The following is a 138240-nucleotide window of genomic DNA, read 5'->3' as shown; positions in this document are numbered from 1 at the left end:
TATGTATGTGAAATAAAGAATATAATATTAAATGAAAATGGAATGTATTTACAGATTCTAGTTGGTCAAAACACTGTGTTTCGAAATTCTGGTTTTTATTGGAATTTTTAACCAATTTCATGAGAAATGAAAAAATATTAACTATGTTTTTATAATAAATTAAACACCGCACAGTGGTTCCGTAGTAGGCCATAATCCGAAATATCGATGTCAATACAATGACGTCATTTTTTGTTATATTTGTTATAAAAAGTCTATTTTTTAAGATGGCACAACAGAAATTTTGAGAAAATAACGGAACTTTTCATATCGACCATGAAAAGTTGTCGAAAAAAGTCTGGTTTCAATGCTTTATTTTTGGTCCCGAATCAACTTAAACTTTTAAGTGTATTTTTCGGTTAAAATTATTTTTAAAGTTTTTTTTTTGTTATGGAACTTAAAGTTGAAGGTATGTACTATATTTAAAGAGTTTACAATTCTATTTTATTTAAAATTTTCAATAAGAAACAGACTAGAAAAGGACAGGTCCAAATTCCATACTTTTGTTTTTCTTCTCACTTGAACGAAACTTTTAACTATGTTGTCATCAGTAAAAATACATGATTCATATACATAATTTTCTCTAGCATGTGTAGTTTCTTAAACAATTGAATCTGTCTGCGAATAAGTGCGACGGGCTACGACTGAATCTTTCACACCCACTGTTTCAATTTTACCCATATTTCTCATATTTAAAACTTTTTTAAAATATTTTTTTTTTTTAAGTTTTTATGTTTTCCTTAAGTTTTTGTACATATTTTTATAAAAATATATGATATTAAACAAGCTTTAAATCTGAAATGTAACATAAAAATTATGACTGAAATTGAAAAAAAAACCAAATAAATAATTTTAAAAAATAAATTATCATTTGTTTGTATGTAGATTCAAGGCTTCTTTTAACGTTTTGTTATCAAATATATACAAGATTTCTTTATAAATCAATTGTTTTTCATTGGAATTATTCTTTTTTATTGCTAAAAAATATATTCTCACACATATTTTGTTGCTATCCTAACCATAATCCCCTATGGCCGCACTTCTTAGAAACCGGTACCACTGTGCACCGTTTTAAATGATTTTAACCACAAAAATAAGTATTCCATTTGATTTCTTTTGTAAAAAATAAATTGAAAATCATTGGAGCCGTTTTTTTTTAATAATTCTTTTACATGAAAGTTTTATAGCATTCTTCTTCAAAAAAAAAGTAAGTATCCAATTTGTTTTTAAAATATTGATTAAAAAAAATATTAATTTTTAATATTAAGCATGTTAAACGCTTCTGCAATCAAATTTCGTTTAAATCGTTGACGAGATATTCAGAAATCTAAAAAAAACGGCAATTGCAGGTTAGAGGCTATGTGAAGTTTTCACCCTTAAATACAATTTTTTTTTAAATCAGCCTTGTTCGTTTGCCCAAGGCTAGCCCAGAATAGCCCAAGACTTTTTTCGCTAGTTCTAAAATTAAAAAAATTATTTTTTTTCACCTCAATATTGACAATAAATATTTTTTTTGTATTCAGTTAAAATATTGTTGGTTTTGCACTGTTGTTTGTTTGCTCAACGTTTTTTTTATTCCACCATTTTTTTAAAAGATACAAAACCAAAAAGCTTTTTTTCATATCAGAAAACGAAAAAATTATGATTTTTTTTCCTGTGATAAATATCGTTAGTTTAAAGCCATGGTTCGTTTGCCCAACCTACGTTAGCCCTGTATAGCAAAGGATTAACCCAACTTTTTTCCCTAAGCCAAGACTTAGTTCAAAAGTTATGACAAAAAACTTTTTTCAAATTAATCACTTCTTAAAAATCAAATTTTGTTTTTATTTTTAGTTTTAAATTTGACCTTTTTACACTTTTCATGGTAATTCCAACAAATTACAACAATGTTTTTATTTGTCGTTCTTAGTGTTAAAGTTATATCGTAAAAACTTATTTCAAAATACATAGAAGTAAAATTTTTTTGTTTTACATTTTACTTTGGTTAGTTATAATTAAGCTAAATCTCCTTGAAGTCAAAACTGCGACCTCAAAATCTTTGAACCAAACTAATGACATTCGTTTGTCCACCTTTTGTTACGCATACGCCACAGTGACTTTCTTTGTCTCCTCTAATTTAATCACTGACTGAATAGTAAAAGCATCTGAACTTTTTTGCAATTTACTTACTGAAAATTATACGTTTGTAGAGTCCAAATTTTGACTGTGCGACTTATACAGATCTGCATTATTTCTGCAATATTTCAATTTTTATTTGTAACAATTAAATTTGGAAGCCTACATAGAAAAAACGACAAAATTATAGTGAATCATTCCGCTTAAATACGTTCTCCAATTTTATAAACATAGTCACAATACACAAGACCTTCCATTTGAGTCCTTTTCTTCCCAGATGTCAACTTCTATTTAAGTACATACCTATCCGCACGTGGTGATATTCTTGGTCAAATGTACAAGGAAAAACCCTATTTTTGAAAAGACTATATATAGTTCTGGAAAGTGTATATAACTTTAAAGTAAAGGAAAAGCTCTAGTACCTTTCAGCTATACACTTAAACAATAAAGACATAACTTCTAAATGAACATTTTATAGAGCTCCTACAACATTGTTATTTTGTTGTTTCATATAATGGTTAGTGATAGGGATATCAACTATGTAGAACCAAAAGGACGAAACAAAACATTTATGACTTCATTTTAAAGGAAAAGGCATTTTGCTGATACATAAAAATAGGTTTTCACTGCGGAAGTTGCAAGGCGAAATTATGTGTATTGTGTAGTGTATAGCTAGGGTTTTCTTGTATATTTATGATAAGGGAAATGTTGAACCTATAACATGGCAAGTTGTAGTAGTCGGTCTAAGAGAGAAACATTTATAGAGTGGTGGTATTTTCAAAAGAGTTTCTTTGGAAGATAGACAAAACAACAAAGTGTATTCATATTCATCTACTTTATCTATGTTTTAACTTTGAAAGCAAGTTAAGGAGGTTGAGTTTTACCTTAGGAAATGGTAAACTGATATCATTTGATTGTATAATAAAGTTATACTTTTTCAGGAATATTTTTATCGTTTTTAAAAAAGGGTTGAACTAGCTGAAAAATATTTTAAAGATTTAAATAAAAGAGGTTGTTCTTTATGTAGCCTTTACTATTCCTTAGATAATTCTTGTTAAACGACTCAATTTCATCGATTAAATTTTTTTTGTATATAAAAAAAAATTACGCATACACCCCAGTGACCATCATAATATAATACCTACAAGTACCTTCTTAATTCTTCTTCGTAATACCCGCAACGATAGGAATGGCATTTTGTTACGTTTTCTTTAATCTTTAGTATCATAGCCGATATCTTTTACCTATTTCTATCTGAGTCACGTAGTTTATAGGCAGCACCTATTTCTATAGTCTTTCATTTAGATGCAAGGGGTTGCAAGAGTTTATTTGAATACAAAACTACCAAGAATTGGTTACCTTATGATAAAAAAAAATTTATTTACAATACCTCCTTCTGCCCCCACCACCCACGTCCACGCGGTTGTTTCAATTTTAATGCTTCTTTTTCCAGTTTATTCTTCGTGTTATTTTTTTCCCCGACAAGAAAAAAACTAAGTTGCTTCAATCCACCATAAAACACGTGCCATTCAGTTGCTCAAGAAAAGTTAAATTAATGACTTGTACCTCCTTTCTATCTGTTTACAAAAACCAGAGTTCTGGCTTCCGATCGTTGTCCTTGTCATTCAAAAATCACAACATCCTTTCTTTCTTTGTGCATTTATATTTCCCATTCCAAAAGAAATTTTCTGCTGCCAACCTTTCAACCACTTTAAATCTATGGTTCCCCCTTTATTTTTCATTATTGAAACAACGAAAGGTCTAAAAAAAAAATAATGAAGAATAAGACAAATGGCTACTTCTATTTGGTCAAATTCTAATGGTTACTTAATAGCTTCTAATGTAATTTTAAAAAATCACAACAAAATAGCACTCAAAGGAATTGTCCTAATTTTTTTATTTATGTCCATGGATAATGGTCATTGGTTGTCGAGGATGCTTGCGTTAAAAATTTGTAAAATTAACCAGGGTTCAAATTTAAACGAAATTTTAAGGCAGTTTACACACAGCTTTAATCGATGAACTTTTCCATCTTGAATATGTCATCAGAAAATTGAGTTCAATCTCAATATACATAATTTTGTCAATATAATATTAAACTATCGATAGTTAGTAACTGAATGATTTGAACTATAGAATAGTTCATTCACTCATTCATTTATTCATTCGAATAAAAACTATCGAATAAAACTATCGAATAAAAACTATCGAACAAACTATAGAATAAACTATCGAATAAAAACTATCGTATAAAAAAACTATTCAAATGAAAAAACTATCGTTTAAGAAAACTATTTAAACGTACAAACTTTCGCTTAAGAAAACTATTTGAATGAAAAAACTATCGCCTAAGAAAACTATTCAAATGAAAAAACTATCGTTTAGGAAAACTATTTGAATGTAAAAACAATCGTATAAAAAAAAACTATTCAAATGAAAAAACTATCGTTTAAGAAAACTATTTGAATGAAAAAACAATCGTATAAAAAAAACTATTCAAAATTATTTGAATGAAAAAACTAACGTTAAAGAAAACTATTCGAATGAAAAAACTATCGAATAAGAATAATGTTCAAAAGAAAATACTATCAAATAAAAAAAAACTATCGTATACAAAAAACTATTCGAATGAAAATAGTAACTAAACTATGACTTTAAAAAATGACTTTAGATGAAAAAACATGAAATATACTTTAAAATTAATTATAGAAATAATTATAAATTTTAAATCAAGTTATTTCAATTAATTGTTTTCGAAATAATCGATTTCAAAGCCAAAATTTGTGTGAAAAAAGTTTTAAGCAAACACATAAGTTAAAGTGTCTAAAGCTATTGGATACAAATACGTTAGGTGTTCTTGGCTACCATAAAACGTCAAAACGGTGCTAATACATACAAAATGGCGGGTTTATTCATATATTGGCTTATTATTATACGCGACATAAGAAATTTTAGCAAATTACAAATTAATATTTTAATTTTAATTCAACTGAAATTTTTCTCTAAGCATTTACCCGTGAGTCAAAGCTTAGTTTCTGTAATTTTGTTTTTATATTAGAACTAATACGTAATGAGAAAATAAAGATAAGAGTTGATTTGCTTATAATTTTTTATTTTTTTTTTTGACTTAAGCTACTCTCTTGTATTGCAACAGAAATATACTTTATACAGTGTTCACTACGGCGTATACGCACTTTTAATATATTGAATCTGAAACTTGAATATGCTTGAAAAAATAAAATACAAAAGAAAAGAAAAGAAAATAAAATAAAATAAAATAAAATAAAATAAAATAAAATAAAATAAAATAAAATAAAAGAAAATAAAAGAAAAGAGAATGAAAAGAAAATAAAAGAAAAGGAAAGAAAAAAAAAGAAAAGAAAAACAAAAAAGTAAATAAAAGAAAAGAAAAGGAGAAGAAAAGAACAAAAAGAAGAGAAAAGAAAAGAAAAGAAAATAAAAGAAAATAAAAGAAAAGAAAAGAAAAGAAAAGAAAAGAAAAGAAAAGAAAAGAAAAGAAAAGAAAAGAAAAGAAAAGAAAAGAAAAGAAAAGAAAAGAAAAGAAAAGAAAAGAAAAGAAAAGAAAAGAAAAGAAAAGAAAAGAAAAGAAAAGAAAAGAAAAGAAAAGAAAATAAAAGAAAATAAAAGAAAATAAAAGAAAAGAAATACCAGATGAAGAAGATTGGTTTTATAATACAAAATCTATACTACTGAAATAAATCAGTAAAGTAGAAGAATGAGCATTTAATTAATTGGAGCAGTTAAATGTTTGATTTAATATAGCTATTTTACCTACAAGTACATTTAAAAAGCCAAATCTCAATTATACTGAAGTATTTTGACATATTTAATTACAAAAACTGCACACATGACGAAATAAAGATAAAAACCATTCATATTTCCCGGATGAATAGCAACTGTCAAACTTTTGCTATTGATGCTGATTGATTTATTCATTTTAAAAAACCAACAAAAAAATATTATTTTTTATCCTCCGATGGATTCAATTTAGTTTCAATATTCGAATAGTGCGGGAGGAAATAGGAATTGTCTGATGATATCAATTACATTTGAGTGATGTGTAGTTACAATATCTGTATGGATGCAAGCTCTTGATTGATGTTCAAAGAAAATTTAACAGCCTATTTTAATCCAAATACTTTATTAACAGTTCATGTTTTTAAAACCTTGTACTGTATTTATATTGAATTAATAGAATTATTGTATTTTAATTTTATGAAAGCGACCACTAAAGTAAAACAAAATTCTCTGAACTGTAATATTTTGGTCCTTGGCCAGTTTTCAATTTTTGTGTTGTTTTATCCTGTTTTTACCCACACACACAAGTTTTAAATGACAAAAGGTAGTCAACACAAGGTAATAACCGATTTAAAAATATATAAAATTTTCCAATAGGTATATTGAACCACATCGACAATGACGATGTTGCAATAACGGTAGGTAGGTTATAATCTCCTTGCATATACTATACACACTTTGCCTGTATTAAACACAATTTGCTATGCGTATGGCAAATCAAATTAAACCAAAACTCTGCTAAAGAGAATATATACCATAGTAATTAAGGCAATCAGTGTTTCACCATTAAACCGCTGTACTGTGTTGCATTGTTTCGCTTTTTTGAATTGCATCCCTTTCTGAAACGTGGTTTTGGGTTCTGGGAAAAATTCCTTTTACCGCTGGAGGAGCGTATACATAATTAAACACTCACATTTTTCCTAAACTGAATGTTTTTGGCTTACCCAAACAACCAACGACGACGACGTTAAAGTACATACAGTTATTTGGCATTCCTGGAAAATGCATAACCATCGTAAAATTAATCAAATTTCTAGGAATTCCAATCAGCGCTTTTTTAGACTTAATATTTGCCTTCAGCATCCATTTGAATGTTTTTATTATAAGCAGACCTGAGGGTTTATTTAAAACTGATTCATTCATTTTGGTGTATTGCGTGTATAACTTTGACAATGAAATTAATCGAATACCTAATTGGACATTTGTGTAATGTAGCAATTTAATTTACACTCGAGATCGGAAAAAAGTTGGGTTTTTGATGCTTGTTATTTTAGGAGTTTGACTTTTAAATTAAAATGTAATAATTGATTTTTTTATTATATATATTCGTTTGAACGAGGAATATGTACTGTACATTGTACACTTGGCCAGGAACACTTCATTTGCTTCAATTATTTGAAAAGAATGTCGATGACTGGTAGATGTGAAATTCGGATATTAACTTAAGGGATTCCACCTTACGAAAACGGTGCTGTTAAGGAAGCAACTGGTTTTCAGTTACTTTCATTTTGGTTTTGCTTTAAGCAGATCATCTAAATTGAAAACTTCTCGAATCCCAGTTAGATAGGAAATGCAAAGCCAATCCCAAAACCTGCCAAATTTTTTGAAAAGATTTCTAGGGCCAACGAGACCAAAAATCTCAATCTTACATTTAACCAAGATCATAAAGATGTGAACATTTAGAACTAACTGTTTCTATGCACAATTTTATGCCCATGCTTAAACTAAGCAAACTAAACTTTTTTTACTTTGCATTTAAAAAAAAAAAAGTTAAAATAACTTTGATTGTAACCAACGTTTAACTGTTAAAACATATTTTTAAGGTTATGTGTTAAAAAAAAATTGTTGTTAAATATGACTTAAGAAAAAGTCGTTGGAATACGTTCGTTTGTGGCTGCAATGTGAAAAACTAAAAATAATACAGTAAAATGAATTTATGAAATTAACTCATTTTTTTTGCATATGGGTACCAATTAGGTACTTCCTTATTATTCTAGATACAATAAAAACTATCACTATTTTGAAATTCCCAAAACGCGCATTTACAAAAAAAAAGTTGGCCATTTACGCTGCCATGCTAATATAAGCAAAAAGGGAGTATGAGCCAAAAATAGCCCAAAGCCGCAAATGAAAAATTGCACATATCCACATGTTACTAAGCAAAAAGGGCGTATCAAATATTTACTAAGCAATAAAGGCAAATTAGCCGTATGTCTCTGCGTATGTGCATTTTTTACTTAGTATCTCACAATTTTGTTGGTTCATACGCCTTTTTACTTAAAATCAGGAACCTTAAATTAAGAAAAAAATTCAAAAATATTAATTTGGGATTTTTTTTTTAATTTCAAAATTTTGATTGAAAAATCAAATTTTTCAAAAGGTATCAAATTTTGTTTAAATATGTCGACTAATAATTTCTTGAGAACGGTGTTTTCGTTTTTGAAATATTTTTGAAAATTTTTACACACTAAATATTATTAAAAAAGAGGTTGTCTGTAAAGCCGGTTTACGGACGATGATTTTACGTGATAACGTCGTCAGAAAACAGGTCGTGTGGTTTTGTTTAAAATGAGTCAATTGAAGAGTTTACTTTTTTCAAACAATCATAATTTACAAGAAAAAGCTAAAAAAAAAATACCTTTTTTATTTTCTCATCATATTAATTTTTTTATTTTAAAAGCTTACAAAAAAATTTATGCAATTTAAAAGCCAAGTTTTTCTTCTTTTATTTTTAAATTTTTATAATACGCAAAGAGTATAAAAATAATTTATTGAAAACAATCATTTTCATCAAAAAAAAGCAAAAAAAAACATGAATTTTTATCTTCTCATGTCATTAATTCCATTTTTTTTCCTAACAACCTATAAAAAATTATAAACCATCTGAAAGCTTATTTTCTTAGCTCAAAATATATATATATCGATCAAGTTTATGAGACATCTACAAAAAGAGCTAGAATTCATTTGAACTCGATCAAATTTCATTACAAAAAGCAAAAAAACATTTATTTTTATGTTCTCAGGCTATGAAATCAATTTTTTTTGTTTGACAACCTATTAAAAAATATATACCATGTGAAAGCTTATTATTTCACCTTTCATATGACTTATCAATCTCATTTCAAAGATGCCTACAAGAGAAGTTAGAATTTTTTAAAGTCAACCATGTCGAATTTCCAGACTGAGATAACGGTACTCCCACACTGGTGGCTGTTCGGGGGGCAACAGATCTCCACTGGTGTTTTCAGGTTTTTTGCAAGTTTCTTGATTTAATATTGTGTAGCTTGTAGTTAGTCTACCGTTATGTGTGATATACCAAATGAAAGGTTATTGTTTTAGGATGCTCATAAAAGTTTAATAAAATTTCTATCTGCTCTTGGTCAAACGTTATAACCTGTTGAATTCTAAAATTTTATTTTACCGTTATCTCAAAATTGTGTTTACGAAAATGATTGAAACTTCGCACACATATAGTCGTAGTCATGGTCTATCATTACTCCATATACTTTATTCCTGTATCTTTTAAAGAAAAAAAGATAAAAATAAAAAACGATGAAAATCGGTTAAAAACGGTAAAAGAACGTGTTTTTAAAAAACTTGTTTCTTCCGTTATTCAGTCAAAACTCACTAAACTATTCCAAGTTCTTGCACATGTATGCCAAAACCTACATGTCCTTTAAGTTTGAGATTTTTTGAACGCTCCAAAAAAAAGCTAAAAATCAAAAATTACCCAAAAATACCCCTAAAAAACAAGGTGTTTTTCAAAAATTCAGATTTCGAAACGCAGAGTGTTTTAAAAAAATCCGTATCAGACACCTAATTTTTTTTCCCTCATCTTTTAAATTGTCAAAAAAAATTTCCTTTACCCAAAATCATCATTTTGTCATAGCCCCAACACGTGTACAACGTTCAAACAAATTTAGAATTTTTTCTTAAATGCAGTTATTCTTAAATTAATCACATCTATCTTTAGCAAAAAAATCAATTCTCTGCGACTTCGCGTTTAGATTTTAGCCCAAATTTCATATTTCCATTTTACCCCTGTTTACCCTATTAAATGACGGAATTTTTTAAAATCCTTCATTTGGATTAAGCTTTAGGTTATTATCTTTCAAATAAGCTATAGAAGATTTTTGTATCTCTAATAGCTTATTTTTAATTTTTAATTGAAATTTTTTGCCGCACTGCGAAAGTGCGAGAGTGTAACGTTAGAAAATGGCCTCACTTTTTTGTGGTGGCTGCCATGGTTCATCGATTTATAAGACGTTATCACGTCAAAAACAGAAAATTTCGGCTGATTGCATATATTTAAAGGATTAGAAAAATGGGCCAGTTTTTTCTACAACTCAGTATCTACTCATTTTACGATTTAATTTCCAAAATAAAACAAATTCATACTTGTCCAATTTGTATTTGTTATGCGTGGAAAAAAACACAGCTATTATTTGTTTAGGAAAAAAGGTTTTAAATAAGTTACGCATGCACCACATTGACCGTTTTTGTTAAAATTTGAAAATCATATAAAATTTGCTACAAAATAAATAAATAAATTTGTGGCACTGTGACTCCATGAGAAGATAAGTCCAAGTCGCTGGCTGAGAACTGCCCTGCGCCTGCAGACATACAACATTATAGTTCTCAGCCAGCGAAGTGTCTTAGAACACTCATCTCAACCATTTCGGTGTTCTTGTAATAAGTTGGCAAAAATGTAAAGACTCGGACTACAATTTGCAGTTCCTCTGAAAAAGGTCTGGATAATTATTATGGCTGGTTATGAACCTAGAACCTTGGGAATGTGACTTTGGTTTTGCTTTTGATAGCATTGGAAATGGAACAAATAAAATTAAAAATCATACCAATGACATCTTCTTTTCATCTTGACAGTTTTGCTTCGTAAAAACAAAATAATTTTTTTCGGAAACATTAGGCAAATCAGTTTAGTATATAATTGGTTTATCTTTTGATTCCCCATTTGTACTTTTAAATAAACAACCATAGCTTCCAAATGTACCTAATTGAAAATAATCGAATTATTATTACCATAATAATCAAATCATTGCTCACAGCTATATACAACGTATGTATATAAACTGTTTTCAATAATACCCTATTATATTTCCATTAACTAGTATCTAGATAAAATGAAGTCACTTCTTGAATTATTTATTCAATCAATTTCTATCGGAAATCACGTTCTTTCAATATAAACAAACTCCACCCAATATTCTCCCAATGATAAACGTAAGACTCCAATGAAGACACAAGATATCCCTTTTTCTAAAAAAAAAAAAAACCCACATCCAAAAATATCCAATTTTCCAAACGTTGAATATTGTGTGATTTCTATTATATGGCAAACAGAAAAGGAGAGAGAAAAAACGCCTATAGATGTCTCTCTAAAGGAAAGGACCTGAACCTGACTTGAATGAAAACAGTAAATAGCAAAATATTATGCATCCCTTATACACGATTATGTTACGCTATCAAGGAGAACAACTATGACGCAAACAATATCCTCTCATTAAGCAATAACAAAATAATACCAGTATAGCCTTAGCGTGGGTGTTTTTGTAACGAGCTAAATTGAGAATAAATTGACATTATATTAAAAATAGAAAAAAGCTGCCTTAAAAGAATATTGATAATTATGATAAACGAAATGCTACATACTGCAGTGTAAATTAAATCTTCATTTTTAATTTCATAATGTGATATGAACTGTCATGCGAATTATTGAATTAAATGAATTTACTAGTACAGTAAGAACCTTTTTTGGGGATTGTGAGTTTTGGTCATTTACGAAATCGTCATCTGAGTGCAAGAACCAGCTAACTTCATTTTCGTAGTTTTGAGAAAATTGGCAAAAACCGTATTCACTGTTGGTCAGACTCCTTTATTTTGTTAGGTCTGGAAAATTAGTTATCTGCTTATGACAGGTAAAGCAAAGAAAACCCAGATATCTCAAAAACCAAATAAAAAGTTAGCTGGTTATTGCATTCAGGTGATGAAATGTGTTTTTTGACTTCAAAACAGGTAGTATATAACCGAAACCCAAATGAATAACATGATACCCTGATGAAATTCGGGATGAAGGTTTAAGATAAAGCAGAGACAAAGGATCCATAAAATTCTTAAAAAGAAAGCTATCATAACAACTGACATAAATTTTTTAAATTTTTTAAACTTTGTGAAAAAGTGTCGTTTATTATAAGAACTAAGAATCTACCAGAGTCTACAAAATTATCTTGAGTGAAAGGGTGTTTTTTTTTTTTAATAATGAAACAAACTGGGACATAAAAAAATATTACTAATTGGTACAAAGGTTTCATTTATACCAGAAACCAAGAATCTAAGCAGTCTATACAAACATTTTAGGTGAAAGGGTGTTTCTTTGGGAACTAAGGAAAATCCGCTAAAAATTCGATTAAATCAATGGTTTAAAGGTACCCTTACGAAATTTATTAAAAATATTTTATTTCCCATGGGAGTTACAAATAAAATAAGTCTATAACTTTTTTTTAATGCTAAATGGGTTTTTTAGGTGTAGAGAAAATGTGGGTATATTGGAAAAACTAAAATAGTAGTGGTATCCCATTGAAATTCAGCAATTATATTACTTTTAGGACTGAAAACATAAATCTAAAGTATCTATAAGAATATCATTTTTAAAATGGTGTTTATTTCAGTGAAAACAAAATTGAAATGAAATTTGGTAAAAACGTTATATTTTGGATAGAAAGCAAGAACAAAGAGTTTTCATAAAATATGAAAAAATATAAATTTAAAAACAAGATAATTATTATTTTATTTTTATTTTTAATTTTATTTTTAGTTTTAAAAACTTAATATTTACAACATTTTTTGTTTAATTTTTAAATATTGCTACGCGTTTCGGATTTAATCCATCATCGGGCAGAGGTGTAGTTGACGTTTGATGTATTTTGTTTTTTGCCAATTCTATTGTGGGTGTCGTATTGTGTAATATGTGTTTATCTCCTTCTTCCATCCTCATATTTTATTGCTGTGTCATATAGTGCGTTTTGTTTTATTGTTAATTTGTCATTAAGTATTTTGTCTTGGTTTGTCTTATTAGCTTTGTAGATTTCGTATTCTTCTAAAGCGTCCATCGTTGTCCCTTTTTTACAGAAGTGTAATGGTTTTAGGTTAGTTTCAAAATTTGTGTAATTGTGGTTGTTGTCAATTAGATGTTGTGAATTCATCGAAAAAACAAAAACAATAAACATAACACCACAATACAAATTAATATCACTGGATATAACCAACATGTACACAAACATACCAATAGATGAAACAATAAACATATTAAAAGATAACTTAACAAACACCGCAAAACTAAACCACCAAGAAATAGAAGAACTAATAACATTACTTGAGATAACAATTAAACAAAATTATTTCACTTTTAACAATATTTTTTATACTAAAGAGGAAGGACTGGCAATGGGATCCCCATTAAGTGGACTCTTAGCCGAAATATATTTAAATTTCTATGAAAACAAATACATACTATCACAACTCAACAAACAACAACAAAAAATCATATTCTATGCACGATATGTAGATGACACATTTATTATATTTGATGGAACGAATAGACAAATCGACATGCTTAACAAATACCTCAACAATATCAACAATAAAATCAAATTCACAACAGAAACTGAAAATAACAACGCGATTAACTTCCTCGACCTTACAATCTCCAAAAACAACAACAAATTAAAATATAAAATATACCGCAAACCAACAACAACAGATATCACAATAAACAACAACTCCCACCACCCATTCACACAAAAAATATCTGCATATAATGCATTTGTCAATAGACTTTTAAATGTACCTATGAGCAAAGAAGATTATGAAAATGAAATAAATACAATAAAACACATAGCATTAACAAACGGATACAAAACAGATATGATAGACAAAATAATTACCAAAAATAAAAAGAAACTAGAAAACAAAAACAAAAACTTAACGATTGAACATATCACACCAAACAACAAATACATTTCAATAGACTACACTAATATAATACCACAAGCAATAAAATATGAATTCAAAAAACTAAACATAAACGTATCATTTAAAACAAAAAATAACATACAAAAAATATTACAACAAAAACCAACAAACGAAATAAAAAATAGCTCCGGAGTATACAAAATCAATTGTGACGATTGCCAAATGTATTACATTGGGCAAACAGGTAGAACTTTCTACGACAGGTTCATCGAACACAAACCGAAACCAAACACAAAATCAAACTTCGCACAACATCTAATTGACAACAACCACAATTACACAAATTTTGAAACTAACCTAAAACCATTACACTTCTGTAAAAAAGGGACAACGATGGACGCTTTAGAAGAATACGAAATCTACAAAGCTAATAAGACAAACCAAGACAAAATACTTAATGACAAATTAACAATAAAACAAAACGCACTATATGACACAGCAATAAAATATGAGGATGGAAGAAGGAGATAAACACATATTACACAATACGACACCCACAATAGAATTGGCAAAAAACAAAATACATCAAACGTCAACTACACCTCTGCCCGATGATGGATTAAATCCGAAACGCGTCGCAATATTTAAAAATTAAACAAAAAATGTTGTAAATATTAAGTTTTTAAAACTAAAAATAAAATTAAAAATAAAAATAAAATAATAATTATCTTGTTTTTAAATTTATATTTTTTCATATACACTATACAACATGGAGAAAACACCACAAATTATATTTCATAAAATAATTGGGTGGAAAGGGTGAATTTTCGAAAATTTAGTTGGTTCCAAAAAGCCAATGATTCATTTAAAAAAATATATATATTAAAGTACGTGCTCTAGGTCGGGTTTCGTTTCGAAAAAAAAAAATAAACTTCTAATCAAAAGCAACATTACGATGATGGAGAAGTCCTTAGGTCTCGTAATTCCCACCGTGCGTCAGTCTGTGCGTCCATATGTTCACATTTCTACAGCCTAAACGGTATACGGATTTTCTTTAAATTTGGTACAGATGGTTTTTATAGAATTCTGAAAGTTGTTTTTTTTTTTTCTTTTGTTTCAAAAAATGGCCATATTAGGGAACCCGGCCGAACAGCTCCAAATTTTTTTATGATTTAAATAAATTCATATTTTATTACGAAAATTTTTGAAAAAAAGTCATTTAGAATTTTTTAAATAACATTTTTTTTTTTTCAAAATTCAGAGTTGGAAGATTTACTAGATTTAAATTTAACAATTAGGAATGAGCTTGTTGTGGCTTTTTGAAAATATATATTTTTTTAAATTGTAAGTGTTGCCGTTCTGTCCAAAATATTTTTTCTTGTGTTTGAACTTTGAAGTCAGTTTGTGACTCATATGTATTTTTTAATTTTTTTTCCTTTAATTACCTAAACAATCTTTTGGTTTCATATAATTTGTGAAATTTAAGCATAACAAATGGTTTTGTTAAAAAAACTTTTAATTTTAATTAAACAAAAAAACAACATCGGCAACATCGACAGTTTTTATCCTATAGAGGTTAAAGTATTTTTAATTACCGACGGCGACGTATGAAAAAAAGATCATCAAAAATTAGGTCTCAGTTAAATTTTACAATAAAATTAATGTAAAGGTACATATTTCTTATAATGTACAAGTTAACTAACATAAAAGTGCTTTGAACTGCAAGAACATTTTACACAGACAAAATTTATAAATTTACTAAACCTACCTACATTTTCAAAGGAATTTGAAATACGTAGGTATTTTATTCCAATTTAACCTCTTGTATGTATTGTTGAAACGCTCTCCTAAACCTTGTCGACAAGTTCTCTGATGTCCAATTAAGTCTTTTCTGGTTCAATACACAAGTGAGTTAGGGGCAACAAGTGGTCTGTGAACTCAATTTTGTGCGATAGCCTCAAGAAATAAGAAAAAAAAAGGAGATGACAATATTTACCAAATCTAAAATACATTTTGTGTAGGTAATAATTTCATTATTTCAATGTCTCAAAGTCATTCCACCTTTCTAAACATTCAATGTTTATTTAAAGAGCTTTCGAATGGGTGCAAAACCAAACAAACTTAAATGGATATAGACAAAATAAAATTTATGAAATCAACAAAAAAGTCAATGTGAACATCTTTTTTTTATCTGATTATACAATTCTTCAGACAAAAAAAAAAAAAAACAAGACAAAATAAATAAATAACAAAACCCAATTTACTGATTTTCGAAAACAAAAAAACATCCTTAAAAGTTTTACGTAAAATTTCCACATGACCTCATATCTCTGTTAAGATTCTGTTATGTTGTTTTTTTTTTTTTTGTTGGAATTTTCTTCCAATATTGACTTCGACGTTGTACCATAAATCCATCCACTTTGTGTCCTATGAAATGTGTATGGCCCCGTTATTTGTTTATCCCTTGTTTCATGGTTTAATGATTTTATTTACGCTCAACGAAATCCGCCATTTTGATCCCATAAAATGTCCTGGCGAATTGTTTTGCAGTCTTCTCTTAGTCAGCTTATCTCATTGTCCCACACAATGTTTATCCTTTTTTTTTTTTGCTCTGATGCCTACAACCTACCTTTAGTACCTACAATCTTGTTGTGCAACACCTAATTCCTGATTTACCTACTTTCTTTGAATTTCAAATTTTGTTTGAGCTCAATTTTTAGTCCTTTGAAGCGACAGAAAATTGCGATTGCTTTGAATGGTGCGGGTAAAGCTTAGAACTAGGGAGAACAATCACACGGGATTACACTTTAAAGCCTAAAAAAAAAAAAAACAGGTCTTTCGCATTTGTGAAATTAAACTAAGCTAAAGCGTCACGTCGTTCAGAGACATAAGTAGAGAGAAAGTGAAGGTAAAAGGCGTTAGGAATTCTAAATAATTCAAACGTTGGTTAAGGTGTTTTGCCTCTGGCTTCAGAGATATAGATATTAGGTGGCAATGGCGGGTGAAAGCAAATTAAAATTTTCCGTTCTAAGAAACCACAACAAAGAATTAGTGCCGCCCTTTCATAGACATCATCTGTCAAAGTCTCAAACGATTATTCGAATGGCAAAACAGATATAACGGTAATGAATAAATTTCCATTTGAAAGTTCGAAAACAGATTAAATTTTAAAGCCCCCCAAGGTTGAATGGCAGAGTGATAAAGTGGATGAAGGGTTTGATTTCTTGCTGAAAGATGTAGGATATAATTTGGTTAGGCCAAAAAAACTTATTTGCTCTGGGTTTGGTGGATTCCCTAAAGAACAATCAGTGTAGTTTATTCTAAACTATTATAAGAACAAATGATTAGGAGTAGGAGTAGGAGTAGGAGTAGGAGTAGGAGTAGGAGTAGGAGTAGGAGTAGGAGTAGGAGTAGGAGTAGGAGTAGGAGTAGGAGTAGGAGTAGGAGTAGGAGTAGGAGTAGGAGTAGGAGTAGGAGTAGGAGTAGGAGTAGGAGTAGGAGTAGGAGTAGGAGTAGGAGTAGGAGTAGGAGTAGGAGTAGGAGTAGGAGTAGGAGTAGGAGTAGGAGTAGGAGTAGGAGTAGGAGTAGGAGTAGGAGTAGGAGTAGGAGTAGGAGTAGGAGTAGGAGTAGGAGTAGGAGTAGGAGTAGGAGTAGGAGTAGGAGTAGGAGTAGGAGTAGGAGTAGGAGTAGGAGTAGGAGTAGGAGTAGGAGTAGGAGTAGAGGAGTAGAGGAGTAGAGGAGTAGAGGAGTAGAGGAGTAGAGGAGTAGAGGAGTAGAGGAGTAGAGGAGTAGAGGAGTAGAGGAGTAGAGGAGTAGAGGAGTAGAGGAGTAGAGGAGTAGAGGAGTAGAGGAGTAGAGGAGTAGAGGAGTAGAGGAGTAGAGGAGTAGAGGAGTAGAGGAGTAGAGGAGTAGAGGAGTAGAGGAGTAGAGGAGTAGAGGAGTAGAGGAGTAGAGGAGTAGAGGAGTAGAGGAGTAGAGGAGTAGAGGAGTAGAGGAGTAGAGGAGTAGAGGAGTAGAGGAGTAGAGGAGTAGAGGAGTAGAGGAGTAGAGGAGTAGAGGAGTAGAGGAGTAGAGGAGTAGAGGAGTAGATGAGTAAAGGAGTAGAGGAGTAGAGGAGTAGTGGAGTAGAGGAGTAGGGTAGTAGAGCTCGGTTAAGGTAAATGATTCTTTAAAACAACTAGAGACAACAGTAGATACGTGTATTTCAAAGCAATTAAAAAATAAAATACAAAAAAGGCGCAAAAAAATGTATATAAATAAACTCCACCCCATGGCGATGCGAATTTTCAATTTACCCCCTTTTTTTAGAACAAATTGCTTGAGTTTATCAACATGTTAAAACATTATTTCCTCATTTAGATACCAAATATTTAATACCATGTGTGTATTTCTATTACACATAAAATGTTCTTGTGATTTCATTTTCGTGATTAAAAAAAAAAACAAATCTCAAGGCATCGATAAGATCTTTTTAATGGAGACTTTTTTGGCTGTACTTTTAACCTGTAGGCTCAAGTTCCTGAGAGTGATATAAAAAACTTCCTTAAATATTATATGAAATACAATTGAATCATCAGGAGTGTGGGAAAGAAATAATAATATATGAAAACATATTCTTAGCCTTGGAGCACTTCCATCAGCAAAAAAAAAAAGAAAAGATATCCTCTCTGTGGTAAACAGTGCGTGGGACTGATTTTTTATTTTTATTTTTTTTTTTTTTGTATCATCTTACCATCAAGGGAATTCTTCTTCTTCTTTTGGAACTTTTTTTTTTTTGTCTCCTTATCATTCCATAATACAAAATAAACCGTATGTGTGTAGAGTAATCCTCTGAAAGCCTGTGCCATCCACAAAGATGAGTAAATAAATATTTTGATAAGAAATCCACTTATATAGGATTTTTGGTTGGTAAGAACAACCTTTGCTGATAAAATGGGATTTTGGCGAAATTTATTTGAAAAGACATTCTATTTGAATTACATTTCAGTTGGATTTTCTTCATCAATAAAGTTCGTTATGGTTTATTCGTTTATTTTATTTTTTTCTTATGAAATTATATGATTCTTTGTTGACAGTGTGGATCTGCATCTTATAGGTACACATAATTGATTGGAAAATGAAAGACGAAAGATTTTCACTCGCTTACATCTACTAAGAGATAAGGCCACCTTCTCCTATTGCTTAAGGGGTAATAACACCTTGTAAACCACGAAATCGACCGTCATTTTCATCAGCGTATAAAACAAAGAAGAAATAATATTTTCTTTTGGTGTTTGTTTAGTTTAATTAAGTATATTAATAGGTAACAGAATAGGCTAATGTTAAATTTTTTAATGATGTGAAATTTTTTAAATGGCGGTGTAGTTCAGGATGATAGTAAAATCTTGTGCTCCCATCGGGCGACCAACTAACTCCTACAATTTTTAACCGATTGGGCTGAAATTTTGTGTGGAGCTTAGAAATACTATTCTCTAGTGAAGTACGTAGGATTTTTTTGAAATATTAAAATTTAACGATTTTATGGTCTTTTTTTTCAACGAATTTTGTTTTTGGAATGAAATAATTTTTTCAAACTAATGCCATTTCTTTAAAAATTAATATTTCAAAAAAATCCTACGTACTTCACTAGAGAATAGTATTTCTAAGCTCCACACAAAATTTCAGCCCAATCGGTTAAAAATTGTAGGAGTTAGTTGGTCGCCCGATGGGAGCACAGGATTTTACTATCATCCTGAACTACACCACCATTTAAAAAATTTCACATAATTAAAAAATTTAACATTAGCCTATTCTGTTACCTATTAATATACTTAATTAAACTAAACAAACACCAAAAGAAAATAATATTTCTTCTTTGTTTTATACGCTGATGAAAATGACGCTCGATTTCGTGGTTTACAAGGTGTTATTACCCCTTAAGCAACTATCGTGAATCTTTTAGTACCTACCGGTTTCTATAAATATAAAATGTAATTTTCCTTAGGACTTTGAGTTAGGTATAATTTTGTTAAAATAAAAAAAAAAATGTCAAAATTAGGCTTCTAAAATGCTGTAGGTACATTATATTTCTGTAATTTACAATCACATACCTAAATCCAAAATTTGGAATTTTAAAATTCTGTTGGTTCACAATACTGTATTTCAAAAATTTGAATTTCAAAATTTTGTAAATGGAAAAAGAAAAATTGTTATCAAATTGAAAAAAGTGTGACTTTTTTTCAATATCATAACAATTTTTTTTTTTCCATTAACGTAATATTGGAATTAAAAAATTTTGAAATGCAGGCATGTTTACAGAATTTTGAAAAACAGAAATATGGATTTACAGAATTTTTGATTAACAAAAATACAGAATTATATTGATACCTATATAATTTTTGATGTAAAAACTGAATTTTGATCGTACAGAATTTTTGCATGCATAATAACGACCCGTCGTCGCATTACAAATTTCTTAAGCAAAAACTTTCGCAAATTAATTTTTCTTTGTTTTTTAAAATTCTCTTAAAATTTTTACAGTAAAAAACTCTGAAGCTCACAGAGTGCTAGCCAGAAGTCTTGCTTTAACTTTTTACAGCCTGAACGAAAATGTGGACGACCTCAGGTGGGTGAAATTAGCGGCAAAAAAAATTCCATAAAAAAATTCAAAAATCTTATAAACTAAGTCCAATCTGCTGTTATCTTTCATTGTTTCGTCGTTATATGAATTTTTTCAACCTTTTATATAGAATAAACCAATAAACCGACATGCTCACTGTGGTGTATGAGTAACATTTTGTTTATACAAAGAAACTTGCAAATATTTTATTTGGCGTTGAACACATTATGCAACAAGCTAACTTTTGTTTATTAAAATCAAACAAATTGTAAAGATATAATATATTTATACAACAATGTCAAAACTGAATATAGACATCACCTTAGTTTCGACAACCATTAGAATCGAATAGTCATTTGAAGCACTATTTTTGATATCCTACCATTGCCAAATCGTGAAAAGACCGAGACCCCTTCTAATTTTATTTTCTGCTACTATTTCTGGCACGCTCTGAAATTTTTTTATTAAACTTATCTATTATCTTGTTTAACTATCTACATACCTTAAAAGCCAATTAGTTCTTTGAAGGAAGAATTTGAAAACGTGAATTTGAGGTTGCTGTTTTTTTTTTCTCAAGAATGTAGAGTCAGTTTTGATCAATTAATTTAGAATTTAGTTTAGGAGTTGCTATAAATGTTGACTCTTTCTTTTCATTTAGCATGGCTTGATTTTCCTAGTTTTTTAAACTTAGCTTTAATGCCGATTGTGACATTCAATTACATTCTGGAAGGTCATGATTTTCTGCCTAAGCCAAGAAAGATAAACCGATTCGCTATCTTGAATTTGTTTCTAATTCCTGTGTGACCGCCATTTTTCTTCAAACAAAATGTAAACAAAAAAAAGGCTTATACAATTCTAAGCTCCACATGTGTATCATCTAATATGTTTTCTTTATTGTTATAGAGTATAAACCAAACAAAAATTCATGGATTGCATAGTAATTAAACGAAAAAAATTGTGGCACTCGAGGACTGCCGCGTTAAAGCTATTATATCGCATTTTTTGTAAACTTATGCAATTACAATTTTAATTTTTTTTATATCCAAAAGTATACAACAAAAAATATACCTTCAATAACCCTTATATTTTTTTTTTAAGAAATAAACCATAAATAAAGCCTAATATTTTGTAAAAAGTATACAAAATTAACTCTTTTTTTCTTTACACATCATATCATATGTCATTTTTTTTACATCACAACCTATAATAAATTTTATATCATCTGAAAGCTCATGTTTGTACGACATCTAAAAAAAAACTGGACTTTTTTTAATTCAATCAACTTTTATCAAAAAAAAAAACTTTTTTTCTTCCATTTCGATTTGGTTCATTTTTTTATGTTACAACTTATAATAAATTTTATATCATTGAAAAGCTTATCATTTAACCTTTGAAAATATGTCTCAATCATATCTGTACGACAGCTTACAAAAAAATTGTAAATTTTTTTTAACCATGTCAAAATTAAAATTGAGATCACGGTATTTCCCTCACTATGGTGGCTGTTGTCGGCCAACTTTTTCCCACAGGTATTGTTGTCTTTTTGTCGGTACATATTAAGTTTTGTCTCAAAAGCAACAATTTGTAAAAACCCATTCATATAAATCACCAAGACTCAGCACAAACAAAGATTAATTATATTCATATTCAAAATAATAATTCCAAAATTTCCATATCAAAAATATTTACATTGAGCACATTCCTCTATATAAATAACTACCACAAGTCTCCCACTATACTTAGTCGCTTAGTCAACAATAACGTAAATTCAATTAAATTTTAGCCAAAAACGTATCCATCATTTCACCTGGGATTCTTGGCTGTAATCCCTTACTCCGTTTCGTATGGTATTATATTTTGATGACTTAATTACATTTGAGAACATTTATAGCGCTTTGGAGGAATATATATAATAATTCTTCATTAAGCTTCCATTGCTCAACCATCATCGCATACCAGGTGGATTCTTTAAGCATACTCTATGTCTCCTCCTTCAAACCGGAGTAAGGTTAATGGATTTGGCAACTCGTTCGTGGTTTGTGTTTGTATATTTTGTTTTTTCCCGGAAAGGAGCTTATACATTTCACTGCCACAGAAACCAGGTAAACGTGTCTACCTCAAGATTGCGTGTCAGGAGTCTTATTCGATTTAAATAAAACGGTACAAGGGTACGTTGACACCGGCAATAACCCAGGATATACTCACATATATGTTAAAGGACCTACATATACCTATATCGAGGATAAAATTCAGATTTAATGTAGACCCTAAGGACCATTGTTTCTACAAAAGGACCTTGAAACCCTCGCATCTATGGAAACTAATAAAAAGAGCAGAAAAATCACTTAGCCTCTACGAGTATTACTATACTCTATGATTAAAGTAGAATTCGACCTCAATGTCGTCATAAGAAAATGCGTAGGCGTAGGCAGTAGGCAGTAGGCTTATACTATATTGAAATGTCCATATAAAATTCCATACATACGTTTTGTATTGTTTTTCTTTTTCAACATCCTTGGGAAAACAATCCTCTTATTGTCATCAATACCCCCAAAGTATACATTTCCAAGCAACCGAAACCAAACACTCAATTTGTTGAATTTGAACAATAAGCACCCTCTTCTCGTGCGTTGTCGTTTTTGGTTTTGTTTGGTTTTTGGGGGATTCTTGATGATTTTCAGAAACAGTATGCCATTACCATCTTGACAATTATTGGATAACGTATCTCTATAGTTTGGTTTTGAATGCGGAGGAGAATTTTCAAGTTTTTTTTTTCAAAGGGTGGTTCTAGTAAGATGAAGGCTAAAGATGAAATTACGATATCATTCGAACAATTTCTTTGAAAACAGGTAAAAAACTTTAAGTCACAGTTTTGACGAACATTTTTCGTTCTTTCAAAGATTGGTATGAATAAATGAAGGATGAAGCCCCAACGGCGTATACAGGGGGGGGGTCACGGGGTCATGACCCTCCCCCCAAGAACTCAAAACTTAAACAAGAAATTGTTGTGTTCTACTAAATTCTTTTGAGTACGATGATTTTCAAAATGTCAAAGTTTTAGAACAAGAACGAAAATGAAAAGTCAAAAAATTTGTTGGTATACAACCGAATATTTTTGCCATATCTGGGGATGTGGTCATATTTTTAGCGAACGCTATGCTGGATTAGGATTATTTTGATTCGTTCGATAATATAAGACATTGATAGGCTACAAGTTAAGCTGTGCTGTAGAGCTTTGTATGGATTTAAAATCCAAATAATTTTTTTAATTTTGACTAAACCGAGAATAGATAAGAATATAGGCAACCTCTTCTAAAGGCAAATTAAATATTTAAGCAAGCTTAGGTCACTTAAAATAATCTCGAAAATCGATTTAAGAAAAACTAATAAATATAACTGAATATGTTTTATATTTTAAACCGCTGATAAACACCTGAAAGCTGATTAAATCAGAGCCGAATATTATGAAATCCTTCGTAAGTGATCTAAAGCATTTCTTTAATTAGTAATGCCGTTTGAAATTTCGAAAAAATATCTAAACTATACTCTGTCCGATAAATATTGGCAGTACAGGCCTTATGGGAGAGCTTTTTCAAAAACAATGGGACCTAACGATTGCTAAAAAGCAATTTACGAAAAATATGCCCCTGAAACACACAAGAACACCACAGACGTGCCATGGCATTGTTGTTGTTATTTCTTTATTAAGCGAAGTACACCCTCCTATGACCGATCTGCCTCACGATCTGTGGCAGAATGAAACTCAATCATAAAAGCTGTTTATTAAAAGAATTCACAATACATAAGAGTTACCATTGGTAAACTTCCTTCATAAACTACTCCTTTCCTTTTTCTAGCTTTCAGGATTAATGCTTTTTTCAAGCTTTTTGAACGAAAAAAAGCATATGTGTTGTCGTGGTGTTGGTGGCTATTTGATTTTTATTTTGTGTATGTAGGAAAACAGTTAATGGCAACATTTTAACATGCATTTTAAGATTTCAACAGGCAAAATTTTGTACCCATGCGTGGGGTCGGCCTGCGTCTTAAATGAGTGAATTTTTTATTTGTTATTTTGGTGTTAAACGAAAAATTTATTTTTTTTTTCGTTTTTGTGAAATTTTACTGACAAAATGGTAACGCTGGTACCTTTTCGAAACATTTTTTTTTTGATAATACGGAACCGCTAAGTGAGCTTTTTTATGTGATAGACATATCCAGAAGGCGTGAAGCAGAGTGAGATGCAAATGCCCTACCTTCCCTGTGCTGCCAATTTTTATCGGACAGAGTATAGCATAATTTTGTTTAATATTTTCTGTTACGCCAAAAATATTTTTTTGTCCTTACTATTTTGACAGAGGTACTTGAATCCTGTATCGTCTTAAAAGAAAAAAAAAAACAAAATTTAAAAAAAAAATGTATTTTCAAATGCAATTTTTTTTTTTTGCAAAACCTTGCGATTCGTTTGCCTGAGGTTAGGAAGACAATTAATTCGAAAGTTATCAGTGTTATTAAACTAAAAAGATTTTATTTAAACTTGTAAAATAATTCTGGACTATCGGAAAACAATGCAGAGTTGTTTAAAGGCAAATTATTCAATCGAAGTACTTGTACATTACACTGTATTTTAAGGACAGGATGGTCTTAATTGGTGAAGATTTAAGGCTAAACAAATAAAAGCAAACGAATCACACAACGTTTTTGTTTGGTTATTCTTAGAACTCTTCGGAACTGTTCTATTCGAAATGCAAAACAAACAAATTTTAATATTTTTAATTTAAATAGCACATTTTCAAGTTTATGCCTACTACCAAAACTTTTGTAAAAAAAATTTTGGCATGACCCCCCCCAAGAAGAAAACCTGTATACGCCCCTGTGAAGCCCAATGGAAAAAACTGTTCATAAAAAAGTGAATAGATGACTTTCGTCTTAAATTAAAATGAAAATCTATGTCTCCATATAAAAATAAGTAGGTATTCATTTTAAATTAAGTAGATTTCCGCTTAATTAAAGACGGAAGTTATCTTGGTGAAAAAAAAACTATACAGAAATCCGTTTGTTTAAAGGTGGTTTTCTTCTCGAAATGGAATCCGAAGTCTCAAAATTACTTGAGTGTAAAATGCAAATTTTATTTTTTATTTTTTGTCAAATGTGTTATTGAATATGAATCACCCTGTATACAAACATAGCGTTAAAAGTGAATTTAATTTCCATGCTGTAACTAAATACAAAAAAGGATGGCTAACAAAATGATTCATGAGAATAGGCAACCTTCGCTACAGAACGTCATAAGGAAAAACAAGCATTATTTGTATATCCTAATTGTTAAGAAATCGAGCCTTAAACAAAATTTAAGAAAAGATTATTAACACAAAACGTGTCACTAAGTCTGGAGCCGTAGGTATAAACATTTTTTCCGAAATGATTTAAAAATGGAAGTCTGCTGTCGACTCTCAAAATATTTTAAGGAAATAGGGATTTTTTTTATCTATTTGACATTCGTAATGAGATATTTCGTGAAATTTTTAACTTACTGTATTGTTATTTAAAAACTCAATTATTTTTATCAATTTACGCACATAAGTACCTACATGTAATGCCTCTTATGATAAAGGTTTTGTAATAATTGCTGGCATTACATTTTTTTTTTTTTTTTTTCAGAAAATTTTATTTATAAAAAAACGAGTTTTGTTTTTGAAAGGTTCTAACGATTTTGATTTTTTTTAATGCATCTTAATAAAGGAAATAAAATTGCGTCCTTTTTTTGTGGCTCAATTTCATTTTGAAGAACGATTTGTACGTTTTTTTTTAAATAAAAAAAAAAAAACATATACGAAATTTGTATACAAAAGTCTTAAAAATGTTAGCAACTTGACAACTAAAAGCAAATAAGTGCGACTCAGTAGTGGATTTTAGTTTGTATGCACTTGCTTCCATTACAAATTTTAAAAAATATTTATTGCAAATTTCAATTTTCTTGCACTGAAAAAAAAAAATTAATGCAAATTAAAAAAATAAATGCTTACTGTGTGCATATGAATGAAATAATACTCATCGGACTTCTTAGGAATTTGACTTTGGGACCTTTTATTAGATTTTTGATTTGTTATATTAATATTAAGGCTAATGTAAGGTAAGGTAAGATTGTCAACGAATATTATGGAAAAAATATTAATATGTTATGTTACACTTTTTATATTGATTTTTTTAATGCAAACAAATCTGATGCTTTTTTCGCATATATATTTTTACAACCCTGAGTGCGAACCGTTCCCAATTTTAAAAATTGCGTTCAATAAAACATTTCTAGATTTAGTATCATTTCCTATTTCCTGTACTCTTTTCGATCTGAAAACAAATTCTTAACAGTATACCGTATTTTGTTTATATTACAAAAAAAAACACAAAAACTTTTCTTGAATTTTTGGGAAGTTCTTATATGTACTTTATTGTCAGATCAATAAAATTTGCATTAGGTCAATACCATTATTTCTGTTCTCAGGAACAGACAACTTGAAACAGTTGTTTAGTTAGCTAACATTTAAATGTATAAAGCTAGGATTGCACGGTCAATAGAATCGGTCAACGCCTTGACCCTCTGGCTTAAAATTGATATCAAAATATTTCTTAAGGCTGTTATGTCGGTTGACCGCCCACGAAAAACAAATACAAAAGAGTCAACGCATTGACACATTTTGTTGACCGGGTAATCCTAGGTTTAAAAGATCCAATTTGTAGAGAAGTTTAATGGACTTGATCCATTACCTATTATATTATTCTGAACGCCTCATATGGTAAAGAGGCAATATAAAACGTGTGCCGACTCGGAGTCAATGTCAGCTTGTTTTTAGATCGACCCGTACTTAAAAAAAAAAAAAAAACAAAAGAGCTGAGAAGCAAGCCTGATTTATATTAAAAAATTCTCATTACTGCGTTTTTTATTCATATATTATTATTGCTATAATAACATTAACAAATCGGTCGTGCTATAGATGGACGCTTAATATGAAATCATGTTATCTTAATTTCGTTTAAACATCTATATTTTGATCTCTAAACCAAGCAAAACCATAATCATTTAGCATTAAATGGATTACTCTTAATTGCTTCCGATATTTTTGTCACAATCTCTAGATCTTCATGACTTTCACCGAACTTGCGCGCATTTAATCCACTCTTTGTCATTGCAGTCATATTGCTCATTGTCATTGTGTTATAGGCGTAATGTTTGCTTTTGATTATATGAATGACTTGCTGCAAGAATAATAATAGAAAAAGAAAATTATTCATTTTTATATGTCTTTTTTTTACAGATACACGCACATCTAGGCTTATATTCACTCACAAGAACTAATTTAATTAAGAACACAGAGAAAGTCAAGAAACTAATGCTCATTAATGCGGTTTCCGGTGGAAATTGAAAGCTTGATTCATCTGTGAGACCTCTTTTTTGGCGACTTTTCGGAAACATTGAACCAAAGCTATTTTCTGTGAAAGATACCAAAATTACAAAACAAACTGATGAAAGCACTTTTAAAAAAGAGTACAAACCGATATTCATCATTAATTGATCCCGCATACTTTTCAGCATTTTTATCTTATCCATAATCCCGAAGGAGTTCTTCTTCAAAAGCCCTTTCTGGAGTGATGTTAGAAATTTCAAAAATCCCATAAACGAAGGAAATTTGATATCTTGCTCGTAGTAAGTTGGTTTTGTTGGTTTTGGTTTCTTTGGGGCTTCAGTTGTAGTTGTTCTTTGGTCTGCCTCAGGATCATGGAGGGTAATTTTTGTTTTCATTCGAACTATTTTGTTCCGTTTCAAATTTGGATCATTTATCTGAGCTGGAACAATAACTTCTGCACTGGTTTTCAAGTGGGTTTCTCCCGATATTACTAACTTTTGTGAAAAGTTTGAACCTTTGAAACGTTCTTTTTGGTATTCAATCCATTCAGGACTTGGATCGTTTGCATCTTTTATCACTTTTAATTGATCCTGATCGTTTCGAGCAGATTCATTTTGATTGTCATCGGATGTCTGGGATATTTTTACCCATTCACTAGAACACTGAAAAATGCACATTTGGAGGATTACCAAAGAACTTAGAACAAGATGCATCGCGGATGCTTTTGGTGCAACCGTGTGGTAACTTCGCGTCGTAGCTTTAATGTTGCCGATGTCGGAATTAAACTTAAACTAAAAAGAATATAATTTTGATGTTGCTGTTGACACATTGTTCTGAACGTTGCAAGTCGAATGCTATCCAGCTGGAACCACAAAGAGTGACAATTGCACCGCTAAAGTGTTTCAAATTATGCCATTTACCTACATGTTAAGGTCGAGTGCGTTTAGAATAAATGCACCACGATCATGTCTATGAGAGACTCTATAATGAGTTGTAGTTTGTTTTTCATACGAGCTTTAGGCATATATAGCTGATGATTAAGAGGAGTAATGACTTTCAAAAATACTCATAAACGGAGTTTTGTTTATAGGATAGATGCAAAAGATTTTATTAGAGTGACTAGAGATAAAAACACTTTGAGGGAACAATGATTAATGAGGCGGGAAGCGGTAGACTTTATTTAAATTATGATGAGTAACTGTGAAAGTTTTATATTAATATTAATTACAAGCATGCGTTAAAGAAATCAGTGGACCGTGCCAAGTGCAATTCGAAAACTTGACTAAATTTCTTCTTTAAGTTAGATGTTAGACTAAAGAAGTGTCTTAAATCATCGATCAGTGTCATTTTCCATTTTGACAAATCTCAGTTTGGCAAATATCTTATTTACCCAGTTTATCAAAGAATATTTATTGTTTTCATACACGATAGAGCCATTTTCAGGTTTGCTGTTCAGCTCTTTTGTTTTTTTTACAACCGAACATTCATTTTGAAGTTTTTATTTCGTATCAAATCTTATTAGACGTCTTTCATATTAAAAGGAATAGGAGCATATAACGGTACCTTCCCTTTATATTTTTGAAATTAGACCAGCGCGTTGATGAAGAAAATCGTTGATAAAGTACACCACATCATTCTCGAAGATCAACGGACTTATAGTCCATAGTCCATATAGAAATACAAATGAACCGAGAAAGCTTAATTTTTGATATTTTGTAGGGGGTGCTTAGAGAAGTTTAACTTGAAGTTTTCGCCCATGATTTCCAATGAGCGTTTTTCACCATTTTGAAAAAAAAAAAATGATAACATTAATTTTTTGACAATAACTCAGCTATCCCGACGAGATACGAAAGCTTTAATAACGCTTTTTTGTAGCTTTTATCGTGATAAAACTTGTAGACCCTTTTTTCGTATCAAACCTACAATTTTGTGGGGAATGGGAATAGTAAAAAAAATTCATGAAATTCTTTGTGATACATGGTGACTAAGAGGTAGAGAAAATTCTGAATAAAATAAGATAAGATAAGCGGTTGTCTTCATTAATTTTCGATTGAGCGGTTGGTTTGATTGAGCGGTTGTCTTCATTCATTTTCGAAATCATACAAATCTTTGATATAAAAAATAATATTTTTTTTCAAAAAATTTTAATGAGTTTGGGTTAGCAATTTTCATAAATAAAATAATAGGTATGTGTTTTTTTGTTTATCTATATAGATTTTGTGCAAAAAAAACGACATCGGGATTTTTGAAATCCGTCCAAATGTTTGGCACCACTGTACATACACTTTGGCAGCAGTCTGTCAAAAATGTGCCGTGCTCATGTTTTTTTTTTAACTCCGTAGTGATATGGCCATTGCATCCATGATGGATTCAAAAAAAAAATTTTCACAAAAAACCAAAACTATTCAAGTGGCCATTGCATTTGCATCCATGTTGGATTCAGAAATTTTTTTTTAACAAAAAACCAAAAATCATTTGTATATTCTTAGCTACATTTTAAGACCATGACCATTAACATTAGTGGCGTCGTTCTTGTGTTATAAGCGTTCAAAGGTTTAGCCATATATTGAATTTTTTTTCGATTTTTTAAAAATCAAACGTGGAAACTTTTTTATTTTTATTTCTAATTTTTCGAAAAAACTTTTGTAATTTTATATATACATATATTTGTTCAACAATCTTATCAGGATACGTTTGAGACTTTTATCTGAAAAGTGCATTGCGTATATCTCAAATTATTATCATTGTAACCATTTCAAACAAATTTTTATTTATTTTTTTCTATGAGAGCTTTTTTCAAAACTCATTTTCTCCGCTTTTTTTTTTGTTTGTTAATATTTTAAGATATTTCTGTATGAACACAACAATTAAACTACCTTGGCACTACTTTTATCGAGAGAAAGTAAAATCTGGATAATTATCTGGATTTTTCAAAAATCTATATAGATAAAGATTTAGCATTTAAAGCCTGGTACGCTGTTCGCGCTAAATTTTAGCCGAGATAAAATTCCCATACAAGTTATCGATAATTTGTATGGGATATGTTTTAGCCTTAGAGGATATAATATATGGAGTGCTTGTACTATTAGTTCCATGAAGCTTTTATAGAGGGCTCTAGTTTCTTTAAGTTTTTCGATGAGTGCATGCCTCCATTTTATTTTCATTTGATGGCTGTCATCACCAAGCGTGTTTATTTACAGCTGCGGAACCGGACTCGCACTGAAAAACGAAGCCAGCGACCCCTATCCATGCATATGGCGTTACAATGTATTAGGTATAGGAACAAGCACTCCATATATTATATCCTCTAAGGTTTTAGCTTGGCTAAAATTTGTATGGGAGCTAAAATTGAGCTCGTGCTGCGCGAGCTAAAATTTAGCTCCTATAGCCTGGTACGCTGCTCGCGCTAAATTTTAGCTGAGATAAAATTTCCATACAAGTTATCGATAACTTGTATGGGATCCATTTTATCTCGGCTAAAAATTTTCGATAATTTGTATGGGAGCTAAAATTTAGCGCGAGCAGCGTACCAGGCTTATACAAATTATGGAAAAAATTTAGCCGAGATAAAAACTTTCCCATACAAATTATTCATAACTTGTATGGGAATTTTATCTCGGCTAAAATTTAGCTCGATCTGCGTACCAGACTTTAACAAGTAAATTGCGTTAAAAAACACACCTAATATTAACTTAAAAGTTGAACACGCCTAATTTTTGAACGCATCCCTCCGTAAATGTCAAACAGAAATGTCACTTTGACACCATCTACTAGTTCCATGTGCTTCATCCAAAATAAAACATTTCTCTACTAAAAATTATTAATCCTTGAATATTATCCTTTTAAACCAAAAACTATAAATTAACAATAAAATTAAAAACAATGACAAGAGATAAAGCACATATAGAAGACTTAATAACACGCTCCCAGCACAAATCTACACCTGTCTTATGTAAAATTAAAGCCCAAATCAAAATAAAATAAAACTTATTTTAAATATTAATAATTTTTACAGTAAAATTTCAAAACGGTGACCTTCGTAATACTCACAAAGATGCAACCCTCTATTTCCAAGCAAAACATGAATCAGACAAAACGAAAAAACATGCAATTGTTGTAACTAGCGGCAATGTTTATGCCGGACCTGTTTCCAATGGTTCTCAAGATCTTGTCGACACATACATTTGTGTGCGCAATAAAGAAACAAATAAGGTTCGCATTATGCCAATTGACCAAGTCAAACTTATTAACTCTGTCTACGAGGAAAAAGAAAAAGCCCAATTCGCTTTGCTCTCCAAAGAAGCTGGCTATGGAAAAGCTATTCAAAACTTTGGTGGCCGTCGAGATATGCGTAGTTTAAATCAACGTGAACGCAATAAGGTCAACATTGATGTGTTTGTTGATCAATTAGAGACGACTGTTGAGAATTCTGCGGCGGTAACAGAAACTCCTGAGGAAGTTGTTTCCACTGAAGATATTATCGATCGCATTCGACCGAAATTCAACAAAGATGCGACGGCTTTGAGTATGGTCTTTAACGTTTACGATGTCATTCCTTTGGAATTGATGGATCGTCTCGATGAAGAAGTTTCAGTTATTTTCAATACTGACATTGACGATATTCCGTAAGTAAACTTATTTCTATTTGAAAGGTTCATAGTAGAGTATCTAAGGCAAATTATAAGGGAACCCGGCCGAACAGCTCCGATTTTGATGATCGTAACTAAAAATATTTTAAACTTTATTTTTTTTTTTAAATTTAATTGAAGATTTTTGGATTTGTTTTCAAAAATTTTCCTTAAATTTCATAAATTAATTGATGCCAAGAGATTTTCTAAGAAATTAAAAGAAACAAATGTATGTAAATGTAACTTTTTCATTGCTACAATTAATACGACCAAAAAAGCCGACGTATCGTTTATCCCCAATAGTAAGGCGTGACCTAATAAGGTTTTATTGTTTTCTGTTAGTTTAAGATGTTAAGAAAATCAACGGAGAAGATTTTTTCAAAAAAGACCATAACTTTCCCATTGGTTTTCTTATAAAGTATTTTTTAGGGAAAAATTAATTTTTTTTATTTTGTTGATCAGAATATGTAGGTAAACACTTGTTATCTTTAATAATTTTGTGTTGATATAAAAAACTTAACGAATTTAAATTTAATAAAAAACACGGCTTAAAAATATTGTATAAAAAATAATTTTTAGTCTTATAATATTTGAGAGTATAGTCCGGTCAATTTAGACATCCGAGGTTACATTAATTCCCAGCAAGCTGAAAATTGGTAGGATTGTTGGAAACACCATCATAAATTAAATCTAAAAAGTCCTCATCGATCCGAGGCCTGGAAAAAAATGTACGGGGGGTCAAAGGTCACAAAAACTGGTTTTTCACGATTTTCAGCAAAACGGTAAGTCTTATCGAAAAATTTTCAATGCAAGAATTGTAGACCAGATTATTATATATGAAAAGTGTCATGACACTTTTTTTTCCTAAGACCCACCGTTTCTTAGGTATAACGATTCAAAAAGTTGAAGTTGAGTTGTAATCGTCATAATCAGGCCTATTCTGAAAAAAAACTTCTAACTGAAAAGTTCCTGAAATGTCATTATTTTTTTAGCTTTAATTTCATTCTTCAATCTTTAAGAATATGGGAAAGCAAAAAAAAAATGGAAATTTTCGCCATTTTTCGATTGGGGCCCTTCTCCTGAAACCATTTCCCTGGGAATTGTTTAGAATATGTCTGAATATATACAGGGTGTGCAATAGAGAATGGACAACCCTAAAACGGCTGATAGCTACACTTATGACTGTTCTAAAAACACATAGAAAAAAGTTCTATCGCAACCAGTTCATAAAATATTGGCTTTTTTTCGTTCAGTGTATTTTAAATTGTATCATCTTATGTTTTCGTTCACTACAACCACGAATGAATGAATTTTATTTATTTCTTTTTTTATCATTTTCTACAATAATTGTATGAGTACATAAAGGCTTTAAAAACTGCATAGCTATTGCACATTTTCGTAACAAAAAATTTTAAATCTGTTTTTTGATGCAAAATGTAAATGTTTTTGTGACCGTTGACCCCCCGTAAATTTTTGTCCAGGCCTCGGATCGATGAGGACTTTTTAGATCTAATTTATGATGGTGTTTCCAACAATCCTACCAATTTTCAGCTTGCTGGGAATTAATGTAACCTCACCCCCTTATTTTAGTCTAATTTGACCGGACTAAGTAGATGAAAATTTATTTGGGTGGTTTGAGCTCCCACAGCCCCTCTTGCAAATTACCTACAAAAGTTTTTGCGATAATTTGAATGGGATAAAATAGATTTGGGGTGTTTCAACGCTCCAATGCCCCTCCCATGAGGACCCGAAAATATTGCGTTGCCATCCGAACTTCATATGTGTACAAAGTTCAGTTCGATACGATAATGGGAATCGAGTAAAAATAGTTTTCCAATATTTATATGGCTAGTTTTCAAGTTGCTTTGTCAGTTACAAACAAAGCTAATAAAAGCGTATTAATAATTAAAAAAAAAACTTTATTAAAATCTAGAATAAAAATAATTATTATTTAAGCGGTAAAGTTTATTTGAAAGCGAAATTGCAGTAAATAAATTTCCTTATTGCTACTTTAGTGATTTCAAAAAAAAAAAAATACAATTAAATTGTTATAAGAAAATTATTATGTAAGATATTCTTTAAACAATGCAAAAAGTGATTTAGTGCACTTTCATAATCATGGGCACAAATACATTTTTGAAAAGCTATAAACTTATTCCTATTTGTAAAATTAAAATTAATTGCAGTGTTTTTGAAAAAATGAAAAAATGAAATTATTGCAAAAATTTTAACATGTCGTTCTCAAAACTTTTTCGTAATAAAATATACTTTTATTTTTCAATTTATTTTTTGGCCATATAAATTGTTATTTGAATACATAAAAGGGAAATGTCAATACAGTTTATGAAAAAAATTAAAAAGTATTTTATTTCACTTTTTTTAATAGAAGTTTTTGAAAAAAAAATTAAGTTATTTTTTTTTTCAAAGCTCATCATTCATCATAAAGTTATTTTTTCTTCATTCAACAGTCCTTATTGTTAAAGGTTAATAGCGAAAGTTTGAAGGCCTTATTTGTCAAAGTCTTAGAGAAAACAAAGTATTTCAATACAAAAATTCAGTTTTTATCAAAAAAAAGTAATATATGTAAGTAATGAAGTAATTTTTAATTTTTTTCTCAAAACTGTAATAAGTACATATATACATATTACCTTTCCCTTTTGCTAATTCAACTAATAATATCATTGGCCAAAAAATTGTTTAAAATAAATTCATATTTTATTACGAAAAAAGTTTGAAAAAAGTAATTTTAAATTTTTTTATTAACATTTTTTATTTAAAATTCTGAGTTTGAGAACCATTTTATCAAAAACTCTTCATTAAATTTAGTGGATTTAAATTTTACCGATAGGAATGCGATTCTGACTTTTTAAAAATGTGTCTTTTTTTTAAAGGTGCTGCCGTTGTGTTCAAAATATTTTGTTTTGTATTTAAAGTCCATATGTGAGAAAATTGCATATAGCGCTTAAACGATGGAAGATTGTCCCTCAATCCCATATATTTGTTTTCCTAAATTACCTAGAGATACTTTTGATATCATTTAATTTAGAAATCTAAGCAAAGAATTGGTTTTGTTCAAAAAAAAAATATTTGAATTTAAAAAAAAAACAGTACGGCAACATCAGCAGTTTCTAACCTATAGAGGTTTAAGTATTTTTAATTCCCAATGCTTGAAAAAAAGATCATCGAAATCGGAGCGGTTCGAACGGGTTCCCTAATGATTTGCTTTAGTTAATCCACTATTAATCTTATTTCCATTTGAAAGATTCATTTCTTAAGAACATTTCTAATTTCCTCAGAATATCGTCTGATTACTTGAAAAATGCAATAATTGCTTTGAGGAAAGGACCACAATCAAGTCAGACACTTGTAAAAATGAAAATCATCCTCTACATGGATGGACTAATGGCACTCATTAAGACAAGAGTCAAGAACTTGGCTAAATTAGAATTATCCAAAATCACTGAAAAAGTCGAAAATGATATCCGTGAAAGGTTTTCTTGTGAAAATTCTTTTCAAAAGTAAGAAAATTTATCTTTTTTTTTTTTGAAAATCTTTTTTAATCTATTTTGTTTTTTTTTTTTTATTTTAGAAGACGAACGTATACTTCGGGTGAAAAAGCACTATGCTACTTCTTGGTATTGGCATTCCTGCTTAGCGATGATTATGAAGTGAGTCTGGTTACATTAGCAACAGAATTGAGTTTGCCAAAAACCAAAATAGTCAAATATGGAAATTTGGTTAATGCTTTTCATAAACCAAAAAGCAATTCATTGGTACTGAGACTACCAAGCACTATTAAACCTCAGAGTTTTGCTTTTGTTGGCAAAAATAAAAGACAAAGAAAATAAAAAATATATTTTGTACTGGATGAGATGTTTTTTGAACCATTTAAGTTAACTAAAAGGTTTTTTGGTTTATTTGGCTCTTTAAAGTTTTTCATTGTAGTGTGGATGAAGTGGCGGTATGATTCTGGTATCTTCTGTGTGCCTCTAAGTACTCACATACGGTTCACAATACGTGCGAGTGTTATAATCCCCTCGACATCGAAATCATGAAAGAGCCAAATTAAAGGAAGAAGAAGATACGTAAATGGGATTGCAAACATCTAAGAAATATAATGAATAGGGGAATTCGGTCATTTTAACACCTCTGGAGATAGCTTAAGAGCAGATTTTATGAAGAACTCGGCAAATTTTCTCTCGGAAATCCTAAAAATCAATATTACAATCGAGTGGGAAAACTGTCAACCCACCCTGAGTAATCGAGGAAATAGAAGGAATAAAGTTCGGAAGCTTTACCAAAAATTTAAAAATAACAAGGTTATACCGAGAACTAAGGACTCCAAAGAGCGAGGAACAAGCTCCTTATCAGATTGGCTTTAGACCATGCCTGGCAAGCACGTACATGGAGTATACACGCTGTTTTGTCAGGGTCTGCAAAGACCGTACCGATGTTTTGATGTTGCACTCTTCAAATTCCCCTGAAATAATATAGTTTACAGTGATATTCGTTGTAAGATTTAAATGTATTATGTTGATACTCATCAACTAAAAATTTTGTGTATTAGAAGGGTACAACAGCATCCGAACCCAACTGTTGTCATAACAAAATATTAAATTTATTTCAACTGTCCAGTGTCCAAAAAGAAAAAACAAATTTTTTTTTCGTTTTCTTCTTTTTCTTTAAACATGTTAGACAAGTAGACGCGCGGGCATGCGACTTCTTTAACATAAATAATACAGATCTCTAATATTAACACGAGACTGTGTGATGTCAGTGGCACTTCTGTTAACATCGAAGTGGAAGACACGAAAATATATTTTACGGGTAATGAGAATAAAAAGTATATGCTGTCCTTGAAAAACGACACTCAGGACAAAACTTCACCATGATTACAGCCATAACTTCGAGGTCGTAAAGGTCTTCGTTCACCTACGCTCCGCTATAAATACAGACAACAACACCAGCACTGGAATCAAACGAAGGATTACCCTTGCCAACCACAGCTTCTTTGGTTTGAGAAGGCAATTGGCCAACTAAGACCTCTCACGCGCAACTAAAATGTCTAAACAAGACTCTTATCTTATGGTGCAGAGGCTAGGTTATGTGGAGCGCTCCGAGTCGAAAAGTTTTCGCTTACAATCCAAATGAACGGTTCAATAGAAAGAGACCTCGAAGTAGGGGTTAGGGTACCTCAATCACTTGGTGTGTGAAACTCGAAGCAGCTTGCTAAGAATATAACTGGATTGAGAAGCTTGTTAGTTGAGGCCCGAATCCAAAGTGAATTTTTGCTTCACCCTAAGGCGTTGCGTTGGTCAAAATTGAGATATATCATGTATGAACATCTCACCCAATAGGCTTGTGAGAATCACATTTAGTTTCTTAATTAATTAAAGGTGAACGATGTTGGGCCTCTCTAACTGGTGATAGCATAATATATATTAACAGCAAAACCGAATTTCACCGACTCATGTCAAGGCACCCCTCACTTCTTGCTTTGTTCTTCCGGTAATGTCAATTAGGGCTATTGTGAATACAAAATTTGCTCGTAATGTTTTCCATGTAACCATCGGAAGTTATTGGTATCAGCAATTAATTTTTCACGGGTATTTAGCTGTCATTTCATAGGAATTTTTGTTCCCTGGAAATAAATTCTGAGGGAAATAGTATAACTCTCTTGTTGATTGACGATATCGTGGGCACAACGCCAAAACCACGAATCTGCAAATTTGTAGTTTCGAGAAAAACGGCTTTAAAGTTTTGGAAACTCATGCAATCTTATGGAAACTCGTGCAACGTAAATTGATATTTTAGGCTTCTAAACAACAGATGGAGGATTGGGGTCGATGCATTGAATAGAGGTACCGATAACAAGTTAAATGACGCATTAAAGTGAAAATGGCCAAAAATGCAGATTCGCGGTTTTGGCTTTGTGCCGACGATATGTTCTAATATCATCGGCATAACCCAGAAGTTAAACGAACTTTTTTAATTGTCACTGATGCTGACTTGTAAGCTGCGCCCATTTTCTTGAACTTATAGATGCTAGAAGTTCCATTAAAACGCTTCGTTTGTCGTCAAAATTACGATAATCAAAAGCTTCGGTGATAAGTGGTGTGTTCTTGCCAATTTTATCTGCAGACACTTTTAAGAGGAAAGTACCCGTCCCAGCTGTTTACTCAACCTAGCTTTTGGAAGATGGATACATTATACATCCATACATATTTGGTTGTCTGTTTTCACCGTTTAGCAGTTTCATGAGGTGTTATTCCCATATCTTAAGCACCGTCTATAATTCTGGTCCCAATATTGGCAGGATTCTATTCTAGACTAGTATCTTTTTGTAGATCGCTACACTCTATGATAGAATTTTTAAATGCTACTTCTGCCATATCATCTTTCAATAGACTGCAATAATTTGTTTTTGAGTTTTAAATTGAAGCGTTGAAATGAAGAAGGGGTTATTTGCCAAATTTGTAGTTTTGAGTAATCGTCGTTTAAAGTTTTTGGTTAACTACTTTTTGTATGGAAATGAGATAGACCGAGAGCCCACAACAAATTTTGGGAGTGGAGGTATAACCAAAATGTGAGTATGCAGTTTTATAGCCTTATGAATACTTATAACGAATTCAAAAATCTGGCAGCTTTTAATGGTTTTCGGGGGATTAAAACGAGAATCACGCACACATGTTCACACTTAAGACGTCAAAGTAATGGAATATGTTATTGTTTGTTCTTCATTTCTGAATATTGAGATTTTTTACTATTCCAAACTATAAATTATATTGAAATAAAGTAAAGAAAACAAAAATAAACGATAACTTTTTATGGAATAGACAAATTAAACAAAATAAAACTTGCATCAGGGGTTCGCATTATATGGCATTTCACAAATACAAAGAAACCCAAACTTCAGAATCAAAAAGAAGTAGGTATCCAAGTTTTTTCCCGATCGGACAGTCCCAGACCATTCTAAGAATTACCAAACGAAAATGCTATAAGTTGTAACTTGACGCCTTTATCCGCTGGAAAAAATAAAAATGTTCAAAAATGTCATTTACAGCTTCTTCTTCTCAACGCTACGCTTCATTTGTAAATCATAATAAGCAAAACAAAATTGAACTCGAAGTAAATTGATGATTTTCAAAGAACATTTTGTATGGATATGTTTTGGCCATACTTTTCCTATCCCCCACATTCTCTTTTGTTTCCCCAAGTATTCAACTTAAAGACGTCAGAGCGCAATATCAATATTTCTTTTACCACCCACACCCTCCTCTCATGTCTTTAAATTAAAAACAAAAACACTTTTACTTTGTAATAAAAGCCTGTCAGGTTTATTTGGAACTGGATTGCACTTGAACCACCTTCACCAACCCTCTGCCTGCAACAATATTCAAGGTTACCACAGCAATATACTTTTTAGCCAACAAGAAAGCAAAATTATAATCAACCTGCTGCCTACGAACAGCCTACCCAACTTCCAAGCCAACACAAACAAAAAAAATCGATGACTCAATAAATTACAGAAGAAAAAAAAGAATAAACATTTTGCAGTCATGATGCATTTTATCAATTTTATTTTTATTTAATTCAGGGATTTTTCAAATTTTAATTTTCTTGTTTAATTGTAATATCGACACGAAAAAAGGCAACTTCAAGTATATTCAAAAAAGCTTTTGAGTCAATATTCTTCTGTTAATCAAATTGAAATGGAATTCCCGAAATAGATAAAAATTGTCGGAATTCTCTGGAAATATGGAAATTTTGGATACCAAGATTTTTTTAATCAATTTTATAATTTAATTTACAAATTAAACAAAAAAAAAAAGTACATAATTCAATCAAAAAAGAAGAAGTCTAAAACCTCTTTAAACAGCCAATCCAAAGACGGAAACAATGCAATACATTGTCTTGTTTTCCCAGCGGACAGTGCACGAGCCATCTGTGTCGTTGTTCCAGAAACAAGAACTGGCTGTATGCAATCCGGCGCCATTCTTTTGCATTATCATCGAAGTGACAATGTATTTGTAAGGTTTCTGTTCCTTGGTCAAGACACTGAGACAATTTTCAACGACCAAGCTGGTCCAGTTGTTGACTTTGTCGTGCTGGTAGGCGTTACCGCCGATTGTTTGCTCGATGGCTTCCTTGATGATTTTGCTTACATCATCCACAACGAATTGGTTTTCTTCGCGAACGTCTTCCATTTTTTTAATTAGTTACAAAGAGGAGTAATGTAATTTTAAATAATTTATGTGGAAACTTATTTTCTTGGTTGAGCTATGAGTTGGAATTTGGAAAGTTCTCTGGAACGGATTTTGCTTGCAGCTGTTTCGTTGCTTTTTTTGTGTGAAGAAAATTTTATGAGTAGTTTTTTTGATGAAATTTCTCCGTGATGACATTTGGCATTTTTTTCATGTTTAAACAAATTTGTTTTATTTTTTATTTTTTTACACAGGGATGTAAATGAGGGCAAATGAAAATGGAAGTGTTCAGTATTAGTCGTGTTCATTTGAGTGTGTTTTAATTGTTATATTTTTAGCTGATTTTTCGTCAAGCTTCGAATAGATCGAGAGCCCACAGTTTATCACAGTACACATAAGAAGTTAATAGCCTTTTCACACCAAGCCAAAAACGCGGTTTTTGCGAAAAACCCTAAAAACCTACATATATCAAAACACAAGTTTTTCCGTATACATTTTTCATAAACCACAAGTTTTCGTAAAACACAAGTTTTTGATTAAACTCGCCAAAAACCTGAAAATGAAAACATTCAACTCCAAATGAAATAATCAAACCCACAGTATGTGTACTGTGAATCAAACCAACCTTTTGAGGAATTCAGCAACAATTCAGCAGACAAATAAAAAGAACTGACAGCAGACAAAAAAAAGAACTGACAGGCAAAGATAACTACTTGTTTTACAAATGCGGTTTGTTGATTTTTTTTATTATAATCAAATTTCTTTTTTATTTCTTTTATTAATTATAGAAAATGGCAGAGCAGAAAAAATAAACAAAACAAAAAAAAATGTGGGGGACCAAAGATGAAGAGTTCCTGTTGGAACTTTGGGCTGAAAAGGAGCCACAGCTCAAAGGCTAGACATCAAAATGTCTAAAGAATTTGAGAGGCGGCCAATATATTATTCTCTGAAAGAAATTAAAATGAAACTACACAATTTAACGACCAAATAAATAAAATTATATTTAAACTGTCAGAGTTCATTTTATTTGATCAATTTTGTGAGCTCAAGCTGATTTAAACAACAAAAATTAAATCTCATCGAAAACTTGACATTTGGATGTCAAAAAATTTTAAACGTCAAACAAAAACCTGTAAATTTGTGGTGTGAACGCTTTTCAGGTTTTTGAAAACTTTTTGCCATAAACCGCGTTTTTGGGTTTGGTGTGAAAAGGCTATAATATATTCCGAACGTTGTCAAATTTTGTTTGTCAAAAATGGGCACCAATCCCCAACTAGCACAACAGCTTCTATAAATTGAGATCCCACAGGTACTACTTTTTATACAGCTTGTATTGAGCTTGCTTCAGAATTTAATTGCTTATAGAAGTTCGAACTTGTTTAACAACTTCTAATAAGTTGTTTAAATACTGTTAAAGAAACTTAAACGAAAAAAGTTTGTTTTCGGAAAAGCCTGCTTAGTGAGTTTATAGGAGCTTTACAGAAATTACCAAGATTAGTATTTGATTTTTGGTTTTGATATTGAATAATCTAGCTCGGACACTTTTTGGTTTTGATATTGAATAATTTAGCTCAGACATTTTTTTGACATTTCTGCTATTTGAACTGATTAAGTTTTTGATTTCATTAATGAATATACTAGGATGGCCGAGTGGGTTGAGTGGCGGACTGCCACCAAGTAGGTACGAAGTTCGATTCCTGGGTGCGGTAAAAAAAATTATATTCTTTTAAAATTATTATCAATAGATATACTTAAAACTAATGGAATAATATATATAATTTCAGGTCAAAAGATAAAATTCATGATTTAAAATAAAATAAAAACCAGTTAAAAAAGAATTTTTTTTTGTTTTTGTAGTTGTTTCTTTAATTTCGATAAGACATGTATTAAAGAGCTATACAAGCTCTTCCGAAGCTATCTGTCAAGTCTCAAAGCTTCGGTAGAGCTTCGGTAAAGCTTCGTTTAAACTTCTTATAGAGGGTCAAACTTGTATAACGTTCTCCTTTTTTCATGCCCAACAACCTTACTAAAGTTTTAAAAAAGCTGAAATGTAGCTTTTGTAATACCTTAACCGAAGCTGAAATGTTAGTTGGGTCTGTCAGAATTTTTATATTTCAATTGCAATAAACAGGAAATTTGTTTTTGTTTTAATTTTTAAAATGTCACGGAAAATGGTCAATAATTGTTAAAAAAAATTAGTGGTGTGAGTAGTTTTTCGGTTTTTGTGTGTTTTTTCGGTAATTTAAAACAATTAATAATTATAGCCTGGTACGCTGCTCGCGCTAAATTTTAGCCAAGATAAAATTCCCATACAAGTTATGGATAATTTGTATGTGATCCATTTTAGCTCGGCTAAAAATTTTCGATAATTAGTATGGGAGCTAAAATTTAGCGCGAGCAGCGTACCAGGCTTATGGTAGCTGACTTTGGTCGCCAAATTGTGTTGTTGTTTGACAATTTGGCAACCAATGTCAGTTTGGAAGATATTACCTTTTTATGTGTACTTTTTTACTATCCCAATTGATCCTATATGGATCAAGTGGCTCTTAGTGCCAGTTGTACAATAGTGGATCAGCCTTGGTTCATTAATTTAACCCACCGATTTCGGCGGATTAGCTGCGGTTCAAAGTCGGTTCAAGCATGAAGACGTGGTTCACACGAGTCGAAAAGCTTCGCCACACTGCAAAAATCGACTCGTGAAAAGTTGGCATTAGCTTAGAATCGCAGTGAACAGGAAATTTGTTTTTGTTTTAACTTATAAAATGTTATTTGAAAAATTTATAAATAGAAAAAAAAAAAGACACAAATAATGTGCTTTTTTGTCAGAAAATTATCAAATATTGTTAGAAAATTAGTTGTGTGCGTGGTTTATCCGGTTTTTTGTGCGTTTTTTGTCGGTGATTTAAAATTGAAAAAATTGACAAGGTCCCAAATTTTGTCAAATTTGACGATCAAATTTTGAGAACGTGTTGAAGATATTACCTTAGGGCCTGGCTACACAGTGTTGTACCCAATCACGTTGCGATTCACATTTTCTAGGAACAAACGTCAAAAAGAGGAAAATCTTCACCCCCTCTTGCCTACAACCCGACTGGTTAGGCGATTGAAAAATCACCGTGTAGCCCGGCACTTATGTTGTGTACTGTGGTCTGTGTGAGCACGGATTTTTCTGCCTCCGTTCGTTTTTTTTTTTTCAAAACATGTTCACGAACCGGGTATCGTTCATGCCTAGTGGAGGCGTCCTGTTACTCGGTGGAACACGCCTAATATGAACAACATCCCTGTTCTCATTTGACATTTGTTTATATGAAAAATATTTTGTTGAAAAATGAAAATCACAAAAGAAAAAACAAAACAATCACACAAAAATCAAAAAATGCCCTCTGCAATAAATCGAGAATTTTGGATTGAATTTTTTGAATTATTTAAACAATTTCCAGAAATTTGGAATGTTAAAAGTGAAAAATATAAAAATCGTTGGCTCAAACAAAATGCATTTGCTAGTTTACTAGCAAAATATCAAGAATTAGATCCAAATGCAACCGAAGTAATTTTGAAGAAAAAAATTAATAATCTTCGTAGTTGCTACTGTCGCGAATTAAAAAAAGTAAACAATAGTTTAAGATCTGCTCGTGGAACTGAAGATATTTATAAACCAAGTTTGTGGTATTATGATAAACTTGATTTTCTCAACGATCACGAAGAGAAGTACAATAATGGCGGCGTCTTGTCGTTGAAAGCTGAACAAAGTTTTGCTGGTTCACATGTACGTATACATTTATATATCAATAAAACAGGTGTATATAATCGTCCCAGGAGATAGAAAAGAAAGGAAAATGGCTAATTGGATTGGCAGATTGCTTATTACAACCTTTGTATTGAAACTAACTTAATCAAGTCCAAGCCGTTTTCTGTTTCATATAGATACAGAGTGATTAGCCTACTAGGCTTGGTCTTCATTCTTCTTCCAAACTTTCTAGGCTATTGATTATATCTTACAGAAACGAACCACGACGTTTTTAGAAAATTTCCCATCCCCCCTGAACGGGGGGAGATAGACCCCTTCTTCTATAATAAACGATTATTGTATTAGACCCCTCTACAAAAAAGCTCATTGAAGTTAGTCCCCCGGAATTTTTTTTGTATTTTCAAATTTTTTTTTTGTTGTAATTTATTGTTGGTTCGTGTTCGTTTATTCAAATCTTTTGTCCGTTACTTGTTCCTTAATAAAAAATTTAATAATGTTTTATCTTGAAGTTAGCTTCCTTGAATAGAAACTTGTACTTTTTATTATCAAGCATAGTATAGTCATTCTAGACATTGACTCGTTACACTTCTATACTGATGGTTCAAAAACCATGGTATATTGTCGGAAAAACTGAATCTCAGTCTTTTCTTCCGCCTACCAGATCAATGTAGCGTGTTCCAAGCGGAAATTCTGGCGATTAAGGAGGTTCTCTCTTGGCTCAGAGAAAACCCAATATCTAATACGGATATTCGGATCTTCTCGGACAGCCAATCAGCTATTAAATCCAAACAAGGAACAATCGTTTCTAGAGAAATATTTTGGTTTCGTGCTATCAAGTAGGGATGAGGATTTAGAAGCTGTTCGTAGCACTAAAATCAACGAAACACCCCAAAACCACAATAAGAACCTATTAACAAAATGTGCATTTCAGTTAATAGGTAGGGAAAAATCTAACAAGAAAAAAGAAACTTCATCTAGGTTTTTAGTTTTCATGCAGTTTTGAAAAGAGAGGTTTATTTTGAGATATTTAAAAAAACGCGTTACTATCAATCGGCCCTATTCTGCTATTCGATTCACGTGAAAGTCTAAAATAAAGAGCCTTTAAATGACCGTTAAAATTAAATCTAAGCAATTTTTTTTTCCTTAGAATTTCTTAGATAGCGGGACACATCGCTTTGCTTTCGAAAAGTTGAGATTTTTCAAAGCCTGTTTAAAGTGATTAAGGAATTAAATCTTTCGATTCACGTGAATCGAATAGCAGAATAAGGCTGAATATTTCGAAAACGATTTGTTGCACAGCAAATTTGTGGATTGTTTCGGTTTGAAAATACAATTATAATTCTTTCGCCCATATCTTATTTTCTCATGGGATTTATACTTTCAGAGTTACACCACCGTAAAGTGCGTGTTTTTTTTTGTGTTTTTAACTTCCGTAAAAGTTATGTTAGAAAAAATTAAAAGTAACCAACCCCAACTCTTGTAGTATAGCCCATTAAGAAAAGATAGACACTTTATTTAATCAAAACATTATGTTGAAAGATAAAATATTTTCTTTTCTCCGTTACATGATCAATATCTATAAATGCTCAAAGGATAAAAGTTATTCTTTAGTTTTTTACAATATTTTAATTTTAAATTTTTTTAAAAGGATACATACCTACATTTAATAAGTTATCTACAAAAAATTACTGCTTAATACAAATTTTCAAATTCGATTTCCTTTTCAAGTTGTAGACGAAACAAACAAAAAGTAACAGAAAGAGTCGAAAATATTGATCGTTATAAAAATGATCATATCTTTATAACTTATCCATAGATTTTGAAGAAAATTATCTTGTTATCATTACCAGAGTAGTAGAGTAACTAAAGCAAATTATTAGGGAAGGGAACCCGGCCGAACAGCTCTGATTTTGACGATTTTTTTTTTCAAACGTAGGTAATTCAAAATACTTTAAAACCTATAGATTAAAAATTGCCGGTGTTGCCGTATTGTTTTTTAAAATTAAATTTTTTTTAACAAAACCATTTTTTTTGCTTAAATTTCATAAAACAAATGATAGCAAAAGATTTCCTAGGTAATTTAAGGAAAATATATAAAAAGCAGTAAGGGACAATCTTCCATCGTTTAAGCGATAAATGCAATTTTCTAACATTCTGACCTCAAACACAAAAACAATATTTTGAAAACAACGGCAACACCTACAATATTTTAAAATACATTTTTAAAAAGCCAGAAGCTCATTCTTATCTCTTAAATTTAAATCCACTAAATTTAATCAAGACTTTTTGAAAAAATGGTCCTCAAACTCAGAATTAAAAAAATGTTATTAAAAAAAATTTAAAATGACTTTTTTCCAAACTTTTTCTAATAAAATATGAATTTATTTAAAAAAAATGTTTGGCCATAAATATTATCAGTTGAATTCCGAAGCAGAAAAAGTAATATATATCACACTTTTGAAAAAAAAAAAAATTAAAAATTACTTCAAATTCAATGTGTTTTTTTTTTGATAAAAAAGGAATTTTTGCATTGATTTTCTCAAAGATTTTGGCAAATAAGAACTTTAAACTTTTGCTATTTAACTTTCAACAATAAAGCTATTGAATAATTAAAAAATAACTTTATATTTAAATGTTGAACTTTATAAAAAAAAATAAGTTAAATTTTTTTTCAAAACTTCTATTAAAAAAAGTTCTTCGAAAATGAAATACTTTTTATTTTTTTTCATTAACTGTAATACATATTGACATTTCCTTTTATAATTTGAAATCATAATAAATGCGGCCAAAAAAAAATTGAAAATAAATGCATTTTATATTACGACCAAGTTTAAAAAACGACATGTTAAAATTTTTTCAATAATTTTTTTTTTTCAAAAATCTGAGTTCAATTACCATTCTTTCAAAAGCCGTTCATTCAATTAACTTAATTTTAATTTTACATATATGACTAAGCTTCTAGCTTTTAAAAAAATTTATATTTGAATATTGTAGGTGTTGCCGTTGTGTTCAAATATTTTTTTTTGTGTTTGAAGTCAATTAATAAGAAAATTGCATCTATCGCTTGAACTATGGAAGATTGTCCCTCACTCCCTTATATTTTTTTTCCTTGAATTTCCTAGACAATCTTTTGGCATCAATTAATTTATGAAATTTAAGAAAAATTTTTGAAAAAAATTTGTTTTTGTTCACAAAAATCTTCAATTAAATTTAAAAAATCAAAACGGCAACACCGGCAATTTTTAATCTATAGACTTTAAAGTATTTTTAATTACCGACGTTTGAAAAAAAAGATCATCAAAATCTAAGCTGTTCGGCCGGGTTCCCTAACATTGCCAATTTTTGAGCTTTAGTTACTCCACTAATATAAATATGAGGATTCGAAAGATTTGTATTTTTTATTTCATTAAAAAAATTTTTTCTCAAAAAATTACAATCAATTAAAATCAAAAAACGTTTGAATATACAAAATAAAAGTAGCAAAAAGTACGAATTTCTATTTGAGGGGGCTAATTCAAGGATGAAAATTTATTTTATTATTTATTAATAAACAAAGAACCAACAAAAGATTTAAGTAATCGATCATTGAAGAACAATCAACGAACAATGAATTACAACTAAAAAAAAATTGAAAATACAAAATAAAATGTTTCTTTTTTACTTGAGTAAAACTAAAAATACGAAAAAAAAGATAGGTTCAAATGGCCATACTTTAGTTAATTTTCAATGAAAAAATTTAATAAGCCCAGCATTTTTGAAATTTAATCTTCTTTATTTTTTTAGAGCAATGCTCATGTCTATCTCAGCCCAAAAAAAGATACCTGCAACCAAAAAGGCAAAATCGCATTATTTGATTCTTTTTTAACGACTTTTTGGTATGGAATTTTTACTTGCTCTATAGGGCAAGTATTGGTTTCGTGTAGAAAAAAAAAATTGAGGTTTTAATCAAAACCAACATTACGATGATGGAGAAGATCAAAAAAGTGGTTTTCGTCATGCCGTCCGTCGGTCTGTGCGTCTGTGCGTCCATCTGTACATCGAGCTAGGGCCTAAACGGGTGGATGGATTTGCTTGAAACTTGGTACAGATGATTTTTACGTAATTCCCTAGGTCCGTTTTTTTTATTTTTTTAATATCTCCAATTTAACGCATATCTCCCATATAACGTTTTCGAGGTATTTCAAATTTCTCGAAAACGGCTCTAACGATTTCGTTTAAATTTGGTGTGCGCAGTACTCTTATTGATTCCAACAAAACTGCGTTTTTAGTTTTTCTCAAAAAATGCCAAGAGCGGAAATATGGCGTTGCCGTTTTTCAAAAATTGACTTGTTTTTTAAGTCCATATATTTCATCAAAGCATAAGTCAATTTTTTCAAAATTTACAGACATCATAGGTATTGAAGTGTAAAATGTAAAAAAAAATTAAAAAAAAAATTTTTTCAAAAAATTTTTAAAAAATTGAATTTTTTTAACTTTCGATTTTTTTTTTGTTTTTATTTTTTTTTCTTCACAAAATCTTAAATTTCCAATAGATATTTAAAATAAAGATGCTTTGAACTACAAGAGCAAGTACGTGCGACCCAGTCGTGCATTATATTTTTTTTCAATTTTTAAAAAAACATTATTCTGATAGGAAATTTAATTCTCTCCAAAAAGTTTTAAATGCAATATATCAAAAAATTTGTTTTGTTTACGAGATATATTAAAAAATAAAGCAAAAACAAAACTTTCAACCATGTTTTTCACTTCACCTTTCCAAATACCTAAAAAAAAAAGAAATAACTAAAGAATTCATGTTTTTTTTTTTATTAATTTTATTTTAGAACAACACACCAGGTCCTCTAATGCCTCCAAATGCCAAACGAAAAAAAGCCGAGCCCAAACTATACAAGGATGAGGCTGAGGTCCATGCAGCCAGTTGGGCAGCTTTCTTCAGAAAATTGGACTCTAAACAGCAACTTTTTGCAAACAAAACAATTACAGAGGTACTGTTCCAAGCATCTATGGGCAAATTGAATGAGCATTCTCACAGATTATTTGAAATGAATGTTGTTGATATGCAAAACACTTCGGTTACAACAAATTTCTCAAACTATCCAGTATATCATCATAATTCATAACGCAATACATAATTATTATTATATTTTATTCATAAAATCAGATTTTTCATTAGCAATGTAAATACATACAAAAATTTAATTATAAATAAAAAAGAAATAAAAAATTATTGTGTTTTTTTTTTTAATTTCAAATTACTTTACTGATAAGTAAAGAGCCCACAGCAAATTTTGGAAGTAGAGGTATAACCAAAATGTGAGTATGCAGTTTTATAGCCTTATGCCTTCTAATAACATATTCGAAAGTCTGGTAGCTTTAAATCACGTCTTTATATAATTTTCGGGTTTTAAATAACTCGAGTTTTCCAATTAATGTGAGTAGGCTAAGGAAGCAAAAATTCACATTCTGAATTTTCACAAAGACTCAATACCTCAATCTCGGTGATACGACAAATAGAAACCAAGATATATGTAAGCTTTTTTAACTAATGTCGTTTTCGATTGGTTTCACTCAAGAATTGACTCATTCTGAAATCGAATGGAACAGGTCAAATCGCTTCCACTCAATTCTATTTTTTCTTATTTGTCTGAAATTTCAATTGTCAAATATTTGTATTTTTTTTTTTCTTGCAAACCAAAGTTATGGTGTTAATTGGAAAATTATGAATTATTATTCGAAGAAAATGGTAATTTATCCATTAATGTATCCATTTTTGATTTGTAATTAATTTAAATTTCAGAAAACAATTAATTGTTGAATGAAAAACAAAAAATACTGATTGAGTGTTTTTATTTTGACATTTGAGTGAATTCTGATTTGAATTCTGTTTTGAAATCAAGAAGAGAATTTTTATTCTGAGAAGCGTTCTGCCTGTCAAACTCGGGCGAATAAAACACTTTCAGAAGGCTTCTGAATGATTCCGGACGCTTCCGGAGAGCCAATCGAAAACGCCATAAGCATATCAACTCTCTTCTTGGAGAGTTTTGAGTTCAAAATAACTTATATCGTCAAGATTGATGTCTTCAGGCTTAGGGAAAATGACAGAGCATCAGTTCTTCTGTTAAAGAATATGAAATAGTGTGAATTTAGCCTACTTATATGAACTCACATTTTCAACCCCCTGAAAATAATACAAAGCCGCGATTTAAAGCTGCCAGACTTTTGAATTCGTTATAAGAACGTATAAGGCTATAAAACTGCATACTTCTCATTTTGGTTATACCTCCACTCCCAAAATTTGCTGTGGGCTCTTAGACTATGAATTAAATTCTTTTAAAAATTTTAGCTCCGTGAAGCCAGAACTGCGACCTTAAATTTTTTTTAACCAAACTTGTCTTATTCGTTTGTCCACCTTTCCCCTTCAAAAAAATTTTAGAGCAAAAATTCTTTTTTTTATAGGAAGTCTGAAAAATGGAAAATCGTCTAAAACCAATTGCAATTGTTTGTCCACCTTGAATTCTATATACATTATACCAAATATTATCATTTTTCTATCCTCTGTTTAGGACCAATTAAAAAAAAAAACACAAATTTTGCATTTTTTTCGAAAATTCAAACTGCTGTCGTTTGTCCACCTGGAGTTCTTTAGATATAACAAAAATCATCGTTTGTCCAATCTCCGTTTAGGAGATATTCAAAAAACAATTTTTTATAGCAACTCTTACAAAATATATTTTTTTCTAAAATCCCCAAAAATTATTTTTTTTTCAAGGATTCAAACGGCCGGCCTCTAGAAATGGATACAAACAAATTCATCGTTTGTCCACCCTACTAATTTTCAAAATTCCCAACAAAAGTTACGCATACACCACAGTGTATCTACAGAGAATTTCAAAATCTCCAAAAATTACTTTTTTTTAATTTAATTTAAAATGTATGTCCAATTATAGGAACAAACAAAATTCGTGATTTTTGATAAGCTGTTTCTCAGTGAAAAATAATAATCGTATCGTGACAAAACAAAAAGCTTCATTTTTCTTGTTCACGAATTTAGTTTGTTGCTATAATTTTTTGGGCACTGCATTAAGTTCATATAAATAGTTTAAGAAAATTTTGTTTTCAGATTTTATGGGACTTTGAATTTTTCAGTACAAAAGTTTCTTTTTTGAATATCTCCTAAACGTAGGGTGGAAAAACCACGAGTTTTTGTTTGTATCCATTTCTCGAGGTGGACAAACGATTGCCGTTTGAATTTTTGAAAAAAAAGTAGGTAGTTTTTTTTTGGGATTTTGAAATATTCAGTAGGAACACTGTGTTGTATTTTGAATCTCAAAAGTTCAGTCTTCCTCTAAAATTTTTTGAAGGGTTGAAAAACATGGACAAAAGGTGGAAAAACGAAAACAAGTTTGGTCCAAAAATTTTGAGGTCGCAGTTCCGGCTTGTTCCTATATTTTTTCTATAATGTTGTTGAGTAAAGATGAGTTGAATACAAGCGTTTTTAACTATGGGAGGGTGGTCTATCTACCCCCCCGTTTAGGAGGGAGAGGCAATTTCATACAAAATTACTCAAAGTAAAAAAAAGCACGACTGGCGTCCAGAGTGAGTCGTTTTTATCTCGTTTTAGTACAAACGACTTACGTAATAGGGGTGAATAAAAAGTTTCTCCTCCTTCATTCGGAAGCAGATATTTTCGAATCAAAGTCCCGAAACAAGTTTTAGTTTACAGATCACAGTGAACGGGCCTATGCAGCTAAAAAAATTACAAAATTTATTTTTTTTCGATTTTCGAAAATTATCCAAGGGGTACCCCTTGTGTCTAAAAAAAAGAAATTTTCAAAAAGTGTACCCAAATTCATCGAATGAGATATCAAAAAGAAAGGACTTTTGAGACTCTATTCATATTTGAAAACCAAAAGTTTGTTAGATTTCGGGTTGCTGCTCATATATGTAAATGGTTCTCAAACTATTATTCATCAAAATTAAATCGTTTGATTTACCACTGAAAAATAGAACATTCATAAAACTTTTCTTCTTTCTCAAAAGAAATTGTACAACATAATCCATTAAAGCAGAAACCAGAAAGTCTTTCAAATCAAAAATTGACATGTTTACACCACATTGTTAAAATATATTTTTTCCCAGTAGGTGTGAATTTAACTTTAATGGTTTTCCATTTGAATAACTTTAGACCACATCAAGAAACAAGAATGTATTTGCAGTCAACCATAACATTTTTGGCTAACCTCAACATTTCACCAGCTTCTCGCCTCCTTTCTCCTCCGACAAGTAGATTCACATTAATAAAATAGTTTCCCATCTCGGAAATAGTTCTCACACCAAATTGATTGGTTAAGTGAACAAGTTGGTTAGGTTTAACCATAAAGAACGTAACAATACCGTCAATTTGGTAAAACTTTTTTTTTTGTGGGAGAAAAGTAAAATATTGTACATTTGCGTTTTGACAGAATTGTTGACACTATCAATTAGTACAACTCGGGTTAATTTGACCGGCAAATGATGGCAATCGCGTTTGTTAAGTAACTATGGTTATTGGTTATAGTCCCCCCCGCAAAAAATGAGAGCGATGGAGTCTTAATTCTGTTGGGTAAAGGTAAATAATTAAGCTTGCAATTATTATAGACGAAATTCTTTGTTACGCGCAAGGCATGGGTGTAAATATTATTATGCTGTGTGTTTGGAATTTTTTCTAATTTAGTTCGTGTTTGTAGTTGACGATTGCGATACTTGTTTGCGTGTTAACAATTTATAGCATGTTAATTGTGACAATTGAGAGGTTTAGGCAGTTTATTTAACTGACAAAATATTTATGTACCTTTTAGTTAGGATTAGGATCAAATAAAGAACGTGTGAGTCAGAAAAAATAAGAAATGCTTTTTTTAAAAATTTGTTTTATTTAGCTTCAATTGGTTGCTAATTGAAGTCGATAAGTTGAAGGCAGGGCCGAACTTAAATTGAATGAAAGATATTTGAATTTTTATTCAACTTTAAAATAACTTTATGGATTATGATAATCTAAATATGTAAATGTTTTTATTTGGTAATTAAATGGTGGTATTCATGACTAGAAAACAAAGGCTTATGTTTAAAAAATTCCCATCGAAATTGAGTTAAAAAAATTAAAAATTACTTCAAATTCAATATGTTTTTTTTTTGATAAAAAAGGAATTTTTGCATTGATTTTCTCAAAGATTTTGGCAAATAAGAACTTTAAACTTTTGCTATTTAACTTTCAACAATAAGGCTATTGAATAAATAAAAAATAATTTTATATTTAAATGTTGAACTTTATAAAAAAAAATAAGTTAAATTTTTTTTCAAAACTTCTATTAAAAAAAGTTCTTCGAAAATGAAATACATTTTAATTTTTTTTAAAAATCTGAGTTCAAATACTACTCTTTCAAAAGCCCTTCATTCAATTAACTTAATTTAATTTTTACAAATGTGAATAAGCTTTTTAAAAACGTATATTTAAATATTGTAGGTGTTGCCGTTGTGTTCAAATATTTTTTTTTGTGTTTGAAGTTAATTAATAAGAAAATTGCATCTATCGCTTGAACGATAGAAGATTGTCCCTCACTCCCATATATTTTTTTTCCTTGAATTTCCTGAACAATCTTTTGGCATCAATTAATTTATGAAATTTTAGAAAAAAATTAAAAAAAAAATTTTTTTTGTTCACAAAAATCTTCAATTAAATTTAAAAAACCAAAACGGCAACACCGGCAATTTTTAATCTATAGACCTTAAAGTATTTTTAATTACCGACGTTTGGAAAAAAAGATCATTAAAATCTAATATTGCCAATTTTTGAGCTTTAGTTACTCCACTAGTTTATGCAAGCAAAGTATTTTTTCTGCATTTCGTAGTTTTTATGTACAATTTTGCTTATTTTCAAAAAAAGCCGAACTTTCAACATTAACTACCAATTATTGGTGTCATTTATTACCAATATGGTGTAGGTACTATTTCGATGAAGCAATTTATTAAAAAATTATGTTACAAGCTTCGAAAGAAGAAAAATATAGTTTTTACAGCTTTTGTGTTATCTTTGTTAGTTTGTAACAGATGTCACATGGGGCTACAAGGGGTTAATGCTTATTCCTACGAATAAAAGTTTTTGTTTATATTGACATTTATTCTACTGGTAGTCTAACTGACGATTAAAAAATCAGGGCCTAAGAGAATAATAACAGATATCTACTATTTATTCATTTATGGACAAATGGACTCGACCCTATAAAATATTCTAAACACCTCATATATCAATGTAACCTTGATATATATTAACACCCACCAATGTTTCATGCGTTAAATTTCGACTGACCACTACGCAATGGAAATGGCCAATTTTCTATAAATGTCAACTGGTTTCATTATTTGCTTTCTTAACCCAACGAAAATATATTTATGAAAAAAATATTACTCATACACCACAGTGACCGTTTATGTTTTAGCTTTAAAAAAGCAGCGTAGCAGAAATTTTAATCCGGATTTCTTAAAAGTTTTCGCTGAATTGAATTAAGTAATTCTCTGCATGTTTATTAACATTCGATACTTTTGAATCTTGTATTCAAGTAATCACTCATCATTGCTTTGTAGCTGAAATTGAAAAGGCCAACAAATATTGCTCATGTGTGATGTCTAGCATCTTAAGTATAGCAGTAAATTTTCTAAGTTGGTTCCTGTAACAAGGGGAACCAAAGTTGCTAAGAAATTTAGCCTGGTTATATATATGTAGGTACCTATCATGTCCCTTGATATCGAGTACGTCATGCACCACCACTTCCTCAATATAATAAACAATTGCATGCCCTTCCCAGTTGTTTTTTTTTTTTACTTTTATTTCACTATTGCAATAAGAACACAACATTTTAACATAACTGAATGTTGCTGGGGAGATTGTTGCATATAAAAGAGATTAAGAGAAACAACTTCACAACGCCCAAGCTTTTTACAACTCTTTAAATATTTGCTGAAAAGCTTTTACTCAAAAAGGACATTTTAACAGTATAAGAGAACTTAACAAAAATGTTATTTGTCAAAAAAAAAGAATCCTGAATGGTTATATGCATTTTTGCTTTAGTTTCATTCTTCAGAGGGCCATTAGATTTCTTTAAAAAAAAAGCTTCAATGCAGTCCATATTCGTCATAACAAGGCTGAAAATAGCAACACTGTCAGAGTAATTGTAATTATGTCTTCACTGCAATATTCTTTCCTTCCATCTTATAGTCGAAGCAATTTAAAAAAAAAAAGATTGCTTTAATGAGCGCCTGTCATAACAATAAAGATTTCTAGCATTGTTAAGACTTCTTGGAATAGAATTGCTACCCATCATCGCTATCGGATGGTTGAAATCTTTATTAGTGAAGTAATTGGCAATTAGTATTTAAATCTCAACTGTTATTGAAATTGGACGAACAAAGCTTACAAACATCATGCCTACATATTGAAATACATAATTGTGTATTGTATTTAAGTGTTATGTGTTTGTTTTTGGTTTTGTTTTTTTCTGTTTTTAGATTATTCTCTTTTAAAATCGATTGTATTATATATAGACCAGGGTCGATAATTTTTGAAACCAAAAAAAATCATAGTAGAATGAAACCCATTAGAAAAGGAGGTGAATATGATGAAAATTAAAGGAAAAATAAATTACGGGCGAGCCGAGTTCGGGAAGTGGGTGGGTTGAGTTTTTAATGGTAAAAAATGGTATATCTCGATTTCCGGCAAAACTACAAATCCTATAGAAAAAAGTTGTATGGCAAAGTTGTAGGTAATAAAAAGATCTACAACTTTTGTATCAACAATTTTTTCACATAACCTCAAAATTTATGTGAAAAATTCAAAAAACCGAGTTTTTGGTTTTTTATTTTTATCTTTTTCAAAAACAAAAATTTTTCTACGAAATTTGGTGAAAACTTACCTTATTATGTCTCAAATACACTGTAATTTATTTGATTTAAAATATTAATTTGTTCACCTTATTTTGACTTAATACCAAAAAAACACCCTAATTTTCAATCGAAAATTCACGTGTCAAAATATCAGCTTTTTTCAAAAAGTCGGTGGATATTTCGTTCGTTAAAATGTCTATTTTCTGATGGTGTAAAAAACATTTTACATTAGTATACTATAGAACATGTTCTAGTAAAATTAAAAAAATGAAAAAAGCTTGAATTCGAAAAAAAGTTTTTATCATTGTTTACAATTTTGGCCTATTTATTCAAATTTACACTTTAATTACTCAAACAACGTAAGATTTCATGTAACATTGATTAATCTTACGTTTTTTGAGTAATTAAAGTGTAAATTTGAATAAATAGGCCAAAATTGTAAACAATGATAAAAACTTTTTTTCGAATTCAAGCTTTTTTCATTTTTTTAATTTTACTAGAACATGTTCTATAGTATACTAATGTAAAATGTTTTTTACACCATCAGAAAATAGACATTTTAACGAACGAAATATCCACCGACTTTTTGAAAAAAGCTGATATTTTGACACGTGAATTTTCGATTGAAAATTAGGGTGTTTTTTTGGTATTAAGTCAAAATAAGGTGAACAAATTAATATTTTAAATCAAATAAATTACAGTGTATTTGAGACATAATAAGGTAAGTTTTCACCAAATTTCGTAGAAAAATTTTTGTTTTTGAAAAAGATAAAAAAAAAACCAAAAACTCGGTTTTTTGAATTTTTCACATAAATTTTGAGGTTATGTGAAAAAATTGTTGATATAAAAGTTGTAGATCTTTTTATTACCTACAACTTTGCCGTACAACTTTTTTCTATAGGATTTGTAGTTTTGCCGGAAATCGAGATATACCATTTTTTACCATTAAAAACTCAACCCACCCACTTCCCGAACTCGGCTCGCCCGTAATTTATTTTTCCTTTCATTCTTATCATATTCCCCTCCTTTTCCAATGGGTTTCATCCTACTATGATTTTTTTGTACTTTTTAATGTTTTTGAAGGCATCGGCACTGGTCTAATATGTATAATTGACCAACAAAAATTTAGTGGTTCTTGTCTAAATAATAAGTATGTACTTGCATTATTAAAATAATAGCTATTCATTTTGGCTAATAGGGATTTTCACAGGATTGTGATGCTTGTGCTTCGTAAAATGAGATATAATTTTTGTGTATACACAAACATCATTATATTGAGATAAGCAAAACTTATATGTTAGGCGATATAATAGTTAGTTTTTATATGAACAAAAAAAAAACAATCAAATAAATGCACGATTAGGTCGCACATACTTGCTCTTATACAAAAGTTTGCTAAGAATATTTACGCTTTTTATAAAAGAAATTTAATAAAATTAAAAAAAAAATAATAATATGATATTTTTTAAGAATTAAATCTTAAATATCTTTATAAATGGTTTTAATTTTCCAATCAAATATGTAATTAATATTCTAACAAAGAATTTAAAAAAAAAAAATAAAATAAAAATTGTTGGGGTCACTTTAAAAAAAAAGTATTTTTATATACATAGGTACATATAAAAAAAAATTATGTGTGCAATTCATACGTGGTAGAAGTGAAATCTTAAAAAATTATTTTTCTTACAAAAAAAAAAAAATCGAAAAAATATACCTTTTTTTTTATTCCATCACCTTTAAATCCGTATTTATTATTTGACAACCTATAATAAATTTTATATTAGGTATCTGAAAGCTTATTATTTCACCTTATATATGTCGCTTCAATAATATTTCTACCATGACTACAAAAAAGTAAGAACTTTTCAAAGCTAACAATGTCGAAATTTCAAACTGAGATAATGGTACTCCCTACATCGGTGGCTAGTCATCGGCAATAGATCTCCACATCACAAGTGTTTTGAGGTATTTTTCAAGTAGAGCACTTACTGTTATGTGTGATATATCCAATGAGAGGTAATATTATCATGGTGCGTATTAGATTTAATAAAATTTGTATGTGCTCTAGATCAAAAGATATAACGAGTTAAGAAAAAAAACATATTTTTACCGTTATCTCAGGATTTTGAATCTGAAATTAATTGAAGTTTAGCAAATTTATAGTTTATTTAATTACCTATCTACAGTATAAATTTCATTCATCTATGTATCTATTAAAACAAAAAAGTTATAATCAATTGATTTTTGCTCTCGCTTTTTCTTTTTTTTCTTTTCAAAACAAAATATTTGGTATATTCTATTAAAAAAAATATTATCGAAACAAAATTGTCATATGTTATGTTATTAAATTCATTGGTTTGTTTAGAAAAATTGACTTTTCAAACAAAAAATATTTTTTTTTAAATTCGAAAAGACAGTTATGTCATGTTGGGTTGTTTTCTCGAGTTGTATTTTTTTTTTTTTGCAAATCTTTAAGTTGTCCAGAGTACCTAAAATAATTTCGCAATATAAAATAAATAGGATTGAATAAAGCCGTTTGCATTTCAGCCATTATACTACACTATACTATACTACATTATACTATTCTGAAGAATAGCTAATCCAATTTTGGATAACCAAATATGCAAACCTAGACAAAAAATAATATGATAATATACATATATGTACCTATATAGAATTTAAAATTGACCTTCAAATTATGTCAGTAAAAATATTTTGAAGTATCCACTGCAAAAAAATACCAGTTCCTGTTACACATTTTTACACTTGTAGGCCGACTCATTTCTAATTTGATGGAGAGTTAATTTTGGTCAACTTTGAATTAGAAGGCGTTTATGTTTTGGTTTAATCGTAAACCATAGGTGGTGCAAAATAAAATGCCCGATCCAGCCAGCTCTTAGTATTCAAGGTACTATTAAGACTGTAAATGTACATGAAAATGAAATAACACTAAATTCCTTTTTGAAAAAAAAAACACTTTACGAAATCGAGCTCCAAAACAATCACGAAACCTTTTTAAGAAAAAAAAAAAATTGTCAAAAACGTTTAAAAAACTTGTTTTTTATAGATTCGGATTTTGTAGCAATGAATTATTCCTTAACTCCTAAAACCAAAATTAAAAAAAAAAAATTAGTGTTCCGTTTTCGATCATTTTCAAAATCCAAAAGTTAACTTTTTTACCAAATTATATAGGTATTTGATTTATAATTGCAGATTAGGCCTTTCAGTATCCATATCTACCTACGGGAACCCTGTATAATTTCATGTTGTTTTCAGTGTAAAATTATATTAGACTTTAGTATTAAGTTTCCAATGAAACACGGCTTTTATCGCAAATAAAATGGACAAGCAATACATAAATTGTTTGTTTTTTGCAATCTAATAAACAAACAGTTTTTGTTAAATAAGATCACTTTTCAATTAATACTCCAATAATAATAAGAAGAAGAAAGAATCAATTTTTTGATTTTTTTTTAAATACAGGGGTTAATTTTGATCAGGAGTGTATTTGACTATTTTTGTTTCTGTTCAATTGTGCTACAGTGCGAGTAAACAATTGGAAGAGTTTTTTACATTTTCAAACTGATTTCCGGGAACGCAAAAAATCATCTGAATTTCAGATGACATTAATAGCTGCGTTCCTTTGGAAATATTTATTTACTTTTTAGTACTTAAAGCTGCTTTGAACTACTTTTTCAGTATAGCAAAAGTAATTCAAAGTAGTTTTAAGTACTAAAAAGTAGATAAATATTTCCAAAGGAACGCAGCTTATGAAGAATCTACTTTTTTTCTTTACTTGGATTGACTTTAAAAAAAGGACATTTAATTTTCAAGGATAATAAAAATAGTTCAAGTGATTGTAAAAAAAGAGTTTTTTATTAATATTTTCAGTTAGATCACTTCAGTATTTGTAAAAATTATTTTGTTGGATTCATAAAATCCCGTTCTGCTATCCACTTATGTACTATGTTAAATTTTTCTTTGGTCCCCAACTTCATGAATTTTTTTTTTATTTCCTCATTTATTTTTATTTTTGCATTTCTGCACATAAACATGCTGAGGAAGAACATAAAATTATATTAATTACATATGCATTCTAATATCATCTAATATATCTAATATAACACCGCAACAAATGCCTAAACACAAAGATATATACACTGAAAATAATAAATTTCGTAAAATTACGAAAATCGTTTCATACACTACATTTTCGTTGGCCCAACGAAACTTTCCTTGGCTCAACGAAAATATGTAATTTTTCGTAATATGAAAAACGGGAGCGGGTCATAATTCTGCTTGTCAAAATTCTGTACGACAAAATTCTGTGGGGTCAAAATACTGTAATACCATAATTCTGTACGTCATTATACTGTGCGCGTCATTATATAGTGCGCGCGCACTTTTTTACATTATCAAAACGATATTTTTTTACAGCATTTTTACAGAATTTTGATTTACAGAATTTTGATGTACAGAATTTTGAAATACAATATTTTGACCAACCAGAATTTTGCTGTACAGAATTTTGACTTTCAGAATTTTGTTCGTACAGCATTTTGCACATACAGAATTTTGACATACAGTATTTTGGCATACAGTATTTTGAATACAGAATTTCGCAACATACAGAATTTCGACACCAACCAATGAAAAACTTCATCAATTAATGAAAACGTTTCATACACTTTTTCTAGCTTTTTAGTGCCAAAAAATCCAATTTAATGAAAAGATTCATCAATTAACGAAAATTTTCATACTCATTTTAAAGAATAAAAATAAGAGTTTTTTCCTTACTTTATCAAAGTTTTAATTAAGTAACGAAAAAATTCATTAACTTATGAAATTCAACATTAACTAACGAAAATCTTCATCTTACCAACTTAACCAACACAAACACACCCATCTGAATTTTGAGATGCAAATTTCCACCTGAAAATAGTAACTAAATGCCACCCAACTTTTTATGACATCTGACCAATCAGAGCCTCTGAAAATTTAGTTCTTAAGTTCAGGTAACCTGCGTTGAACGCGGGGGATGTGAATGTTCAAGCAGTTTATTCATATTTAAACTCAATTAAACACTGACACTTACTCCTGTCTTGATATGAAGCGGAAACCCTAGCATTTTTTGTTTAATTTGAAATTACATTAAACATTACAAAATCACTCGAAGCGGGAGAAGCAACGAGTGTTATAATTTTGTCCTATCTGCTTTGAGTTAATAATTATTAACTCAAATCTGATAAAATAATTTTTCAATTTTCCCAAAAACCAGAAGACATAGAAACATATAGTTTTCACGGTTCGATAAGGAATCAATTGAGGCAGTTTTCTGTTTAAGTAATTTATTTACTAAAATTCACAGTCTGGACAAAATAGTATAAAATGAGTTTTAAAAAAATTTTTTTCCCCTATTTTTAACTTTGAAATCGATTATTTTAAAAACTATTGGGAATATTATATTGATTTAAAAATTAAAATCAAATGCACAATTTTGCCTTTTGGAAATGGTATCATTTATTACTGTAAGTGTTGCCGTTGTTTTTTAATAATTTTTTTTTATTTTGATAATTTTTTTTTAGAAAAATGCCCCTCCCACCTAAACGGGGGGAGATAGACCCCCCTCCCAAAGAAAAAAATGTTTGTATTGAGCTCCTCTACAAAAACTCTTCATCAAATCCTGGCGCCCAACTTATCCTACAACGTGCCAAAACAACATTTTTGTTCTATACCTAAAAGTTCGAATTTCTGTATCTGGGTTGAAATCGAAAAATTTTTTTTTCTAAGCCAATTTTGAAGTGATTTTCATAAAAAATACCTCGATCAATTGGGAAATAGATATAGTTTTAGAATATATTTTTTAAATAGCATGTTGTTTTGAAAACATATGCTTTAAATTGATGCGGAAGTTGGGCAAATGACAAAAAAAATTGAATTTTTGAACTTTGACATCTTATAAATTCTAAGTGGTTTAACCGAGTTACATGTTTTATACATTGTTATAAAGGTATATTTATCTTCTATCAGAAACTGTAAAAAAAATGGGTAAAAAATTGTCGACGCTAGAATTTTTTCAATGGGTGAAGGTCCAAAAAACCGTTTTTTGCCCGTAACTCCAGATTTTGGGGGTGTTAGGGGATTTTCAAATACCGTTTCGTATTCAGTGCGACTAGCTCTACAAAACCTGATAGGTCTCCGCCCGCGTATATTTTAAAACCTCATTTTTGTAACACCGTGTAATTTAAACCAAAAACTTACCTATCTCTTTGACCAAAATTCAAAATAAATAAAAAACTCAAACTATTTTTATATAATTAACTAATTTTATTTCTTAAAATTTTTTTTTTTTTATACTTATCTTATACTTATCTACTGTCTATATACACTATATTATTTAAATTGAATCTTAAAGATAAACAAGCTTAACCAGGATACATAAAAAAAATAAAAAAAAAATAATAATATTGTTTACCAACTCAATCTGGTAAATTATTAACTTACTTATAGTGACTGTATACAGTTTTATCGAGTTAAGGAATTCACATGCCACCATAATTGAATTCTGTTTCGCATCACTCTCGAATATGGCTTCAGAATTAATCGAATCCCAAATCCCCACCTTGCTATGGATTCACATAGTTTCCCCAAAGGTTATGATATTGATAGGAAGAGGAACCAGTAACCGAAGTTGCTGGTGAAACAACAGTATCCTGGTAATAGCAGTTTCCTCCTGGCATATTGAGAGATACTCCTGTCGACGTTGTTCTAATGGGACTTCCTTGTCCGCTGGGTGAGTGTGAATGTAGTCTATCGAGCGGTTGTAACTCTAACAGAGACTCAACTTCATTTTTGTAAGTCATGATACCGCCCAAAGTTTCCACGCAACTACTGGAAGTGGTGATGGTCGCGGATGCGTTATGATGAGACTTGGGGGAAATGGATGAAGAGGGCGACGAAGCAGACACCGGTGTAGCACACATGTGACCTTGCGGCAGACCATCCAAATATTGGTCGATTTCTTTGGGATCGATGTCGGCATCTACGATAGATGGCGCCAAATAGTTGTGGACCATTTGATGATGATGGTGCTGGTGGTGGTTGGTATGCAAATAATTAAGGGACGCAATCGAGTGTGGCGACGTGGTTGATGTTCCATAGGACGCTGTTAGATCATGTTGCTGTTGCTGATGATGGATGACGGGGTTTTGTTCTGGCTGAGATTGAGAATTTGATGACTGAGACTGAACGTGCTGTGGCTGCAAATAGTGATGAATGGCATATGTCCTACCGCCACCGCCACTATTATGGTGAGAAGAAGACGAATCCATTCCCAGAGACTGATGCTGATGATGATGATGATAACTGATGCCAGCAGCCGCCAAGACATCACTATTTCTAGGAAATTCTAAGCTATTGCTGACATATTGTGGATGATGATGGTCGGATGCACTCAGCGCATAATGTTCGGGCGAATTGTGTTCATTTTTGGCTAATGATGATGAAGCTGACGACGACGACGATGCAAGTGACAGTGACATAACAAGAGGCGGTGGTGGTGGTGTTCCTATAGATCGATGAAGGACACTACCAATTGTTGTGTATGGAGTGGCTGGAGGAGTCAAAGGATTTGCTTCGCCCACTGATTGCCTAGAACTGGACGTTGTTGAGCATGGCGAGTCCATTTGGCGGACGTAATCGAATTTGCGAAACGATTCGTTGCTTTCGGTTAGGGACTTCAAAAGGGAATCGTGATGATGGTGGTGGTGGTCGGTTGTGCCATTTGCATGGCTGTATTGTGTTAATAGATTGCCATCACCGCAACCAGTGTTTGTGTAATCCATCTCTGTTGATTGGTTTACAGGAGGAGCTGCTGCTAGTCGAGGAGTGCTGGTAGTTGTTGTATCTGTGCTAAGGAATTGTCCTCGGCAGTTGAAGCGGTTGTTCTTATTGATAGGATCGATGAATGACTTAAGCTCGTTAGTAATTCTGCGGCTGGAATTACTCTTTTGATTATTGTTTGTCTTTGAATTGCATTGCGATGTTTTCATATCTGTTGTTGATGGAGATGATGGTATTGCTGATGAGTTGGTAGAATTGGGTGTAGTCGATTTTGACTTTTTTCGTCGTGGTTGGTATTTGTAGTCGGGATGTTCTTGTTTGTGTGTAAGGCGGAGTTTCTCGGCGAATTCAATAAATGGTTTCTTGTCACTGTCCTTGAGGTTTCTGAAAAGGAACAAAAAAAAACTAATTAATTAATCAAATAAGGAGATTGTTGAAAATTTTAAATTGGCAAGTTTAAATCAATCTTAAGTATCTAACAAATTTACTGATTCGCCTTTCAATAACACGTATAAATGGCATGGAAAACAACTTTTTTAACTTCTATATCATAGCAACGTTGGTTTTGATTAAAATATACAACATTATTTTTCGACACAAAACAAAAATACTTGCCCAAATATTTTAGAGCTTGTCAAAAAGGTACGCATACACCACAGTGAACGTTTTTTATCATATTAAAAAAAATCATAAGGAGTTTAATATTACGGATCGCTGATCTAACAACAAATCCAGTTGGCACTTATTGATAACTCATCACCGATAATTTAAATTATATGTACATATATAGCTGGTCATTTGAAATATAAGAAGTGGGGTTCTAGTATCTAGCAGATATTGCAGCATTTTTTTTACAACAAAAACTTATTAAATAATTTTAGTCGAGTTTATAAAAATCAAGACAGGCAATACGAAAGTCCTCAGAAACAGCTTAGATTTTGGTGAATTTGTTACTAATGATACAGGTAGGTATACTATAAGGGAGGGAACGTATCAAAAAACCTGTGTATTTCGAGCTGGAGCTCAAACCACTGAACCAATTTCATTCAATTTACTAAATAAGTATTTGGTGTGATGCCCAAGAGGGGAATTGAAGGGTCAAGTTCAAAAACCAAATATCTCCACTTTTTGAGGAAAAATGATTTTCGAAAGAAATTGGTTTTGTGTTTTTAAAAGTCATCCTAGGGTGATTCTAAGGTAGAAAAAAGCATTATTTTACCATAGATATCCGGTTCAAAAGGTTATAACTTTAGCTTAAAATGTATGTAGCAAATGTTTATGGACTTTATCAATAGCTTGTAATCTATTTATAATAAAATAATTTTTACCAAATGAGTAGAGGGTAAGTTTCTAATTTTGGGGACACTTTTTTAGATTAAACTGATATTAATTTTAATGTGGTGAATCACCACCAGAATTAATTGCTAAAGATAAAAAGTGTAATAAAGTAAGAGTAACAGTCGACAAATATGTATTATTTCCGATTTCAAAAATCTAGGTACTCAATATTACAAGATATGTTATAGACCTAGCCACAAGGACAAATTTAAAAGACATTCACAGAGATAAATCTTCCGCATAAAAAAAAAAAAAAAAAAAAAAAAAAAAAAAATTTCTCTATGGTTTTCATCCAAGAGGTTTGTCTTGTTATTTTAAAATCTAAGGCCCATTTCACATATAGCCGGGAACCGGGTAAACGGCCCGGATAGCCGGTTGCTAGATACACTTTCTTATAAGCGCCTTCACACGAATAAATTGAAAACATATGAAGGAAAACCGGCTACCCGAGCCGGTCCCCGGCTTTGTGTGAAATGGGCCTTATTGATATTATCAGTATTAAGAAAATTACAAATCAAAAGCATTACAAGATTTCAATTTTTCCAAGTAGTATTTTTAAATATTTAGTTAAATTGTTACCATTTATCAAAATATAGAAAAAGAAATGCATCAAATGTTTAAGCTCAGCAGTATTGTCAATTTGTCATAGACATTTTTATCTATCTCCATAAATAAGAATTTTTTGAACATTTTGTAATGAAAAAGAACCGTTTTTTCGTGCCTGTTGTTTGCTAAAAAAAAAAAAAAAACAAATTAAGAACTTTACTTGTTCTTGCAGCCTTATTTTTATTTCATATTTCAACAACGAATTTTAACTCCGGCGGATTTTATTTTCCACTTCAACAATTCAAAAATGTATTATTAAGAATAATAAAAATGTCTTATTATGATGCTCAGGGCGTATAAAAGTGAAATGAGTATGGTGACACCCATTCTTCCACCTGCAAGAGCCCAACATTTCATTTTGGTTTATTCCTGGGCTCAGAAGACTCTGAAAGTCTTAGCAATTAGATCGAACGGGGTAGTTGACTTTAATTTTGAATGTAGACTTAATCACTACAAAATAATGAAACAAGTAAAACTAGCATAATAATAATTATTATAGTTTAGGTAGGTAATGCATTACCTAATAAGGCCGCAAGAGCAAGTAAAGTTTTTAATTTTAATTTAACCATTATAATGGTTATACTTTATTTGAAAGCAAAATTGCATTAAATAGTCTTTTTTTACTACTCGAACTCTTTTTAACCAAATTTATCTTTAAATAAATTATGCGAAAAATGTATAGGTATGTATTCTAAACCCAGTGGCGTACGTTGAGTTGCCGGGGCCCAGGGACCAGACTCAATTTTGGGGCCCCTTTGATATTTGGGTAAAGAAATTAAGAACAAATAAAAAAGTACATATATAGACTAGGGTGTGTCACTTTTGTATGGACGAAAAAAAGTTATCTAATTTTGCAATGTAATAGTGGTCAAAAGTTTTGTTAGGGTCTAAGGTTTAATAATATGTAAAAAAAAAATTATAATATCGTTCGCCTTTGGCTCGCTCAAAACGGTTGAACTTGTTAGGAAAACAACGATTTTATATGAAAAAACGATTTATTTCCTTCGCATATTTTTTCGCAAATTCTTTACTAAGTGATCAATTCCAAAAAATATAAGCTTAAAAGTTTTTTTCTATATATATATATATATATATATATTTATATTATTTGTTTTTGTATTCAAACGGCTAAATTAAAAAAAACATATATTTGAAAAATTTTTTAAAATCCAAATTTCTTCGATTTCTTCCTATATTTTGAGCTAGCCAAAGATATTAGTTAAAATGAAAATTGTAAACGCAGGATTTATTTTTGATAAGTAATGCAAATTCAAAAAAATAAATCAGGAATCATTAAATTTAGGTAAACAACCAATCAATGGTTTTAAATAATAAATAGTTTGATTGTGTTAAAAGTGGTTTTACTGGAAAACAAACAAAGTGGTAACAAATAACAATCTTTTTTGTCAAATACAATCCCTTATAAATCAATTTAATTTGTTTCCCTTTACATCGAATTGTGTAATCCACTCGAAATTATTTTTCCCATTTGATTATGTTTGTTATTTGTAAATACGAATTTCAGCAACTGGTTCATTAAAAATTGGAATATGTATTACATTTCAAAAGCTTTGCGCAAATACTAAAGATTGTTTTTTTTTTTGTATGCATTTTTGCATATCATATAGATCACTCTCACAGCTACAGCACACAAATCATTAATAAAATCCTTTTTATGAATTTCAACCATCATGGAGGTAAAAATGATATGATGAATTTATTGAATTTTTCTCTCCATCTATACATATGATGGTTGATATATTGCTGTGTATTTTTTCTGCTATTCATTTATAATAAAACTCATAACTCATAAAGAAAATATCTACCTCATTTATATTTGTTCGTTGAATTCATTGAATTTTTTCATATTCACAAAAAAAAAAAAAAAAAAAAAAAACAATTTTTCAGGAGTATTGAAAATTTGTACGTAAAAAGAATTCATCAATAAACACCCCCAACTTACCAAAATTCAAACAAAATAATTTCTCCATAGTTCAAATTGAAAAATCGTTTAGTTTTTTTTTTTTCGTTTCTGTTCAATAAAAACAAACAAAAATTGTTTTAAGCAAACACTTGTTCCCTTAAAAAACACACATACACAATACACATATATACAAACACCACAAGCAGACATATTTGTATCGGTTACAGAAGGTACCTACTATAACTATATGAACCTATAAATTTAATTTAACCATGAACTTGCTGTGCAAGTGGCCCAGGACTCGAATGTGAGGACAGATGGGAATACTTTCATAAAAAAAAGGAACAAAAAAAAAAAAAAAAAAATTCTGAATAAACTATGCTTCTTTATGCAAAAAAAGGACGATATCATCTATGGAGCTTATGTAGAGAACCATAGCAGAGCACGTAGAGCAAATCTGAAGGAAAAAAAAATATATTTCCTTCCTCCTTTTAGTTTTCAGAAGCATATTTTCTGTTGGACAAAATAAAAATAATATACAAAACCCATCTATATGGAGAAGTATACCAACCTGGTGCAGAAACATAATACAAATAGCATCATGCAGGTCTGGTAGTCCAAGAGTTAACAATGTATCCTTTTCGTCCTTTAATTCGGAGCTGTTATATTCGTGATCTAGATGGAATCTTAACTCTCTCACGTAGATAGCCGATTCCGTTAGGTTGGCCAGGTTAGCCTCAGAAATCGGCGGAAAGTCTTCCAAGTTAATAATGTTCTATTTCTGAGACCAACTGAATATTAGTGTTTTTGCATTTGCGATCAGATCAGATATTATGCAAATTCAATGAGTAGAGATACATAAATTCGGGGAACAAAAGACTTTAAGTTCGCAGTTAAATTTCCCTATAAATGCAGAGGGGGAAGATCGGGGATTCTGGAGCTGTTTTTCTGTAAGACTTCGAACTTTTTATTCAATTAATTACTTATGTTGACCGCTGGCGTTACTATCCACTATGGATTTGCGCCTCAACCACAAAGCTTCTCCTGCTAGTTGTATCCTTAGCCAACTTCCCCTTCCATCAGTAAAGTAATAATCTAAAACACTAATAACTGACCCACTATAGAAAATATTTCATGTTGATACCATCCCTTCCCTGGAAATGATCTTCAACAGCTGTCCAAGGCGTTTAACTAAGAATCAGAACTATAAGCCTATCGCCGATCATTTTTTTTACCTTTGAACTACCGAATGAACCCCAAAAAAAGTCCTTGTTTCAGAGCAATTTGCATTTGTTCTAACCCTGACAAAAAGTTGTCTTACCCGTGATATCATAAAATCACTTTTTTTATATAACGACACTCATTTGTATGTAAACTCGATTTTTGTAATAGAAGCTAAGAAGGTTTTGTGTATAAAACCAAAGGATTTTAATAAAAGATTGCTTTACTTTGTTAATTTGTCCCACCCGTACTGGCAAAAGACTTTATCTTTATTCAAAAATAACAAAAGTAATTAAGTTTTCTTACACAGGGTAATTTATTAACAAATAAAATCTATTCTTTATATTATGATCGTCTATTCATGGGTAGAATTTCGAAGGGAAACGATAAAATAATTGTACAAGAGTCCCACCCGTGACGATGGAATTCCCCAACAACAAAAAGGGGATCACATATATTTTTCCTACTTAAGTGGGACATAACCCCATAATTTTATTATGAACTTGTATATTGTTCAAGTGGGAAGCAACAGCACATTTTTAGCTCCGCTCCGTTGTAAAAAAAATAACAAAACTCATGAATGGAAACAAAAGAATATTCTTTTTTCGTTTAGGTTGGCTCATTCTTATCATCAAATGGATTTCAATTCATATACATATGTACCATTACCATCATTTCAATACATTTTTTTTCATGAAAATGTATCTTTTTTAATTACCAAAAGAAGTTTTTCCTTATAGATTATTGCAACACTATCATTCCAGACTATGTGAATTGTAAAGAAAGAGAGAAAGTGCACGTTGCTTTAGTCCCAGCATTAAATCAGCACGATATGCAAATTGAATAGAATATGAAAAGCATAATTTTAATATCAAAGTAAGGGTTTTTTTGAATGCTTTATTTAAACATGTTTCAAATATAAAATTGAATGAAAATTACGTTTCATGCTAGTTATGGTGTTCTCTACCTATTTTAGCTACTTTATGCGAGTGAAAGGGTTTTGAATTTTTAATTCATTCATTTTCCAATTACCTGTATGTACATATGTTTTAAGTGAACTGTTAAATTAACATTATTTTAGATCACTAAAATTAGTAACAGGATGGATTTAGTTTTATATTATTTTAAAATCTTTTGAAACATAATAATCAAAATTGTACGTCCAATCAAGAAAATAACTGGAAAATTTCAATCACCCTGTGAAATCACAAGTTAAACAAAACATATAATACCAAAACAATCTGTTATCATTACAAATTCAGATTCAGATTTCGATTTAATATGAAATTCTTGATTGGAATTTGAATTTTTTAATTTTAATTGGAATCCATCATTATATCTCCTTTCTCTGTTTTATGAGACACACAACAAAAATGCCGATAGGCGTTTGTCCCCTTTATCGCCTCTCGTTGATCCCAATCAATAAATCGCTGATTGCTGTTTATTATAACGAAGTGTAATAGCAGGAACTATGACCTCATCGTTATGGGGGAGCTGGTTTGGGTCTCAGAAAAACTTCTAAGTGGCGGAATGTTTTTTTTTTTTTTTTGTTAAATCAAAACAAAAATAACTACAAAACAAACTCTTCAGCGTTATCTTAAAAAAATAAATTTAAAATGTAGAAAATAGAAGTGATAAGAGTGTTTTCGATCACAGATGTCTGATGGATTTTTTATTGAATTATTATGTATTAGTCATAGTTTGCATAATGCTGTATTATTTTTATTTTTATTTTTACTTTATTTCAAACCTTTTGATTTTTATTATTCATCCTCATAAGTATACATAAATATATGGAGGGCTCACAACTATTTAGAACCAAGTCACAAAAAGGGCATTCGCAAATATAATGTAATGCTGCATTAATTTGTTGAGATTTAAGAATAATTGATATCTTAAGGCGTGTTTTTTCTACAACTCAGTAGCTACTCATTTTTTTTTTTATTTTATTCGAAAAACAATAAAAACAAATAGGTACTTACTTGTGTAATTTGTATTATTGTTTTGCGAATAAAATCAAAAATGAGTAGCTATTGAGTATTAGAAAAAACACGCCTACTTTTTTATTAGTTAGAAAAAAAATTTTGACATAGTGAATTTAAGACCTTTGTGAAGTTTATCCTTGCAGAGTTTGGCACTAGATTTGAAAAAAAAACTAACTTTTTCGACTAGTAAATACACTATTGCTTTTAGCCCTCCATATGAACCTAAATGTATAAAATATAGATAGTAAAAAATTGTTTTTAAAGTTACAAAATCAGCTTTTTCTCTAAAAGAAATATGCAAGTTGATTTCTTGTATAAGAAATAATTTTAAAAGTTTTGTTTAAGTTGTTGGTGCCATTTTGAAAAAAATTAATGTTTTAATATAAAAACTTTCAAAAATAAATTTGGTATGCCATTTCAAAGACATACCCTACTAACAATTTTGCTTTTATAATGCTTTACAGAAGCAACAATTGCATCTGTAAAGCTTTATAGAACGAAAATTGATGTCGGGTAATCAATTAAAAGTTAGAAATCTAATTTTAATTGATTAATTGTTCCAAAAAACAGTTGTAACTATTTCAAAAAATCCAACAGATTATTATTATTTTTTTGCTTTGAAAATTTTGCAAAATTGGCTACTCAAATGAAATAGTTTAAGAAGAAATGAGTAAACAGGGAAACGGTTCTTTAGCATTAGGTAATTACCTTTTGTTTCAAAAAAAATCTTGATTTTAAAACATTGACCTTATTATAATATTATAATTATTTGCGGAAATACAGACCAATAGTTTGATCAAAATCCTTAGAGCCGTTTTTCGGGAATGTATAACCTAAAAATCTAAATTTTCTTTTTAGGGAATCATCAAAAATTTCCAAGTTTGAAGCTATGACTTCAGTGATTTGGGTTGTAGCTCAAGATAGAGACAGAGAGAATTATGGGACCAAAGGACAATGGTGATTTTGGCCCTCAGAACAATAACGTCATTGAAAAGGTATTTTTGTCTAGATCAAATATTTTTATGGAAACAAGCCTCAATTATATGTGGTAAAAAATTAATAGACATTAACAGGGTAAAAATAGTTAATAGTCGAGACGACCGACCGACGCCGACGCGACGCACAATGGGCCCAAAGGACCATTTGCGTCTCAAAAATGGTTTTTATGAAATTTTAATTTTTGGTAATTTCTTTACGGAAATGAATCAAGGGAAAGTCAATCTATATGTTTTCATTAAAAATTGATTTTTACAATGAGTTCCTCTATTACAAAGTTGTATCTGAAGTCTCCACTTAAAAATACTTTGTTTGAGTAACAAAATAAACCAAATCTTCACGATACGTTTTCAAAACTATATTTGAATAAATTATATAAGTGTTGTATGTCGTTGGAAAGCTTATTTTAACTGCTATTTATATTGCTGCAAATAAAAATTTTTAAAAATATATTTTTAATTAATATTATTTTTTCACACAATAAGCTTTTATTTGCAGTTTTTTAATTTCGAATTGAGTTTTAAATGTTTCCGCTGTCTTCCGCTGTCTACTTTTTTTCACAAATTTGTTCTTTGGTTTATGTAAAAAGATACAAAAAGAATTGGCTGCTTTTATCTGCTTTTCTTTGATAGAGAACGATATATCTGTCGAAAGACATAGTACAAAAAAAACGTATTTTGGTGCATCCTGACCTGTTTCAATACATATCTTGAGTTCTATTGATCGCACTGTCAAGATTGATGTCTTCAGGCCTTGGGGAAATGACAAAGCAACAGTCCTTATATTCAGAATGTGATTTTGTGTTATTTTAGCCTACTCACATTAATTGGAAAACTCGCGATATTTAACCTCTCGGAAACCATATAAAGCCGCGATGTGAAGCTGCCAGACTTTTGAATTCGTAATTAGAACGCATAAGGCTATAAAACTGCATTCTCACATCTTGGTTATACGCTATACCTCAACTCCCAAAATTTGCTGTGGGCTCTTAGACTTAGTATATGCACCCGAAATTGAAGATATTTGTATTTTGAACAATTCAGTCATTGTACTATTAGAAAAAGTCTAAGGTAGCAGAAAAATGTTAGAATTTAATATTGTAATTGTTGAAAAAAATTTCATCTATGGAAAAAGTTAGATAGAGATTTTATTAACTGATTTTGATTTTACTCGAAGATTTTCAAAAGAGCCGTTTAAAGTATTTAATTAAGAAGGATTTTCGTGAAAATTGACAACCATTTTTTTTTTGCTCTTTTCTCAAAAGCGTAGTTTTTCTACTATTTCACTTTGCCTTACAAACGACTTTATTTAAAATGAGTATAATCAATATTTTTCTTATAATTTTTCAATGAAATAGCTTTAATTTCAAATAACGTAACACAAACAAACTACATTGAAATGTATTGTTTCTTTATTTTATACTCATAAAAATAATTAAGTAATTTTAAGACACGAAAGGAAGGCCTTTATAAAATTAAGAAACCAGTTTTATCTTATTTTGCAAAATTTGAGAAAATAATCTTTTAAGATACAAAAGTTACAGATTTTTGAGACGTTCTAGCCTAGTCAAAATCGTAGTTTTTTAGCTTTGAATTAACGTTTAATACTTAAATTAAAATATTAGCTAAAAAAACAGTGTGTCAAATAATTTATTAAACATTTCAGGTAATATATTCCTAATTTGAGTTAATTATTTTCAGACGCGAAGAAATGACAGATTTTTGGAACGCCATAGTCGAGCCAAAATTGTACTTTTTGAACTTTGCCTAGCTTTTTAAAGCTCAAAATTTCTGATACATTAAAGATTATATGTTCCAAATTTGGTTTAATTATTTCAGGAGACAAAAAAGTTACAGATATTTTTAAATACCCAAATCAAGCGAAAATCGTACTTTTTGAACTTTGACTAATTTTTAAAAGCTTAAAAATAATTTTAATTTAAAAAAAAAGTAAGTTGAATGATTCGTTATAATATCAATGTCCCAAATTTGAAGCAATTATCACAAAAGACAACAAAGTTACAGATTTTTGAGACGCCTAAGGCCATATGGGCCCACTGTGCGACGGTTCGTCGCTCATTAGATTAGAGGTTGAAATTGATGTCAAATGAAAGAGTTAGTAGTTGATTGTGAAAATGAAAAAAAAATCGGGTTGTTACTTCTTTTAAAATGGGAACTTCTGTGGGGCAACTCTATTTTAAAAGAAAAATGTAACATAATTAATACTGTCATATCTTTGTGGTATGATGAAATAAGAACACTTTTGAGTTGCCAAACAAAAGGCTTAATAGTGAGAAAATTAATACAAAATCTTAAGGAATGTACACCTACAAATATGGCAACCCTATTCAAATAAAAAAAAAAATCACATAAAAAACACTGTTTCGAATTTTGTATACATTTAACTTATATTTAACTATACATCAAACTTTAGCTGACACATTCTTAAAATTGCCGGATATACTGACAGTAGGTACTTGGCAGCCCTACGCTAATGCTAAAAAACACAAAAAATACTGTTTTGGATATTTGAAAAATCCCTAAAAAATTATAGGCAGGCATTTTTTTTTCATTCTCAAATTTGTATGTACCGCTATCAATTCTCGGTTGCTAAGTTATCGTACTTTTCCCTCAAATGCGAAAAAAAGATAGGTTCAAATGGCCATACTTCGGTTATTTTCAATGAAAAAATTTAACAAGTCCAGCATTTTGAAGGTTATTTAATCTTCTTTCTTTTATTAGAGCAATGTTAATGCCTATCTCATCCCAGATAAAAGACACAACCAAAAAAGTAAAAAAAAAAAACCAAAAAATCGATTTTTTTTTTAAATTTTTATGTTTGTTTTGACTGTTTTGGTATGGACATTTTTTTAATCAATTTTTTAAAAAAACATTATTGTGATATATCAAAATTTTGCTTTGTTTACGAGATATATTGAAAAAAAAAAAAAAAAGGGAGCTTTGGCACCCCTATCTTCAGTTTTCACCCTCTCATTTAATAGCACCCCGCGGTTTTATCTTCTTTTATAACCCATTGAACGATTCCTGAAAAAAAAACCGTGAACGTCTAGGTTCCTTTCTGAAAGACATAATCAATAGCCGATTAATTATAACAAATTTAATAACCTTAATCAAATTAAACCTACATAACAAACATTTTATGGCAGAATAAGACCATCCTTCTTATTTTTTCATTCTTATCAAACTTTTATGCATACAAATTTTAAACATTATGATTCTTTTCATTTGACATTTTCCATTTGATGGTAAAAGTTTTTTAAGTTTTGTTGCCAATGAGTTGGAGAAACTTCTTCTATTCTTAGTTTTATGTCGACGTTTCAGCATTCAAATAATATTCCACTTAAAGACAAAACTAATTATAAACTCAACTGAAAAATACTCTCCCGCAGCAGTGAAGCTCATTATAAAATGCAATTCAATTTCACGGGATTAACATACACATACACACGAGTTAATGCAAAAGGAGGAAGATGTGTATATAAAACAAGGAAAAAAAAAAAAAAATAAATACGAAAAACCGAAATCTCAAGTTAAAATCAGTTTTAAAAAAATTTACTCACTTCCAGAGTTTTCCTAGAGATTTACTCAGTTCAGAGTTCTGGAGATGGGGATACTGCTTGGACATTACCCTTCGAGCTGCTTGCGCCCACACCATAAATGCATTCATGGGCCTCTTGATGTGGTCTTTTTTCCTATCGGATGTAGATCTGAAATGAGTAAAAAAAAATACTGTTGAGTGGTCGAGAATATTGTTCATTGGTCGAGATAAATTAACTATCAACATCACACAAGCTACAACGATGACGATGAGCATGGGGATGCTGCATTCGCCATTTCCACATCTCACGGTCTCAGAACTGTGCGCGATGCGAGATTCGAAAATAATGCAATTTTCATTTTTAATTAACGCGCTCTCCAACTATGTACTCGAAATATTAACCCAACCAAACTGTGTTGTTGGCTTTTTGGTTATATGGATGGTTCGTTTTATTTGCAGACTACAGACTCGTTGAATTATGCAAGCTTCCTGTTTTGGAGGAATATAATTACGTGCCAGATATTAAGAGAATTCTATTAGGGAGCGCAGGATTATGTTATAGGATGCTAACTTATCCCTGGCGAAAGGAACTGACATGTAACCCTGTTATATGTAGGTATATAATACTGACTTTTCCGTTCTGTCGGTTTTTGCTTTACTCGCTGTAATGTTTGGGAATTCATTAATTCGGATAGCAAGTTTCGAAGACTGGGCAGACAGCAGGGAAGCATTTTTATGAAATCGTTTATTTTAGGGTTACTATAATTCCTGTTTACAAACATTCAAACGAGAACTAAAACCCATTTTTAAAGCAAAAAAATTTAGTTCCTTGTTATTGCGTTTCAAAAATGTTGATATCTTTTTTGGTTGCTCAGATATTGATATTAATCAAACTGTAATCTGACTAAGATTCATGGTAGGGTAAATATTATCTAGTTTGATAAAATTGTTGTGTTTTTTTTTTGTTTTATTTCTGCAGCAGTGGGTGATCGTTGAAATTGGCAAACTTCTTAAATTTTAGAAGAAATGTCATTCTTTGTAACATATACAAAAAAAAAAAAATGGGCTCTAACCTCTAACATTCATACAAAATATTTGTTCTACCTGAATTTTAAATATTTATCTTAAAAAAAAAAAAGAGTTAATATTCTTAACAGGGGTAAAGGTGTACCAATGTAAGCGTTTTCTTTAACCATCGCATCGCTAAGTGGTATCAACTTTGCAGAGTAAGCGTTACTGTGAATTTTTTCCTCTGAATATACCCATGAATTAACCCCTTAAATTTTCCTTATCCTTTTACGGGACAGCCTTTATATATATATTTTAGTACAGTCAAATTAGAAAAACAATCGGAGGGGAATCACACAAATTATTAAATTACATTTTGTTATTCCTTGAAGTCTAAAACTAAAAATTGGAATATTCTTCCTCCGAGAGCTTCTTCCTTATTTTTTTTTTTTTTTTCAAAATCGACTTATTTCATTGCTTATATAGATGGTATTTTAAGTCAAAAGTTTGACGCTCTGTATTTACTGATTCAGAAAAAAAGTAGGTAAAGTTTCCGAAATTCTGCTGAAAACATGTAGGTCCGACTCGTTAAAGAGACTACAAAAAATAGAGGCCGAAAAAAGTTTGAGAAATCAGTTCTTGCATGTTTTCACTTTGTTAACCTTTTCTGTATCTAAACTGCGTTAAGGATTCTGACTAAAAAATACATTAAATGTTAAAAATCTCAAACTGAATATTTGTTGACTAGAAACTTTCACTCTCTGACTAAAAGAAATTAAAATCATTTTGAAAAGCGTAAAAGGGTGTTACACACGATTTTTTTTCTTCTTTTTTTTCAAATGCAAAAAATTGCTTTTATGTAAAAAAAAAAACTCATTCTAGTGGTATTTGCTTTATAGCATTGAATAATTATTAATTGTAATTATTCAATGCTTTATATATCCAAAGTATTGGTTTCGTGTTAAAAAAAAAAAAATGATAATGCCGTTCGTCCATTGTGCCCATCAACAAATGAATATTTCTGATGACCATTTCTTACCATCTTACTACTTTCTTAATATCTAACTACTTTTTAAAGTAAAAAAAGTACTCATACGCCATACATCACAATTTACTTGGGGAAGTAACGCAGTATACATTAAATTTTTTGGATTATTTTTGGAAACAATTGTTAACGACTTGTGAAGAACTTAATTTCTGCGATTTGAAAACAAAAATATTAAATGCACTACTAAGTCGTTAGTTCTTGTTCTTATGATAAAAGTTGTTAGTAAATGTAAATTAGTTATTCATACAAGAAAAATATTATAAATTTGCAAAAACACATTTTAAAGTGGTTTTGACCTCACGACATTTAATTTCTCTTTTGTTTTATAAATATGTAGCTTTTTTCTATAAATACAAAATTTTTTAACATTTAAAAAAAATATTTGTTTAAAAAAAAAATTACTGACTCCTTTTAAATAAATAATTTCGCAAAAAAATAGTTCAAATTTGTTTAAAATCAAAAAAATTTGTTTTTCACAATTTTAATATTACGCCTACTAAAACGTTTTTAAACACAAAAAAACCATTGAAATTGTTTAAGTCGTTTACGAGTCAAGAATATATGTAGTTTTATGACAGGTACTACTGTTGATTAGAGTTTTTATATTTATCTTATTAACGATTATGAATATGACACACAAAAATTTGAGTCAAAATCTTTAGTGCCGTGTTTGAGAAAAATAAGCAATTCCATTCACACATAATATAATATATTATACCTGTTGAATAGTTTTAGACCATCCACTGTAATGTTTTTATTTCATCCTACATTTCGGCTTCTTTTGTCTCATTTCAAATAGGTTATTTGCTAATTTTAGTCCTGTAATCGTAGGTGTTTCACATTTAAATAGGTACTTGACATTCGTTAACTTTATTGAATTTGGAAAATATTGAATTTTCAAAATAATTAACCCTTTAGAAATCCTTTTGTTATGGGTTGTTAAGTATTATGAAAGGATTTTGTAAATGTCATGTTATTTTTAACTTACAAAATAATAAAAATAAAAAAAGTTATTCTTCCGAGTTGATATTGCAAATGAATAAACTTTTCCAGTTTCGCTGGTGTTAGTTTAATTTATGACTGATGCATAAAATAAGAAAAGAGGTGAGGTTGTGTTAGCTTATAGCAATGCACAAAAAGTTCCATCGTTACATTGAATTCAATCAGAGAAACTAAGTATTAAGAAGTTAAAAAACTAAAATATCATATCTAAATTGATTTCTACTCAGTTATAATCCAAACGAGAAAGAAAGAAAAGTTTGAAATAATCTTGGAGGAATTATATAGGTACCAGGAAAAATTAAATTTACTCTTAAGAAGTTGAAAGCTAAAAACTCTGGAAATACTTGGAATAGATATGTTGTGTAGGTACGTCAAGTTATAAGTATATTTTAAGAATTATATTAAGAGATTAAAACTTTGCTTTCAAAACTTGAAGTTTTCTCTAGTAAAATGGAATAGAAAAAAAGAAAGGATTAAAACTTTATTATTGCTGATTTCGAACTGCAAAGTGAAACTTTAAAATTGTTTAACAGAACAAACTTTTAGATTATATTGACTTTATTGTTTATGTTTATTTTGATAAAACGATTGCTATGTTGATGTAATTTTATGTATTATAGTATCCATTCAAAATTAGAAATGATAAAAATTAAACAAACTTTCATTATGACTTTTTGATATCCTTACGACTTTGGTACATGAAGTTATTTCTTTTGTACGATTGATATTTTTGGTTGTTTATAGTTAAAAATTTGCTCAGGTTAGAAAATCAGTTCGAAAAAATAGTTAAAATAAACTTAAAATCATACCAAACAAATTATCTTTTCTCTTTACAAAAAAAGTAGAAAGCATTAAAATTTCCCTACCAATTTTACGTCTTTTTATTCGTCACTCGTGCATTTGAAATGCGTTGAAGACTTCAATTTGTGTCGCACGATTCCAACTTTATTTTTATTATTTTACCACTTAAATTCATATTCTTTTGGTATAAATAAAAATATAAAAAGTTGATTATTTATAGCTTCTAGAGAACTAATTCCGAGACCATTAAAACGAGCCACTTTTTGGATAAAAATTCATTAGCTTTGTCGGTATTTTTGACCCAAAGAAGTGAAATTAAACTTGAATGAAATCAGACTAATAGAACTAATTCTGCTAATGAAAATGTAACGAATTTAGAGCAAGAACTTTAATTAACCATAAGAAATTGCTTCTTTGGGAGACTTGGAAGATAGAATGAATTGTATGGAATTTTCGTTAGGGAACAAATTTTATATCTTCAATTTGAAAGAATGAAAGTTATTTGAATTTTGTGTTAAATTATTAATTTTGTAAAGAAAAAGATTTCCATATATTTTAGCTTTAATTTGGTAGTAAAAGTTTTGTCGTGGGACGATTAATAGTATTTTAATTGACCGCTGCCGATGGAACTAATGTAAAAAATAATGGGAAAATTAGTTCTTTTTTTTAATATCAATTTTCAAATCAAATACTCGGTCAAGTAAAAAATTTTAACATAATGCTATGGTTAGTAAGCTTTCAGAAAATAAAAAAAAGACTGTTTTCTCTCATCTTTTCACATTAGGTGGTTTGAACATAGGCCTTATCTTAAAAACAAAACAACTTCATATCAAACTAGAAATAAGTTGTTGCAATTAATTTCCTTTGAAAATGAAAGCAAATTACCAATGTTCTATAAATCTATAAAAGACCCGACTTTAGAAAATCAATAAGTTACAAATTCAAACAATTTCAATAGTTACGAGTATATTAAGTTTCGATTGTCAATTCGAATATTGGCATTTATTTCAGGTAAAAATCTAGATCGATTTTATCAAAACTCTATTTTTATCGTATCAAAGTTCCCGCCCCTATGTACTATAAAATATATATGTTGACATAATATGCTATGTAAAATAAGTACACAGTAGTCTTGCTAGGCAAACTCTTTCTACTACCTCATCTAACTTTAGTATTTGGGGTCTTAGTCGGATTCCTTACGGAAACGTGATTTTAGGTCAATCACTGTACCGCAATATTTTTTCCTAGGGAGCCTATGCATGAACAGATAACCTAAGCAATCTGAAACCGGAAGCTGTATGACTAAAGAGTTCTGGTATTCCATGCTTTGCAGAATATAAACTACTTTTCAGAAAGTCTCAGCAAAATTTTCAAGAACCAGCAACGTCAATATTTGCCTGCTGATTCTATAACCAGAGATGAAGCAATGCAAAAATACTATTTACAAAGCAACAACAACTATCAAAATAAGTTCAAAACCCCCAAAATAAAATAAGGACGATCCCAAAATCATGCTATAAAAAGTATTAAAAAAGAAAATATTCTCATTTGAAATTTTTAAGTGATGTTTAATATGTACTTACTTTTTATTTATAATTATTTTTTGGGGTAATAAGCTTTTTCCAACCCACCGGTACTTCATTTGTCAAATTAAGATAAGTAGTTTAGAAGGGTGCGGGGAACTAAGTCCACGGGAACTAAGTCCACTGAGGTAGTTAGTTCCCACTCAGTGGGAACTAAAAACCCTTTAGTAAAGTGGAAAAAGTTCCCATGCTAGGTGGGAATCTCATTCCGGAAAAAAACGTGTTTTTTTCGTTCCCTTTGAATGTTAACTTAATTCCCATTTCACCAAGAAGAAGTTAAATAAGAAGAAATAGAGTCGCTAGTTTTTAATTTGACTTTTTATCGAATCTTGAAAATCAGCAGTTCATTTTTAAATTCAGTTTTCAAGAAACTGAAAAGAGTGTAACACCCTCGGAACTAGCCCCGTGGATGTTAGTTCCATTTAATTTGGAATTAACATCCACTGGACAAGGCACAGTTTAGTTAAAAAAGTGTTGTTATTGGCGCCTTCCTGGCGACTTTACATACCCTAAGCGGAGCAACGAAGTTACCCGAGCGGGACAGAGGACCCTAAAAGGGATTTAAAATACTGAGAAACCGTGAATCGAGCCAGGCAAGGTTTCGGTTAGTTAAAAAGATGCTGACATTGGCGACTATAAATATCCTAAGTGGACCACTCTAGCAAGTTCGTTCCTCTGTTTAGGTAATGTTAGATCGCCAGGCAGACGCAAGTATGTTAGTGAAGTGTTATAATTTGGCAAACGGGAAGCGGAAAAACATTTGCTAACATGAGAATGTATTTAATTTGTACAACCCAAACGCGAAGCGGAAAAAAATTTTGCCCAGGTGTGAAATTTTTATTTTCACACCTCAAAATTGATTCTCCCCTCGGCAAAATTTTTTTCCGCTTCGCGTTTGGGTTGTACAAATTAAATAGATTCTTATGTTAGCAAATGTTTTTCCGCTTCACCCTGTTATCAACTCAAAAAGAATACATACCTATCAAAAATATTTTCGAAAAGACTTTGACCTTCCATGATCTTATTTTGTCACGATGCAATTTCGACTAACCATTAAGTTTTCAAACTTCTTTTTTGTTTTTCAATATCTTGTAATTGTATTTTGCATTGAACTAGGTACTAACAAAAAAAAAAATAAATCAAGACCGGTTCTACTATTTCGGTTCTACTATTTCATCAGTAGTGGTCATACTAACTTGTCTCTTGTGAGGGACATATCTAATTCCCGAATTGGATTCTAGTAAAGTGTGACATAAATTCCAAAAAAAATCGGAACTTATCCCCCTGCGCATTTTTTTTTTTTTTACTAAAAAGTACTTTTACGAAAAATCACTCTTATTTGATTACTTTCGTTATTCGTTATTAAATCGTTGTTGAAAATAAATTTTCTTTTAATTTTTTTGAGTGTGTACTAGGTTCCCATTAGAAAATGGAATTCAATCCCACCTTGAATGGGAATGAAAACCACTTTACTAAAGTGTATTTCGTTCCCACTAAATGAGAACGAAGTCCCTCAGTGGACTTAGTTCCCGTGGACTTAGTTCCCTGCACCATTTAGAAGATATATGATGGAACAGATGAACACATATTGTATACCAATCAAACATTAGAACCCTCTTTTTGGTTTTACCGCAGTCAGATAAAAAAAAACACTCTTCAAGTAATACCTACACCAGCGAAAAAAAACCTATCTTTTCAAACTATAGATTTTTCAACAACACTCAAATATTTTTTGAAAAGTCGAAACATTTTTTTTAACTCAGTTGATTTATGGCGGAATTCATAGTCGTCACTCAAGTTGAGAAATATCTTAAGCATGCGCTCAAACGAATCCTTATTCATAGTCATCACTGGAGTCGAAATTTTTCTCTAGTGAACAAAGGAGGCATTTTTACTTGAGGAAACGCTTAAGTTTTTTTCAGACAATTGACATAAGAAAGCAAGTGTCATTGCAAGTGTTTGTTTTTTTGTAATTAACAATTAAAATTTTATAATAAAATAAATGAATCGCGAATATTTGTTTAAGTTGTACCTTGTACGAGTGGGACGACGACTTCGACGAGTTGGCGAATTATTTAAAAAAAAATGGTTTTTTGATGACAGTTAATTCAAATCATCAGATTTTCGATTTTGAGAAATAATTTTCCTCAAGACAAGATTTTTCTTTATTCAAGTGACAGCCCTATTTTCAATTCCTTTGAGCGATTACTTGAAATATTTCTCAACTTGCTGGAGTTGAGAAAAATCTTAGCTCGCGTAACGACTATGAATTTCGCTGTTAGTGTCCCGATAACAGTACTCTTTTAGTTTTTTTTTTTTCAATTTCTTTTAACGAAAGTTACAGCTTTAAATTAAAAAAAAAAAAATTGGAAAAAAAATATATTTTTCTTTAAATTTTCAAACTTCTTTCAAAATTAGAATATTTTTCTTTAAATTTTCAAACTTCTTTCAAAATTAAAATTTTGGGACACACTATTTAACATTTTCTGTCATCTTAATGCTATGTATATCTGATTGTTATTTAAATTGCAACTTATTTTTACGCCTTAGCTTGCTTGCCCTTTAGTTTTATCTTATATATAAAAATGAGTTCGTTAAGTGTGTGTGGCCGATAAACTCGAGTTTGGCTGGTCCGATTTTGGTAATTTTTTTTTTGTTTGAAAGGTATTAATATGTAGATGGTTTGTATCAAAAAAAATAATACCTTTTCTTCCATCTTTACATTGCTGTTAATTTGTACGAGTGAAGAAACACTCTCGATTTCTTAAAATTCTAACTTAGCTTAATTTGTTAATAAATTAATTAAGACAGGCTTCAAAATAATTATTAATTATTATCGTTTAAATCCTGACTTTAGCATTATTGTTAAGATAACATTACTCAGGATCAGCAATACACACATTCTGATCCTCGGTCTTATTTTTACAAAAAATATTGGAACAATGTTCGTGTTTAAATAAAAAAGTATAGTGGAAATGGGGTTCAAGACCGCCTATGGGGTCTGCCAGACGTCCCGATTAACAAAATGTCCCGATATTGTCCCGACATTCTGTTTTTTAATCTGTCTTTGTTTGAAATCGTTCGGCAAGAAAAAAATGTGACTGCGTAATGAATCACTATTGATGTGCAGCAATTTCAATTGATTTCGAACAATCATATTCATCAAACATTTTGATCTTTATTTTAAACCGTTAAAACAGAAATACAATGTTGAAATGTCAATGAAAAGTAATGTCGTTTTCGATTGGTTTCACTCGAGGATTCACTCGTTCTGAAATCCAATAAAACGGTTTGAAGCACTTCCACTCAATTCTGTTTTTTTTGCGTTTGTGTAAAATTTTAAATGTCAAAAATTTGAATTAATTTTTTTTCTGGCAAACGAATGACATGGTATTAAAGTTGAAAAATTATAATTATGAGGACGACGACGAAGAAGATAATGATAATAAATAGTTCCAACGCTTTAATGCACATATTTCTATTTTTTTTATTAATTTCAATTTCAAAAAACAATTAATTCTTGAATTTAAAAAAAAAACACTGATTGAGTTTTTTTTTGACATTTGAAAATTCATGTATTAGTATTTCTTGAGTGGATTCTGATTTGAAATCGAGAAGAGAATTCTTCTTCTCAGAATCGTTCTAGCTGTCATTTTCATGCCAATAAAATGGTTTCAGAAGGCTTCTGAATGATTCCGGACGATTCCGGAGAGCCAATCGAAAACGACATAAGTTTTTGAAACCTCAGATATAACACATTCATAATGGCTTTACCCTTGAAATTGATGAAAATGATTTTTGTTCTCTCTCGAAAACATTTAGCTGAGGTGACATTTTCTTCCTAAAAACATTTGCTACGTGTTGTTTCCCTTTTGGTGAAAATATATTACCACTTTTATTATTACACGTGTATAAATGAACAGTAAAACTACCGGCCCAAATTTACAAACATGTTTTTGAGATATTTTGTGGCGTCTTGATGTTTGTAAGCACTATAACTTTCGTTAGAGTTCAGACAATTGAAATCTGGTAAATGCCAAAAGCTTAGAATTTCCAAAATGAAAAACTTCCAGCTTTAGATAAAAAGCTGTTAGCCTTAATTTATTCACACTCCATTATATTTTAAGTCCGCATTCAAAATTAGAAAACTGTCAAAACAGGGAATTTTTACCATCCGAAAAAATGTAGGAAATAAGTTTGTTTGGTGTCCCGATTTGTCCCGACTTTTAAAACCTGTTGTCCCGACATTAATATTATTTTATCTGGCGGCCCTAGGGCAAGACCATTTTTGTACTACGTTGTATGAAAAAAAGTAAAATTGGCAACACTTGCAATATAAAATACGTGCCTTTTAGTCATGGTATAAAAAGACAAGGTATGATCATTAGAGCCGCCATCTTACAAAATGGGGTAATAAGGTTTTGACGTCTGGCATTTGGCAAAGTCAAAAGCAACAACAATTTCCAAGACAAATTTGTTTACAACAACAATTTCAATGGGCTGGGCTGTCAAAACACTAAGTAGCCATCTTTTTTTCTTTCATTTGACAGTTCTCGATACTGAGTTTTTTCTAATGATCATACCTTCTTTTTTTATACCATGCCTTTTAGTATAATCGAACACGTCTGTAAGTTTTACCAAGCTCAGTTGAGGCGCCGAAGAATTATGGTAAATTTTGTGATTTTTCATCAAATTGTTCATGTGTCATGTCAGTTGTATTTTTAACAGTGAAAAAATAAAATTTTTAACTTTTTCTTAAATAGTAAAAACGTTAACGAATGATCGTAATCGTATGCTGTAATTCGACCCCAGTACATCAGATATGATATGACTGGGGCAAGACTGCCCATGAGCGCAATTGTTAACATATTTTCACACAGGTTAAATTTTTTTTATAAATGAATCATTATTTTCAAAACATAATAAGTCCATGATTTAAAATTTTGCAGGAGAAGAAAAAAACGTTCTATTTTCTTTTGATGTGTATAGCAAAATTTATAAAAAATATATTTTGTAGAACTTTTGCCTAGGTACAAAATACCGTTTCGTTTTTAATTTTTGGAACGATAGTTCAAAAGATAAAAAAAAAAAAACGCTTTTGGACTTATCATACTTTGAAAATATACGGATATGAAATTACTTTTAAAATGGGTACACAATTTTGCTTTCATCTCCAGTCTATCACAAAATAGTATTTGAGATTAAAAAATAATGTATAATGTTCGGAGTGCTTCTTTAACTTTAAAGAAGCTTTAAACTTAAGATTTTCAGCCAGTAGCTTAATATAGCATTTACACATAAAAAGCTGTTGTTTATTTTCAAAAGATGATAAGTCCGGGACTTATCCTGTTTTTGATACTAAAAAAATATTTCGCTTAGCTGTAAGATCGGATATAGATGGAGTAGATACTACATTATTTTGAAGATAGACGTGGTTATCCCTAGAGTAACAATTTAGTCAAAAAAAAAACGAATTTTGAAAAAAAGTGGACTTATCATGTTTTGAAAATAAATGATTCAAATGCACTCAGCGAAGCGGGTGGGGTTAGCTAGTATTCTATAGAAAATGCGAGTTGCATTAAGTTAAATTTACCTGTAAATTGAAGCTTCTAGTATCAATCAGATGAAATTATTGATGACATATTGAAACAAATACTTATTAAATGCTATCAACATTATTTGATTGCTGAAACTAGCTATTTTCCAAACGAAATATGAAATTTTAATAACCACGCTGACGTTTTTGTAAATTAACAATTTGCATACTCTCAAAAACAGTTATTTTGTCTCTTTTTTTTTAAATTTTTGTTTTTAAGTTTTCATCTGTAATTTATTGGACTTTTATCAATCTGACAACCGAACACAACAAAACAAAATAATGAAATTCGTCTTTTTTATGTGTATGGATTCTGGATGATCCACATTAAAAATGCAAAACTCATTATACCGATTTATCTGCTAAGTACATCTCGTCTGTGATGAAGCTGCATGATGCTCACATCGTATTGTGGTTCATTTATCTCTGATAATAATAAATTCATGAAACCCATCACAATCATATCTCAAAAAAATGAAAATAAAAAAAAAAAAAAAATACAAATCAAAATTAAAAACCATGGCAACTGACACAACAGCGACCAGACCAGTACAAGTGACTTTCTGGTTCGTGATTTTTTTCAAAGGAAAAAAAAAAAAGTTGAAATAAAATCCAAATCTCTTTTTTCACCCCTGCTCCAATCCAATGGATGCTGCTGCCGTCAGAAGAATTACTTTAAAAAAAAAAAGTTCAAAAGAAATGAAAACGCCAGGGAGATTGCAAAACAAAAATTAAGTTAAATGAATTTATATTAACTTAATCGAGAAACTTTATTAAATTTCGAGTTTGTGGAAGAAATTTATCAGCGAAATTCCAACAGACATTGCTCCTCTGCACATTGCACCAGATGAACATCGTTTAGAAAGAAGGCTTCACAATGATTCGGGGGCATGGAGGTTGAGAATTGAAATAGAGATATACCCAAACCAAGTTCCAATTCCTGTGATGATGGTGATGCAGAAAACAATTTTCAGAATTATTCTTGGCCATTCATTCAAGTGATATACTGTTCTGTGAATCCTCGTAGATGGTTTGATCTAAGAGATAAAGTTTTATTTTTTATTTTTTTTTTTTAACTGCATCTCGAGCACTTCATTCCGGCTGACATAAGTTTGAAGTGGATTAGCAGTTTGTATACAACAACGTAAACAATCTACAAAAAAAATAACAACAAAATCAACATTTCACAACAGAGATACTAGCACTCTCTGGGTATAGGTTGAAGTTCAAATGTTTATCCATCTCTGGTATTAGATTGGAAAGAGAAATTTGAAAATTTTGTTGTGCAAAGTTTTCTTGGAGTACAGAGTTGGCATGCCCTTCCATTAGTGCACAATGCACATCCAACATATTTTCAATTTAATGAAACCAGACATCGAGAGAGATTAAAATTTACTCGAAAATAATAATACTAGTGCGTATAATGATGATAGAGTTTATTACTTTTGACAAGAATTCTGATGATAATTTTTAATGCGATATTATACAATGAACATACATAAAATAGAAACAACGATATGTCTTATTTATCCATTCGTATAAAATTCGAATTTGTAATGACAAGTAAACATGTAAAAATTTTCCGATGATACGGAATTCGAGCAAATTTTGTTCCAATTTTTTTTTTTTTTTTCAAAACTGTTATCAAGCGTTTTTGAAGAATTTCTTGGAGAGGTTTTTGAGGGTTTTTAAGATTTGAAATAATAGTATAGAACGAAGACTAGTGATTAAAATGTTGATTTTCTTCCAAACGATTTGAATTGAATATTGCTGGCATTTTTTACCCGAAAGTTTTTAAGTGCCTATTCTTATAGCGGAGTAACAAAGCTCAAAAAATGGCAATGTACCAAAATTAAACAGATTTTTTTTAACATTTTATAAACTGAATTACTATTCTCTTCTGAATTCAACCACACAATTTCGAAAAATTAATTTATATATCTTTTTTTCGTTCAGTGTATTTTAAATTTCAATATTTAACATTTTTAGCGTTTGATCCTACTTATTTTTAGACAACCATGCCATTTCTTCTCATTTTTTGACGAGTTTGTAAAAATAATTATACTTTCTAAACGCTATTAGAAAAAACATGTGCATGGTTTGGGTAGAATTTAAATTTAAATACAAATTATGCAAAAATCTTTTTACTCAAATTTACCGTTTATGAGTTTAATGTTTTTAAGGCTTAACTTTTTAAACGCTTGTGAACGCTCGTATCGAAAAAATGTCGTTATATTATTTTACTCAATATTAAAATCAATTATGTTAGCAGAAAATATTTTTTGATAACTTCCGTAATTTAAAGTTGTTATTTTTGACTTTAAATTTATATCTTAAAAACTATCGATCTCTCAAAAATTAAGAACATTTGTTCGAAGAAAATAAAAGCTTTGTTTTGAATAATATTGACAATTCATGATATGAGCTTTACGACAGTTTAGGTTTTTTTTTTAATTCTTCGGAAAAAGAAAACTTTCGTAATACTTTTGTAGAAAATTACCAGAGGTGTTGGATATAATTCAAAAATTTTTTTTACATTTTCATTCAAAAACAAATTTTAATTTTTTTTTTAAGAAAAGGTGCAATAGCTTTAAAAATTTTCTGTAGTGACAAAATTATTTTAGAAAATTATAAATGACAAAAATTGATCAAATTCGTTTATTCATCGTTGCACAGTGCGGTATTTTGGTCTAAAACCTGGCCAAAAATAGTTGGACACAAATGACTAAAAAGTTATTTAGAAGGAAAATTTTTCATTTTCTTGGTACAGTAAACCCCACTTAAGTGCTTACTTCCCGATTAGCCGCGAAATAAAATTATTAAAAATCAAAAAATGCACGTACAGTCCTGTGTTATAACTTTTTTTAAAGCTAGTAGTTTATTCTTTATTTTGCTTTTTGACTCAAGTTGTTTCATTAAGTAGTTTGTGAGAAATTAAGTTTTAAAGATGAAATTTAGAAAAAAAAATTTTTTTCGTTAATTAATTGATTCTGTATAGAATTTAGCAATATCATGGACTTGTTTTAATCATTATTTAATAACCTGGTAGTTTTAAGTCAAATACTAAAGAATTCATTTTAATAAATAACAAAGTTCCTATACAAAAATTAAAACTTGGTGGATAAAAATTAAACTTGACATTTTAGTAGGTTAAACTGAGCCACATTTAGAAAAAGGTCAAAAAGCTGTAACTTTTAAAGGTGTAAAGTTGTAAAAAATCTGTTGCTCGACATATGGACATATAAAAGTCAAAACCGTGAAATTCGATGTTTGAGAAATAATTCAACAAAAATCAGAAAGATATATATTTGAAATACCTAATGTTTATGTTATTAGAGAACATAAAAGAAAATAACTTGACAAGTATTTGCCAAATTTTTGATTTAACTAAGTTTTTGGCACCTGTGTATTTTAAAAGAATTACAGATTTTTACATTTCAATACACTGTTTAACGAAAAAAAAAAAAACGAAATTTAAAAATATTTTTCTCGTGACCCAATACGTTTTGTAGGGCATATTATTTATATTAAAACTGCATACTTTGTTTTTTAAAATACCTTTAAATTCTGGATTTAGGAACAAAAAACGGTTTTTTAGACCTTCAAACGTTGCAAACACTCTAGCTTCGTCAATTTGCATGTCCAAACAAAATAATTTTTTCCTAATGATTGCAATATCTCAAAAGAATTATAATATATCATAGATTGTTTTCTGACCCAAAATCGTGCATTCAAAATTAAGCAGGTGGTGTTATTACCTATAATGCAATCATTTCAAATGATCAATCTTATAAATATCCACCTTAATATATTCATAAACATTAAGTTCCAAATTTGACTTATCTTCAGTAAGTTATCTTCGCTTTTAATATCAGATATCATTACACTCTAAAAAAGCTGAATAAATAAAGTTATCTCTTAAAGAATAAGAATAAAGAGCTCCCCCCCATCTTTATTGTTATAAACTATCACGACTTATTATATTTACGCTACGCATATGAACCCATCAACCTTCAAGCTGATATGTGTGCATTTCGTAAGACAAGTATATGAAATGTAAATATGTGTGGGAATTTTTTTCTTCAAACGGAAGCATTTTGTCTAACCTTTCTCTTGATCCAACAGAACCGTAGTTTACATGGAACTTTTAGATCAGTTGCAATATTTTATTTTTTAGTTAAAAAAAAAACAATGGAAACTTTTTTTTTTGTTATTTTTGTTATTACCCAATGTACAAAACTCTCTTACAAAAGGTGCTAATTGCAGTTTGTCAACTTTCATCTAGACGCGATATTTTTTGAATAGAAATACCAACAGCATGAGTATGAGAGTTCGCACATGACAAATAAATAGTAAAGTGATGCTGCTACCAAGATTGCTACTGCGATTCTATGGGAAATCTATCTTGTTTTTTTTTTTTTTGGGCAACACATTTATTTATGTTTAACGAGTATAAATATACGTTAATTAGTTAACACTATACACAAAGTAGGAGGAAAAAAAAATTATATTTGCTTGTTGATGGAATTGAAGCTAAACACGGTAGGTATACAGCTTTTTGGCCAGTTAGTTTATAGCCTTTTGTAGGCACTAGTTAGTGAGGGTGACTCATGGTATACTTTTTAATAACTCCAATACAAAATTTTAAGATTCTTCAACTTATAGAGTCAATAATTTAATTAGGTATATACTGGAAAACCGAGGAATTTTTGTAAGATGAATTATTTTGAATAGACGGCTAGGGCAAAGAAACTCTCGATTTGATAAGATAACCTAAGGTTCTTATTCTTATCGTCCACTTTCTGTTGTTCTTGCATGCGAAATAGGTGCAGTGGTGCAAGTTTAGGAAACCTAAATAAAAAAAAAACACATTGGAGTTAAACATCAGATATGATATTATAGAAAAAGCAAATAGAGTGATAGAGTGGGTCTCGTGATTCAGTCGATCTCTAAGTCTGTTTGTCAGAGTTGTCTATCTATTTTGAGCTACAGCCTAAACTACTGAAGCTATTCTCTAGAGGAGCAATCTATTTTCAAAACTTTTAAATGATTTTGAATGTTGCACTCAAAAGGAACTTCTTATGCGATTGTAACATTTTCTTTAATTTAATGCAGGTCCTGATTGAACATTAAAAATCGCGACTCGCGGAGAATGCGAAAAAACTGCCAACTTTTCAAAATTAAAAACGTTTGCTTCAAAATGGCGGCCATAATCAGTAAAAGAGTGTTATAATTTTGATATACCTACACCCTTAGGTATTAAGTTCATATTCAAAAAAAGGGAAGTATAAAAATTTTGAAAGTGAGCTTTTTTTGGGAACGGGTCGATATTCTGTATTGCAAAATTCTGTATTGCCTAAATTCTGTATTTGAATAAAAAAATCTGTATGAAAATTATTCTATAGGTATATTCCATTGCTCTACTTTTCTATTATTCTGCGTATTTCAAAATTCTATAAATTCAATATTCTGTTTTTAAAAATTCTGCAAATCCATTATTCTGCTTTTCGAAATTCAATTCCAAAATCCAGAATTTTGTATTTACATAATTTAAGATTGCAGAATTTTGAATTTACAGAATATTAAAATACAGAATTTTGGAATCCGAATTTTGGCACATAAAAAATCTTGACCCCAACCCCTTTTATTATTCTATTTCTGGTATTTTTTTTTAAAGTTATTTTCTTATGCGGCGGCGGTGAGCCATGAAAATTTACTTTTTGACAACAATGTCAAAGGGATTATGACGCGATAGTCATCTCCGAGACAATGGGGCAGCAGGGCTGTAGTTTCACTTTTAGAGTTGGCAGTACTTTAGTATTTAAAAATGCAGTACGGCAAACAAAAAACACACAACACGTGGCAAGTTGCATGTTTTGTGTCGCAAGTTGCATGTGGCATGTGACACGTAGCACGAGGAATGTGGCATTCACTATGCAGCATGTGGAAAGTTGTATGTGGCAAGTTGCTTCTAGCAAGTTGCATGTGGCAACTTGCATGTAGCAAGTTGCTTGTGGCAAGTTGAAAGCAACAATTTTGACCACTTTCCTATCGATTTTCATAAATAAAAATTGACTTTTTCGCAAAAACTTATTTAAGACGTATACATTTCTTGCATTAAATTTATTTAAGTTCTACCACCAGTTGATTTACCGTCTTCACTTTCCATGGAATATTACGTTTAGACACATTATTAAGCAGCTCATTAAACAATAATCATCATTCCTTCACAAATCGATGAGTCATTTTGTGTTACTTAGCTGCTACAACGGCCTTTACTTCGTAATATCTTGTCCGCAGTAAATTGTTTTGTAATCAAAAACAAAATCTCTTTATTTTTTCTAGTTGAATTAGGAAAGCAAAGCTATTTTTAAAAATGGCAATTCAATATGTTGGGAACGTTGTTAGCATATCCAGCTTTGGTCAGTCTCAGGCTCCTTTTTGAAAAGTAAGAAGAGTGAGAAGGCAAAAAAACTAACCCATGGAATCATTTTTTTTCTTGCATTCAATAACAAATATTAGTATAATTGACGTTGTATATGTTGGATAGAGCTGAAATAAATGGTGGCAGATTTGATTTCATAGAAACTGAGTTGCTCTTTAGAATATGGACCAATTAAGGTTTAAGTAACTGGTTTTCTTATTCCTTAGCTTTTTTGTACCTGAAGTTTTTACGAACGGGTACCATTAAATTGCATAACTTTTAGGTCAAAAAGATTTTTCCCATTTTAGGATCACTATTTAAATAAAATGTCCTTAATCCAGCACTGGTTCCATTGGTTGTTTGAAACTAACTACATCCAGAAAACAAATAAATGATATTTGTTCAAGAGCCAGCGTTGAGCACAATCAATATCCAACCACAACCAGCCAGAGCACAGGAAATCAAAATTTCTCTCTGTTAAACAATCTTTTCCATCATCCGCACTGGATGATGATGATGATGAAAATGAAGATGCAAACGGAAATTCAGGACGAATAAAACATGGGCATTCTTGTTTTTTTTTTGTTTTTTTTTTTTTCTAACAGATATGGATCGATTGAATAATGAATCTGTCATTTCAATTTCATTATTTCGACAGAATGAAATAACAACAATATTTGATTGATTTCATTTTTGATTTTAATCTGATTATGGTGAAGGAAATATGTTTGGATGTTTATTTATCCTGATAGTTAGATGTATTTTCGCACTCGTAAAAAGTTTAAAAAAACCTGCTACAAATTTGCTGAACCTTTTTAAGATAAATAATGATGGTTGTTACCAGTTTCACAGTCCAATAAGTGGATAAAATTAATTACTCTAATTCCAAAAAAATTCAGACAAGTTTTTTTAAATACTGTAAAATACAGGAATCATATACAAGTGCGGTGACGCAGCTTCAATCAAGTTAGACAAGATCAAGTTAAACAAGTTTAATTCGGAGAGAACTGAAGGTTTTGAGACATACTGTATGTATATCCGGAAAGCCCGAAAAACATCACTTTAAAAAATGATTCGTTTTTAGATCTAAAAATATGAGATTTTAAAATGTACACTCCGAAACGACTATTTTTAATAAAGATACAATCTCCAATATTCTTTTCTTCACTAGTGTTTATAAAAAGGAGTTGTAGTGTAGGTATATTCTTTTAATACTCGCTTAAACTTTCTTAAGATTAATCGAAAACAGAATCCAAGTAATGATATAAATATTTCGTTTTTTTGTTTTTATTTTATTTCAAATCTCCATTAGCTTGAACTTATTACCCTCATCTACCTGAGTTTTTGAAAAATTAATATAGTAAATCTTCCATTATAAAAATTACCATAAACTTACACTTTTCGAACTTGTTTTCACCGGAGGATCCAGGGGGGGGGGGGCACGGGGGCACGTGCCCCCCCCCAGAACTGGTTCATACTTAAAGCAAATCAAATTATAAGAGTTGTTAAAATATATGAATAATAACAGAAAGAACTTGAGTGAAACTCTTGTCTATTTCTGGCTGAAAATGCGATTTTTATTGTTTTTTGATCCACCTCACAAATAAATAAACCACTATTTGTTGGGTAAACACGAATTTTTTTTTCGATTTAAAAAAAGTGAATTTTCTAAGTGTTTTTTTTTTAACTTCAAAGTGATTTTGGTGAAAAATTTTGATATGGACATCGACAATTAAGGTATGAATTGTATTCTAAATAAAATTTATTTGTATATGCAACTCTATTTTTTCATACGGAGCGGAGGGGTTGAAATACACACTTAAAAAAATTGCACTTTTTTCGTTATTTTTTTCTTACGTTAGTGTTTTTAAAATAGCGCAACCCGCCACAACATTGCATAAAATATATATTATTGAACTGCTGGATATATAGAACAATCTTGCATTTCAAGAGTTTGCCCCTTGAAAAAAAGCGTCCCTTACTTATAGACTTTTATAAATATTATGTTATTGAGAAAATTTCTTCAGGCATACCTTTAAAAATATGTAAAGAAATAGTGTCCCAAATTTCAAAAGAATCGGTGCAGTAGTTTTGAAGTTATAAAGGGCACCGGCTTGAAAACATTAGTTGTGGGGAGAACGATTTAAAGTTTTGAACCCTGGACTAAAACGTTCGTAAACGAAGTATTAAAATACTCATAACTTGGTCAATTTGGCTCCAATAGACCTACAATTTGAACACAATATTCTTGAGATATAAAAAAAATGTATTGCAAATAAAAACAACAAAACTGGGTTCCCCAGAAAAAAGTACCTACCTATGTTTCAGTTTTTTTTAATCTTAGGAACTTAAATGTTTTTTATTAGAATAAAGTCTTTAGTATTTGACTAAAAACTACGAGGTCATTAAAAAATGGTATAAATATGTCCATAATATTGCAAAATTTTATACAAAATAAATTAAAAAACGAGAACATTTTTTTTTCTACATTTCATCTTTAAAACTTAATTTCTCAAAAACTATTTAATGAAACAACTTGACTCAAAAAATAAAATAAATAACTAACTTTAAGAAAAGTTATAGCACAGGGTTATACGTGCATTTTATGATTTTTAATATTTTTTTTTCTCCCGGGTAATCGGGAGGTAAGTGGCTTTTACTGTACCAAGAAAATGAAAATTTTTCCTTCCGAATATTTTTTGTTGCCAGTTTTTAGACTAAAATACCGCACTGTGCGTCGTTAAAATTCGCTGCTTATCAGTCAGTCGGGAGCGGGTCATAATTCTGCTTGTCAAAATTCTGTACGACAAAATTCTGTGGGGTCAAAATACTGTAATACCATAATTCTGTACGTCATTATACTGTAAATACAAAATTCTGTACGTCAAAATACTGTATCAACAAAATACTGACATGCAAAATTCTGTTTTGTGAAATTCTGTACGGCAAAATACTGTATATCAAAATTCTGTAAAAATGCTGTAAAAAAATATCGTTTTGATAATGTAAAAAAGTGCGCGCGCACTTTTTTACATTATCAAAACGATATTTTTTTACAGCATTTTTACAGAATTTTGATTTACAGAATTTTGATGTACAGAATTTTGAAATACAGTATTTTGACCAACCAGAATTTTGCTATACAGAATTTTGACTTTCAGAATTTTGTTCCTACAGCATTTTGCACATACAGAATTTTGACATACAGTATTTTGGCATACAGTATTTTGAATACAGAATTTTGCAACATACAGAATTTCGACCCCAACCCCAGTCAGTCGTATGATACTTCACTTTATTTCTAACTGTTATTGCTGATTTCTTTGCCAATCCATCCCTTGTTCCCCCCCCCCCCCCCCCCCCAAAAAAAAAAAAAATGCTGGATCCGCCTTTGCTTGTTTTAGTACTCACTTTTTAAATATGTTCAATTCTATGTCCCGTTCATTAATAAGATACATATAAAAGAAAAAATAAAAGATAAAAAACATTTGTATTATTATTTATGACTTTTTCTGAGTTGAAAAGTGGAGCAAAGTTGTCCAAAGAAGAGGTTACTTTCCGGGTTGGGGTCAAGGTTCTGCCGGGTTTAAAATCTTTTTTCAAAATTCTGCTTTTCATAATTCTTTTTTTCACAAAATTCTGCATAAAATTAAAAAAGCGAGTGCTCTTTAACATTTTCCAAGCTAATTTTTAATTTTTTTTCGGGATTTTGTATTATCATAAATGTATAACAATTATAATGTTCATTACAGTATTTTTTATATCCATATTGCGATATTGCACAATTTCTGAGAGCCAAGCAAAGAACAATCACTTTTGGTTTTAGGTTGAGCAAAGTTAACCCTTCAGGCACAAAGTTACCCCGGTTTACGGTATAATAAGATATCTCCAAGTTTTTTTTTTTAGTAAACACCACACTACTGGTACTTACCGAAAAATTGATCCCAAAAATGAATTTCTACACAATTTTGGTCAGCATTCTTCATCAACCATTGTGCTTAAAAATTAAGCCATTTTTTCACTTATTTAAAAATATGAAAACTTGCATTATAATCAAAATTTCATAAAAAATAAATTATTTATGTTAAATATAAAAATAAAATACAAAATAACCTAATTTTTGGCATCCTCAAAATTATAGAAATAAATGTTGCAGCCTTTTTATTTTTTCTAACGCCTCCCCCCCTCTTTCTCTCCCGTACCACAGTTCTGGGCACAAATAAATTTGTTCCTTTATCCTAAATCCTAAATTATAATAAAACTTAAAATTCTCATCACACATTTTCTGCAATTTTTTTATTGTTTTAAAAATTGTTTGACCTGCTCTCCTATAGAATTATTGGTTGATGATGCCATCAAAAATCAGGGCTCCAATCTGTGACAATTTCTATTTCTAATTCTGTTTCTGACAAAACATTTTCTATTAAGTCTTAATATGTCATTGTTTTCTTGTTTAACAAAATAATCTCTGATAAAGATATAAAAGGACACATTTCCAAAGAATTTTTTGTTTAAGAAATATATCCTTCCGAAATCACCTGTTAAACTTTATAAGAACACACAATCACGTCATAAAAGTATGAAAACTCATCTTTCAACAAGCTAGACATCTGTCCATTTTAAAACAAGATAAGAACGTTTATAGAGTATACTCATATGGACAAAATACAGTGGGAATACCAACCTACCCACTAGACCGAACATTTCTTCAATCACATGAAGGAACAACCGGACGAACATGACATCGTCGTTTAATTTATATGCAAAATAGTTTACACACACAAAAAGACACAACAAAATGACACCTTGATTGCTGCTTTTTTGTCATACATATGTATGCTATTGCTATGCATATTACCAACCATAACACACAACAGAATGAGGAAGCATTGTTATAATATGTGTGTGAACTGTGAATACAAATATGTATGCAGTACTTGTACCTTTAAATACAAAATTTTTGAAGGACGTGTATAAACTCTTTCTGAATTTGATGGCTTGAAGTGGTGTTAAACGACAGCCGACGACCGACCGTACCATTATATTATACAGTTTATACCACTTCAACTTACCATGTCATGTGGAAAATGAAATTGTATCCTTTTTTCCAAACCAAGTATACTTCATTCCAAGTGAATGTTAAGCTGAGGTATTTTAAGGATACTCGTATGTTATATGGACTCATATAAGGTCAGTTTTGACATTTCCGAAACACGTGTTGTATGTGATGCTTTGGGAATTGTTTTTCAATCTCATCGTCCGTCGTCATTATCAAGTTCACATCAATGACATCTGTTTTCTGATTTAACAGTTGAAATTGAAAGAGTATTTTTCAGTATAGAGCAATGTGACATGACATGAATCCTAGGTCAATGAAGTCTTTTGGCCTGTAAAGGATTATAAATGAATAAAATTGAACTCTTAACTGGAAACTCAAGACTTAATGGATTTGAGGTAATCTGATTTAGTTTGAAATATTGTAAGCTCAAGTTGTATTAAAACTCTTCAGTTTTTTAATTATTTTATTCTAAGAAAAATAAGTTAAATACATTCTTTGGGAGAATGTAAAGTAAATCTTGTACTGAAGGGATTCCATCAAGGTGAAAATCGCTTTAAAATTAAAATGGATTTCGTAGGAGAAAATCTTCATTATGAAAATTGATGGAAATGATGCAAAGAATTTCCAGACATTTCTAGCAAATAATAGTTACTATGAGAGAAAATTATAATTTTAAGAACGGAAATTCGTTTTTCTTGAGTTCCAATGATGTAGAGTTTTTCAAAACAAACACAACACTAAAGAATAAAACCGCTTTTCTAAGAATATCGCGCAGGTATCTCTAATAAAATTTTATTAGATTTGTATTTACTTTGCTTCAATGATCTGAGGTGGAAAGTGCATTTTGACAATATAAAGCAGTACCCACACTCAGGGAAAAAATAGTTATTTTGTAAATATTTGCATAGTCTTTTTATAGAATTCAATGAAATTTGGCGAATAACAATTTTTTGACAGAAAATAGTTACAAAATAGTTAAAAATGACTATTTTAATAGTAACATGCCAAAACAAAATATTTAAAAATAACTATTATAATAGTTAAAATTGACTAAAGTTAAAAGTAACTATTTTGTACAGTTACGGAAAATTATCTTGTAAAAGCGTGGCAGTGCGAGTACAAGTTTCAAGTCGTGAGGTCCAAAAATGGAGACTTTTGTTCAAAAAGAATTAAAACAACAGTTTTAATTCTTTTGAAACAAAAGTCTCTCTTTTCGAGGAAAAACCAGTGTCAAATTATACAATTTTTTTTAAGAGTATTGCGCCAAATAAAAGTAAGAAATTATTATTATAATTAATTTATTAACTGTTCAAAATTATTATCTAATTTTTCAGTGAAACAAAAAACAAAAATGAACAGGGAGAGAAAACTACAAAATTCCGCTAGCCCTTATTTTGGCCGCTCACCATATTTCGTTTTCATCAATAATTTCCGAGCACTCTGTATAAAATAAGGATTTTCATTTTTAGGTTAAGTTTTTTAAATAATTTCCCCTTTCGGATAAGCGGGAGGGGAAAAAATGCATAGCATATAGTCCCAGAGTCCCTTCCTCCATCTGACTATTTAAATAGTCATAAATAACTATTTTAACAGTTAAAATTTACTATTTAGTAGTTAATTTGGAAAATTCTTCAATTGACTATTAAAATAGTCACAAATAACTATTTTTAACTATTTAAAATAGTTATCCCGATTATAACTATGAAAATAGTTAAAAATTACTGTCTTTTTCTCTGTGTGCATGTGCAATGTGCATGCAGTGAAAAAACTGTTATGTTTTTCGATTGGCAAAATATGTGTTAAAATTGAAAAAATTAACATTTTTTTTATTTTTATGTATCTTTAACGAAAATAGTTCGATTTTGATAATATTTTGTAAAAATGTACATTTTTATGTTTAAGATAAACCTAAATTTTATTGAAAAAAAAATATTAGCTTTTGGATTTTTAAGAACAAAAAATTGCCTAATTTTTTAATCAAAGATGCAGGATATTTTCATGCAGATTTTTTTTTTTGTTTGTTGAAAGGTGATGTATAAAAACCATGCTGCTCCAGTGGGAATAAATATCATTTATTTTCGCTTATCTAACATAAAATCCTAAGAACTAAAAAAACAGATAATGACCAAATTTTTAGAAATATCTTAGTGAACAACGGAGATCTAACATACACTCCTTTTCATCAGAATAGGTACACAACTTTTCAAATTTTCATTAATCGTTTGTCGCCAATAGTGGTGCGTGACCTAATAAGGTTTTATTGTTTTCTGGTAGTTAAAGATGTTAGGTAAAGCAACGGCTAAAATTATTTCAAAATGGACCATAACTTTCCCATTGTTTTTCTGGTAAAGTATTTTTTGAGGAAAAATTAACTTATTTCTTTCTTCATCAGAATAGGTACACCCTTGTTATCTATAATGTTTTTGTGGATTTCGGGCAAATTTACCATTAAAACAAATAACTGGACTTTCCTAAGTGTAATTTAATAATCATACTACCATTTTGAAAAGCATGGGTGGGTTAAAATCGCTAAATTTTGGCGAAAACACCTTAAGAAATAAAACAAACAAAGATGGATCCACCAATACTGGTATGTTTAAAAAAAATTACGAAATGTGAATATGCTCTATCCAGACTTCAGATAAAAACATTCTGGGGGAAAAAAAATGAATGGTTGTAAAAAAAAATGCAAGAAAACACATCTTAGACGAGTAAATTTTTACATGTGCTACCAGTTTTGGTGGATTAACGACAAGAATAAAAGTGAAAAACAGTTGTTATTTTTAATTTTAGGACAGTAAATAGAATGGTCATTAGTCCCAATCTTCTAAAATGGCTGAATTTTGAAAAAGACACCATTACTACACCAAGAACAGAATTGTATGCGTTTAAGGTTTTTGAAATCCTTTACCACATGAAAAGTTGAGTGGTATTTGTGTTATTTTTGGATCAACAAACATTTAATTTTTATGTCCTTGGTGAGTTAAACTATCAGTTTAACATTCTGCGAAAGGAGAAACCATTTTGAGACCAACTTCATTGTTAAAAAAGAAGTGTTAAGGCATGGAAGAAAGTTATCTTCTACGATAATACAAATAATGAATTTTAAACGTGAAGAATGGTCACAATTATTTGTAAATGCATATTCAAGAAACTTTTCCTTAATTCTCTAGTATTTGTGAACCAGTATTCTGAATTTTTTATTAGGACCACGCCTCCTACCACAAAAAATGCTCTGTAAAATATTGGGAGGAAGTGCTAATTTAGAAAGTACTTGAGTATCTACCATTGAAAACAACCCTGAACCTTGTTGAAAATGTTTGGAAATGGCTAGCCCGTACTGATGAAATTTGTGAGAGTCGATTTTAATACAAAAATATTTCCTAACCCACCATTTAACAATTTAGGGAAGCGATTCAGATAGATTGCATAGAGACATTTAACAATGCAATTCCTGGACAGTTTCGTTATTTTTTTATGAATAAAAACGCCACTATACAAAAAATAAAATAATTAAAATTCATTTTTAAGCAGAACTTGATTCAAATTCATTTCATGGACCACTTTGACATCATTCTCTATGTGTACCTATTCTGATGAAACAAAAAAATAACTCAGTTTTTCGATATGAAATGCTTTGCCATAGAGAAACAGGAAAAATAACCCCACGTTTTAAATTATTTGTTTTTGCTGATTCTGTTAACATCTTAAACAATGACTTGACACCAAAAAATTATTATTTTTCCTACACTGTAAGAAAAAAAGGAATACTGAACATTTGAAAAGTTGTGTTCCTATTCTGATGAAAAGGAGTGTATATTTGAAGACTGTTTTGCATCTCCCGGAATGTTTTTGGTGATATTTTATAATATATTTTCTGTAAGAAAAAACATCTTAAAGTCGAACAAAAAAAAGTATTATTTAATTAATTTCCAAATTTGATCTCATCAACTGTTTAAAGCCATTTTCTCAAACAATTTCGTTGAAAATCCGTACAAAAATAAATTGTATTTAAAACTGACTTTTCAATAAAAAGTTATCGATCCTTAAAAAAAACAGATTTTAATTAAAACCAAAAATGATTTTTTTGAAAATTTTTGTGAAAGTTAGGTAATTAAAAATTTTGTACAAAAAATTGTCCTTGAAATCGATAGTTGTTAACGACAGAGTCAGATATCAAGAAAGTGGTTATATGACAAGTACCGTTTATAACAGAAAAACATTTACTATTTATTTCATTAACGAGTTTGAGACAAATCGTTTAAGTGGCTCGAAATATAGACAGACAGACGGATTTCATTTTTTTATTTTTGCAAAAATTAAAAAAAAAAATTTTCATCATAACTTCCTCTTCCCACTTCCACTCCAATTGCGACCTAAGCAACTCAAATTAGTGTAACAAAAAATGTTCCACGCCACAGTGACCGCCTAACTTTAAACTTTTAAAAGTGATACAAAATTTTATACCACTATAGCAAAAATGAAACCGATTGGGATCGTTCATGATATATTGATTGCTCACTTGTAAGAAAAGGGGTGAAGTGCCGAACATTTTAATTCTTGTGAAAAAAAATACACTAGTTGAAAAAAATGTGACGATAAAAAAAAATTTTGTTTTTTCTTGTGATTTTTGAGAGGCTGTAAGTAAGTGAAAAATGTGCGTATTGAAAATTCAAAAATAGAATAATTGTAAAGCTCCATTACTCTTATTCGGAATATTTTCTTAAAAAAAATTAAAAACCACCAAAAATTTATTTATATTTTTTTGTTTTTCATTGACCTGACCAGGATTTTTTTTGAGTCAAACCCATTTATAAGAATTCAAAAGCTTGTATACATTCCAGTTTAATGTATAAAATTAGTATTCGATTCTTTTAACAAATGAATCAGTATGGAACATGACAATTTTGTCCTTAAACTTCAATTTTTCTGCAACAAAAATAATGATACATTTAATAAAGGTGCAGTTATAGAAATAAAAACAATGGACAGGTTCAGATAGGTTAGGGATTAGGGACTAAATATTTAGTCAGGTTTCGCATCTCTGATTGGTTAGCTGCCAACAAATTTAGGCAATTTTATTGGAAATTTAGGCAAGACAAATTTCCGTAAATCGATTTACTTGCCTACCTAAATTTCCGTTCAGAAAATGAAGTTGATTAAATGTCTTGTCCCTGATATTTTCTGAACTTTCCAATTTCCTTAAAGTTTTTTTTTTTAGAAGAGGGGCAATTTTTTTTTAAATGTTATACTTTATAAAAGCGGTTTTAAAATGTTCTTAAGAAATATTGAAAACTAGAACTATCCCGATTTCAAATAATATTTCCAAATTTTCAATACAAGAATCTTTCAAAGCCTCTCAAAAATCAATAAAAAAAATTGATTTTTTTTTTGTTTCTGTTGCAAACTATATTAAACTAAGGTTTCTGGATTTTTTTTTTCCATTTTATCTGGCTTCTTTTCCATTTTTGGAAATCGAAAAAGCCCCAGAAAATTTTCTGGTAAAATGCCTAAAATTTTACAAATATTCCCAGAAAAATTTAGTCCTTATTGCCTACTTAAAATAGCCTGATTTTGTATGAAAATTATTTTGGCTTTCTTTCCAAAAAAAAATTCTGGCAAAATTTCATCTGGCGTAATTTCCGGGAACCGCAATTTTATCGCAAACCTTGTGATTAAATCAGTACAAATTCTATACTAATCCTTGGACAGCTAACAACATAAACAATCCATATATATTATACAAAGGCAAAAAGAATTCACCATTTCAACAGCATTTTTTTTCATTTTTGTTGGCTTCCTTACTATTTAATTAAAGTCCTTTTTATGCAGTATTGAACAGTGATATTGGTATGTGCCTTTTGTGAATATCTTTGAGTATCTTTAGAATATTTTTTTATACGAACCTTCACCGGATGGATGAGGAATAATTTATTAGAACCTTAAAAACCTCGAATTTCGGTGAATAATTTCTTTTTCTATCTCTGGTATTTTTATGTGTATTCTTATTCCCTAAATTTGCATTTCCATTATAGGGATAAAATATTTCATCTAATGGGTTCTTCAAAGATTATGATTAATTATAAAAATTGATATTCCTCTTTTATATCTAGTGTCCGAAATATGAATGCTTTTTTCTTCTTCCCTTTATATTACTGAAGATGGATGCCACATCCTTTTTTGTTATTAAAAAATCCTTTGAATCACCCATCAAAAAATAATTTCTTTATTGCTACTTAAATAATCAACATTATAACCGTTCTTTCGCTAGATTAACCCTTTTGTTTTTAGTAATAATTTCTCTCAACCCCCAACTGATGTTTTGAGCTCTCTAGAACAGAGGAGGGACAAGAAAAGCAATGTACCTTAAGAAAAACCATTAAAATGTTTACATTAAAAAGTAGCAATAAAATTAATCAACCTGCCTGGACCAGAAAAGCTATCAACCGTAAATGATTTGTTCTTGTAAAATCCTCTACAAGAATTACAACTAAAATAAAACAACTTTATAGCTTTTCATCTTGTCCATAAAATATTTAATATTCCAACGACAATATTTCACCAAAATAGCTTGTCTTGAAAAGTTTATGGTAAAAGAGAGGATTGTTTGTACTTATAGCCAACCTTCTTGGACTCTCTTACAACCCTTATTTTAGAATCGTAAATTCCAAAATATTTCCTTGGTCCTTCATTCTAACTTCAAAGGATATTTCCGTTTAATATGCATACAAAGAAAAGAAAAATATTTACTACAAAGTTTTTTCATTTTTCTTTTATTTTCATAAAAAAATTTATAAACTTCCTAGAAAAAGAGAAAATATTTTTTTTTGTTAAAATCATAAATGTCCACACAATTCGATTTTCTTAGACAAAGTGAAATACATATATAAAAAGGATGAGGTAAAACTTTGCTAACGCAGGAATTTCTTAGCCAGTACTAATACATAGATAAAAGTTGATATCTTCATATTTATAACATGTTTGATGGCGAAGTAGACAAATGGTCTCGTTAACCTTTGAACACCACAAAGCATTTTTATATCATAAAACCTTGAGAGGAAGAAGAACAAAAAAAAAAAGTCATGTGTGCAATCACACGTGGTAGAAGTGAAACCTTAAAAAATCATTTTTCTTGAAAATAAAAATAGAAAAAATCTTCCTATTTTTATTCTATCACCTTCAAATCCATGTTTTTGATATGTCAACCTATATAAATTTTATACCATCTGAAAGCTTTTTGTCTTAGCTCAAAATATATATATCGATCAGTTCTATGAGACATCTTCAGAAAGAGCTAGAATTTTTTGAACTCGATCAATTTGGATAAAAAAAGCGAAAAAACACGTATTTTTATCTTCTCACGCTATTAAATGCATTTTATCCCTAACAACCTATAAAAAATTTAATACCATCTGAAAGCTTATTGTCTTAGCTCAAAATATATATATCGATCAGACCTATGAGACATCTATAAAAAAGAGCTAGAATTTTTTGAACTCGATCAATTTGGATAAAAAAAAAGCGAAAAAACACGTATTTTTATCTTCTCACGCTATTAAATGCATTTTATCCCTAACAACCTATAAAAAATTTAATACCATCTGAAAGCTTATTGTCTTAGCTCAAAATATATATATCGATCAGACCTATGAGACATCTATAAAAAAGAGCTAGAATTTTTTAAACTCGATCAATTTCCATAAAAAAAAGCGAAAAAACGCGTATTTTTATCTTCTCACGCTATTAAATGCATTTTATCCCTAACAACCTATAAAAAATTTAATACCATCTGAAAGCTTATTGTCTTAGCTCAAAATATATATATCGATCAGACCTATGAGACATCTATAAAAAAGAGCTAGAATTTTTTAAACTCCATAAAAAAAGCGAAAAAACACGTATTTTTATCTTCTCACGCTATTAAATGCATTTTATCCCTAACAACCTATAAAAAATTTAATACCATCTGAAAGCTTATTGTCTTAGCTCAAAATATATATATCGATCAGACCTATGAGACATCTATAAAAAAGAGCTAGAATTTTTTAAACTCGATCAATTTCCATAAAAAAAAGCGAAAAAACGCGTATTTTTATCTTCTCACGCTATTAAATGCATTTTTTCCCTAACAACCTATACAAAATTTAATACCATCTGAAAGCTTATTGTCTTAGCTCAAAATATATATATCGATCAGACCTATGAGACATCTACAAAAAGAGCTAGAATTTTTTAAACTCGATGAAATTTCATAAAAAAAAGCAAAACAAAATTTATTTTTATGTTCTCATGCTATTAAATCAATTTTTTTGTTTGACAACCTATGAAAAAATTTATACCATGTGAAAGCTTATTGTTTCACCTTGTATAATGAAACATAAATCTTTTTTCAAAGATGTCTACAAGAGAAGTTAGAGTTTTTTAAAGTCAACCATGTCGAATTTCCAGACTGAGATTACGGTACTTCCTACACTAGTAGCTGGTCATCGCCAATAGATCTCCACAGGTGTTTTGAGGTATTTTTAAATTTTTTTCAATTTAAGATTGTGTAACTTGTAGAGCACGTACCGTTATGTGTGGTATATCAAATAAAAGGTTATGTTATCAGCATGCGTATTAAAGTTAAATCAAATTTGTAAGTGCACTAGATCAAAAGATATAATGTGTGTTGGAAAAGAACATCTTTTTTCCGTTATCTCCGAGTTTTGAATATAAAATTAATTGAAATTTTGTACAATTATAATTTATTGAATTACCTATCTGTAGTACAAATTTCATTCATCTATCTATTAAAACAAAAAAGTTATAACAAGTTGAAGTCGTGTCGCGTTTTCGTTTCATCTTGTTTCAAATCACTACGATACTAAAGAAGTTTTCACTTCAAAAAAAAAAAACAATAAAGGATATCGCTAACCCTGAAACCACAAAAGTGTTTCGTCTCGTCGAGAGTTATAGGTACGGTGACCACATTTCTAGAAGCGAAACCCGGGACAGATAAAAATTCATTGGATCTTTTTGAAAATATTGATTTTTCAAAAAAAAAAATTGAATTTTTTAAAAATGAGTTTTCGAATTTATTAAAAATCGTCCCCTGTAAAATAAGCTTTTTGTGACTTAGAACAATTTTCCTTTACGGTGACGATATGTTGCTCATTATTCGAAAAAAAAAAACTTTTCCACCTTTTTTTACAAAACCAATTTAACGAAATCATAAACGAAAATTTTGCTTTTCGTTACACATTACGCAACCTAACCAACGAAATTCTTTCCCGTGCTAGAATATTTGGAGCGTATTCAATCTTTGTCACTCACATTTAATTGTCCTGGTAAATTTTCTTGATCCAATAAAGTTTTTTGACTTTGGAGACTTAGAAAAATTTTCGTTTTGCTCCAGCAGCGTATTAGTCTTAATGATTTTATCCGAAAAAATTAGAAAAACTTTTAATTTTCAACTACTGTTTTCTTGTTTTCCGTACAAAGTAGGTATTTAAAATTTTGAATACAAAAATCAGAGAATTTGCAAATACGTGACAATCACGCGACAAATAACAAAATACGGGACACTTATACGTCCCGGTTTTCCTAAATAAAAACCCGGGACAAGCTGTAGAAATACGGGACTGTCCCGGGTAAACCGGGACGGATGGTCACCGTAGTTATAGGTAATGTGTGGGCGGGAAGATTAACAGGGTAGGATGGAATTTATTAGAATCTTTTGATAAAAATTTAAATATAAAAATTTGGGATTGATTTTTTGTACAAATGATAGTTTGTGTTAGGTTTGTTAGTATGATTTATAAGAATCAAAGAATCAAATTAATCCAGTCAAATAAGGGTTTAACCTCGGAATGAATGTTAGTAGAAATTTTTTTTGCTCAATATCTTCCTTTTGCCATTCTATAACATATCTCAAAAGTCTAGAAAAATCTCATGTCCGCTTGTCGCGATTCCAAGGTCAAATCGCGAAATGGAGATTTTCAAAATTAGCAATAATAGGCTATGGTATTATATACACATATGATACATGATTTCAAGGTATTTTTTAATACTGATTCCAAAAAATCTAAAATCAAGACAATCTGACGTCTCTGGAAAAAGTTATACCTGTTTTTCATCTGTCAACTCATATTATTATAACAGTTGCAAACTTACTGCCGAAAAACCCTTAAAAGTTATGGTAGATGAACTAAATTTTGCATAAAGATTTTAGAATCCATCATTATTAAAAATCAAAACAATCCATTACAAAAAATGTATATGCCTACGAAATAATGGTATTTTTTGATGGAGGGGCAAAATTTAGGATATGCACTAAAGAAGATTCTTGTTCATCTTAGGAATAAGTGCAAATAGGCTAATTTTTTCATTTTAATCTTTTTTTGGATATTCTTTAATTACCCTCAAAAATCTAAAAAAATCTCATGTCCGCAAGTCCTAGTTTTCTTGGTTTGAAAGTAAGGTGCAGATTTTAAAAAAATTGGAAAACTACACTTCAGATTTTTGTGTCAGATCAACATGAATAAGGTGCATTACTTTTCAGGGATGGTCAGGTTGACTTGTTTGTGAGTTTTGTTGGAATTAGTGTTAAAAAATACCTTTAAATCATGTCGCTTATGTTGGTATACATATAAAAATTTAAACTTTTCTTATTAATTTTTTAAAATCTGCACCTTATTTTCAAACCAAGAAAATTAGGTCTTGCGGACATGAGATTTTTTTTAGATTTTTGAGGGTAATTAAAGAATATCCAAAAAAAGATTAAAATGAAAAAATTAGCCTATTTGCACTTATTCCTAAGATGAACAAGAATCTTCTTTAGTGCATATCCTAGAATTTGCCCCTCCATCAAAAAATACCATTATTTCGTAGGTGTATATATTTTTTGTAAGGGATTGTTTTGATTTTTAATAATGATGGATTCTTAAATCTTCATGCAAAATTTGGTTCGTCTATCATAACTTTTAAGGGTTTTTCGGCAGTAAGTTTGCAACTGTTATAATAATATGAGTTGACAGATGAAAAACAGGTATAACTTTTTCCAGAGACATCAGATTGTCTTAATTTTAGATTTTTTGGAATCAGCATTAAAATATACCTTGAAATCATGTATCATATGTGTATATAATACCATAGCCTATTTTTGCTAATTTTGAAAATCTCCATTTCGCGATTTGACCTTGAAATCGCGACAAGCGGACATTAGATTTTTCTAGACTTTTGAGATATGTTATAGAATGGCAAAAGGAAGATATTGAGCAAAAAAAATTTCTACTAACATTCATTCCGAGATTTACCCCTTTTTTCTCCTTATTTGACTGTATTAAATCATTTTTAATGCTACATCCAAGTTTTAATAAAGTAAACATTTTTTTTCCGATTTTCAATTTAAAACTACCTTTTTTCCATAAAATAAGCGTAAAACTATACTGCCCATAATCTCGTAAAGGCCCTAACTACAAAATTTTCGATTTTGATTTTTTTGCATATTTGGAGTAAGGACATTGTGTCTGATTTATTCTCATTTATTTTTTTAGTGTAGGTCTTTAAATAAATCAGAAAAATGTGGTTAGGGACTTTACGAGATTATGGGCAGTATAGAGTAAAGCAAGTGCTGTTTTTTCAATCATCGATTGTAAGAAGTACGATAGTTCTAAGTATAAGTTCACTGATATTTGAAAAATTGGCATGAAATTTGCTCTTGCCCTTTATTATATAATTGAGAACAAATTTTCCAGTCTTAAGCCTGGTTAACTTTTGAGATAATCGGACATATCATTCAAAAATAGCTAAAATACGCAGGTTTATTTGGGGGAGTTTTCACGAACGTATCTTTTAATTAATTTTATTGTCCGAAACGTTTTTTTTTTTTAAGAAATTTTGTTTTGAAAAATATTTGGATAACAGGTTATCCCAAAAATAAAGGTTCAAACGATATAATATGATGAAAGACCAAGTTAAAAACTCTCATAATTCGGTAACTTGTTCATCCCAAATCTGAAAAAAAAAAAAAAAAAAACTAGTAGGTAATACTAGATGCCTCTTTCCATAATTTATTTCTTTTACAATTTATTCTTTCACTAAAACATTAAAACATTAGGAAAAAAATAAATTTCCAAAAACATTTTTTAACTCGTACGCCTTTTTGTTACGTCATAATAAAACCCCATTTCGAGTATTGTCCAAGTGTTCTGTATTTCTTTAATATGTCCCAAAAAAGTCGAATGCAGATTTTGCAAAATAAAGCAATGCGAATTATATTAAAACGTGATAACTTTAATGCTCATAGAAGAGAACTGCACGATTCATTACACTGGTTCAATTTAAACCAAAGACTTTATATTTTGACAATGACATTCATCTACAAAATTAGAAATAACATGTGTCCTGAATACTTAAGTGCACCAACATATATAAATGTGATATACCCCCTACGTACCTTAAAGAGATGATATTGTAGGGCGAAGAATGAGAACAACAAGAAATCAGCAATCAACATTTTAGTCCGGTTTTCAATCATACAACCAGCTTATACAATATATAAAAAAGGCAACCAACAACAACATGTTTAAAAGAATGATTTCAACTCATGCTAAAGGCCTTATTATTTGAACTAAATATCTTAAACATATTCCTATACTTCATAAATAGTAATTTGGTGGGGTTTGGCACAGTTTTTTCTTTTTAAACTTGTTCTGTTATTTTAGTTTTTAAAAAGTATAAAGTTTTTCAGACGACAAAATGGCGATTGAAAAGTGAACTCTCGATAGAAAATAATTGCGGTTTTCATACAAGTTATAGCCAAACAACATATTCGAAAATAAAGACTCCTTTAAGATTCCTACGACCAATATTCCATTGTTTCCTTTATTGAATGTACTGTAAATGAGACCACTGTGACTTTTCCCTGCAAAAGATGCCGATTCTTGTGTTGTATCTGTCCATGATTCTAATTTTGAATAATTTACCAATAGAACTAAAAAAATAAGCCTTCTCTAAACAAAAATTTCGATATTATTTTGAGAGTTTTTTGTTAAATCGTCGCTATGCTGCCAAAACGCACTAAGTCAAAAAACATAGTTTTGAGTAAATCGATTTTTAAGATTATTTCTCTAGTGAAAATTCAATGTTAACTGTTATTTGTCAGATAATCACTTTAAACACAAACTCAACATTTTGACATTAGTTTCCAAAAACTTTTTTGGTTTTTGAATAACAAAAATGATAATTATGTGAACAAAAGTAGAAAAAGCCATGACTTAGTGCCTTTTACCTGTAATGATTTGCAATTATTTGTTCGTAATGAATACTTTTCTGGCATATGAAGTTAAAGGAAACAACATTATAGCACAAAAGTAAAGACAAAATCTCAATTATACCTAGTTAAATCAGAAATTTTACAACGTAGAAGAATTAAAAACAAGTAACTATTAAAAGAAGGCTTTAAAAATGGAAGCAATTTAAAATAATCTCTTCCATCTAATACATCTAGTTCTGGAAGGAAATCTTTTGTCTAACATTTTGATGGTAATGATGAAAACCAAGAATGAAAAATTTCAGGAATAACACCTTTCTTACAAATGAGGCGTTCAGAATAATAAAGGGTGAAGTCCACTTCTCTATACATAAGTCGGATTTTTAAAGGTCTTTAAAATTAAGGGTTTTGTTCTATATAAAATAATATACAAGAAAGAAATCTGTGAAACCTTTATTTCAAAAGTTCCTTTAGTTCTTGAGAAAAGGCTTTTCAAAGTTCAAAATAATGCACAAATTTCAAATGGACTTAACCCATTATTACTCTGAACACCTCATATATCAATCAGGTCTTTCTCCTAGTTGTGCTAATTTAAGAGGTTCGGTGCACCCTGTACAGTCTTGGCCATTTTTTTACCGGCAGATAATTAGGAACAGTATTTCTCCCTCTTCGAAAATTCTTAAAAACGTTCAAGTTTCGAAAATTGTGGTCAAATTCATATTAAGTTTGAAGTATTCCCGGTTTATTTTTTTCGTATCGAAAACATTTAATTTGAAGCCAGTTAAGAACGAGAATTCTAATTCATTTTTAAAAGGTTATTAAGATTCATATAGAAAATTCAAGTCGTCTTTACTCGCTGATAAACTTATAATTTGTATTAATCTATTTACATTTGACCGCTTTTTTCTTACATTTACCTCACAAGATACTTTGTAAGTCATTTTTCAAATTTAAAAATGTTGTTTTGAAGACAGGAAAAATGCACTAAGTCTCATTAATGCTTTCTCTTGCTATAAACTGGTACTGATTTAATTTTTTTTGCGTTACAGGTAAAAAGCACTAAGTCAACTTAGTGCGTTGTGCCTGTATTAAAGTTTAATGAAACGCCAAATATTTCTTAGTGTGGTATTTTACTAGATCGATATCATCATTCTGAACCGTTTTGCATTTAAATCTAAAAATCCTTAAAATACGTTTTGGCAGCGTTTTGGCAGCATAGCGACGAAATTTTTTGTTCATTTAAAAAATTTAAAAAACAAATCTTGGAGTTATTGTTAGCTTATATTTTGAGTTTTATTGAGGATATTGAGGATTAAAATCTTCCAACTCGAAGAAAATGTTAGAGCATCAGATTTTATATTTATAAAAAGTATGGATTTAAAATTGAAATGTCCTTCTATCTTATACTCTAAATAAAATATGTACAGCGAAACACCCCCAATAAAAGATTTTCCATTACGTTAGAATCTTTTCATTTGATACCAATTTCATTAATAGAAACCGAACGTCAAAAATGCTCATTCTTCTTTTAAGGTTTGAATAACGTATCATTTTGTATTCTTTTTTTATTGTTGAAGGGGGGAAAACCCTCTGGATTTTTTTTATTTTTGCATTATTAATTTTTTGCCTAAAAAAATCAGTTATCAACCGAAGAAACTATTTTAGTGGTCTTAGCCTTAAATGAAGCCTCAAAACTACCCAGATAGTCCTGAAACCCATGCGTTCCGAGCCTACCACAGTACAAAAATGAAAACTTTAAACGAATTTTTCTCGTAACACTCGTAACGCGCCGTGTAACGTAACTCAAAAACTAATGAAGCTATCGACATGAAATAAAGTGCAAATTACTCGTTTACTCATTGGTCATTGCATAAACCTAAAAGTTTAATATAACTTTCACAATAGATATTTTTTTCAATAATTTGTGTTTTTTCGTTTTTTTTGTCTCTATTTTATTTTACACTTTTTTTTGCTAAATTTAGGTTCATGCAATGCGTATAAATGTATTTTAATTAAAAAAATTTCTCTTTTGATTATAAATAATTAACTGGACCTATGCATTGCAGGGACGCGAAGCATCAACTTTAAACGGCTGTAGAGCCGCAATTTTGTTTTTGTATTACTTCAAAAAAATTGTGTTAACACTTCATGATGTCAATAATATCATGTATTTTTCCAAACTTTAACTAATGCTTTCAGTTTTCCAAAAAAAATTCTTGAAAACCCCGTCGTCTAGAGGGATTTCCCCCCTGAATGTATTCTTTTATCATATCAGACGTGAGTACTAGATTAAGCCTACAAAAATTTGTGAAAACAAAAATGTTACACATACGCCCCAGTGATCTTTTAAGTTTAATCGTTCTGATATATAAGGCGAACACACAGTTTCATTAATTGATTGGTGTAGCATAACTACATTATATCATTTTTAATTTCGATCTAGTAAATCACCTGACAGCAACGTATTTATTTTTATAAATTGCTCGTATTTGTTGTAAGGTAAATTTATTTCACTCAAAATAAAAAAAAGTTGTCTTTCACAGACAAACACTCAGACGAGACCATTTTTTATCCATATCTTTTTTTTTTTTTTTCTGAAACCTAAAGCTGCCACAAGTAAAAAGGATTTAAATAATTTTTCCTTCTTGTCTCAGATCCAAAGCAGTTATAAAGTTTCAGATTTAAATCATACCCACCCTGTATTTATTATATTTTATTATCTTATCCTTTACGATACAGCAGTGACAAACGCTTTTTAAGAGTAAAATTTCCTGACTTTTAAATTGCTGTCTTGAGGATGATGGAATCGCGTTGCGAACAAAAATGAAGCAAATTACCAAGAAAATGAGCATCACACCGGTTCGTGGGCGAATATAGCTTCCTTCCCAGAGGAATGATTCTATTTTCTTGTTTGATGATATTTCCTTTGCTTAGTTTTTTTTTTTTTTTAAGTTCATTTGCCATTGCTAGTTTTTATAAAGAAATGGAAATGAACATCATTTGATTTTCTCATTTCTTTGTTATGTTAAAAGTGCTGCCTGTCCTTTCTTCGTAGTACCATCTTAAAGTTTCGTATGGATTAAGTCCCTGACCTCATTTCAGTATAATTTTTTTTCCATGGAAGACTTAAATAACGATAAAATCTGCATGAAAAAAAAGAAACACACACAACTGTTGCCACTTGAGAGTACTGATTAAGCTTTAAAGTTGACGCCGATGGGCTTTTGAGTGATGGAAATTAATTATTAAAAAAAAAAAATAGCACCAGACCTACTGGAAGTAGATTGGGAATAAAAAGGCATTAATTAGGATAAGCAACAGCTGGGATTGAAGTAGCCTTTTCGCGCGAATGTTTAATTTATTCATGTGGACATGTGACAGAATTCTTGACATGCGTCTGACTGTTACATTAATTTAAATCAATGTTTTAAGGACAACCTGCTGATAGATGATGATGATTATGATGACGTACGAGGCACACGTCAACTAAAGTTATAGTTGTTGTAGGCTGGTTTGCTTATAGTTTTTTTTTTTCGAACAATTATACTGGAAAATTCAGGATTAAAATCAATAAAACACCAGAACAATAATTTTTTTTTTAAATTAAATTATCAGCACATGATACAATTATTAGTATTTGCTCTAAAAGGTAAGTACTGGATTCGTGTCAAAAAAATCGATGTTTTGATCAAAACTAACACTGAGATGAATGAGATGTCAAGAAAGTTTATTTTTTAGCAGTTGTTTTTATTTTTCTCCAAAATGCATACGAGTAGGTACCTACATACACTGCCCATAATCTCGTAAAGGCCCTAACTACAAAATTTTCGATTTTGATTTTTTTGCATATTTGGAGTTAGGGCATTGTCTCTGAAATATCCTCATTTATTTTTTTAGCCTAGGTCTTCAAACACGTCAGAAAGTTCAAAGTGTACTTTTGATTTTTTTCATTTTTATATGGAAATTGCGATATAAGATTTACTGTTTCCCTCTATAACTCAGAAGTAAGAAAAGTGTAGTTAGGGCCTTTACGAGATTATGGGCAGTACAAGTGATGTTAGTAAAATTACGTTTTAATTTTTTCTCCAAAAAAATCACAAAAATGCATTTTTTGGCAAATTTTTAGTTTACGGTGTATCGTAAAACAAAAAATAAAAATACGATGTGTTTCATACAGTATATTCTATCGTTTTGGTGCAATTCCATTGTATAAATAATTAAAACAAAATGACAGTCAGTTAAAAAGAACTTCTACACTTTAAACAATAATCACTATATGGGAATTCATTATATTTTTATTTCTTGCTCTGTAAAAAGAAAAACATTAGAACGATTGTGCAAATTTTGTTTTAATATTTATAAAATAGTCTTCAATTATATTTTAATATCAAAATTGTTAGTAATCTGTAAGATTTATATCCGCAGATGAATAAATCAATAAATAAATAAATTCATAAATGTGCCCTTAATTATGAAAGTGGACTAAGTCACTCCTAAAAATGGCATCAAATCTATCCTAAAAATAATTATTATTTAAGGGGTAAAGTTTATTTGAAAGCGAAATTGCAGTAAATAAACTTCTTTATTGCTCCTCTAGTGATTTCATAAAAAAAAATAAAATTAAATCGTTATAAGAAAATTATTATGTAAATTATTATGCAAAAAGTGACTTAGTCCACTTTCATAATCAAGGGCACAAATAAGAACAAACAGTGCGTGTCTCTGCTCGAGGTAAGTTTCTTTTTTCCGAGATTTTCACTTAAATTTAATTTTTCAAACATTACTATAGGTACTAAGACAAACCTTTTTTTTCAATTTTTGAGCTTGATCTTTTGAAACAGTTCAACAGATAAAATTTTTTTTCCTAAGAAATCCGACTTTCTTTTAGGTAATTTTTCCATATTATTTAAGTTTTTGTATTCTGAAAGGTTCTGAAAAGGTACAAAACTTGAATGATATGAAAAAATTACCTTATAAAAAAGTCGGATTTCTTAAGAAAAAAAAATTTATCTCGGTTATTTATGAAATATTCCCAACAATGTTGTACCATTTTGAAAAGAGAATTGAACACACCAACTTTTAAGGCAACTTGCCGAAACATCGTAGCGCATTTTTTTTACACTACGGCTCATTGAATTAGAGTCATGTAAAATTTTTTAGTACTAAGTTGGGTAAAAAAGTAATATTTTCTTTAAAACTGATGTAGCTGAGTTAAAATTTTTGAATGCATTTGATAGCAGGGTTATTCAAGGTTCCGTAACAAAAGAAAAAAATGAGAAAACTTAAGATTTGTAGTCACGGCACATGAAAAACCGTCACAGGGTGACCATTTTTTCGACTTTTTTTCAAATGCCCATAACTCCCAAAATATATGGCTGCGATTTTTTTTATTATTTTTCTGATAACTGTCACCACCTACCCTATCTACCGTTTTCGTTTGGACGTTAACTTTTGGGACACCCTGTATTAAGATGAATTTTTAGAAAAAAAATTTTCAAAATCTTTAGAGCCGTTTTTTAAAAAACTAATTTTTTATAAATAATTTCTTAAAAAAAAAGTTTTAAATTAAAATTGGTATGCCATTTTGTAAAAATCACTAATCAGCATCTAAAAACAAAATTTCAGAAAAATTCAATGTCCCGTTTTCGAAAATTTGATTTTTCAAAAAAAATTTTTTTTTAAATCCAAAAATTATTTTTTTTGAAATTTTATTTTTGGTTTATATTTAAATTATATCAATGCTTTTTCACAAAAAATTTCTTTGAAATAGAATAAGCAGTTTCGGAGATAATCGGATTTGAAAAAAAACGGTTCTATGGCAGGTACCGTTAATAATGATTTTCAAAAAAAAATGTTTTCATTAGAAGGTAGACCTTAGCTTAAAACAATCATTTGAATTTTTTAAGCGAAATCGTTATAGCCGTTTTTGAGATGTTTCAATTTTACTAAAATCGGTATATGACAAGTACCGTTATTTTTGGTCCAAAAAAATTAATTCCAAAAACCCCTCTGGGGAGTCGCCAAATACCAAGTTTGACATTAATCGGTCCATCCGTTTAGGCTGTAGGTCCTTATACAGACAGACAGACAGACAGACAGACAGACGGACTTCCGGGACCCACTTTTTTGGCATTGTCTACCATCGTAATGTCATGGAAAAATGTTATCTCAACTTTTTTTTTGTACGAATGCATAACTTGATATATAGTACCTATATCGCAAGTAAAAATGTTGTCTTATGTTGCATTTTATATTCAATAATTTATATAAGTTTCAAAATGTGATAAAAATTAGGCACCAAACTTACTGCAGCAAATTTCCCATGTAAGAAAAGAAGTTACATCTTGTGCAATTTTAATTTTTGTGAATTTGATAACAGAAACTTTTAAAGTTCTAGAGTTTGATAAAATAAGACCCAAAAATATGGCAATATAGATAAAAATAGAATTCTAAAATTTTCTGTTCTCAAATTTTTAATTCTTAAATTGCTTCTCCCGACTCGAAGCTAAGGCAATTATTCGAGTACTGAAATTAAACTATTTTCCTATTTATAATATAGGCATTTCCATTGCTCTACGATTTTGATTAAAAACATTTTAGTGTTATTTTTTAGATAACGAACATATTATTTTTGACGAACAATTTTATAAGCAAAAATCATTCTTAACGTTATCTCTAACGATATCGTCTTTTTCTTAATTTCAAAATTCTTTTTTTAAATTCTGCCTTCAAAAGTCATGACTTAGTTTTTTTCAAATTCTATAAAAAATATAAAAATCTCGCGCCAGCGCCTTTTAAAATTTTTTTTTAATTTTTCGCTAAAATTGTACCCTTATTTGATTACTTACATACATACCTACTTTATCAATATTTGTAATATTATTTTTTTTTTATAAATCAATAAATTTAAAAATATTGTACCTATTTTAAAAGACAGAACAAGAAAAATGCAGAATTTTCGTGAAAGAAGCAGAATTAAAAAAAAAAAAAACTTTTAAGTCATAATTTTGACTTTTAGAAAGGCCATGCTCAGTTGTGTGTTATTTTTGAAAGCCAAAAACTGTCTTTCTAGCTTTCAAGAGTTTCGTTTTAACCCTTTCAAATAGTTCTCCAATATAAGAGAATAGGGTTATTGGTCGATTATCCTTTATGTTCTAATCATTCGTGATTCTTTTTTTGCTATTGGCAAACAAAAATCCTAATCGATTCAATTCTTCATCAATAAAAAAATCCCAAACCGTAAAAACTCGTATTTTGTGGATATACTCATCTTTATCTACATTCTCATAATAAAATAATTTAAATGCCCGATATAAATGAATAGCCTTTTCATAAATCGCATTATATGTTATTTTGCCAAAATGGTTTTGTCATAATTTTATAATTCATCAACATCATCATCATCATCGTCATCGTCCATGTGGATACCTATCTGTATCTTTGTACCTCCGGGAGCATACATAAACGTTAATCTAACATGGCAATAAACATAAAAGGACAAGCGACCGACAGTCACTATGTGTTTGGAGACACTCGTACTCGTACCTTCATAAATCTGAAATCTCGGTCGACATCTAATTTGGTTTTAATCTAAATTATGCCCCCAAACCTTTACTACCTAGTTAAATTCACATTCACCTTATCTCATGGACTATTATAAACGTCCTTCCTTACCGCCACATTCTGTCCATCAAAGGAAAAACAACAACAACAAAAAACCTAAACCAGCCGGCATCACAAACTAAACATGAGTCTGAGGGGACTAAATGGAGACACACGAAGTAAACTACAAACCATTTATATCCTTGTGCAAATAAATGCATAGTTTTTATTTTTTGTAGGGTAGGTTAGGTTCAAACTTGTATCTCCTTTTTTTTTTATTAAAGGAAGTCCCCAACATATATCAAGGAAACTAATTTGTTCCGTTCTCGTTTATTTTTTTTTTTTTTTCAACCACCCTGATGTGAGTTCACATTCACATTAGTGTGGCTATGAATGTTGTTAATCATGTAAACAAATTGTTTTCCGTAGCCTAACAAGAAGATAAGAGTCTTAATCATCATCCATCTACCATCACCACCAGCATCCATATGATCCAGACATACCACATCCGCTATACTCATTCATATAGTCACATTGAAATGCAGTGGCGGCAGGAACTGGTACAAGTATCAGGCAGGTACCGCATGTCCCATAACCATTTAACAAGATACTGGATAAACACTCTCAAAAAGGGATTCTTAAGCGTTTCAATTTGTCAAGTGCGGTTGCGGGCGGAGAGTAGAACGGTATGAGTGTGTGTGTACTTAGTCAGGCATTTAACACCTCAATGCTAAACAAGTGAGTCTCTGGAGTTGTGTCGTCTTTTGGCTTCATCGTTCGGTCGGTTAAGAAAGTGGATTATTAATTTCATCATTTGTGGATCCTTGTGGATGCAAGCTAGGTGTGATTGTGACTCGACTTAGCCATCAATCTTGAAATCATTTGAAAACGTTTCCATCGTTTAAATATCGATTTAAAATTTAAACAAGCATTACGATGAGTCTTTGTTAGTACGTAGGACTTTCGAGAATGATGGGGGGCTTGTGTTTGTGGTCCTTGATGAAGAAAAGAAAGTGTGGGTGTGTTATAGTGGTGCACTTGATGTGGTTTGGGTAGAGTTTACTACTATGACAAGAAAGTATACGGTAGATGTCCTTGGAAGTGAAAGAGTGTATAAGAGGCAACGTGCTCAACTTACAACAAACTGTTGGTACGTGAGACATCATTGTAAAGTAAAGTCTCAGGGAAATGTATGTAATTTCCCTTGATGGAAATGAAATTGTTTCCTGACACAGGACAAAAACCCAGTCCTTTGTGAGTTTGAGTTTAAAGAGAAACACAGAGTAGGTACCTCCTACAAATAGAGATTGGGTATAGTTAGAGAACAACATAGAGTATATGTATTGGTACCCACTACCCAGAGCATACACAAAGTTGTTGGTTGGTATACTATTTGTTATGCTAAACTAAACTTTAACTTTACGCATAATTGAAATTGTTTCTGGAAGTACGTAATGTTTAAAGCAAAATGACAGTATTGATTGGTTGATTATATAAAATAAGTAAAGGATATTTATTGTCAAGTCAAGTAGAAGATTTAGGTTGATATTGTTTTCCGAAATTGAAACTGAAAAAGTTGAACTTGATGTTAAATTGAATATTATGATAATACATAAATATATATAATCTTAGGAATGAGATGTGGAAGTTAATTTTAATATAATGTCCTTTCTGAGCGAATAGAATGTCATTCTAAGAACTTTTCATCCTAAAAATTGTAAAGCATAACTTTAATAGAAAATGGTTTCTGATATCATGTCCTACGTCGAGAACAGAAGCTAGGTTCGAAGATTCCTTATCTGGATGGATACAAAAATTCCAAAAGCGATTATCCCTAATTTTTTTGAATATGCAAGTAAACTATAAAGCTTCTTTGTTGATTTGAGAGTTCTGCATTTTTTGATCATTGTAGAAAGGTGCATCTCATAAAAATCTTTTTCCAATATCAAAGTTGAAAAGAGGTACAGTTTTTGATGTTTCTAATGAAAATAAACAGATGCCTACTGATTAACAAACTTCATTTTGTTGTGCTATAATGCCATTTAGTGATTTGGAAATAGATTGGTAATGGTTATTGGTTGAAAATTCTTAGAAATTTTTCTTGACATCGAAAAGAAGAGAGTTAGATTTTAAGGTTGTTGATGTAGCTGATGTAGTTTCTGTATTTTAATTAAAAGCAGGCCCCTTCAAGAACATCACCTGAAGTTAAGGTCACCAAATAACATAAATAAATTAGTGGCATGGTAACCCTTGAATGTTGAAGGCCTACCTATAGTGGCTAACAAAACATTTCTCAATCATTTTATTTTTGCGTGTAATTAATTTGCAAAAATGGAAGGGAACTTAAATTTGTGCCCGTTCCGAACGGCTGAGAAGAGATGCAATCATACTCTTATTGACTTTTTAAATTCCTTGGAATGCGCCTGAACAAAATGTTTTTTGAAGTGAAAACTTCTTTAGTATAGTAGTGATTTGAAACAAAATGAAACGAAAACGCGACACGACTTCAACTTGTTATAACTTTTTTGTTTTAATAGATAGATGAATGAAATTTGTACTGTAGATAGGTAATTCAATAATATATTATTGTACAAAATTTCAATTAATTTCATATTCAAATTTCGGAGATAACGGTAAAAAGATGTTCTTTTCCAACACACGTTATATCTTTTGATCTAGTGCACATAAAAATTTGATTTAACTTTAATACGCATGCTGCTAACATAACCTTTTATTTGATATATCACACATAACGTTACGTGCTCTACAAGTTACACAATCTTAAATTGAAAAAAATTAAAAATACCTCAAAACACCTGTGGAGATCTGTTGGCGATGACCAGCTATCAGTGTAGGAAGTACCGTAATCTCAGTCTGGAAATTCGACATGGTTGACTTTAAAAAATTCTAACTTCTCTTGTAGACATCTTTGAAATGAGATTGATACATCATTATACAAGGTGAAACAATAAGCTTTCACATGGTATAAAATTTTTTATAGGTTGTCAAACAAAAAAATCGATTTGAAGCATGAGAACATACAAATAAATGTTTTTTTTGCTTTTTAGATGAAATTTCATCGAGTTTAAAAAATTCTAGCTCTTTTTGTAGATGTCTCATACACCTGATCGATATATATATTTTGAGCTAAGACAATAAGCTTTCAGATGATGTAAAAATTTGGGAAAAAATGCATTTACTAGCGTGAGAAGACAAAAATATACGTGTTTTTCTCGCTTTTTTTGATGGAAATTGATCGAGTTCAAAAAATTCTAGCTCTTTTTGTAGATGTCTCATAGAACTGATCGATATATATATTTTGAGCTTAGACAATAAGCTTTCAGATGATATAAGATTTATATAGGTTGTCATATAAAAAACATGGATTTGAAGGTGATAGAATAAAAATAGGTAGATTTTTTCTATTTTTTTGTTTTGCAAGAAAAATGATTTTTTAAGGTTTCACTTCTACCACGTGTAAATTGCACACATGATTTTTTTTTAGATAGTGGAGGTTGGGATACGAACAAAGACCTCTGGATTTATAGTCCATCGCAAAAACCATTACTGCACGAGGTCATCAATCAAGAGGAACAGGATAAAGTAGAACCAGAAACAACACTGGCCAACCAAATTAAACTTTTTTTGCCACAAGAATCAAAATAAACTTTTCTAAAGGTTTCTGGGTTGCTGAACTCGAATCCACAATCAGAAAAATTATATTAGCCTTCGTTCTTGAAATATTACCGTTATAAAATGCAAAAAAAGGTTTTTTTTATAACGGTTATATTTCAAGAACGGAGGCTAATAGAATTTTTCCGATTGCGGATTTGAGTTCAGTAACTCGAAAACCTTCAGAAAAGTATATTTTAGTTCTTGTGGCAAAATTTTTGTGACCAGTGACTTAAACTTTAGATTAAGTTTAGTTTCTCTTTGGCTTATTAAATGAAACTTAAGATATCTCGAGTAATAAAAGAGATATCGGGAAAATTTAAATTAAAATTTAAATATCTGTTCTTATAGTAACCGTTACAAAGTTGTTTATAATCAATTACCCCACATAAAAACAGAACCTCGAAAACAGCCAAAATGACGTTTTTCGCATTTTATAACGGTAATATTTCAAAAACGGAGGCCAATCAAATTTTTCTGACTTCAGGTTCGGGTTTAGCACCCCAAAAACTACTAGAAAAGTATATTTTGGTTCTTGTGAAAAAAAAAGTTAAATTTTGTTGACCAGTGTTATTATTATAAACTACAGTTCCTAATCTTGCGCAACGCGTCATTATCTAGATACAAATGTTGAAACAAAACAAAATTTAATGTTAAAAATAAGCCGATTTTGCCCGTTTTTCACCATTATCCATTTGGACTCTTACTTTTGAGTTGCCCTGACAGTATGTAGACTGTTGGAACAAAACAAAGGATCAATTTTTGTTTTGTGCAATTTTTCAAATGACCTTTGTATAAAAAAAGTTGTATTGGGGATATAAAAAACTAAAAAATAAACAAAAAAAAATCATGTGTGCAATTCACACGTGGTTGAAGTGAAACCTTAAAAATAATTTTATAAAAATCGAAAAAATATAACTTTTTTTTATTCCATCACTTTTTTTTATATGACAACCTACAATAAATTTTATACCATCTGAAAGCTTATTGTTTCAGCTCAAAATATTTATATCGACCATGTCTATACAACATCTACAAAAAGAGCTAGAATTTTTTTAACCCAATTAGTTTTCCATTTTTTAAAAGACAACCTATAATAAATTTTATATGTATCATTACTATTTCACCTTTTATATGAAGCTTCAATCATATTTCTACCATGCCTGCAAAAAAAGTAAAAATTTTTTAAAGCCAACCATGTCGAAATTTCAAACTGAAATTACGGTACTCTACTGCTGGCTGGTCATCAGCAACAAATCTTCACAGGTGTTTTGAGGTATTTTTCAAGTTTTTCAATTAAAGATTATATAACTTGTAGAGCACGTACCGTTATGTGTGATATATTAAATGAAAGGTAATATTATCAGCATGCGTATTAAAGTTAAATAAATTTGTTATGTGCTCTAGATCAAAAGATATAACGTGTTTAGAAAAAGAACATCTTTTCACCGTTATCTCAGAATTTTGTATATGAAATTAATTGAAATTTTGCACAATCATAGTTTATTTAATTACCTATCTATTGTATAAATTTCATTCATCTTTCTATTAAAACAAGAAAGTTATGATCAATTGATTGTTCGTGTCGCTTTTTCGTTTCATCTTGTTTCAAATCACTACGATACTAAAGAAGTTTTCACTTCAAAAATAATTAATAATTTTCTTTTTCTGATTTAATTTTTCATTTTGTAGACCTATCCTTTTTGCTGCTACAAGGATCATTTTATCATTGATCAATGATCATCGAATAATTGTAAATCAATAATATCGAAAAAACACTCATGCTAAGGACTTTAAAATACTACAGAGTTTCAATTTAATCAGGACCTCGTTTTTTGGTAACACCGCCAAAAGTAAAATTGTTAAAAAAAGCTAACAAAATCTTTAAACAAATTTGTTTTTATTTCTTTTTATCCTGATTTTAACAAAGATACGGACATTTTAAAAACAGCTAAAAAAAATTTGAATTTTGCTATCCTGAGGTAAGCAATTTTAGTAGATTGTTTCGCCATAGTTTTTTTTTTTTTTTTGTTTTTTTTTTTTTTTTTTTTTTTTGTAAAATTTGGTTCAGTAGATTGTTCTAAGAACATAATTTGTATTCGTTTGTTTAAAGGTATCTTGCTCGGAAGGCTAATGTCTATTCCGATTCCAAATTAAAAACAAAAACACGATCACTCACTTTGTTGTGGCTTGAACTAAATTCCAATCGTATCCTTCTAAAACCTTCATAACGGCACATGTTATTCTCTCATCTTCCTTTCGCCCTTTACCCGGTGCATCTTTCGCCGAGGATGATCCTTTTTTCGAATCCTTTCCGTAATTTGCCAGAACCAAAGTTTCAACGGGTTTTGTATCCACTTTTATATTTTTACTATCGTTATCCATAATTTTCTCTTTTTTAAATATTTTTTTCTAAATCACTTTTTTTCCAAAATCTTGATAGTAAATCACAATTTTTTTATTTTAAAAATCTTGGTAGTAAAAACTCAAACCTAAATTATAGATTTTTTTATGTAATAATTTTACGCGCGTAATAATGTCAGCGATCGTAAAATTAAGATCGTCCCACCGTTATTTTTTAACTCATATAGAAACCGATCGTTACCGTTCAACATCCCATCGAGAACTGTAACTGTTTATGCTGATAAAAATCAGCTCGACCATGGCTGCCGCCGCCACCGCAATCTAACTAACGAAATCCATCTAACATATCACATTCCCATAAGTCACACTTCAAAACTCGAAGAACCGACGGACGCGGCTCATCTCCCATTTTTAATGTGTGACTGATGTGTGACTCTGGTTTGACGTGGTGCGATGGCTCTCTGCGCTAACTGCTTCTGCAACCGAATTCGAGAGTTTCATATTCAAGTTAGACTAAGACCCAAGAAAACTATATAACGATTTAATGTTTACTTAAGAAACCCCTCAACAATATTCCCCATATCGCTATACTTCTCTGCACTATTGGGGAAGAGCCATAGCCACGCTTACTCCAAACTTAAATGGAAAAGTGTACGCAGTGAGTAGAATAGTAGTATCATACGAAAAAATGTATCTCTCTCGATCTTCAAGTGGTTGTTGCTGTCATTTGAAGAAAGACTTAAGTGCCAGTGGATTTGCTAATTATGCGCGCAATACTTAAGCGTTTTCATATGTGTGTTGTGATGGACTTGGACTCTGGAAGTAAAGAGCCAGCCAGAGCGCACCCTTATACCAAGCATGAGTCCAAGTTATTGCTCACCCTGTTATATGGACATTGTTATTGTGGCATTGTGGGTAGGGCATGGCCATGGATCACTTGAAATTGAAAAGTCCATAGCGCACTGATAAGAATATGTCTTGTTGTATTATTTCCTTAATAATAAATTTTGAAGGAAGGCGAACGAGTTAGTTGGTTTATTTGCAAAAAAAAAATTGACAAACTTGAAATAGATTGTCAAGCGTAGATATTATGTTGTTTGTGGAAGCAAAGAAAAAGTATAATAAATAATATAAAATTTTTATCATATCAATTTTTTGAACAGGAAAGGATAAGACTTTTTTTCTGATATGTACATACTTATTTAGTTTAGGTGAGCAGAAAAAAACTTTCAAAATTTATAATCACATGGAAATTCCAACACACTTTTTGATAAAAATCATGGGAAAAAAGTTTTTTATATTACCTGGACCTGGACAATATTCCAAACTTGGTAGTTATCAGTTTGGGTAATTCCCTAAAGGGGAAATTGAATTTTTTTTTTAACCATAAATTAAAGTTTACCTACCTGCCATTTAAATAAAAAAGAAAAGTTAATTTTTTTGTCAAAAGCAACTCTAACGATTTTTATTTGAAAATATAACCTTATATTTTGAAATAAAAAAAAAAAAAATTGAACCGTTATTAACGGTATCTGAAATAGAAGAATCAAATTTTTTTTAAATTAGCTGAAGATTTTTTATTTTGAAATTTTGTTTTTAATTGTTGATTTTGAAAAATGTTAGAAAATTTGTATAGGGGAAGTGGGGGCAATACCGCCCACTTAGTATTTTACTGTCTTAAAAACCAATAAATAGCATCTTTTAAATAGAATAAAGTTTTTATTCATTAAGTTTAATGTTTTTTGCAGAAACTCTCATTATTATAAAAAAAAAATAAAAAAATACTGAACAAAAGATAATACGTTTTGAGAAAACATCACACAAAAAACCGTCTTGCCCCCACATGGGGGTAAGACCGCCCTATCAAATTTTGTTGGTAGAAAGACCCTTTCTTTTGTTTTAAATGCAGCCTATTTGTAATAATAACACAATTATGCTATATTTTCATTAGTTCTCACTCCATCACAAGCTTTTTGGTACCATTTGGTACACATTTTGCACTTAATCCAACAATACTATGGATTGGATCAAGAAAACAATTGCAAATAGAAGGTACAAAGTCCTTTTCATCAGAATCATCAATTACAGTATTGTTTGGTGCCTGTTGCTTAGCTTTTTGGAAGATTTAACTGTGAACTTCTTTTTTCACTTTGTTTAAGATAACAGAGCTTCCAATTTCGCCCACGGGCGGTCTTGCCCCAGTCAATTCATATTTGATGTTCTGTATTATTTTTTTTTTTTTATTTATCTTTATGACTCCTTCTGTCTCAAAAAATACTTTTTAATATTCACTTTCTATTATAAAAAAAAAGAAAAAGTAAAAATTTTAATTATTTCAATGTCAAAAATACAACTGACTTTTCACATGAACGATAACAATTTGATGAAAAATCACAAAATGTACCGAAATTGCTAAAACTTACAGACGTGATTGATCGTACCAAAGGGCACCTATTTTATATTGCAAGTGTTGCCAATTTTAATTTTTTTCATACAACATAGTACGAAAACCGTCTTGCCCCCATAGGCGGTCTTGCCCCCACTTCCACTACATTAAAAAAAATTTTTTTATAATTTTATAATAAATTTAATGTAATACTTTTTTCGTAGTCAAAATCATTTAAAAGGGTGTTTAAGTAATTATAAAAAAAAAATTTATATTTTTTTACACTTCATACTTATAAAATTCCTTTAAAAATAATATATTAAAATGTTTGTTTTTTCTTTTCTATAGGTAAATTTAACATTAGAGCTTCTTTAACCATAAAAGCAAGTGCGTGCGCCACGGTCTTGCATGTTATTTTTCAGTGCAATTTCTTAAATTCTAGCCATGTGAAAAAAAAGTGCGATACTGAAGTCGGTCTACGAAATGTTTTTGTTTTATGTTTTGCAGCAGCAGTGTTGCAAAACGCAGACCAGGCTATTTATCGCCAAAACAGGCTCCTTTAAACATTTCATTCGCTTATTAAAATATTGATTTCCGATTTATCAAAATTAAAAAACTAAAAATTATACCAATTTTCCATATGTTTCGTTTTTATGCTTTCATTCATTAACCTCCCGACAATGAGCATGAAAAGCAAAATTTATCAATAAAACGAAAATGAAACAATTATTACTTAAAGTCTGATAAAAGCTGGGTTTTATATATATACATATGTACATTACAAATATACAGGGTGTCCCACAGTCACCGCCCCAAACGAAAACCATGGATTCCTGAGGTCATTTTAAGTCGGAAAACTTAAGAGGTAATTTTCTCGTTTTCGTCCCATTTTCGAGTTACCACGGTTTTTATGATTTTTGTTCTCTTTTCCCTTATCTAGCTTTATCTTTGCCAAACTACGTTTGATTTGAAAAATTTTTTTTACAACCAATCAAGAATTTATTACAGTTTTAGTTTGTCTCAAAACTTTTTTTTCTGCAGACAACCGTTTCTCCACAATTTTGCATCAAACACAATTTTCCTCGTTTTTTAAGTTGTTTTTTACACTTTCATATCATTTAAGTCAAAAAAACACGTTAAACCGTGGTAACTCGAAAACGGGACGAAAACGAGAAAATTACCTCTTAAGTTTTTCGACTTAAAATGACCTCAGGAATCCATGGTTTTCGTTTGGAGCGGTGACTGTGGGACACCCTGTATATCCATACAGATTAGATTAGGATTACAAGATAAAACGATCTGGATCAAAATAGAAACAAATTTATATTTGTATCTCTTTTTCGCTCTTGAAGAAAAAAATTGTTGAGCGGTAGATATATCTCAATCTTTTGACAAAGTATGACAAGAAGTCCTCATTTTTAAATTGAGTCAAGCCCTGCCTAAAGGACTCAATACATTCTTAAAATTTAATATGATCTAAAGAACAGAATTTTCCACGTTAGCCATGGAAATTATAATTCAGACTTTAGGGTAATAGTGGATGTTATGCAAAAAGATATAAATTAAATTTTCTTTCAAGTTAAGGTGGTTAAAAAGTTTTAAATATTAGTTTTGACTAGAATTCTAACCTATAAGATCAATGAAAAAAAAGTTATAAAATTGAGGTTTTTATTTTTTTTAATAAATCAGGGGGCATTTGGTGTATGAACCCGGTACGTCCAAACGTTGTACTAATTAAATAAAGTAGAGGTAAAATCTTTTGATAATATGCAATTTTTAATTATTTTTTTTTTGTCAAGAAACCACAGAAATGTGTGGATTAGAATCAAAAACCATTTTATCCACTTTTTTTTGATTTCGAGTAAATCGAGAAAAACTTGTATCTCGTAAACGAAACATTTTTTAGTACTTTTTTAAATGCAGGATTGATTCAATTAGGATTCCCTACAGTTTAAGTCATCTGAGGGTTTTAGTTTTAGAGTTATACCCAAAACAAATATGGATAGAATGGATTTTGAAAATCACCTCTGAATTTCAAACCAAAATAAGAAAATATGGCATGAAAAAATCTCAATTAAAAACGAGAAGACTTTATTTCCTTTTTTTTAACTACGCCAGCTTTCTTGAACAAATAAATTCAATCCTAAATGCCGAACATTTTTTTTTTCAAAAATCCGTATAAATTTTCGGATATTCCCATCTAATATCATTCCATTTGGTTTTTGAATTTCAAATTTATTTTAGAATTAATATTTTGAATGGATATACCTAATGGATTTTGATGCGAATAAAATTGTTTGGATATAATGGGTTTTGAAACAAAAACTCAAGTGGGATAAAACGGGTTTTGAAATTAACCTCTAACTTTGGGGTCTGATTTCTATGCCAAAAAATGTAATTAGAGACTCAAACTTGGGCGCAACGTATGTATTTGAATAATAGAAACAAAACCTCATACCTAAGTCATTTTTTTTTGAAAAGTGGATATAATGGGTTTTGATTCTGATTCACACAAATGTACCTTTTCAAATATTAGCACTTTATTTTTGACTTTTTTAGTTGAAAGTAAGATTTTAAAATTCGACAAAAACGTAATAATTGGTTATTTTTAGACTTTTAAAGTAAAGAGACCTCGAGGGATCGAATAAATATAAACTAAGTGAACTAAATATCATTAGACTTGATCTATTGCATAGAAGAACATTTTATACGAACTCTTTAACTATTTTGAATGGGCTAAAATAACATTTCTTGTCAAATCAACGACCAACGAAAAGTTTCTTTTGAAAACCGAGAAAAACCTAAATGAGTTTTAAACAAAACTATTTATTTTTATTTTAAGTGGAGTGATTGAATATAATTCAACATAAGTTCAAGTGACCTCAACTCCAAAAATTTATAAAGCGTCTTAGTAAGGGTACGACAGATCTAACTGATGAGCCCACTGTCGTACCTGGGCGAAACGCTTTATAAATTTTTGGAGTTGAGGTCACTTGAACTTATATTGAATTTAAACAAAACTGTTTGGCAAAGTGTGAGTAATAATTGCACTGTAGTGATTTTTACTTGCGATATAGGTACTATATATCAAGTTATGCATTCGTACAAAAAAAAAAAGTTGAGATAACATTTTTCCATGACATTACGATGGTAGACAATGCCAAAAAAGTGGGTCCCGGAAGTCCGTCTGTCTGTCTGTCAGTCTGTCAGTCTGTCAGTCTGTCAGTCTGTCAGTCTGTCAGTCTGTCAGTCTGTCAGTCTGTCAGTCTGTCAGTCTGTCAGTCTGTCAGTCTGTCAGTCTGTCAGTCTGTCAGTCTGTCAGTCTGTCAGTCTGTCAGTCTGTCAGTCTGTCAGTCTGTCAGTCTGTCAGTCTGTCAGTCTGTCAGTCTGTCAGTCTGTCAGTCTGTCAGTCTGTCAGTCTGTCAGTCTGTCAGTCTGTCAGTCTGTCAGTCTGTCAGTCTGTCAGTCTGTCAGTCTGTCAGTCTGTCAGTCTGTCAGTCTGTCAGTCTGTCAGTCTGTCAGTCTGTCAGTCTGTCAGTCTGTCAGTCTGTCAGTCTGTCAGTCTGTCAGTCTGTCAGTCTGTCAGTCTGTCAGTCTGTCAGTCTGTCAGTCTGTCAGTCTGTCAGTCTGTCAGTCTGTCAGTCTGTCAGTCTGTCAGTCTGTCAGTCTGTCAGTCTGTCAGTCTGTCAGTCTGTCAGTCTGTCAGTCTGTCAGTCTGTCAGTCTGTCAGTCTGTCAGTCTGTCAGTCTGTCAGTCTGTCAGTCTGTCAGTCTGTCAGTCTGTCAGTCTGTCAGTCTGTCAGTCTGTCAGTCTGTCAGTCTGTCAGTCTGTCAGTCTGTCAGTCTGTCAGTCTGTCAGTCTGTCAGTCTGTCAGTCTGTCAGTCTGTCAGTCTGTCAGTCTGTCAGTCTGTCAGTCTGTCAGTCTGTCAGTCTGTCAGTCTGTCAGTCTGTCAGTCTGTCAGTCTGTCAGTCTGTCAGTCTGTCAGTCTGTCAGTCTGTCAGTCTGTCAGTCTGTCAGTCTGTCAGTTTGTCAGTCTGTCAGTCTGTCAGTCTGTCAGTCTGTCAGTCTGTCAGTCTGTCAGTCTGTCAGTCTGTCAGTCTGTCTGTCAGTCTGTCTGTCTGTCTGTATAAGGAGCTACAGCCTAAACGGATGGACCGATTAATGTCAAACTTGGTATGTAGCGTTATTCTGCGACTCTCCAGAGGGATTTTTGGAATTAATTTTTTTGGACCAAAAATAACGGTACTTGTCATATACCGATTTTAGTAAAATTGAAATATCTCGAAAACGGCTCTAATGATTTTGTTTAAAAAATTCAAATGTTAGTTTTAAGCTAAGGTCTATCTTTCAATGAAAAAAATTTTTTTTTGAAAATCATTATTAACGGTACCTGCCATAGAACCGTATTTTTCAAATCCGATTATCTCCGAAACTGCTTATTCGATTTCAACGAAACTTTTTGTGGAGAAGCATTTATATAATTTAAATATAAGCCAAAAATAAAATTTTGAAAAAAATAATTTTTGGATTTTTAAAAAAATTTTGAAATTTTTTTTTTGAAAAATCAAATTTTCGAAAACGGGACATTGAACTTTTTTGTATTTGTATTTGAATTTTGTTTTTAGATGTTGATTAGTGATTTCTACCAAATGGCATACCAATTTTATTTTAAAACTTTTTTTCCAAAAAAATATTTATAAAAAATTAGTTTTTTAAAAAACGGCTCTAACGATTTTGAAAATTTTTTTTCTAAAAATGCATGTTAATATATCAATCAAAACTGCATACTTGTTTTGGAGGGCAATTTAATTTCAGATTTTATTTTATTTTTTTAAAAAACGAATTTTGTTGTTTTTTCCAAATTTCTATATAAAAAATCTTAAAAATTTAAGCAACTTTAACTCTAAGAGCAAGTTCGTGCGACCCAGTCGTGCATTTTATTTTACATGTTGTGATGATTGACACCAGTAGTTTATAACCAAGTTTGCAGATTTGAAAGACCGTTACTGATACCTCGGTGAGCGAAAAACCGCAAAATTTTCGGACTTTTTTTTAGTTTTTAGCTTTCAAAATGTAAATGGTTCATATAATGGAAAATGTTTATAACAAGCACTTAAAGATGATAAAATTTGGTATACTTTGAGCATAACCACAGCTCTGTAGGTTCAAAACTTCTTAAAATAAAACACTCCAAAAATTGAATAATTTCCCCACAAAGTAGATTAGGCGGAATTATATGGGACTTGGGCGAAAGGCGTACAGCCATGAGACTGGTATCAAATCAAATTTGAAGGTTTTTGAATATTAATTGTGAATTTTTTCAAAATTCTTATGAGTGGCTATACCTAGAGTTATTACCGTGTGATGTTCATATTAAGAATGCATTTTCCAAGAAAAGCATAAGACTCTTATGTTTGATTAAAAACCTTTTTTTTTAACCAACTCCAAATTATTGCACAATTTCAAGGATCGCCAATTTGTATGTACATAACTCATATTGTTTCATCTTTGGTAAAAACTCTTATTTCAACCAAAGAATCTGAAACACCCTAAATGTATTGTTTTTGAACATCAGAATTGCGTTTAAATTTTCGTTTCAATAAATACAATTGATACTCAAATTTAAGATAAGGTTAACTTAAATAATGCATATTTATCTGATTATGAAACCCAAATTCTAAATTTGAGCAGTTCTTAACTTAAATAATAACTTTATTGATAACTTTATTAGATGCACAAATACAAATCAAAACAAACAACATCTCTGTATAATTTATAAATCTATTACATACCTATATGAATATTAAAATATTGGAATTACTCATCCAAATGATTTAAATATTTACGAGAAAATCAATTCACAACATACTGATGAAATAATTTGGAATAATATGGTCCTTACAATATAAAGGAGAGGCACTTTGATATTGAGTGGACACTATTCAAAACTTATCCAGCATTCACATCAAGCCTTAGAGAGGATATTCAAATGAGCAATTATATTTGTGATCTATTTAAAGAAGGTCTTTTTGTCTAAGCTCTAAATTAATTTTACGACCTGTTTGTTTATTATTTATAGGAATTTAGCAAAGGAAGGATGTTCCTTTATGTGGTCACATATTAATAATTGAATGTACAACATGTAAATTTCCAGTTCATACTAACCAGAATATAATATTATGTTTCAAACAGACATAAAGCACTCGAGTGGAGAGGATGCCTCATGTTTTTTTGTAAGAATTTCAAGGACGACAAGCTGATAAGAGGATTGTACATTTATTATGAATGAAACGAAAATGTGTTACTATTTACCTAATTATTAGATAGATACATACATTTACAGTTATGATTTCTATTGAAATTCTACCCTTGCATATCAAAACACTATTTACAGCTCAAACATTTAAAAGGATTTTTTGGTGCTCAAGGACTTGAAAAATATTTTTTTTCAGATGGGTGTAATTTCCTTTCAAAATAGGTATGTTCAATTTTTCCTTTTATAAGGGTGGTTGTTTTTATTTTAAGACTCCACAGTCCACATAACTTGTTGAACATTTGTATGCTCCCTCGCTTTCGTTGAATATTAATAGGAGGAGCTCTTTCAAAAGAGGTACATATAGGAGTATTTATACCTTTTTTATAAATAGCTAACACATATAATAATATTAAAGGAACTCTTGTCGTTGCGTATGTGGAATGTAAAGGAATGTTATTTCTAATGGGGAAAATAGCATGGAAAATAAGGTGAAGGTAGTTTCCACATTAAATAGAATGTTATGCAACATTAAGAAACCATTTTTAAGAATTAGTTAGGGAAATTCATTAGGTACTTAAAAAATAATGCACAAACATGTAACTCATTCAATGATTGATAAAAACTTTTTAAAATTTACTGGAGAGAGAGAGAACTATCTAGTATTTATAGTACAGGTAAAATAGACATTTAAAAGAAAAAAAAATTGTTACACTCATGAAACTTGGCAAAAAGTTTGCTTTTGGGATAAGAACCAAGTACAAAAAAAGTCTATAAAAAAAAAGTTGGGTGGAGGGTGTTTTTTCGCGGACAAGAGGGAGGGGGTCAAAAATATACTGAAAAACGAATATCATCATATGACACATGTTTTCGAGGTATTTTTTAATGCTGAATCTAATGACATAAAAATAAAGTCAATACGATTGCTCTAAGAGAAGTTATAGCCGATTGAAAACAGGGTGCTTGTTTTTTGACTTCAACAGGTAAAATATAACCGAAACCCATGGGAAAAACATGCTACACTGATGAAATTCGGGATGAAGGTTTTACATAAATCAGGGGCAAAGGATTCACAAAGTTCTTAAAATTATTTTTGGTGAAAGGGTTCTTTTTTGATGGGTTAAGTTGTGTGTGAGGAAGGTATAATAACAGCTGACTTAAATTTTATTAATTTTTAAAACTTGGTGTAAATGTTTTGGTTGCTATAAGAATTAAGAATCTATAAAGGGTACAAAATTATTTTGAGTGAAAGGGTGTTTTTTTTTAAGAAATGATGAAATTCGGAATGAATACCACAAAAACTAGGAAAAAACTAGTACACCAATGAAATTTGGTAAAAATGTTTCATTTATAACAGAAACCAAGAACCCAAACAGTCTATACAAATATTTTAGGTTAAAGGGTGTTTTTTTTGGGAAAATAGGGAAAATCCGCGATAAGTCCAATAAAACTAATTTTTATATCTAAATCAGAAGACGCAAGATGGAATTTGATTCAAAAAACCATTCATTACTTTGAAAAAAGTAATCAAGATTTTGAGATATCTATCATAAATTTCTTTTTTCGATATCTTTGAGAAAAAAAATAATTTTGAAAAAATATAAATACCTTTAGGACATGTTAATATGGCGTTTTGAGATTGCATAAGTAGTTTTACAAAAAAAAATTAACGGTGATGTAATTCGATATCAAATGTACCAAAAAAAAAAACGCGTTTTTGACCTATTAATATCCAATTATTTCAAAAACGTGACGTGCCAGTGAAATTTGGACTTCAGATTAGGACTCAGCACACAAAATTCCTCTCGAAAAGTAGGGTTTGGTTCTTGCTCTATATCCGTTGCCGACCAGTGTTATTTTAATATAAAGTTTTTTAGATAATGCCTTTGCGTTGGTGAAAAAAGAAGTTTTTTTCAAAAATTCTTAATTTATTGTCATATTGACTGAATAAAATGTTAATTCAGCTCCAATTTCTTATTTCAAAGACCTTGATACGATCGTTGAGAAATTGCATTTTGAGCCGAAAATTAAATAAAGTTTCAATAAGGGCGGGCTAATGTTTCTTCAATTTTTGTTTTAGATTCTTTCCTATGAACCACAAACACGTATTTTTTTTTTTTATATTACAAATCATTTTAACTTCAAATTGCTAAATACCAATACCACCATTTGCAACAAAGATAATTTTGTTTAATCCTCAAATGATTTTCACTAGTACCTTTATCGTATTTAATCTAAGTGTTTACTCATGTAGGTACATTATACAAAAAATGCAATTTTGTTGACTGATTGTTTTCAAAAAATTATTTTTTTTTTAAATAACTTCAACGATTTTAAAATTGTTTCTTATTTAGAAATGCATGTTTACTTGCGATATACTTATAAGAAATTTTAAGAGTATTTTTTTTTTAAAGTAGACATGTTTATGTGTATTTCCATTTTTAAACAAAAAACGACAAAAAATTAATATTTACATCCAAAAAAATTAAATATATGAACAGAAATTGATAAAACACTTCAAATGAGATGTTGTTATTTTTAAATGCCTCAAAAATGAAAAAGAAATTTTATTACTGAAGAAAATTTAGCATGATATTTGATGGATTTTAGATTTTGAATGTGGACTTTAAAAAGTTGTAGCAAAGATTTAAGGTTAAGTAAGTCCTAATAAGGTCATATTTAATTTATTAAAAGGGATTACGTTAATTTGACAATGCATCATTAAAATTGGTATAATTTTTAGATCTATACAGTCGTTTTGAAAATATCTGATACCTACCTACCTTCTATTCAGGCTTCAGGGTTGTAAAAATATCAATTGAAAAAAAAAATGCATTTGAAATTAAAAAAAATATTTATTGCAAATAAAAAATTTGCATTAAAAAAGAAATATTTGTTGCAACTAAAAAAATTGCATTAAAAAATATTTTATTGCAACTTAAAAATATTTGCATTAAAAAAAAAGTTTGTTGCAAATAAAAAAATTTTGCAATGAACAAAATGTTATTGCAACTGACAAATATTTGCATTGAAAATAAAATATTTACTACAAATAAAAATATGTTGCATTAAAAATAACACTGGCCAACAATTTTCAACTTTTTAAAATTTTTTAAAAAGATTTACTATATCTTTTATAGATTTGGGTTCAGTAAGCTCAAAAATAATATTGGTTTTTTTTAGCAGCTCTAGTTTTTGAAATATTTAATTTTTCATATTTGGGGAAATATTCATACTAATTTTTAAGTTTTTCTTATTTTGAGCGTTTATTAAAACTTTCTAGAAAAATTTATATTAAACTCAATGTATTTGGGTTCAGTAAACCTTAAAATCATATTCATTTTTTCTAGGAGCTCTATTTTTTTTTAAATATTTTAGTTTTCCACATTTTGGGGGTAATTTCGTACTTATTTTAATGTTATGCTTATTTTAACTGTTTGTTTACATTTTCCAGAAATTTTTTTTATCGAACCTAATGCGTTTGGGTTCACTAAACCTAAAAATCATACTGGTTGCTTTCTAGGAGCTCTATTTTTTTAGATATTTTAATTTTTCACATTTTTGGGGTAATTCTTTAATATTTTTTTTTTTTTTAGATTTTATTATTACAAGCGTTTTTAAAGTTTTGTTAGAAAAGTTCAGTAAGTAAAATAAAAATACAAAAAAACAAAACAATTAAAAAAAAAAATCATGTATGAATAATTTAAAAACTAGAACTGCTAGAAAAAAACTTTTGTTATTTTTGGAATCAGTACCCTAAATTTAGTAAGAAATGATAAACAATGTTCTGGAAAATTGTGTAATCAATACAAAATGTGTGCATAAAATTTTTTTTAATATTCTTACAATTTTGGCTATTCGACCATACATTAACTTCAATATTAGAGTTAAAATACCATATGTATGTTCAAATAGCCAAAATTGTAAGAAATTCGACGAATATTAAAAAAATATTGAATGCACACTGCACAATGCAAAATGCATTGATTTTTTTTTTTCAATGCAGAAATTTTTTTATTTGCAATACAATTTTTTTTAATTCAAAATATTTTTATTTGCAATAAAAATTTTATTTTCAATGCAAATGTTTTTCAGTTGCAATAACATTTTTTTAATGCAAAATTTTTTAGTTTGCAATAAATATTTTTTTTAAATTTTTAGTGGAAAACAAATATGCATTAAAATAGAATACATTTTTGCATATCAAAAACAATTATAATTTGAGTACTACACATTATCATTTTCTTCACATACCCTATATTTTCA

General features: G+C 30.0%; 4 protein-coding genes across 4 annotated transcripts; 2 read left to right on the top strand and 2 right to left on the bottom strand.

Moving 5' to 3' along the window:
* Positions 1–31710: 31710 nt before the first annotated feature.
* LOC129916263 (uncharacterized) lies at positions 31711–36456 on the top strand. Its single transcript, XM_055996113.1, has 4 exons — positions 31711–31912; positions 31976–32585; positions 35885–36106; positions 36178–36456. Exons 1-4 carry the CDS (start codon positions 31843–31845, stop codon positions 36434–36436), a joined length of 1161 nt encoding a protein of 386 aa, XP_055852088.1. The 5' UTR covers positions 31711–31842; the 3' UTR covers positions 36437–36456.
* Positions 36457–40133: 3677 nt separating this feature from the next.
* On the bottom strand, positions 40134–40960 carry LOC129914338 (dynein light chain Tctex-type). Its single transcript, XM_055993534.1, has one exon. It carries the CDS (start codon positions 40793–40795, stop codon positions 40460–40462), a length of 336 nt encoding a protein of 111 aa, XP_055849509.1. The 5' UTR covers positions 40796–40960; the 3' UTR covers positions 40134–40459.
* Positions 40961–44108: 3148 nt separating this feature from the next.
* Positions 44109–49767, top strand: LOC129916338 (uncharacterized). The gene is made up of 2 exons (XM_055996202.1): positions 44109–44558; positions 49364–49767. Exons 1-2 carry the CDS (start codon positions 44121–44123, stop codon positions 49658–49660), a joined length of 735 nt encoding a protein of 244 aa, XP_055852177.1. The 5' UTR covers positions 44109–44120; the 3' UTR covers positions 49661–49767.
* A 13062-nt stretch (positions 49768–62829) lies between these two features.
* Positions 62830–125823, bottom strand: LOC129913830 (transcription factor Sox-9-A). The gene is made up of 3 exons (XM_055992717.1): positions 125150–125823; positions 75946–76092; positions 62830–64679 (listed from the first exon to the last, which is right to left on the bottom strand). Exons 1-3 carry the CDS (start codon positions 125353–125355, stop codon positions 63080–63082), a joined length of 1953 nt encoding a protein of 650 aa, XP_055848692.1. The 5' UTR covers positions 125356–125823; the 3' UTR covers positions 62830–63079.
* Between the last annotated feature and the right edge of the window lie 12417 nt (positions 125824–138240).

This window comes from Episyrphus balteatus, chromosome 3 (assembly GCF_945859705.1).
Source record: "Episyrphus balteatus chromosome 3, idEpiBalt1.1, whole genome shotgun sequence".
Classification (NCBI taxonomy): Eukaryota; Metazoa; Arthropoda; class Insecta; order Diptera; family Syrphidae; genus Episyrphus; species Episyrphus balteatus.
The sequence above is the reverse complement of the archived record's forward strand: the minus strand, read 5'-3'. Positions and strand labels throughout refer to the sequence as shown.

Bases quoted from the DNA above. Each gene is read 5' to 3' on its own strand.
- LOC129916263 (XM_055996113.1), top strand. From the start codon at position 31,843: ATGACAAGAGATAAAGCACATATAGAAGACTTAATAACACGCTCCCAG. The intron at 31,913-31,975 runs GTAAAATTAAAG...TAATTTTTACAG, and splicing joins CAAATCTACACCTGTCTTAT to TAAAATTTCAAAACGGTGAC. The intron at 36,107-36,177 runs GTAAGAAAATTT...TTTTTATTTTAG, and splicing joins TGTGAAAATTCTTTTCAAAA to AAGACGAACGTATACTTCGG.
- LOC129914338 (XM_055993534.1), bottom strand. From the start codon at position 40,795: ATGGAAGACGTTCGCGAAGAAAACCAATTCGTTGTGGATGATGTAAGC.
- LOC129916338 (XM_055996202.1), top strand. From the start codon at position 44,121: ATGAAAATCACAAAAGAAAAAACAAAACAATCACACAAAAATCAAAAA. The intron at 44,559-49,363 runs GTACGTATACAT...ATTTTATTTTAG, and splicing joins AAAGTTTTGCTGGTTCACAT to AACAACACACCAGGTCCTCT.
- LOC129913830 (XM_055992717.1), bottom strand. From the start codon at position 125,355: ATGGATAACGATAGTAAAAATATAAAAGTGGATACAAAACCCGTTGAA. The intron at 76,093-125,149 runs GTGAGTGATCGT...TACTCATTTCAG, and splicing joins TTAGTTCAAGCCACAACAAA to ATCTACATCCGATAGGAAAA. The intron at 64,680-75,945 runs GTGAGTAAATTT...GTTCCTTTTCAG, and splicing joins TCTCTAGGAAAACTCTGGAA to AAACCTCAAGGACAGTGACA.